Here is a 110,557-nt window from a genome sequence, read left to right as displayed (position 1 = left end):
AGGCCGACGCTCTACCGCTGAGCCAACCGGCCAGGGCCAGAAGTCCAATATTATGTTGTTCCAAGACCACACTCCCTCCAGAGGCTCTGGGGAGGGTCCTGTTTGCCTCCCCAGCCCTTGGGGCTCCTGATGTGCCTGGGCTCATGGCTGCATCACTCCTTCTCTGCCTCTGTCTTCTTGTGGCTTCAGTCTGTGTCTTCTCCTCTGTCTCTTATAAGGACACTTGTAATTGGGTTTGGAGTCACCCAGTTAATCCAGCATGGCTTTATCCCCACTTCATTAATTTAATAACATTTGCAAAGATCTTTTTTCCAGTAAGATCACCCTCACAGGTTCTCGAGGTTAGGACTTCCATGTATCTAGTTTGAAGGGCACTAATTGGCACATTTTGTGGAACAATAATAATACTAATAAGTGCACAGGTCAAATGCTGGGGAATCATGAAAAAATAACGATTTTGGTTTTGGAAGACATAGCTTCCTCTCTGGCTATACTTGACCATCCGCTCTCTTGCCCAAGGGGACCCCCCGGGAAATTGACATGCACAGCGGATGTGATGTGCCTGGGAAAAACCTGGGAGGGGTCAGGGGTTGAGAAAGACTGGGGACTTGTGCCTGTTCTGACTCCTGGCATGCCTGTGTGCCATATCCTCGAGCAGTGCCTGGCACATGGGTTCAAGAGCTCATTTAACGAATCGCTGAACTGTTCCTGCCACTCAGGTGCACATCTCTCCGTCTCACGCTTCATTGTTGGCGTGTATGTACTTTTCTCTATACCTGGAGCATGAGTGACTGGAGAACACAGGTCCACGATGTGAGGCTTCTAGGCTGCACAGCCCCGGCACAGAGACGGCTATGCAAGGGGCTAAAGAAAGACAGGTTAACTCTCCTGGCACCCATGACTGATTTATCCGTGAGACAGGCTCACAGTTGGTTTCTCCCTTTTGGTTGGGACCAGGTTACTTTTAGTGTAAAAATACAATGTTGGGTTTCATTACAGCAGCTGTCTCCTGTCGCCAGGGACTCAGCACATGAAGGAGGAAGAGTCTGTTTAGGAATAGGAAGGGTTCAGGACCTGATTAAGGAGGTTGGGAGGTTATACATCGCTGTCGGACTCAGCGGGGTGCTTCCTAGACTTCAGATGGGAGCTGGTGACCTAGGGATGGACAGCAGTAGTAAATATAGTTCACATTTAAAGAAAAAATTTAATTGTTAAATTCTTAATACAGTAATGTCACTGGTAGCAAATAACATATCTAGATAATTGATTTTTAAAGTTCTAATTTCCTTAATGGTCACACAGCATCTCAAGGGCAATTGCCTATGTGCTAATCAATTTCCTTTTCACATTATTTGATGGGAAACACTGTGCAGGTCTAAGATAACCAACAAAACAGCCCATAATATTATTAGCAAAAACTGTTTGTGAATTAGTGACAAAGTAAGCCTTCTGGAATGGCTCTCTTTAAAGAGCATATCTACTGGTGAGAAACTGGTAAAGCGGTGTCTGAAATGTCCACATCTGCTTTTATCACAGAGGCCTGAGAGTTGGGTTTCTTCATTTAAGTCACTTCTTCAAAGACTGTGGCAGAATGATAATATGTTCACTTATGGAGAAAAAGGGAAGTGATCTTAAAAAATTTCATGTTGATCAATGCTTAAGAAATGGCACACTCAGGCAGATGTTAATTTAGAAATAAACTGGATAATTTCCTAGAGCTTGGGCTCAGTGCTTTGTAGGGAAGGAGGAGGTTTCCTTGGCTCCCTGAGTGGGTCTGAACATCAAGGTGACACAGCCAGTTGAACAGGAGAAGAGCATCCCTGGTTCCCTGGAATTCTACATGTGCACAGGAGCCTCTTAAGAGAATGAGACCTGAAGAAGTGACCAGAGCAGAAGTAATTTACAAGATAGAGGGGGTGCGGGTGAGGAATAGTAAATGGTGACTTAACTGGGAAGATGAGGTGAGCTTAACAGGTTTGTTGGTACAGATTTCTTGGCCCCCAGGTCTCTACCCAGTGAAAAGTGTGTGCCTCTCCCGGTGCAGGGAGGGTATCTCCCACAGGCAGTCTTGTGACCTGTTTGGGGAAGTGAGTGAGGCAGTGGGGAGGTCAGTGACCTTCTTGCTTCTCCATTTACTGAAAGTCCTTCAAGTTAAGGTACTCAGCCACAGTGCCACGTTTTTGGGTAACATGTCCTGGACCAGGGGTCCTCAAACTTTTTACACAGGGGGCCACTTCACTGTCCCTCAGACCATTGGAGGGCCGGACTATAAAAAAAACTATGAACAAATCCCTATGCATACTGCACATATCTTATTTTAAAGTAAAAAAAACAAAAACAAAAAAAATAAAAACCAGGAACAAATACAATATTTAAAATAAAGAACAAGTAAATTTAAATCAACAAACTGACCAGTATTTCAATGGGAACTATGGACCTGCTTTTGGCTAATGAGATGGTCAATGTCCTACTCTCACTGACCACCAATGAAAGAGGTGCCCCTTCCGGAAGTGCGGCGGGGCCCGGATAAATGGCCTCAGGGAGCCGCATGTGGCCCGCGGGCCGTAGTTTGGGGACCCCTGTCCTGGACCGTCAGATTCTCTGCAGGTTCAGAATGCAAAGCTGGCTTTCCTCCCAGCACAGAACCTCTGAGGGGAGACTGCTTTCTGGGACTGAGCCGTGAGATCCCTGGGGACCTGCAGCCACCTGCTTCTTCCTCAGGGGCTCCATGTACTCCTGAAGCTGTCTGTCACTGACTTAAGATGAAACATTTTTTTCCCCAGAAAGGCTTTTCTCCAGTAAGCCTGTGCATCAGGAGTGATTTTGCTGATAATGCCCAGCAAAGAGATACATAGTATCTTTATGTTTTTAAATTAAATCTGGCTCAGGCTCTTACCTGAAAGGTCTGTGGGAAGTCTGAATCTAGTGTTTCTTCCAGGTACTGAGGGCTGTGCCCAGCCTGGCAGTTGGGATAGGAGAGCTCTCAAGGTCCAAGGCCCACATTGCTGGGCATGGTCCTTCCTGAGTGACACCTGTCCTGCCCTGTCCCGCCCCATCCTGGCTCCTCTGGAGTGCTGCACTTGCTAGGTCCGGTCTTTACCACCCAGAACGTCTCAAACCACCAACTACCCTCCGTACCAGCAGAACCACTTCTCAATCAGGGTTGCCCACAAAAGAACATAGAAAATATGATGTTTTACAACTACACTATTACAAAGAATAGGACAGGCCCTGGCCGGTGGTTCGCCTGACATATGGACATCCTGGGTTTGATTCCCGGTCAGGGCACTCAGAAGAAATGACCATCTGCTTCTTTCTCCCTTTGTCCCTCTCCTTCTCTCCCTCTTCCCTTCCCGTAGTCAGTGACAACCTCAGGCGCTAAAAAACGTCGGTATTCGGTATTCGAGCACTGGCCCCATAAGGGGTTGCCAGGTGGATCCTGGTTGGGGCACCTGCAAGAATCTGTCAATCTCTTCTTCTCTCACAAAAAAAAAAAAAAAAAAAAGGATAGTACAGTCCTAGCTGTATTTGTTGTTGTCATATTCATTTATTCTTTCTGATTTTAAAAGAAATTAGAGTTCAAACATCTTCCTGGGCCCTGGGTTCTGTGCCAGGCCCCAGCTGTCTCCACCTTCCTCCCCCAGGGCAGAATCAACTCCTTGTCCACAGGAACCTAAAATTCCAAATCTATGAACTCTCCTGACAGTAAAAAGAAGTTGAGAATTTTGAGTCCTTTTCACCTTTTTGGGAGGCCTGGGTGAAATATCTTTCATTTGTTTGTGATAAGGCTGTGCCTCCAAATCAGAGATAGTTAATTTTCACACTTTTATCCTTGTCCCTTTATACTGTGTACCATCTACTGCGGGTCAGAGGTGGGAGTGAGGGTGGTGGCCCTCCTGCCAGTCAGAGCCTTTCTTAGAGAGCTCATCCTCCTTCCGCAACTGGAAAAGCCTCACGGCAACTGTGGGGGAGCTCAGCCCTGTCACCCTATGAGGGGATAGACTTCAGACTGGGAAGGAAAGGTGCTGGCAGCTGTGTCCTTGCCAGGGTCTCTAAATGTCCTCATAAGGAAGCTGGAGCTTTGGACTGGTTATCTCCTGTAGCAAACGCCCTGGGTCAGGAGTCAAGTGGGAAGTGGGACAGTTTGCAAGAATGAACAGTTTCTGGGTTGTTCCTTTGAGGATTATAGTTCAACATTTTCCCATATTTATAATTGTTTCCATTGCATAGTAACTTCTTTTTTTTTTCAGTAAGTGCGTGCGCCCGTGAGAGAGGGAGAGAGAGACAGGCAAACATACAGGAACAGACAGAGAGATGAGAAGCATCAACTCATAGTTGGCAGCACTTTAGTTATTTATTGATTGCTTTATCATATGCGCCTTGACCAGGGAGCTCCAGTAGAGTCAGTGACCCCTTGCTCAATCCAGCTACCTTGGGCTCAAGTCAGTGACCATGGGGTCATGTCTATGATTTCATGCCCAAGCCGGCCACCCTGCGCTCAAGCTGGTGAGCCTGCACTCAAGCCAGCAACCTTGGGGTTTCAAACCTGTGTCCTCTACATCCCAGGTCAATGCTCTATCCACAGTACCACTGCCTGGTCAGGCCATAACTTCTAATTTTAAAGATAGATCCACTCAAATCTCTAATTTTAAAGTTGTCTTCTGTTTAATCTTTAATTTTCTTAGCCCCCCCCCCCCCCTGTTTTTGAACTTGGGAATTCATTACACCACTGATATCCTTACATCCTGTACTCTTGGTGGGCACTGGTTCTGTGCACCAGGCTTCCTGGGCAGAGCTGAGCAAGTCCGTGCATGCTATTTCCACGGAATGACAGGAGAGAGGTCATTTTGATTTTTTAGTATTCTTATAGCAAAAAAAGTGTGCTCACATTGAAATACACATTTCAGATGAAAAGAACCGCCAATGCTTTAAAAACTGACCTGGAAATAAAGATTATTTTGGTTAAATTTATACATTCCATAGTCTTTTATGATGAATAACACGTCCACACTTTAGAATTTTTCAGTGATACTTGTTAGTGACTAGGGGAAGGTTGGGCCTAAACAGTGATGATTATTGAGCTTTGGCAAGTTGGAGAGAAGAAGCCTGTGGCATTTTGCAGACTTTGTCCTTGGCCCAGCATCATTCAACATTTTAATTAGTAACCTGAATGAAATTGCAAAAGGCAACTTTCTCAAATTTGTAGATGACAAGCTGGGAGATTTCAGATTTAGGAATCATATTATATTGAATGACTGCAACTAGGGATGAAGTTAGGAAAATTCATTTAAGAGGGATAAAGGCAAAGTGTTGTATATTGTCCTAAAAACCCAACTGAATTCTGAGTATAAAAAAGGAGAAACAGGCAAAATAGCATAAGAGAATAGCAAAATAGCATAATAGTAAGAGGATTTTTAGCTGACAGTTAACTATCAATTTAACAATGACATGTGATGACTGATAAATGGGCCTCTAGTATATTAGTTATATGAGAGGAGATGGCCCACTGTGCTGGTGAGACTAACTAGACTGCAGCTTCATGTCAGTGACAGCTCCCATTCTTTAGAGGAATATGGGGCCAGCCTCTTAAACAGCCATTGAAGGAAGAAGGAATTATTTTGAAGCAGAAAAAACGTCATCAGGAACAGGAGAGTTCCCTGGAAATGCATGAAGGGCTATCACATGGGGAGGCGTGACATTGCCTGTTTACTCTGCCTGAGGTTTGGGTCCAGGACCAATGGACACAAACTCTAGGAAGTGGATTTTCAACCAGCCTAGAAAAGATGACCTGACAGGACTGTCTGGAGATGAGGATGCTGAGTGGGCAGTAGACCCTGTTATCAGTGGACATTTCTGATCACAAATACATGCCTGCAAATACATGGAGGCATATCCAGCACGTAATTGTTCCTTTCAGCCTGGAGAGTCATTAATTCCATAACACTTTTTTTTTTTTTTTTTTTTTTTTTTTTGAGAGAGAGAGAGAGAGACAGGAAGGGAGGTGAGGGTGAAAAGCATCATCATTTGAAGTTACTTTCACTTTAGTGTATATTAAACTTCCTTGTCTATAAAGCCTCTCATATGTGCCAAGCCAGTGACCCCTTGCTCAAGCCAGTGACCTAGGGCTTTTCATTACAGTTACCCTCGGGCTCAAGCTGGTGAGCATTGAGATCATGAGGATGGTTCCCTCCTCAAGCCACCAACCCCGTGCTGACAAGCCCGCACTCAGAGCCAACCATCTTGGGGGTTCAAACTTGTGACATCAACGTTCTGGTTTGAGGCTTTATCCACTGCACCACCTCTGGTCAGTTTATGACAGCAAATTTTCAGTAATTAAGGATGCAATTGGTAACAAGAGTAGAGGCAGTTAGAATAATTTTCCAGGAAAAGCATAGATAGATAGGTAAAGAAGCTTTGTTTTTAAAGGAAATCTGGATTGTTTGAGAGGAATGAAAAGGGTCGAGTGGAGGAGGAGAGAAAACGCAGGAGCAGTGTGGGAACCAGGCTCTGTGGGAGATGGGAGGTGGGATTTTAGAGAAGAAACCGATTTCTGAATCTAATGAGATGCTTGTGAGGATGGCTAAATGCAATCATTTACTGATTCTCCTGTTCTCCCAAATGGTCATACTTTTCCTGCATAAATTAAGAAACTGCATATTTGACTAAAGGGTGAGGGTGGGAAGAGGGTTAATGACAAAGGTGGGGAATGGAAAGCAGCCCCACTGCTTGGAGTTCCTGCAGGACACCTGTCTCACTAGTGGAACCTGCAGCAGTCAGTCTTGCTTCCTGCTTGTCCTCGTCAGCTCTGCTTCTTGTGGTCATCACTCAAGTTCTGTTCCTCTGAACTTACTCCTTAAAGAGCTGAGTTTTAGACTCTAGTCTGTTGATCTGATTTTCATGCTTAAGTGATCTCTCTAAAATACAGAACAGGACCAAATTTGTTTTGGGAATCCAAGTTGGATGCAAAACAATGTAAAATTTTCTAACCAAACCTCAGAATATACAGTCTGAGACTGTATATTCTGCAGACACGGGCAACCAGACATAAGGAAAATACATTTTGTGAAAGTATCATATGCACAATTCTATTTTTTTTTTTTAATTTTAAAACAAGGGGTGTTGAAGTTTCATGTGCCTAATGATGTGGAGGGTTTGTTACAACAGATTCCTGGACGTCACCACCCAAGAGCGAGTCAGGTCTGAGGTGGTGCCACAGATTTGCATTTCCGACACGCGTCAGTGGTGCCAAGGCAGCTGCTCTGTGCCCCACTCTGGTAGCACTGCTCCAAATACAGTGTGAAGAATGCCATCTCAGTGAAATCTAGCACTCCTCAGTTAGACAGGCCGTTATCGATTGTTAATTCCCTTCCCATCTGTCATTCTCCTGTTACTGTGAGTGGCATCACATTCAAGTACTACTTGTATAATTTAGTGCATCAGTTTGTCTTTATTTGAATATTATAAAATGAAACTTTCTATATTATAAATAGAAAACTCATACCACAAAATACAATTTAAAGAGTGATAAAATTCTTGTTAAGTGTTGTTTCTGAAGTTCTGAGCCTGAAGCCTGCTTTCTGTTAACAAGGGGGATGGAAAGGTGACGGTGCAGTTATGACATTCTCCTTTCCTTCAGGAGGCTAGAGAAAGAACTAAGAAGGACTTCCTTAACACAAGATCCAAATGTCATTTACTGCCGTCTCTGCAGCCCACCTGAGGCGGCCCCTCTGCTCTGCGTTGCACTTGCAGTGTCTTGGGGGAGGCGATGTCAGACACGACTTCCTCGTCCCGTCTTCAGTTCATTCTACTGCACGACCATTAGACAGACATTCGAGTGTCTCCCCTGCGCCAGGCCCTTCTCTCTGGACCAGCAACGCGCAGCACACTACCACACTTCCCTGAACACTGTCATTGATGCAGGTGACAGTGAGCACTGGCTGCTGGGATGGCAGCAGTCCTGCTGGGGTGAGGACTGCATGCAGATGCCCCAACCCTCGACACCTTCTTCTTAGTCACAACACATTATCAGTGGATGACTACCGTGCCCCCTTTGGTTAAATCACGGGGAAGGGGCTGGTGGGCACGCACCACATGCATGCAGACTGGCTGGCTGGAAGGCCAAGTTTTTAGATGTAGGTAGAGTGGGGAACACATGCCAAGTTCCTTTACCAGTCAGATTGTCACAGCATCAAACTCATTAAAGGCCAGTTTGAAACCATCAAAATTTAAAGTAATTAAACTTTTAGAATATGTATAGAGAAAGAGTAAAACCTCCAAAAGAAACTTTTTTTTTTCAACTTATTTCCCAAATATCTATCCTGACAGAAATATTGACCTCTTCCTATATGTGCCCTGACTGGGAGTCGCTCTGCACGCTGGGACGATGCTCTAACCAAAGTAGCTAACCGGCCAGGGCTCTTATTCATTTTTCATTTTTTCCCATACTGTGGGTGTGGTGGTTTTTGAAAGTTTGTACTTTCAAATTTGTACTGTATCACACTTTTTGCTGACATTGTTAATAGACATTTTCAGAAAAGGGCCATTATACCTTGTATGTTTTCACTTACTGACATAACCTATTCAACCAAAAATCACACTGTATTGTAAGTAAAATAAAAAGCCACCCTGATGGTATCACACAGCAGGTAAAAAGAAAGCGCGAGAGGTCCAATGCGCGTGATGTTCCCCAGTGCAGAAAGCAGGCTACGAATGGTGTTGTGTCGGTGACACTACAAGGAAGACCCTTTCCCAAGTGAGCCGGCAGAAGGGACAGAGGGGCACAAGTCACACTGCTCCCCTTGTGGTTGTTGGCTGAGGTCAGAAATGGAAGTAGAAACACATGTCGGAAGATTAATATTTTTCTTTATATACTTTATATTGTTTTATCTGTGAAATAATGTTTAAAAAAAGAATTCAATAAATAACATTTAAAAATGTGATCTGGACAAGAGTTTAATGTACACTCCTGGGAGAGGAGTGACCCTGGATGGCAGGCGGAGGTGTGAGTGCACAGGCACACTGAAAACCAGACTGTGTCTCTGACGAGTCATAAATAATCCAGAAAGTGAACATGAAGACGCAGGTGAGAAATGTAACACCTGCCGACATCACTATGTACAAGAAAAGTGTAATTATTACATTTTAAAAATAGCTTCAATTAACCGGAGACAAAAATCAAACTCTAGCAAAATGCAAACTTTCACTATATTAATTAAAAAAATACTGTAATGTCATGGAAGAGACTAATATTTACCTGAAGAAGAAACTTCATTAAAGCTTCTAATATTCATATGGATTTCATAAAAACAGTATGATCAGAACAACAGAAATATAAAACACCTTTTAATAAACTGACTTTTCTTCTTGAAAAAGAGTTGCCTATAAGCTTTTATTCTGAAATAAATTTAAAGACGGTGCTCGAGCAGTGGGCAGCACTTCAGGGTATGGCTGGAGGCCCATCTGCTTGTTGTCCTTCAGCTTCTGCACTATCACTTTGGCAAACTCCTCTCCTTGGATGTCAGTAGTGTCCAGTAGCTGCCTGACTTTTGCAGTCCTTGTGGGTTTGGTGCTGATGAGTTCATAGTCCTCCTTCATTAGCAGGTCCCTGGACAGAAGGGCATCCAGCGACTGGTTAAGGCAGGCTTCCGTCATCTGGCTCACGATGTCCTCCCTTTTGCTCTGGATCCACTGCTGAGCCACGCCCGGCTGTGAGCGCTCTGCACAGAGCAGGGGTGACAATTAAATGCGAGGACAGATACATAGCAAGGAGTAACGTCAGATGAAAAAAGAGATGATGAGGCATAAACCCTAATTCTACTATGATGGTGCTAATACAGAAAGCCAGTGTTTTGGGTGGTGCTCTTAATTTTTAGGAGACATGCAGATATTCAGGTATTTGAGTTCTCTCTTCCCTTCCCCTCCCAGAAAAAAAACACTGCCTTTTTACATGCTACAAATTGTGGGGCAAAACCATTTATCAGGTTTTTAAAAAATATATAAAAGATACCTGCATATCTGTTAAATAAAAATAACTTTGGCTTTAGTAATGTATTAGGTCACCCCTCCTCGGCATGCCTCCCAAGAGAGGTGTTCCTGGAATCCCCCAGGTCTGTGATTACACAGCAGCCTTCTCGTGTTCTGAGACTGGCAGGGCTTGCTGACTTAGAATGTATAGATTTTCACACTGAGGAAATAAAGAAAAACGGAAAGGACTGAATGCAGATCTGCTGAGCGTATAGTGTGAGGTGACCAGCATCACTAACAAGCGTCTCATGGGTAGATCTTTACCTGAACTTCCCTCGGCTGAGAGTGGATTTATTGCTAAAGAGCATGGGGCGGTCTTGTGGTCACAGAATGTGGCCCTCCGCGCCGCAGACACACTGTTGTCCCAGCTGTGATTTACTGGGCAGTGAAGCAGGGTAGAGAAGTCCTGGGCTTTTCCTGAAAAACAACATCTTCATTGGGGGAGGATATTCCTTCGCTATTCCTGTGAGCTTCAGTATCAACCCTGGGGCCCGTCAGAGAGGAGTACTTGACGTCTGTAACTCTTCATGCTGTAAAGCCGGCTCATAAATCTAATGCTCCAAAAACATATTGTTTTTAGAACAAAAAAGGATTTATACCGAATGTCCTACCATACTTCTATCTGGCTCATCTGTCCTGTGGAGAGTACAACATGGAATGTTACTCTTTACCCAGCCCTCTCTTCCTCCATGTCTTCCTCCTCCTCCTGCAGGTTACATGTGTCCCCTAATTGTGTGTGTGACACATGACTCTACACTCGCCTCTGTAAAACTGTTTAGCCTCAGGGTCTCCGCTGTCACCTCTCTTCCCAAGTCTATGTAATTAAATTTTCTGACTTCACGGAATCCCAGTCTCACATTTTAAGCAGCCCACTGGTCATCACCCTCATGTATGCTGCTAACACCTCAAATTTAAAAAAAATTCAAAACTTAATTATGCATCTTAACTTTAAAAGCTATTTTGGTTAATAGCCCCAGTGTTCTCCCAGTAAGAGCTCCAGTCCACACACTGGGCGCACCTTCCCCCTCCTGTATGTGTACACGGATCAGACCTCCTGGTCTCAACTGTGTGCTACAGCAACAAACCAAGAGTCTCCTAACTGCTCTCCGCACCTCATCCCCTTTTCCTTCCAAAATATCCTATGGAGTCCAGCCAAGATGAGTGAGTCTTCCTGAAGCAAAAGATATCATCATGTCACACCCTTGCTCTCCACCCATGAGAAAGCCCAGACGGTGCAGCCTGGGGCTGGACTCCACCCATGACCTTTCCTCTCCTTCCATTCCCCTCTTCAGCTAATCCCAGCTATTCACTGTTCTGTGTTTTCTGGCGGTTGAGCCTATGTGCCATCCCTTCATAGCTACAGGCCCATTACAGCTACAGGCACAACCTTCAGCCAGCAAGAGTTCTCCAGGATGACCACATGGTACAGTGGAGGGACATGGAGATGTTTATCAAAACACCTGGCTGTAAGTCTGGGATCTTCCAGCTACTAACTATAGGACCCAGAAGTCTTGATCTTAAAAATCTGTAAAATGAGGACTATTTTCCTCAAGGCTGTTATGAAAGCATACAAAAAAAAAATGTTACTCTCCCACTGAGATGCCAAAGCTCTGTGTCCACCCGTCTCGTGTCACCTTCCGTCTCTCACTGTAGCTGCTTAGACACGCTGCTCCTCTTCTTGCGAAAGCTCTCGAATGTTTTTCTGTAGTGTCTAGCAGCACACCTTTACTGTGTAAGTGTATTTGTTGAGCATCCCTAGGTCATCTTTATTCTTTGCCCTTTGTAAAAATGAGCTGTGAGTGCCCCTAGAAGACCTGTGCCATACAAACATGTCATCTTGAAGGAAAACGGAAAACATGCAGATGACATTGATTAAAACCTTTACGTACTGGACAATAAGTCATTGTCTTGAGGAGCTGCCAGGGACCTTAAGGTTCTGGGAGAACCACTACTCTTATGAAGCCGAGAGGATCCACACGATTCCTAAGGTAAACAGGGGATAAACAATTAGGTTAATGAAAAATCATTTTAAAAGTTATACAGCTATATTTTCTAAATAGTTCTTGCTTTTGGCTTATCATAAAGAATCAAAACTGCTACAGATTATACCTTACAAAAGTAAAGAAACATTTATTAAATAAACAAAAAAAATCCCTTTTTAAAAATCAACTCAAATTGGGGGAGTAGGTACAGTAATTAAATATATCAGAAATTATGTTTTCAGTATTTGCTAGGTGATTTCAGAGGTTCTGTACAGTTGATGGGAGATGTGAAATCTGCAACTCCGGCCACTCTGACTTAGAGCCCCTGCGACTCTCCGTGCCCCAGGTCCCTTCCACACGGAGGGGCTGTGGAGAAGTGGTGGGGAGCGTGGCCCACTCCTGGCTCCATCATGGAGTTACACATTCACCCCTGACAAGGCATTTCAGCCCTCTGGCTCTCGGGTTCTTTTTGTGTGATATTTGTAATATCTATCTGAAAATGTGCATGTGTAGGCTCAGAGATACAGTGAGATCATGTATGTAAAAGTGATTCAGAGACCACGTACTGTGTGCTCTAAAGTTCATTTTGAAGGGATTTTCTGAATATACATGTTCTTATGAGAAATGACCAATATGAAATAAGCCTGAATGAATGCTTCTAAGGTCTTTCTTCATGGACACACACAAATGGCATTTCCCTTTTATTAATCAGTGTAAAAGGAAAGGACAGGCAGGTATAACCACCATTTATCACACAGAACAATGACAGGGACAGAAGTCAGTGCCAAACAAGGAAGCCACTAGGCCTGTGCTTTGAGGAGATGAACAATGAACTAAGAATTCGGAAAGCTGTATTTCCAGTTGTGGATTGCCAGAGCCTACCTGACAGATCCTAAACCTCTCCAGGCTAGTTTTCTGCTCATACGGGAAGGAGTCAGACTAAATGACTTTTCCTATTCTCACATTTTGAGTTCGTCAACATAATATTTTTTACCTCTTGTGGACCATGGTCTAGGGATGCGTTCAGAGATGACTCCGTTTTCTTCTTGTCACATAAGTGAATAGTACTCGAAGCACTCTGTAACTGGAATGAAAGCATATATATACTTTAATTCAGTGGTTCTCAAACTTTTTGAAGTCAGGGCGCATTTTAAATCCTACAAATAATAGTAGGTGCACTATATACAAATTTCTGAGAAATATGTTATAATAATTAAGTCAAATATTAAAGAAAAAAAATAAAGTCCAAGCGTGTTTTTATGGTAATTAAATGAAATAAATACAAGATTAAATTTATTGACATTAAAAAACATATTTATGTTACATTTTCTGAGTTATGCTTTTTAGAATTTGTGAAATAGAGGAGTTGAAAAATAAAACGACAAAAAAGTTATCTTTTTATACATATAGATACATTCTTAGTAAAATTTAGTAAATTTGGCAGGTCCCAGCGTGAATGTGTTAAGTTTTTTCATTCTTGTGTTTATGAGAAACATGAGCCTGATATGTCCTAGCGATTTCTTCAATGTTTGAGCATATATTTGAAAGGCAAACTCTCATTTCCTCATCAATACATTGAAGAATTCCTCTCTTTTTGCTCTTGTGTTGAGTGTAGAAAACCCCCACCATACATATCATCTTAACTTTACACCAAACAAAGAATAGAAGAAACTTGCCTCCAGTCTTTCCAGGGAACATGGGGGGTAGTGTAAACAATCTAGCACCACAGCTTAACAGCCTTTTGCAACCTAATCAGGCAACTGAGGTGGGGGGTTAGGCAGGCTGTCAGCTTACAGCCAATTCCCCACACCTCTGTCCCCCCAAAATCTAAACTCCAAAAACCCGGTTGGTTTTTTGGTCCCCAACGGGCACATATTTCTCTGGAATACCATAGGGCGCACCTGGAAATCTTCTAGGGCACACCAGTGTGCCCTGGCGCACTCTTTGAGAATCACTGCTTTAATTGGACGTGGTTAAGAAATTATGTAAGTAAAATACTCAAATATAACAACTTACCCTAAATGGTGATTTTTGTTTTCAGAAATTTCTTTTATGAAATATCTTATTAAATTTGTATCTACTCTTGGCTCTGCCATTAACTAGTTGTTGTGTCACTTACTTCCATGTACCCTCGTGATCTCACCTCTCCAATGGAGAGTGTATTCTTGCCCAACCAGTTTCTCAGAACTGATAAAAGGATTTTTTTTAAAGTAAAAAATAACTACAATAAATTTAAGTGAACACAGTATGTATAGGAAATTAATAATGAGGAAAGTAATACTATTATTAAGTCATATTGAAGTATTTGAAAATGTATACTTTAAATTACTTTATTTAGAAAGCCAAAATTCCTTCTAAAAATTAACAGTTTTAAATATAGATCCTAATGTGAAAGTTCTTTGGGGACAAAAAGGAACTGGGATGGTTCTTTTCTACTTTAAAATCAAGAAAACAGACCCTTCTATCCATCTTTGCTTAAAAGAAGAGAAAGTTAGGAGGAAAGAAAAGGGAACTGAAAAGATAAAGCAAAAAGGAATGTTATCAGGAGTTCATGCCTACTAAGATGTAGGGAAGTCGGAATGTTCCGGAAATGACTACCTACTTAGAAGCGGGGAAGTCAGTGAAAAGTTATGAAAAGAATTAACGCAGTTTCTCTTTAGTTCCTTAAAAGTTTGTGCACTAACTAGTATTGTCACCATCAATCTCTGATTGGTTAAGGGTAGTTGTTTCCTTTATGCATGTCTCTCCTCAACCAATGGCAGGTAGTTGATCCAACAAACCGCAGGAGGCCAGCAGCGATGGCACTTAATGAAAAGTAAACGATCCAAGAGTTCGTCTAATAACTAATGCTTCTTATTATTGTATCTCAAATGCAATATAGTGAAACCCAACCAGTGCTACGCTATGCTTACTCTGTCCCTGAAGCATGAGAATTGCTTTTAAAACAACTCTTGATAATGTGAAGAATGCCCTACAATATCAGGCCCCTTCAGTTTCACGCAAGCCAGCATGAGTAAGACAACGGTTCTAGATAATCTGTATCAGCTGTTGCCTTGGTCTGTGCAATGCCAGGTGAGTAGAACAACCAAAAACAAAAAAGCAATGAAAAAATACACATTTCAGCCTCAATTTTTAATAAAATTCTACAGCTTAACTTAAACCTCAGAAAAGCCTAAGAACAGTGGAGAAAGAGAAGTGCAAAGCCCCGGACATCTATTACTTTGCATATATTAAAACTTCAGGGAAATAAATGTAAATTAAAAAAATAAGCCTCTAGTTCAGTGGTTGGCAAACTCATTAGTCAACAGAACCAAATATCCACAGTACAAAGATTGAAATTTCTTTTGAGAGCCAAATTTTTTAAACTTAAACTATATAGGTAAGTTAACAGGGGTCCCCAAACTTTTTTTTTTTAATAAATTTTTATTAATGTTAATGGAATGACATTAATAAATCAGGGTATATATATTTAAAGAAAACATGTCTAGGTTATCTTGTCATTAAATTATGTTGCATACCCCTCGCCCAGAGTCAGATTGTCCTCCGTCACCCTCTTATCTAGTTTTCTCTGTGCCCCTCCCCCTCCCCCTAACTCTCTCCCTCCCTCCCTCCTGTGTCCTCCCTCCCCCCACCCCTGGTAACCACCACACTCTTGTCCATGTCTCTTAGTCTTGTTTTTATGTTCCACCAATGTATGGAATCATGTAGTTCTTGTTTTTTTCTGATTTACTTATTTCACTCCGTATAATGTTATCAAGATCCCACCATTTTGCTGTAAATGATCCGATGTCATCATTTCTTATGGCTGAGTAGTATTCCATAGTGTATATGTGCCACATCTTTTTTATCCAGTCTTCTATTGAAGGGCTTTTTGGTTGTTTCCATGTCCTGGCCACTGTGAACAATGCTGCAATGAACATGGGGCTGCATGTGTCTTTACGTATCAATGTTTCTGAGGTTTTGGGGTATATACCCAGTAGAGGGATTGCTGGGTCATAAGGTAGTTCTATTTGCAGTTTTTTGAGGAACCACCATACTTTCCTCCATAATGGTTGTACTACTTTACAGTCCCACCAACAGTGAATGAGAGTTCCCTTTTCTTCGCAGCCTCTCCAACATTTGCTATTACCTGTCTTGTTGATAATAGCTAATCTAACAGGGGTGAGGTGGTATCTCATTGTAGTTTTGATTTGCATTTCTCTAATAACTAATGAAGCTGAGCATCTTTTCATGTATCTGTTGGCCATTTGTATTTCTTCCTGGGAGAAGTGTCTGTTCATGTCCTCTTCCCATTTTTTTATTGGATTGTTTGTTTGTTTGTTGTTGAGTTTTATGAGTTCTTTGTAAATTTTGGATATTAGGCCCTTATCTGAGCTGTTGTTTGAAAATAACATTTCCCATTTAGTTGGCTGTCTGTTTATTTTGATATCAGTTTCTCTTGCTGAGCAAAAACTTTTTATTCTGATGTAGTCCCATTCATTTATCTTTGCCTTCACTTCTCTTGCCATTGGAGTCAGGTTCATAAACTGTTCTTTAAAACCCAGGTCCATGAGTTTAGTACCTATGTCTTCTTCTATGTACTTAATTGTTTCAGGTCTTATATTTAGGTCTTTGATCCATTTTGAATTAATTTTAGTACACGGGGTCCCCAAACTTTTTACACAGGGGGCCAGTTCACCATCCCTCAGACCGTTGGAGGGCCGGACTACAAAAAAAACTATGAACAAATCCCTATGCACACTGCACATATCTTATTTTAAAGTAAAAAAACAAAACAGGAAGAAATACAATATTTAAAATAACAAACAAGTAAATTTAAATCAACAAACTGACCAGTATTTCAATGGGAACTATGCTCCTCCACTGACCACCTATGAAAGAGGTGCCCCTTCCAGAAGTGCGGCGGGGCCAGATAAATGGCCTCAGGGGGCCGCATGTGGCCTGCGGGCCGTAGTTTGGGGACCCCTGGGTAAGTACATTCCTTTTTGAGGTAACGCCCGCACGTGGTAATTTTGTGGAAGAGCCACACTCAAGGGGCTAAAGAGCCGCATGTGGTTCACGAGCTGCGGTTTGCCAACTACTGCTCTAGCTGATTTAGGCAATTCATTGTACACACTGGCATTCATTACACATTTACATTTAAATGTAATAATATATGGGAGTTCTGGAAATGTCTTTGAAATCTGAAGGTGGCTATTTGAATGAAATGGAAAATCCCTTTGGTACCAGAAGAATAATAGTATTTATAGTCTTTGTAAACTCTCCTGCCCCAATACTGTAGTCCATACTTGTGAAAATTGTATACAGGGGGACCTTGGGTTACGACAGTCTCGACATACGATGTTTTGAGTTTACAATGCGCACTCCCATAAGATTTCTCAACTGTGTTAGGATAGGTTAAGTGACGTAGGCTAGGGTGTGTTTCAGCTTACACCAAAATTTGGGTTATGTCACTGCTCTAGGAACAGAACTATGTTGTAACCCGAGGACCCCCTGTGGATAAGAACTATAAACTAAACTAAAAAATCTTTGTGACTAATTTATGATTTAGTCTGATTTCTAGCATTTCATTTAGCAATTAATTTACCTTTGTTTTCTTTAGTTGCATAACAGCTTCAAGAAAACTTATTTCTTCAAATGTTCTCACAACTGGTTCAAGTTCTATTAAACATTCTAAATAAGAAAAGAAAACAAGAGTTCATATTGTATCTAATCATTAAATTAAATAATATAAATGCTAATATTTAACTGATAAGGCCTGAAGTAAATTTTTCCCCAAACTGATAACTGTTTTCACAGTCTTTATTACAGGTATAAAGATACCATATATAGACCATATAAAAAATGAACTCAATCTTCCCTGGCTGGTTGGCTCAGTGGTAAAGCATTGGCCCGGCATGTGGAAGTCCCAGGTTCAATTCCCGGTCAGGGCACACAGGAGAAGCGCCCATCTGCTTCTCCCCCCACCCCCTCTCCTTCCTCTCTCTCTCTCTCTCTCTCTTCTCCTCCTGCAGCCAAGGCTCCACTGGAGCAAAGTTGGCCTGGGTGCTGAGGATGGCTCCATCGCCTCCACCTCAGGCGCTAGAATGGCTCTGGCCACAACAGAGCATCACCCCAGAGGGGCCAAGCATCACCCCATGGTGGGCATGACTGGTGGATCCTGGTTGGGCACATGTGAGAATCTGTCTGACTTCACCCTGCTTCTCACTTCAGAAAAATACAAAAAAAAAATTTACTCAAAATGGATTAAAGACTTAAATGTAAGACCTAAAACCATAGACTCCTAGAAGAAAACGTAGGCAGTAAACACTTTGACACCAGTCTTAGCAATATATTCTTAATATGCCTCCTCAGGCAAGGGCAACAAAGCAAAAATAAACAAATGGGACTACATCAAACTGAAAAGTTTTTGCACAGCAAAGGAAATCATCAACAAAATGAAAAGACAATCCACTGAATGGGTGAACACATTTGCTGATACATCTGATAAGGGCTGATATCCAAAAGATAGAAGGAACTCATACAACTTAACACCAATACAAACAAACTAACAAAAAACAAGTAAAAATAGCCAAAAAACAAACAACCCCCACCCCAAACAATCTAATTGAAAACTGGCAGAGGACCTGAATAGACATTTCTCCAGAGAGGACATACAGATGACAAACAGATACATGAAAAGACGTTCAGTATCTCTAATCACCATGGAAATGCAAATTAAAACCACAATGAGATACCACCTCACACCTGTCAGAATGGCTCTCATCAATAAATCAACAAACAACAAGTGCTGGTAAGAATGTGGAGAAAAGGGGACCCTTGTGCACTGTTGGTATAGGAATGCAGATTGGTACAGCCACTGTGGAAAGCAGTATGACACTATTTCAAAAAATTAAAAATGGAACTGCCTCTTGACTCGGAAATTCCACTTTTGGATATTTATCCAAAGAAAACAAAAACACTTTTTTGAAGAGATATCTGCACCCCCATGTTCACTGCAGCATTATTTACTATAGCCAAGAAAAAGAAGCCACTTACGTGTCCATTGATAGATGAATGGATTAAGATGTGGTATAGTTCACACAATGGAATACTACTAGGCCATAAATAAGAATGAAACCTTACCCTTTGGGACAACATGGATGGACCTAGGTCCTAGAAGGGTTTTTTTTTTTTGTTTTTTGTTTTTTTTTTTTTTTTTTGTATCTCTCTGAAGCTGGAAACAGGGAGAGACAGTCAGACAGACTCCCGCATGCACCCGACCGGGATCCACCCGGCACGCCCACCAGGGGGCGATGCTCTGCCCCTCCGGGGTGTCGCTCTGCCGCGACCAGAGCCACTCCAGCGCCTGGGGCAGAGGCCAAGGAGCCATCCCCAGCGCCCGGGCCATCCTTGCTCCAATGGAGCCTCGGCTGCGGGAGGGGAAGAGAGAGACAGAGAGGAAGGAGGGGGGGTGGTGGAGAAGCAAATGGGCACCTCTCCTATGTGCCCCGGCCAGGAAACGAACCCGGGTCCCCCGCACACCAGGCCGACGCTCTACCGCTGAGCCAACCGGCCAGGGCCATAGAAGGTATTATGATAAGTAAAATAAGTCAGAGAAAAACAAATTCCACATGATTACATTTATATGTGGAATAGGAAAACAAAACAGAAAGAGACCTATAGATACAGAACGCAGATTGATGGTTGCAAAAGGGGAGAGGAGGAGGGGATGGAAAAAAATTATAGACATACAGCTCAATGGAACAGAAACAGAATTGAGAGTCTAAAACTAAACCCTTACAATTATGGTCAGTTGCTTTTTGACAAAATCGTAAAGGCAATTCAATAGTGAAAGGAAGGTCATTTCAACAAACGGTGCAGGGACAGGTGGACAGCCATATGGAAACAGATAAATCTGGGCTTTTTTTTTTCCCCTGTATTTTTCTGAAGTTGGAAACGGAGAGGCAGTCAGACAGACTCTCGCATGCGCCCGACCGCGATCCACCCGGCATGCCCACCAGGGGGCGATGCTCTGCCCGTCTGGGGCATTGCTCTGTTGCAACCAGAGCCGTTCTAGCGCCTGAAGCAGAGGCCACAGAGCCATCCTCAGCGCCCGGGGAAACTCTGCTCCAATGGAGCCTTGGCTGCGAGAGGGGAAGAGAGAGACAGAGAGGAAGGAGAGGGGGAGGGGTGGAGAAGCAGATGGGCGCTTTTCCTGTGTGCTCTGGCTGGGAATCGAACCCGGGACTCCTGCACGCTAGGCCAATGCTCTATCACTGAACCAACCAGCCAAGGCCTAAATCTGGGCTCTTAACCTCTCGAATCATAGGCAGAATTAACTTGCGATGGATCATATACCTGAATGTAAATACAGGAGAAAATCTTTGTGACTTTAGGTTAGCCAAAGAATTCTTAGATATGATATAAAAAGCAGGATCCATAAAATATTGGTAATTGAACTTCAAAATACTGAAAACTTTTGTACTTCAAAAGAGACTATTAAGAAAAATGAAAAGACTAGCCACAGAGTGAGAGAACATTTTTGCAAATCATGTATTGCTAAAGGACTGATATCGACAATATATAAAGAACTTTGGACAACTTAATAATAAGACAAATAACCCAATTTAAAAATGGGCAAACCATTAAATTTCACCAAAGGAGATATACAAATATGATATATAAAAAGCACATGAAAATATATTCGTCATTAGGAAATACAAATTAAAACTACAATGAGATATCACTCCTTGTACACTAAAATAGCGCTAACTAAAAAGACAGACCACAGCAGGTATTGACAGTGATGCAGAGAAACAGAAGACCTCATTCACTACTGGTGGAAATGCAACATGATGCAGCCACTTTGGGAAACCGTTTGGCAGTTTTTAAAAATGGAAGCTAAATCTACCCTACAACCAAACAATTCCACTCATAGGTAGTTACCTAAGAGAAATGGAGACATGTTCACACAGAGGCTGACACATGAACACTATTCATAACAGTATTCACGGCAGTACTATTCATAATGGCCAACAAGTAGAAACCATCATCATTACTATACTAAAAATGCACTTGTTGTTAAGGAGAAGCCAGGGCTCCAGACAAAGCTGTGTGTCACTAACATATATGTGGTATATAAAACATGGTCTGGACTGCATCCCCTGGGAAGAGTAGAGACAGCATGGACTCGAGGATGTGTATTAGAGTTTTGAGGCATTCAGGCAGCTAGAAATTGAGCAGAGGAAGAGAGAAGATTGAGGGAGAGATGATAGCAGTCTCTTCTGTCTGGGAGTCACCAGAAGGAAAGTTTCAAGGAGAATTTCACTGTGAGACCTGAAGCTGTCAAAGATGATCATCTAAGGTAGCAGCTCTCAAGCTTTTAGGGCTCAGGACTCTTCAAAATTATTGACTACCCCAAAAAACTTTAGTATATGTGGGCCAATGTACTGATATTTAGTATATTAGAAATTAAAACAAAAATGTAAAACAAGAGTATATGAGAACACATTGCATACATTGCATTATCTATTAGAGCAATGATACCATCATGCCTCATTTAGCCTCTGGAAAAATTAATACATGCTCTTGAGAGGAGGAGAGTAAAAAGAGAATGTAGCATCCTTGATTTATTATTTTGAAAACAGTTTTGGTTTTGTGAACCCCTATGATAGTCTCAGGGAACTCCCCCCTTCCTCAGGAGTTCCTGGGCCACACCTTAAGAAGAGCTGGTATATCAGAATGGAGCAGTAAATATATTTGAGAAGTAGTGTTCAGTGTCCAGTTTGGGCTACTGATTTAAAGAGAAACCAGGGACTCCCACACTGGCCAAGATGGAGTAACAGGGACTGATTTATCCTCCTGCCTGAAACAACCAAAGAAACCAGACAAAATGTACACAACAGTGGTTTTCAAGACAGCAGCTATCAGGCAACAAAGGACAGTGATTTGATAGATGGAAAACAGATGAGGTGAGTTTAGGACTGCCGGGCTTGCTGCCATGACAAAGGGTCATGAGTGAGGAGGAGCCTAGGGTCACTGAGTTGAGACCATGACTAAGGCAGAGGGACCTCACAGGACAGAGCGCCAGAGAGGAGAGGCCACAGACAGAGCTCCAGAGACTTGTGGAGGGTTCCTCAGGTGCTCAGAGTCCTGGTCAGTAAGCCAGGCACCTCAGTTCTCAGAGAACACAGGGAAAACCCAGGAGGTGTGGAGAGAAGTAGGTATTGCCTAATGCATGATCTGCAGAAGAGCTAGAATTTTTTAGGAAACGAAGAGAAATTACTATTTGGGAGTAGCACTGAGGACAAAGGAAGTAGGTATCCTCCCATATGGTTCTCGGAAACAAGACCTAAAATGTGAACCCATTATTTTAGCAACTTTTGATTTTTAAAATAGAATGCTATTGACTGCTGGACATACGTTTTTGTTTTGTTTTGTTTTTTGTATTTTTCCGAAGTTAGAGGCTGGGAGGCAGTTACACAGACTCCCGCATGTGCCCGACTGGGATCCACCCGGCATGCCCACTAGGGGGCGATGCTCTGCCTATCTGGGGCATTGTTCCAGGGCAACTGGAGCCATTCTAGCGCCTAAGGCAGAGGCCATGGAGCCGTCCTCAGCACCCGGGCCAACTTTGCTCCAATGGAGCCTTGGCTGTGGGAGGGGAAGAGAGACAGAGAGAGAATGGAGAGAAGGAAGGGTGGAAAAGCAGATGGGCACTTCTCCTGTGTGCCCTGCCTGGGAATTGAACCCTAGGACTTCCAAACGCTGGGCCAACGCTCTACCGCTGAGCCAATTGGCCAGGGCCTGGACATAAGTTTTGAATGGAAAATATATTTCATTATTTAGTTGGAATGAATAGTCTCAATTTGTGGTTTGTCTTTTTATTTTTAATCTTTGGCATGCAAAAAAAATTCAATTTATGTGAAGTCCAATTATCAATTCTTTTATGGATCTTGTATTGGATGTCATGTCCTAGAACTCAGTCTAACTCAAGGTCATGAAGAATTCCTCCTATGTCTCCATTTAGGTGATGATCCATTTGACCTCTGAAGTAAATATTAATCCTATTTTTCTGTCTCCAGGATCACCATGTTGATCAGAAAAATCTCCTAGTGGTTCTCTGCCTCCATTTCACGCAGCGGCAGGAGTGAGTCAACTCACATTAGACTTGCTTGTTCCTCACCAGACACACTTCAATGGCTTCCTACTGTCATGGGAATGAATATCTAACCTTTTTATGATAACTGGCAGCCTGTCCTGTCCTCTGCACACTCCTCCCACATTGCTCCCTTCCTTGCTCACTGAAATCCAGCCACACAGGACTTCTTTCTGTTCCTCTGGCACACACTCTCCTCTGCCAGCCTGATGGCCCTGCCCTGGCTCTTTGCTCTGCCCAAAGTCCTTGCCTGTACCTTTAGAAGGCTGCCTCCTTTTTTTTTTTTTAAACTTTCATTTTTCTTTTTTTTATATATATATAAGGTCTACCGGAAATTTCTGTCCGTTTCTATCACAACAAGTTTTGACATGTAAGCACATGTTTATTTGGTGCATGTGTGCCTCTCTATTTTTATCACTTAATGTATACATACTGACGTAGCAAATTAACTAAAACAAAGTTGATTCATGTTAGTCTTATGTGTGAAGCCATAGTGTACCCATGGCTACTGATAAAGTTCATTTACACCACTGTAATTTTTACGAATTTCAACAAGGAAGAAATGCTACAGAAGCATGTCTGTTGCATCCACCATATTCCCCGGACTTAGCACCCTCCGACTATCACTTGTTTTTGTCCTTACAAAATTTTTTGAAGGGCAAAAAATTCAAAAATGAAGAAGATATCAAACAAGCACTGGTTCAATTTTTCGCATTAAAAGATAAAACATTTTTCAAAAATGGAATATACAAATTGCCCTCACGCTGGCAAGAAATCACTAATAATAATGGCAATTATATTATTTAATAAAGTTTATTGAAGGTAAGAAAAACTTGTATTTTGTTTTATTCCAAAAACGGACAGAACTTTCCAGTAGACCTTATATATGTATATTGATTGATTTTCAGAGAGAGAGAGAGAGAGAGGGAAGGGGGAGGAGCAGGAAGCATCAACTCCCATTGTTGCCTTGACCAGGCAAGCCCAAGGTTTCGAACCGGCGACCTCAGTGTTCCAGATCGATGCTTTATCCCTCTGCGCCACCACAGGTCAGGCCCTGCCTCCTTTCTAAACTTTGAATTTCACCCTTGTTCCTAAAGGGCTTTCCTTCCCCTCCCTTAAGTACAGTTACCTTGAATATTTCCTTACAGGACTTCCACAATGTAGAACTTGTTTATTTATTTGTTTTTTCTCTGCTTTCTCAACTATGATTTGAGATCCAGGAATTCAGCAACTTAGATCTCTTGGTCACTACTCTGTTCTATGCTCACCTTGGTCCACGGTACAAGGTACGTGTGTAGTAAATATTTATCGTATACAAGAATGGAATTATCACCCCTACTGGATTTCTCTCTTCTATTAAGAATCTCAATTCTAGAAGCAATTGCCCTTTTATACATGCTAAGAATAGTAAAAGTTAAGAGAATAAAAACTTTGAGCTTGTCATTTAACTTGTATATTTCAATATTTTATTCACATTATAGTCACCATTTAGTAATTCAGAAGGTCCAGATTAAAGTAAACTCACTGAGGAAGGACGGCCTCTCATCTGGGTTTTGTGCCCATCCACTTTCTATAAGTGACACCATCAGTGCTCGGTGAGGTATATCAAATGGCAGACTTTCTTCACTAGTGTCAGGTCGATGTCCTTGGGACACACTATACATAATCTGCAAAGGATTGGTGACTTCTGTTGAAACAAACGTATGCCATTCATTAGAAATGTTTTATGATGTCTGCTAAATGCATTCTACCCACCAAATGAAAATGAGGGACTACTGAAATCTAGGACTGATTCCCTGCCCCCTTCCTGTTAAAGGAACGTGTATGTCCTACATTCACAGGCAGTCTGCCTTACGGGAGGGGTTTACATCACTGTCTCACAGGTATTGGGTTCCTTGCTGTGACTGGATCTGGGCAACAGGGTGTGAGAAGAGCAGAGCTGAGCCAAATTTAATAGACCCATGAAGGGTCATAGCAACTACTATCCAGTGTACTTGAGAAATAAATGTTTACTTTGTAAGCTACTGAGATTCTGAGGATGTCTGCCACATAGCAAGCTGACTTATACAAACCTCAAAATAAAGAATATTTTTAGAAAATTTAATAGTTATTTTTTAGTGTTTGCTGGTCTTTATACCAGGAACACTAATTTGATGTTCATATACAGAGTTGGATGGCTGGAATGAATCTTAGAAATAGGAATTAAAAATTCTTATTTTACAGAGAAAAAACAAAGACTCAAGAGAGTTAGTAGCTTGATGACAGAACTAATTACTGTCAGAACAAGAATTGGAATATAATTCTTTTGATCCTGAATTGAGTATGCTTTTCAGTGTACAGTAGATTCACAGTAAGTTGTGATGTTTTCTAGTGTGTTTTCCACAAAATTAATGGTGGGCACATTTAAAATAAGATGAGCTTTAGAGAGTCCTGTGTGTGGTCCACCAGCATGTCATCCAGAATAAGGAGGTCAAAATACACTTACCCTCAAAAGGCTGTTTTCTGGATAAGACTTCCCATGTGATAACTGCATAGCTGTTTAAGATAAAAATATACATATGATATGTTATAAACTAGCTATTCATAATAAACTCTAATAATACTAAATTTAAAAGCTGACTGGAGATGTTGTTTTGAAAGTGACAAGATAGTGAACTGCTGTACAAAGAATCAGCATATACGACCAAGATGATGAATGTGCAGTTTGTTTTGAAAGGGAGTTAATCTTAAATTGAAAAATTAGGCCTGGCTTGTGTGGTGCAGTGGAAAAAGCGTCCTGGAACACTGAGGTCACTGGTTTGAAACCCCGTGTTTGCTCGGTCAAGGCACATACGACAAGCAAGCAATGAACAACTAAAGTGAAGCAGCTATGAGTCGATACTTCTCACTCCCTCCTCTGCTTCTGTAAAATCAATAAAAATCTTTAAAAAAGAAAATTTATAAAATTAGTTATAAGTTCCTAATTTATATGAAATTTCTTCCTATTGAAGTTATATGTCAAAATATTTGTGGCTAATTTAATAATTATTCTTTTTTCTTCTTCTTCTTCTTCTTTCTGAAGCTGGAAACGGGGAGAGACAGTCAGACAGACTCCCGCATGCGCCCGACCGGGATCCACCCGGCACGCCCACCAGGGGCGATGCTCTGCCCACCAGGGGGCGTCGCTCTGCCGCCACCAGAGCCACTCCAGCGCCTGGAGCAGAGGCCAAGAAGCCATCCCCAGTGCCTGGGCCATCCTTGCTCCAATGGAGCCTCAGCTGCGGGAGGGGAAGAGAGAGACAGAGAGGAAGGAGGAGAGGGGGGTGGAGAAGCAAATGGGCGCTTCTCCTATGTGCCCTGGCTGGGAATAGAACCCGGGTCCCCTGCACGCCAGGCCAACGTTCTACCACTGAGCCAACTGGCCAGGGCTAATAATTATTCTTGAACACTGAGATATGCTATACCCTCTAATTATATGATTTTATTATTTACACAAAATAGAGAACAATAAAAAGACTGTCCCATGTAGCCCTGTCTTTCGCCTTTGTTCTGGTCTAAGTATGGTTTTTTTCACTAGCATTAAGTATTTACCACACCGTTGTCTCTCCTCCCTACCCTGCATCAGGTCAAATATGATAAAACACTGGAGTACTATACATTGACAAGACAATAAGATGAGCTTTAAAATGTTTTCAAGGATGTAAAAGTGGCTTAAAGCAAGGCCTCTTTAACTTTAGAAATACTAGTTGCTCTGGGCTTTAACTTATTTTCCCCACAGTGAGGAGAGAAAAATAACAATCACACTTTAAAATGTAGCTCCAAAATTTTGATGGCTGTGTCTTAGTTTTCAGACGAGCTGACTCTGAGTGGCGCACTGACCTGTATATATCATGCTTGACGCTGGCCCTTGATTTCTGCCCAGGTTCATAGTTCTCAGGTGGCATATATATAATGGTCCCTCCTTCTGGGGCAGATTTACTATTTCGCGATTGTGACAGAGACATCATGCGCCATTTTGATAAACCAAAGTCTGCGATCTGTGAGGGAAAAGAGTGAGCGATTGAATTTAAAGATTTTCTTTTAAATTCAAGAATTGACTGTCTTCTGGCAGGTTGGTTCAGCGGTAGGGCCAGGGGTCCCCAAACTTTTTACACAGGGGGCCAGTTCACTGTCCCTCAGACTGTTGGAGGGCCGGACTATAAAAAAAACTATGAACAAATCCCTACGCACACTGCACATATCTTATTTTAAAGTAAAAAAACAAAACGGGAACAAATACAATATTTAAAATAAAGAACAAGTAAATTTAAATCAACAAACTGACCAGTATTTCAATGGGAACTATGCTCCTCTCACTGACCACCAATGAAAGAGGTGCGCCTTCCAGAAGTGCGGCGGGGGCCGGATAAATGACCTCAGGGGGCCGGATAAATGACCTCAGGGGGCCTCATGCGGCCTGTGGGCCGTAGTTTGGGGACCCCTGGGTAGGGTGTTGGCCCAGCATGTGCAGGTCTTGGGTTCAATTCCTGGCCAGGGTACGTAGGAAAAACGCCTATCTGCTTCTCCATCCCTCCCCCTCTCCTTCCTCTCTGTCTCTCTCTTGCCCTCCTGCAGCCAAGGCTCCCTTGGAGCAAAGCTGGCTCGGGCGCTGAGGACAGCTCCATGGCCTCTGCCTCAGGTGCTAGAATGGCTCTGATTGCAGTGGAGCAACACCACAGATGGGCAGAGCACTGCCCCCTGGTGGGCATTGCCGGGTGGATCCCAGTCAAGAGCATGTGGGAGTCTATCTGTCTGCGCCTCCTTTCTCACTTCGGAAAAATACCAAAAAAAAAAAAGGACTGTCTGTTTTTATTCACTGTATTCAGATATGAGACTAGAGGAAATGTTATATATATAAATAAAATATAAATATTTTATTTCTACACATTCCACCAGTTTCTTAAGTTGGATTCCATAATGCTGAGCCCAAGTAACTCTAGAAGCAATTCATACTGACTTTAAATGTTGCACAATATTACACATTTCAAAAGGAAGACTTGAAAATGAAAGAAGAGTATTTGTTTCTTATAATCTGAACGAGTGGATACACAGGCCACTGCTTTTTATGACAAAGAGCTTCAGAGCCCGTGCTTTACAAATTCACCTACACCTCACAGCACTGCTACACTGTGCGTATCTCAGGTGACTGTCACTGGCATCATTACAACTCAGGTTTGTATGTTCTTATTTATAATGCTCTAAAAATAGCATCCTTAAATTTTGAAATAAGCAGAATCCCAATGTTGCTCATTACAACATGACTTAAGCCTACTCTTAAAAGAGTCATATCTTATGGCAATGGTATGGTTAGCATATAAAGCATGTTTATGTCCAGGATGATAAGTGCCTAAAGAATTTAGCAGTGACAGACACTCATGCTTTTTTTTATTATTATTGATTTTTAGAGAGAAAGAGTAAGGAAGGGAGGGAGAGGGGAGGGGGAAGGGAAGCATTCATTCGTTCCACTTAGTTGTGCATTCATTGGTTGCTTCCCTTGTGTGCCCTGACAGGGGAGCAAACCCACAACCGTGTCATTTCAGAACAACACTCTGAGCTAACCAGCCAGGGCAAATACTCATGCTTTTGATGTGTCCTTTATAATTATATGTTGCTTGTAAATCTTGTGCCTATGTTATACAGTATCTTATAACTAAATATTTAGAAGATACCTTTTTTTTTTTAATTGAAGACAAAATATAAGAACAGAAACAATATTTAGTGGACAAAAGAGTATGGAAAAACTTTGAAGCTATTTAATTTAAATTACTTATACCTCCACACTGCAGAATTTCAGAGTCAACACAGTGGAAAACAAGCTCTATCCAGGACACCAGGACACTACTTCTGTTTCAGTTATTTAATGCTTATATTTTTACTGATTTTAACAGAAGAAATCATGTCTAATGTGTAGGTGAATTTGAAATAAAAAAATATGGCCCCACTCCAAAAAGGGAGGTGTGGACTATACAAATCTTTCATGAATTATTATAACAAAAGGGTAAGTCTGAGGGAAAACAATTAGAAAAGACTAAGAGAGAGCATGGGACATTATAGGAAGAGCTAAGCTGGACAGATTTAAAAGGCTCATATGAAGAACATGGTTCTAGAGCCTAGACTATTTAGATTTATATTCTACTCTGAGGTTGTTGTTTTTTTTTTTAATCTTTTTTTTTACAGAGTCAGAGAGAGGGATAGATAGGGACAGACAGACAGGAATGGAGAGAGATGAGAAGCATCAATCATCAGTTTTTTCTTGCGACACCTTACTTGTTCATTGATTGCTTTCTCATATGTGCCTTGACCGCGGGCCTTCAGTAGACTGAGTAACCCCTTGCTCGAGCCAGTGACCTTGGGTCCAAGCTGGTGAGTTTTTGCTCAAACCAGGTGAGCTGCGCTAAAGCTGGCGACCTCAGAGTCTCGAACCTGGGTCCTCTGCATACCAGTTTGACAGTCTATCCACTGCGCCACCACCTGATCAGGCTCTACTTTGAGTTTTAAAATTTCTCTGTGCCTCAGATTACCCATCTGTGAACTGGAACTAATAACAGTATCAACAGTGTGGGTTGTACTGAGAAAATTAAGCGGACTGAATTAGTATTGCTGATGTTTTGGTTACAGGAATACATCTCTAAAAGTTGCTCTTATTCATATTGTGCCACCACACACAGAGCCAAGTTTTAGGCCCTGAATCACTCTGGGTGGTGTTAAGGGAGCACACCTCCCACTCACTCCACTTGGGTTTGCAGCTTCTGTTCTGCCCACTACTCTCTAAAAGCAAATATAGTACTCCAGTCACACATCTACTAGGATAAGTTATTACCATGATGTTTGTGACAGACTGAAAGTTTATTTTTATGCCAGAGTGAAAAATGCTAAAAAAATTGGGGTGTGTTCCCATTTATACCTGAGCCCTAATTCGCAAGCTACTGGGCCTAGAAATCTTAGTCAGAATCCCCTCTGTAAGCTGATTTAGTTTGGCTTTCACATGGAACCACACTTCTCCCATCCTCTGTCACAGTCTCATATGTAAAAGACATGATCCCTTAAATCTGGGTTTTCAACAGAAGGAAAAAGTGAAGAATGTGATGGGACTAATACGAGCTCCATGATATTTTGAGGGTCTTGATAAATTCATCAGTCAGCAATGCAGACAGAATAGGAACTTTCCCTTTCAAAGCTAAAGGTTTTCTTTTTAATTAAAAAGATGACAGAAATTAGAGGAAATTATAATATGCTACTCATAAAAATAATCCTACCATTTTACTAGAATAGCTTTCATTTACAGGTACTGTCCATCTTGTAAAAGTATAAAGCACCACTAAGTGTTCTGGTTCCCACACAGGACTGAAAGAATAGCAGAGATATAAATACTATTTTCTTTTCAAAGAAGCCTATCACTGGTTCATTTGCATTTAAGATGCACTAATGGACAAGTGGGCCAACAGATAACCAGATTGAATGCTTTCTTTTTAAAGTAGAAAAGTCTCAATTGAGCTTAATTAGTAGTAAATATTTTTTATTTAGATACTATGTTTCTGGTTAACATTACAGTGAGAAATTGTACTTAGGCCCTGGCTGGTTGGCTCAGTGGTAAATCATCAGCTCTGCATTTGGATATGCTCTATTCGATTACCGGCCAGGGCACACAGGAAAAGCTGCCATCTGCTTCTCCACCCCTCCCCCTCTCGCTTCTTTCTCTCTCTCCCTCCCCTCCTCTTGTAACCATGGCTGGATTGGAGGAGTGAGGTGGCCTGGGTCCTAAGGATGCCTCAGTAGCCTCTGTCTCAGGCACTAAAATGGCTAGGTTGCTGAGCAAAGGAGCAGTGCCCCATAGGGGCATAGCATCATGCTGTAGGGGGCTTGCTGGGTGGATCCTGGTTGGGGTTCATGCAGAAGTCTGTCTCTGTCTCCCCTCCTCTCAATTAATAATAAAAAAGGCCCTTTCAAGAATATACATAGATCAAATAATACTTTTTCATGAGTCATGATGAACTGACTTCTAAGGGACATTTATAAAATAAGAAGTGAAGACACCCAGGGTACATAAAAAAGAATGTTTCTGATTTATAAGAAAGTATTAGAAAGGCCACAGTTCTCTGTAGTGCTACAATTAATTAAAAATTACAAAAAATACACAAAGCCAACTATTTTACATTCTATTTACATCAGAGAAACGCTAAGGGTACCCCACTGATCAACAAAGAAGAGAAAGGATGATCACCTGTTACTTTGCTTTTGTTTTCTCTGGACTAAGACTCAGAAATTCTGTCAACTTCAAAAAGGCTGAAACATTTATGAAATGCAAGTCTTAGGTTATTTTATATATACTTCAGGTTATTGAGAACTTACAGATACCTCCCAGATACTATCAGTGTTCTTTGTGGGATAGCATCTGAGATAAGTGAATGACGTTCTGATTTTTAAAAAGGAAAAATATTTTTGATTTTGCAAATCTTCATACTGGCAGGAGATTGCTCCTTAAGTCCTGGTTTAAAAATTTTAGAAATTTATAAAAGGGATACTTTGAGTAACTACTGAAAAGTGGGTTAGACAGCAAGAATTCATGAAAAAAAATTATATATTAGACTATTAGTCAATTTCAGACCTTGAGACAGGTCACAAGTGCTAGATACAATGCCTAGCACATCCCAGTTGCTCCACAAATATTCACTGAATAAAAGAATGACCAACTTCATTTCCTTTTTGACCGTATTAATAATGTCAAACAGTAAATGTAAAAACAGTTTGTATATTATAAAACATTTAAGGCACTTTAATAATGACGTACTTGACTTAAGCTAGCAGGCCTACCTAGTACAGACAGAAGATCTGGCAGTCATTCATTTGCCCATTCCACAGATATTTTTTTGAATGTTTCTATGTGGCATGTGCTGAGCATATTAATACATATGGAAGTTAATAAATGTCTTCATGGAGCTTACATTCCAACTAGGAGGGAGGAGAGGGTCAATAAACATGTTAATAAGAAATGTATGGCAGATAGTGAAAAATATCATATTATAGAGGAGCATAAATTGATAGTAGAGAGGAATTGGGTGGGTGGTCTAGGGACAGAGGCTGAAGACAGAGAGGGAGTTAGCTAGCCATGAGGATGGCTGCGAATGTTAAGCAAGGACTTTCATAGTATTCTTATGGATAAAATGAGAGAATGTGGGCTATACAATAGTTCTTTCAGGAGTAATCCAAACAAACAATGATTATTCTTCAACATGCTGATTGACACAGACCTGAGGGAGGTTCTTAGCACCAGGTAGTGCAGCTCTGATCTGAGTTCTGCATAGTTAACATTTAATCATGGCTCCAAGACACAAAACACTAGCTAACTAAATTTCAGGATGACACAAAGCTGGGAAAGAGAGTATAAGCTTTGGAATACAGAAATAACATTCAAAAAGGCCTTAAAGGGTAAAGTGATCACTCAAGTCTAACAAGATAGAACTGATTTCCAGAAAATAATCTGTAAAGTACATGATAAAATATGGCTTAGGCAACAACACATGAAAGAAAAAAGCATCTTTCAGGGCTTTTTGTTGACATAAGCCCAATTTGAGTGTTGTGCTATGGCCGCTCCCCAAAAGCTAATGATTATTAAGGAACCATTAAGTACATATTTAGGATGAGGGTAAAAGATGCATTCATTTACTTCTACAAGGTCAGAAAACACCACAAGTTTCTGAGGATCAAAATTTAAGAGATTGAAAGATTCATCTAGATAGCACGTCAGATTAAATCCCATGTCTTAAGGAAACTGGTTGAAGGAACTAGGACTGTCTGGCAAGGAGAAGGCCATAACACAAGTGTATGAGGGGCAGGGGCTGTAGCTGTCCTCAAATCTTGGAAGGGCTTGTTGTGTGAAAGCAGAGTTGGACGGTCTCAGTTTATCACACAGAATAGATCTGGGATCAGTGGGCAGAAGGAACAGGGAAGGTGTTTTGGTTGATCACAGAAGAAAATGTCACAGTTATGCAAGTATGGGTATTGAAACTCCCCTGTCATAAAACAGCCTTGGGTGCCCAGGGGGTAGTTGTAGTGAGGACCCAGGGGACAGGCTGACCGCTGAGGAACTTGTACCTTTAGGGTGCCATAACTTATGTCCCAGACTAATCTCTCTTGAGCAATGCTGCAGCAGCAGCTGGCTTCCCCCTTTTCTTTCCTCTTCATTCTGGTTTAGGAAGAGGAAGTGCCTTCAATACAGGTTTATTTTTTCACTTAATTTTTCTCACAGTTTTTATATTTTTCTATTGTTCCAACTTCTTCATTACTTATTTCTTTGAACATTTTTGATATTTACAAATAATCTTCAGTTATGCATATTATTGTAAGAAATGTAGCAAAATAATATATAAAAGTAAGGTGAGTTACATTTAGTAGTACTTACTTAGCAACTACTTTTTATTTGCAGTCATCATTTAGATGTAGGGTAACTGAAATCACTATTATATCTCTTGCCTTTAGATACCTAAGTCTTTTACATTGTACAAAAATTAATTTAAAATAAAAATAATTCAAAAGCATGAAATTATAAAACTTTTAGAAGATAACATAGAAGAAAAACTTCAATACCTATGGCTTAATGAAGTATGTTTAGACATGATAGCAAAAGCATCACAAAAGGGATAAATACTAAGTTGGACTTCATCAAAATTAAGTTTTGCTTTAAGAAAGACCCTGTTCAAAGTATGAAAATAACAAACCATGGACCAGGAGAAAATATTTGCAAACTACATATCTGATGAAGGATTCATATCAAGAAAACTCTCAAAACCCCCCTCCCAAAATCCAATCAGAAAATGGCTTTAGACATGAAGAGATATTTTACTGAAAATGACAGATGACACGTAAACACATGAGAAGATGTCCATCACTGGCCATTAGGATGATGCAGATTAAGACCATGATGAGATTCTACTAGACACTCATTAGAACAGCCAAAATAAAAACTGCGCAACACCAAATGCTGGTGAGGATGTGGAAAAGCTGTGTCTATCACACATTGCTGGTGCAATATAAAATGGTTCAGCCACTGTGGAAAATAGCTGGATAGTTTCTCTTTCTTTCTCTTCTTTCTTTCTTTCTTTTTCTTTCTCTCTCTCTTTTCTTTCTTTCTCCTTCCTTCCTTCCTCCCTCCCTCCCTCTCTCCCCCCTCCCCTCCCCTCTCTTCCCCTCCCCTCCTCTCCCCTTTTCCTTCTTTCTTTCTTTCTTTCTTTCTTTCTTTCTTTCTTTCTTTCTTTCTTTCTTTCTTTCTTTCTCTCTCTCTCTGTCTCTCTTTCTTTCTTTCTTTTTTTTGTAGTTTTTCTGAAGAAGCTGGGAGGCAGACAGACTTCCACATGCACCCAACTGAGATCCACCCGGCATGCCCACTAGGGGGCGATGCTCTGCCCATCCGGGGTGTTGATCTGTTTCAACTGGAGCCATTCTAGCACCTGAGGCAGAGGCCATGGAGCCATCCTCAGCGCCCAGGCCAACTTTGCTCCAATGGAGCCTTGGCTGCAGGAGGGGACAAGAGAGAGAGAAAGGAGAGGGGGAGAGATGGTGAAGCAAATGGGCGCTTCTCCTACGTGCTCTGGCTGGGAGTCAAACCCGGGACATCCACATGCCAGGCCAACCCTCTAATACTGAGCCAACTGGCCAGGGTCTGGATAGTTTTTAAAAAAAACTAAACATACCCTTACCATGTGACCTCTGGGAATTTATCCCAGAGGAATGAAAACTGATGTTCATTCAAAAAGTTGCACAGGATTGTTGTCTGACCAAGTGATGGTGCAGTGGATAGAGCATAGGCCTGGGACACTGAGGACCTAGGTTTGAAACCCCAAGATCACCAACTTGAGTGTGGGATCATAGAAATGACTCCATCGTCGCAAGCTTGAGCCCAACGGTCGCTGGCTTGAGCAAAGGATCATACTCTGCTGTAGTTCCCCAGTCAAGGCACATATGAAAAAGCAATGAAGGAACAACTAAGGTGCTACAACTACCTATATGAGTTGATACTTCTCATCTCTCTCCATTCCTGTCTGTCCCTCTCTTGCTCTTCTAAAAAAAATGTTGTTCACGGTTGTTCAAGGGAGCTTTATATAAATATAAGTATATACTTATTTATATGGAAATATAAAGCTTTATATAAATATAGCTTTATATTTCCAGCCAAAGGCTGGAAAGAACCAGTGTCTCTCAGTAGGTGAATGGTTAAACAAGTGGGGGATACCCATACAATGAGCACTATCAGCAATAAACAAGAACAATTATCGATGCAGCAACAAATGGGATGGACCTCAAAAGCATTATGCTAAGTAAAGGCCGATCTCAAAATATCACATACTATATGATTCTACTGCTAAAGCATTCTTAAAATGACAAAATTATACAGAAAACAGATTAGTAGTTTCCAGGGACCCGGATGGTGGGGGTAGGAAGAGGGTGAGAGTGAAGGAGCAGCAGGAGGGCTCTCTGTGGTGTGCGGATGTTTATACAGATTTACACAGGTGATAAAGTGACACAGAACTACATATGTGCCTCATACCATTGTCAAATTCTTGGTGTTGAAATTGTACTGTCATTATCTATGATGTAACCATTGGTGGAAACTAGGTGAAGGATACACGCGATCTCTTTGTATTACCTTTTGAAGCTTCTAGTGGATCTATAATTCCAAAATAAAAAGTGAAAAAAGGTGTACACCACAATTTCAATTATGAATATAATGATTTTGTATTTTGTACTATAATTCTGTCTGTCTCTGTGGTCTAGGAATAGCAAAGCTATTGTAGCAGTAAGAAGAGACACTGAAGTTAAGAATTAAGGACTATGGAAAAGGGAGAGACAGTCAATTGGCTAGGAGAAAAAATAACTAAAATCCTCTTGTTAAATTTATTTATTGATTATTTTTTTATAGAGAGAGTAAGGGACAGAGAGAAAGACAGAGACAGAAACATCAATGTGTTCCTGTATGTACCCTGATGGGGGATGGAACTCACAACCTTTGTATTTTGGGATGATGCCCTAACCAATTGGGCATCCAGCTGAGGCACTAACGTCTTTTTAAAGCTATTAATCACAAGGAAACACATAAACTTAAAAAAAGAATTACCTTAACATGAAATTCATTATCCAATAAGATATTTTGAGTCTTCAAGTCATGATGAAGTAGAGGAGGATTCATATTGTGCAGGTAATTTACACCCAGTGCAATTTCATGCAGGATACGGAATCTCAATGGCCAAGCTATGTCAGGATATTCTGTTTTCTTCATATATGCAAGAAAGAAACAAAACCAAAATCAGTGGCTAAATTTCATTACATTCCCACTTAGAAAATTAAATATTTCATGAGGAAATACAATATAAACTAAGATAAAAATATATGCTTATTTTTATTATTGTACATAGTATCAATTTGACATTAACATCCTTGTATCTTATTTCCCTCACAATTTAGAGATAATAACTTTATAGTATTGATACTCCCTTTTAGTTTATATTGGTAATGTAACTACATGATTTTGGGTCTTTTTTCAGCTGACACAGTTTCAATTGGGTTTTAATCTGTACAATAAATACCTACACACATATATCTATACCCACACCCATCTCCCCTTTCTATTCATTCAAATTAACATTTTAATTTTCCTAATATAAACCATAATTTATTACTATAATCATCACATCAAAGAGGTGACCATATTATATTTATTGACTAAGCAGTAATATCCCATACTTTTAATCATTTAATTACTTTATTTGCATTCCAACTTGAGAAATTAGCCTTAAGTTTTGTTTTTATGAAGGAGACAAACATCATCTTCATTTATAAGGCACATAACACAGACACAGTTAAAACAATGTTTTATATGTCTTGATATGTATGAGTGATATCCATCTGAACTTTCATAAAATAAATGTTTTCTGAACATAAAATCTAAATGCAGCATCTCAGGAGAATGAGTGTACTCAGAAAAATTAGATATTTTGGTAAGATCCTCCAGTGAATTACCAGGTATCATGACACTGGGCACATTTTTCTGAATACTAAGAGAAAGTATGCTTCTGCTGAAAGCCCCACCTGTTGTTGAGAATTTTTTCTGCAAATAGATCAGCTTACAGTTCAGTGATCAACCTGGCAGGGAGGTGGGTCAAAGTACTTTGTGTTTACATTGTATTTTGATTGATTTCACAGTCTTTTGTGAGGGTGGAGGAGGGTGCATCAAGATAAATCCCACCCTGGCCCTGGCCGGTTGGCTCAGCGGTAGAGCGTCGGCCTAGCGTGCGGAGGACCCGGGTTCGATCCCCGGCCAGGGCACACAGGAGAAGCGCCCATTTGCTTCTCCACCCCTCCGCCGCGCTTTCCTCTCTGTCTCTCTCTTCCCCTCCCGCAGCCAAGGCTCCATTGGAGCAGAGATGGCCCGGGCGCTGGGGATGGCTCTGTGGCCTCTGCCTCAGGCGCTAGAGTGGCTCTGGTCGCAATATGGCGATGCCCAGGATGGGCAGAGCATCGCCCCCTGGTGGGCAGAGCGTCGCCCCTGGTGGGCGTGCCGGGTGGATCCCGGTCGGGCGCATGCGGGAGTCTGTCTGACTGTCTCTCCCTGTTTCCAGCTTCAGAAAAATGAAAAAATGAAAAAAAAAAAAAAAAAAAAGATAAATCCCACCCTAATATTGCAATATAGGACACCAAAAACACAAATATATACTAACAACCACTACTTCCTCTGTTACACACAAAGCCCCATCCACTTGACTAACTGAATCTTTAAATCTGTAAATAGGTAAGTTTTCTGAAAATTACGTAGTTTAAAGGAGGAAGAAGTCCTCTCTGCAGTATATTGTTAAATCAGGGTTCTGGTCATGATTCCTTCCAGGAGGTAGTAGTCCACCTGCCGAAGTGCTAGAATTCCTAGTGGGCTCCAAATTTAGGTGTCAGAATATCTACTTGAGTGCCGGGGGGTGGGAAGAAAACATTAGAATTTCTACTTATTTTCGAAAAAAAAAATTGTGCTTAATACACTGCTCACAAAAATTAGGGGATATTTTATCGCTTCATATTCATTTTGAAATATCTCCTAATTTTTGTGAGCAGCATATTTCCATTTTGATTGCTGTGATGGCTACACAGATGTATACACTGACAGCAGCTACTTGACCCCATCCTTTTTCAGATGGTCACATCATAAACAGAACATGATGTGTCCTGAAATAAAGAGAAAGTCACTCCATCAGCAACTGACAGTGGCACCCACTCTCTCCTTTCACTTACAGAACTTAGATTTGTTGAGAGCAATTGCAGTTTGGAGATAATAATAGTGGCTCAAACAAACAACAGTAGGTGAATACACATACTTTGAGACTGAGAATCCCCAAATTTGTTTGCAATCAAGGCCAAAGTAACTGGTACCTTAAGAAAAAAAGTAAATGGCTCATGCCATTGTCCTTTATGGAAAAGCTAATGTTTTTGATACTCAAGAGATAGACTTACTTGGCCTAGTAATTCAGAACTTAATGAACTGGTATTATCAGCATTTAGTTTGGGCTCTAAATTGTCTTTAACATAAACTAAAATATGGCCTAACTAACAGTGAATGATACAGTGTGCAGAGTTAATCTTTTCTCTCTCCTATACCTACCTGTGTGTGTGTATGTACATGTGGATATTGGAATTCAGTGTAAAACTCAGGAATGGTAACCTAAGCAAAATAATCTAGGTCCCTTAGAATACAAGGCCTGACTCCATATTATTTTTAACAACACAAAAGAGAAGCCATATATGGTGAAACTTTACCACTGCAATTGTTTTTCATTGCTGTTATTTTAATTCATCTGTACATCCCCAAATAACTTGATCATATGTACTAAAAACAAAACACGATATAGCTTAACAGAATTATAGCCATTGAAAATGTACACTACTTACCCTCTGTAGGAGTTCATTTAATGATCCATTTGGCATGTATTCAGTAACTATTCCCAAAAATTCAGGTTCATTGCAAATTCCCAAAATTGAAAGAATGTAACTAAATCTAGCTTTGTGTAAAATTTCAGCTTCTCTTAAGACATCATTTCTTTCACTAAAGAAAAAAATGCATAATTATTTTAAAGTAATTAAAAATACACAATTATCATGCCCATGATATTGTTAGTCTGGACTTTTTTTCAGTAATTAGCTTTTGATTTCTTGTAAATTATGCAACTTCTCTGTCCTTTAGTTTTACTATATTTAAAGTAGGGAAAACACCTACTCCAAATATATTGCAGGCTTCTGCAGAGACCAAAATAACTTCTATAAGCCACTGACAGAAGTTACAACTAGGATATCATTATGGAACTTTTCTAGGAAAGGGAAAGAACACAATAAGTAAGTTTATAAAGTCTCTATTAGAATGATTGATATGTGCACTCATTAAACTATTCAGTTTATGTTGTATTAAAGTGATCAGATTTGATTAAAATGTATTAAATTTTATGATTATATACTATGTAAAATTTCCCAAATATCCTGAATATTAAACATCTAAATGTTGTAGATTTAAATGACTAGGTGATAGCTGCATGAGGATCAATAATGCTTAGAAATTATGCTCTGGAATCCAGGAAATGAACATTTGAGAACAGGTGAGTGCTTCTAACAGATGCCTTGGGCAACTCTGGGTCCCAGGTCCATTTATTCATTCATACATAAAACAAAATAAATATTGAACTTTTATTAAGAATAAATTGTGCTCAGCATTATGGGGAATATAAAGATGAAAAAACACAGTCTGTTCTCTCAAGCTGCCCAGAAAGCTTTTAAGAAAAATATTAACTGTGGTTTTGATTTGTACTTTCCTGATTATAAGAGATATTGAGTACTTTTTCAAATACCTTTCAGCCATTTGTATGTCTTCTTTAGGTGTGTTTATTATCTTGATTTGGTAATTATTCCATAATGTATGTGTATAAAATAATCATGTAGTACGTTTTAAATGCCAGTCATATATGAAGTCCATAAAATCATATAGGACAGTGATCTCATAAGATTACAATGGAGCTGAAAAATCGCTCTGGCTCAGTGACACTGTAGTCATCATGAGGTCTTAACCTTGTGGTTTTTTATACACAAAGTTATAATGTTTTATACACTTGTAGCCCAGGAGTAATAGGCTCTGCAGTATAGCCCAGGTGTGCAGTAGACTATACCACCTAGGTTTTTGTCAGTGCCTTTATGATGTTCACACAACAACAAAGTTACCTAATTATGCATTTCTTAGAATGTATCCCTATCATTAAATGGCATATGACTATATACAATTATATTTGTTTATTATTCATTAATAAAGTTAAAAAATAAGGAAAGCAAATAAAAAAGAAAAATAAATACTTAAAACATAAGATAGAATATGATTAGTGCCACCAAAGAAAAAGTAACTAAATGAATAAACAGAAAACTGTGGGAACCCAGAGAAAAGGGTAAACTTTGGGCTCAGGGAGTTACCAGTCTTCAGAGAGGTGGGATTTCAACTACACTTTAAGTATGGCTAGAATCTCAACCTTTGGAGAAAGGAGATCCAACATGGATGTGGGCTCTAAGATGGGAGGGAACTTGCTTATTTCTCATCTGTCTATCCCCAGGACCTGGAAGTACCTGGCACATAGATGTTTAACAGATACACACCAAATGTATTAAAGGAAGTTAAAGTGAGGGGTATGTTTAGAAAATGGCAAACTGTCTATATGACTCAGGATATGTTCCAGTATGTAAAAGGAGTGAAGGTGACCAGGGCAGGCTAGGGCTATGTCTCAGAGCCTTAACGCTAGATGAGGACGTTTGCACTTTATTTGGTAGTCTCTGAGTTGCGGCTGCAGATTTTTAAGCAGAGAAATGACATGATCAGAATAAACTTTAGGGCCCTGGCTAGTTTGCTCAGTGGTAGAGTGTCGGCCTGGCGTGCAGGAGTCCCGGGTTCGATTCCCAGCCAGGGCACACAGGAGAAGCACCCATCTGCTTCTCCACCCCTACCCCTCTCCTTCCGCTCTGTCTCTCTCTTCCCCTCCTGCAACCAAGGCTCCATTGGAGCAAAGTTGGCCCAGGCACTGAGGATGGCTCCATGGCCTCTGCCTCAGGCGCTAGAATGGCTCTGGTTGCAACAGAGCAACACCCCAGATGGGCAGAGTATCGCCCCCTGGTGGGCATGCCAGGTGGATTCCGGTCAGGCGCATACGGGAGTCTGTCTGACTGCCTCCTCATTTCCAACTTCAGAAAAATACAAAAAAAAAAAAAAAAAAAAAAAAAAAAAAAAAAAAAAAAGAATAAACTTTAGGATTCACTTGGCAGCAGGAAGTAGGGCCAGCAGAAAGAGGAAGAATTTGAATGTCAGGTGTTAGATATCATACCAGTTAAGACGTGATGCAGTGAAAGCCTGAAACTATGAAGGTAGCATTAGGAATGGAAAAAACAAAACAAAAATCAGCTGACTAGAATGCTCAGGCTATGATGATAGACTGACTATGGGAATTTAACCAAGAAAGAAAAGAAAGTGGATTGAAGATGTCATCAGTTTTCACCCCAGATGAATGAGTATTGGTAGCAACAATAACAGAAAGAGAATTATCTTTTAGAGAAGCCTGTTAGGTTAAGTGATGGTGATTAGTTGGCTCTTAAACCACCCAAGCTCTGGATGAATGGTTGTTGCAATAAGAAAATCCAAACATTCCAGACCAGACTATGAGGCCTGCTTTGAAAGTAAAGCAAAAAAAAATCTTAGTCATTTATGTTTTGAATAATGATTATATATATATATATATTCATGTTTAAAATGGAAGACTTACAAGAAAGAATACTGTTCTTCAGCCACTGAAAACTCCAACTGTGAAGCAACCAATTGTATCAGTTTGTGAGACCTATTTTAATTAAACTTATATTCTCTAAGTTGAAACAGTTCTGTATTTTGCATCAAGAGATATAAGTCAATAAGACAGTTACTGGGCAGCTGGCAGGGAGCCAGGAATGGATCCAAAGATTCCTGGATACTCTTGAGAAAGAAGTAGACAGATGGAGCATGCTGGGGAAGTCTCAGTGATACTTTTTCCTCTTCCCAGGAAGGGTATGAGGCATTCTTCTTTCTATTTTGATCCATTATGTGTTAGCCACTTTATATGAACTATCATCCTATGATCAACTCCTAAAGTTGGGTTCATTATCATCACATTACACATGGAAGGCACTGAGGTTCCAGTCAATTCATGGTTTTCTAATGGTCACACCAGTAAGTTGGAGTCAAACTTGAATTGCAGTACTGGGACTCTACCCTGTGTTCTCTCCATTCCAGGGCATGATCAGAGAAGAAAGTTCTTGAAGTCGGATTTTGGGAAGATTGAGTGGAAGAGAAAAAGCCAAAATAGTTTAGAAATACGTTTTTATATTTTTATTTTTGTTGAGAGAGAGAGAGAGAGAAACAGGAAGGAAGAGAGATGAGAAACATCCATTCGTAGTTGCAGGACTTTAGTTGTTCTTTGATTGCTTCTCACATGTGTCTGGGGTGGGGGAAGGCTCCAGCTAAGCCAGGTGATCCTTTGCTTAGGTCAGCGACCTTGGGTCATGTCGATGATTCCACACTCAAGCCAGTTATGAGCCCCTGCTCAAGCCACGGACCTCTGCATCCCAGGTTGACGTTCTATCCATTGAGCCACTACCCTTCAGGGCTTTTTTATATTTTTAAAAATGTAAAATACAGTTTCTGTACATATCACCAAAATTACCAGTCAAAAAAGGTCATGGTATATACAGGGTGTTTGAAGAATGAATCAATCCCATCTAAGTATAAAGAGTTGGGAGATTGCGGGCAAGGTCCACTCAGAGGCAGAAATCAGGTTATGGAGAAAGACTGACCAAACCCTAAAATAAGAACAGGAACCGCGAGGTAAACTTATTTTTCTATAAGCTGATCCCAAAGAAGAATGCAAACATTATCCACACCAGAGCCCAAGAAGTCCATGCATATATGATTCCCACTTCATACGTGAGGAGACAGCCTGCGAGCCGACCTCACAACCCCGCAGGCTCAGACTAGGCCAATACTACCGTTGCTATTCATACCCTCGGAACCAAGTGGGAGAAAAGCAGGCAATGTGGTGATGCCCGAGTGCTGCACTGGTTTCCCGGTTTCTCAGATAACAGAATTTCCTACCGAATTTAGTGGAGAATTTTAGATTATGAAAAATGGTTAACGAATAAGGAGAGGGAACTCCTCTTTGTTTTTTGTACCCACATGGCACAAAACTTGAATTAAAGCTACAGTGGGAGGTTCGATTTGCTTTCGAACTGGTGTACTTGCGCCACCCTTCACGGCCAGCACCCGCGCAGGGGCCCTCCTGATGGTCCACACCCCGCCGCACGTGCGGCATTGGAGCCCCGGCCCGGGGTAAACAGGCCACACCCTGTGGGTGACGCGCGGGTTAGGGTGTACGCGACGTGGGAACCGCCGTAGGGGCTTCAGAACCTGCGCTCGGCGGCGCAGGCCGATACCGGGCGGCCACGGACGCACGCGCGGAGGCTGAGGAACAGACGGCGTCCCCGAGAGCGACGCGGGCCGGCGGTGTGAGAGCCGCAGAGCCTCTGGAAACAGAAACCAGGCCCGCGCTTCCCAGACCTGTGTGCACCGCCCGCTCGTGCAGGATGTGCCCGGCGTGCCAAATTCCTAAGTTGGCGCCGCCGAAACGACAGGATGTCCTCTGGGGCAGGCTGCCCTGGGAGCAGCCCAGCCTGTCCAGCCCCACTGACCGCGCGACCAGCCACAGCGGAGCACAGCGGGCCCCGCCCGGTGTCCCAGTCCCCGTGTGGCCCGCGGCCCCGCTGCGCGCGCTCCCCGCCGCCGTCGTTGTCGCGGCCGGAGCGCGAGGCTGAGACCCGGGAAAGCGCCGGTCGCGAGACGGAGTGTGGGGACGGGACGGCGGGGCGCCTACCTGTCCAGCAGCGGGGTGTGGATATGCAGGTGCTTCACCGCCACCTGCACGCGCCAGTCGGCGTGGCGCGCGGAGGACACGGTGCCGGACGCGCCGCGGCTGAGGAAGCGCAGATCGGCGAGCTTTTGCGAGGGCACAGCGGGCAGCGCGCTGCAGATGGGCTCCGTGCTCATGGTTCGGGCGCGGGCTCCGGGCCGCGCTGCCGCTCCGTGGTGTGTGCTTCCAGCTCCCGCCCCTGCTGTCGGCGGCGCTAGGTGTCCTGGCCGCCCAGGCCCGCGCGGGGCGCGGGCCGTCGCCTTCCCGGAGCTGAGCGGACAGTAGTCTGGAGACCGGCTGCCGTGAGGCAGCGTCGGTGAGACACGTCCTCCCCTCTGGCGCCCCGCCTCCTCTGGTCCCGCCCACACCGCCATGCCCCTCCTCCAGCCCCGTCCGGTTCCTCCGCTTGCCACGCCCACCCTCTAGTCTCCCCTCTCGCTCCGCCCCCTACTATCCGGTTCCGCCTCTAACCCCGCCCACTACACCTGGCTCCTCCTCACACCCGCCAGCTCCTCTCGCCCCGCCCACACTCGCCAGCTCTCACCTGCTCGCTTTTCCCCAGCGGCTGCGGCGGCTGAGCCGGCGACCACTGTGCGCGGTGCGGAAGCAAGGGTCCGGTAGTCCGGGTTTGGGGACGCAGTGTCAGCTGCCCGCCGGTGCGTCAGCCCGCTCGATCCCGGGCGGAGTCCCCTCAGCTCCACTTCCTGAGGAGGACGGGAGGGCGGCTCCCGCACTGACGCGGCCGCACACCTGAGGAAGCGCCGCGAGCCCAGGTAAGGCCGCGGGCGCCGGGTCTGCGGGGTCGAGTGGGGCGACCGCGCTTCAGACGCATGCTCCAGAGTCCACGACCTGCGGACCTGACAGGCGGCCACCGCGCCTCAACGACAGACAGAAGGGCGGCCGCGGCGCCCCGGTGCGTCCGTGTGACGGCGGTGCGAGCGTTGCGGCGGCGCCCTCACAGCTGTCGCTCTCGGGGACACGCTCCCTTCGCGCGGGCCACACTCTGCTCCGTTGTTCGTGAGCGCCGGGCGCCCGCAGCTCCTGGCTGGGTTCCTCGGCCCCTCACGCCTTCGTGCGTGTGCTCAGTTCGCCATTCACGCTTCACTCCTTCCCTCACGCATTCATTCCCTCAGTCACAAATTCAGCCACTCGGGTCGCTCGTTCACTCATTCGCGCACTCATTCATTCTCTCACTCCATCAGGTAACAAAATAGGACCTCCAGAAAAGAAGAGCAGAAAGCAAGAGGGGAGGAAATGACCCTAAGATAATTCAACTGCTTTGCCTGGCCTGAGCCACAGGGATCTCCACACTGAGAGGACCCAAGTGAAGCCCATCGTTAGGAGCCTCCGGACGCTGAAAATAGCGGGTTCTATGAGTTTTCAGAGGGGAGTTAGAGTGCCGCTGGATTTCTCCGCGATTACACTTTTATGCTAAAGCACAATGGAGTGAAATGTCTTTAAAAAGTTCTGAGGGACATCAACTGTAACCGAGAATTCTGTAGTCAAACTCCCCATCAAGCACAAGAGCAGAACAAAAACATTTTCACATACACAAGGATACAAATATTTACTTTCCATTCACCCACCTTTTTAAAAATAGGATGTATTTATGTACTCCGACAAATATGGCAGTAAGTCAAGAAAGAGAGACGTGGGAACCAGAAAACAGGAGCAGGACAGTGTGTGGGGGAACCCCAGGATGGATCTGTCTTCAACTTAACCTGCCATAACTTTTTTTTTTTTTTTTTTTGTCTTTTTCTGAAGCTAGAAATGGGGAGAGACAGTCAGACAGACTCCCGCATGCGCCCGACCGGGATCCACCCGGCACGCCCACCAGGGGCTACGCTCTGCCTACCAGGGGGTGATGCTCTGCCCCTCCGGGGCGTCGCTCTGCCGTGACCAGAGCCACTCTAGCGCCTGGGGCAGAGGCCAAGGAGCCATCCCCAGCGCCCGGGCCATCTTTGCTCCAATGGAGCCTTGGCTGCGGGAGGGGAAGAGAGAGAGACAGAGAGGAAGGAGGGGGGGGGGAGGGGTGGAGAAGCAGATGGGCTCTTCTCCTGTGTGCCCTGGCCGGGAATCGAACCCGGGTCCCCCGCACGCCAGGCGGATGCTCTACCGCTGAGCCAACCGGCCAGGGCCAATATATTGCTTCCAGAGATGTCTAAGACTCTGCTGCCTATGTTTTCTTTCTTTTTTTTTTAATTTTATTTAATTTATTCATTTTAGAGAGGAGAGAGAGAAGGGGGGAGGAGTTGGAAGCATCAACTCCCATATGTGCCTTGACCAGGCAACCTCAGCATTTCCAGGTCAACGCTTTATCCACTGTGCCACCACAAGTCAGGCAGCCTGCCATAACTTCAAACCTTAACTTTTTATATTAGTTTTCACCATTATACAGTTTTAAAAAAATATGTTGTTAGTCATATATAGTTTTATTAATTCCCATTATTAATTGGCTGAAGACAGAATGCTTAAAGAATACTTATGCTGAACTGCATCAACTAAATGAGAAACAATAAAATGATAATAATTATGCAAATTAGGATAAAATTGATTCACCTGTTGAAAATACTGTAAATTATTAAGAATTTGTTTTCCCATGTGCTATTTTAGGAAATAGATGCTTGAAATCTTAGCTCTTCAATTAGAAACAAGACAGAAAAATTGAAAAATTAAACCATTTAAAGTGTATACAGGTTCAAGAATTTAAAACATCTCATATTCTAATTATTTTTAGTCTAAAAGCATCTAGTAAGTTTTAAAAACAAATGCCATAGAAGTCTCTATAATTACATATAATGAATGTTCCGCATGGGAAAACTAATATTTGAGGTATATTTGGTACCTTTTCCCCCTAAAAACAATCTCAGAAATACACATACCTGATAAATTTGATGATGTGGAGTCTATTGTTATGAAAAGTCAGAGAAATACACATTTTTGTAGTAATAAGCATAATAATGTTTTTTAGCCATTTCAATTATGTTCAGTCCTGAGATTAAACATTATGTCACTTTAAAATTGATTGATAAAATGATGCTTTTTCTGATTATCAAACTAAACAAATTCTTTGTCAATTAGAAAAGTAAATATTTTTTACACTAGAATTATTAGTAAAGATAATATTAAAATCAACCTTTTAATATTAAAAAATAATATTTTATATATATTAAAATTAAGATACAGAACACTTCTCAAACATTTTTTGATCTAAAGTTACCTCTTTATCCTTCAGCATTTAGAAACTGGAATTATTATTTTTTTTAATTCCCAAGAAGTTTAAATTAACATATCTTTCTGTGAAAAGTGTGAAAAGTAAGACAAAAGGTGGAGACACTCGGCACACTCTCCAACCTAATTCCAGACACTTAACAAAGGGTCTCGGCACCTCACTGAGCACATTCTGGCAATAGGGGATTTACTGCATTTTGAGTAGGCAGTTTTCATTGGTTAAAGATTTCTATTGTTAAAATTGTTTAAGTTTTAGGGAGTCCTTTTGTTCTTAATATTACCTGCTAATGTTACATTGAATCAGTCTAATTATTTTACATAGACAATTTAAGCTTTGTTGTTCATTCAACAAATAAGAGGGTACCACTATAAGGTTATATCAGGGATTTGAAAGATGAATATTTTGAAGACAGATGTGTCATCTTTAGTCTTTGGTATCTTCATTTATTTTCACTTGATTTTCAGACTCAGGACTCCTCCTGTAAATCCACTTCTTCAGTATTACCCTACATCCAAACAGATTAGAAAATTCCATGTGAGATTGGATAGGTGAGAAGGAGACTGGTTGTACCTGCCTCTGATCTGAATTTATTAGTGCCCTGGAGGACAGTATTCATTTTCAAAACAGTCTTGTTAAACTACTAATTTTGATTGAGCCTGTATGGTCAACTAAAAGTAGAGATTTTTGCTTAACTTGTTTCTTTTGTTTGTTTTTAATATAAGCTCCTTTTAAACCAGGTTATCTTTCCTATACTTGTGCAATTCTTTTAGACCCAGATTTATGTGTTGAATTATGTACTCCCAAAAGATGTTGAAGTCCTAACCCACAGTACCTATGAATGTGATCGTATTTGGAAACAGGGTCTTTGCAACTGATCAAGTTAAGATGAAGTCATTAGGATGGGCCCAATCCAATATGACTGGTATCCTTGTAAAAGGGTGGGAGAAATTTGGACACAGAGACAGAAACGCATGAAGGGAAGATATTGTGAAGACAGGGAGAAAGCCATCTACAAGCTAAGAAATGCCTGAGGTCACCAAACCTAGGATAGAGGAATGGAACAGGTCCTCTCTCAACATCCTTGTGGAGAACCAACTCAGTTAACATTTGATTTTGAACTTCTAGCCTTCAGAAATGGGGGACGATATATTTCTGTGGTTTGAGCTACCAAGTTTGTGTTTCTTTCTTTTTTTTTTTTTCATTTTTCTGAAGCTGGAAACAGGGAGAGACAGTCAGACAGACTCCCGCATGCGCCCGACCGGGATCCACCCGGCACGCCCACCAGGGGCGACGCTCTGCCCACCAGGGGGCGATGCTCTGCCCATCCTGGGCGTCGCCATGTTGCGACCAGAGCCACTCTAGTGCCTGGGGCAGAGGCCACAGAGCCATCCCCAGCGCCCGGGCCATACCCGCTCCAATGGAGCCTCGGCTGCGGGAGGGGACAAGAGAGACAGAGAGGAAAGCGCGGCGGAGGGGTGGAGAAGCAAATGGGCGCTTCTCCTGTGTGCCCTGGCCGGGAATCGAACCCGGGTCCTCCGCACGCTAGGCCGACGATCTACCGCTGAGCCAACTGGCCAGGGCCAAGTTTGTGTTTCTTTGTTATGGCAGCCCCAGGAATCTAAAACACCCAAGGTACAATTTTTAAAAAATTTTATTTGGAGATAATAAAACAGGAATTGTTTACAGAGAGATCTGACATATCTTTCAGCCAGTTTCCTGAATGGTGACATCTTACATAATTATAGGACAATATCAAAAGCAGAAGTTTCACATCTATCCAATGTGTTACATTGCTCTATGTTATTTTGTCACAATCAGATTCTTGAACCTCAGTCAAGATACAGAACTAGTCTGTCATCACAGATATCTCCCTCATTCCACTTCTTATCAGTCATACCCACCTCCCACCTCTCACTACCCCTGAACCCTGGTAACCACTAATTTGTTTTCCATTTCTATGATTTTGTCATTTCAAGAATGTTTCATTAGTGAAAGTGTGTGAATCTTTGAGGTTGGCTTTGTTCACTCAGCACAACACCCTTGATATCCACCCAAATTGTTTCTTATGTCAATAGCTGATTCTTTCTTTTTATTGATGAATAGTATTCCAGGGTATGGGTGTACAAAAGTTGTTTAACCATTCACCTTTTGAAGGACATTTTAGTTGTTTCAGGTTTTAGCTATTACTAATAAAGCTGCTGTGAACAATTGTGTACAGGTTTTTTGTGAGCACATAATGTTTTCTTTTCTCTCAGATAAATGCCCAGGAGTGTAATTTCTGGGTAACATGGTAAGGGCATGTTTAACTTTTCTGAGAGACTGCCACACTGTTTTCCAGAGTACTGTGTCATTTTACATTCCAACCAGCAGTATGCAAGAGTCTCTATCTCTCTCTGCATGCATCCTATCAGCATTTAGTATTGTCACTATTATCTAGTAAGTGTGTAGCAATATCTCATCTATAGATCTAGTTCAATTTTTGAATGTAATCATACTAAGTTTTTTCATATCTATGTAGGTCCATTCTTTTAGACTTTCATAAATGTCTTACATCTGCATTTTGTTATATTGGCTATCTTTTCCAGGAAGCATGATGTTTAGAAGAATACCGTTCTGACTTCATTTCTCTGCTTCATCATGTATGAACTGTTTAGTTTGGGGCAGCCTGCTTAACCTCTCTGAGCCTTATTTTCTCTCTCCATGAAAGTATTGCTGTAACCAATATTGTAAATATGAAGTAAAGTAATGTATTTATGGTGTTTAGTAGATGGTACACCCTTAGAAGATGCTCTTTTCTTCCTTTTCTGTGTTTTTAACTCAACAAAAATGTGGACCAGAACAAAACAAGTTCAGAATCTAGAGGTAACTTCTAGAGACCTCTCTTCATTAATTAACCAGACAAAAATATTATCTGGAACATATTTTTGACTTAGATTATAAAACCTCAAAATTTTTCATTTACCTTTTATATTATAGCCTGGGCAAATTCTCATTTTACTTCCTCATTGAAGCAGACTATATTGTTAAGCCTTTAAAATGGGAAATATAGAGCATAAATCTGGTAGAAAACATGAAATTGGTATATAAAGTCTGACTCAGATCTTTTCACATCAGCATGATCTGCACTATGTGGCTCAGAAACAGAAGTCCCTTCAAAAAGCTGAAGGATTTATTGTGGTCATTCAGAGTATGATGATCAGCAACTAAAGTCTTTGTATGTATTCAATACAGGGAGACTTAGTTGCTAAATGTGCAGATTGGAGTGAATGGGGTAGGAATTTTGGTGCTATTTGATTGCATTAAGCTGGGAGATTTGGGGTTAGCTACATACATGCCTCCATCCCCAGGCCTCCTGTTCCATGATGTGGGTGCCCAGGTAGAGCTATATACACATGGTAGTGGCAACAGAAGGAAAAGTGTAGTATTTTTTCAAAGCTCTGGTGAGCTGACTAGAATGCAAAGCAAAAGGCCCAAGGAATCCTCTCCCTTGCTGTTTTACTCCATATAACTGCAATGTTCTGGATCTAAGAAAGATCTGCTGGGACTATCATTTTTTTTATAAGAAAAGAAAAATTACATTCAAATGAAGTTACACTTTAGTCCTCAAATTATACATATGGTTTATTATGTAGAAAAAGGTGGAGAAAACAGTGCCTTAAAGCAGTAGTTCTCAAACTTTTTGAAGTCGGGGTGCATTTAAAATCCTACAAATAATTGTAGATGCACTATATACAAATTTCTGAGAAATATGTTATAATAGTTAAGTCAAATATTAAAGAAAAAATATAAAGTTTAAGCATGCTTTTATGGTAATTAAACAAATAAATATGACAAAATTAAGTTTATTCTGACATTAGAAAACATTTTTGTTACATTTTTTGAGTTATGCTTTTTAGAATTCATAAAAAGGGGTTAAAAAATAAAAAAATGACAAAAAGTTATCTTTTTCTATATATAAATACATTCTTAGTAAGATTTAGTAAATTTGGCAGGTCCTGGCACAAATGTGTTGTTTTTTCATTCTTGTGTTTGTGAGAAACATGAGCCTGATATGTCCTAGTGATTTCTTCAATGTTTGGGCATATATTTGAAAGGTAAACTCTCATTTCCTCATTAATACATGAAAGAATTCCTCTTTTTTTACTCTTAATTGTGTTGAGTACAGAAAACCTCCACCATACATATCATCTTAACTTTACACCAAACAAAGGATAGAAGAAACTTGCCTCCAGTCTTTCCAGGGAACATGGGGGGTAGTGTAAACAATCCAGCACCACAGTTTAACAGCCTTTTGCAACCTAATCAGGCAAGTGAGGTGGGGGGTTGGGCAGACTGTCAGCTTACAGCCAGTTCCCCATACCTCTGTCCCCCCAAAATCTAAACTCCAAAAACCCTGGTGGTGTTTTGGTCCCCAACAGGCACATATTCCTCTGGAATACCATATTGCACACCTGGAAATCTTCTAGGGCACACCAGTGCACCCTGGCACACACTTTGAGAACCATTGCCTTAAAGTCACCTACTTTGATCTCATGCTTAAAAAATGAAACTGGGAAGTATTGGGTGCCTACTATTTCATTACCAAATATTTATTTGCTTATCAACGTATAAGAAACATTTTCTTTTTTTCTTCTTTTTATATAAATGTGATTTTTTTCTTATTTAGTAAGAGGAGAGGAGGCAGAGACAGACTCCCGCATGTGCCCCGACCGGGATCCACCTGGCCAGCTGAATAGGGGGTGATGCTCTGCTCATCTGGGGCTCTTGCTCCATTGCAACAGGAGCCATTTTTTAGTGTCTGGAGGCGGAGGCCATGGAGCCATCCTTAGTGCCTGGGGCCAGCTCACTCTAATCGAGCCATGGCCACAGGAGGGGAGGAGAAGATAGAGAGAGGGAGAAGTGAGAGGGGGAGGGATAGAGAAGCAGATGGGTGCTTCTCCTGTGTGCTCTGACTGGGAATCGAACCAGAAAATCCACATGCTGGGCAGATGCTATACCACTGAGCAAACCAGCCAGGGCCATGATTTTTAATGAAAAAGAAATACATGTACCATATTGGCATGGTAAAACGTTAAAAAATTATAAAAACACATGATAATGAAAAGTAAGCCTTACTGATTCTCCATATCTCCAGTCCACTCCCCTAAGGCAACAAATAAATTTAACAAATATTTTATGTGCTCGAACACTAGGTGCTGGAAATACAAGGCTAACAAAATACATGTGGTCCCTGCTTTTAGTGTTGTAAGGGATAGAGAAATGTGAACATACAATTACAGTTGAGTGTGCCCTGATAGGGAAGTCCAGGGCACTTTCCGATATCAGAGGAGAGAAGCATGCATGCTAATTTAACGAAAGAGGGGCAAGGTAAATTGTAAATAACAGAATTTCAGAACTGATTGAATCAAATTCAGTCTTTCTGGGAACTGTTTGCCATTATCAGTGGGGTATTCCATTTTCAGTTTCACTTTGTGTTGGGAGAGAGATTTAGCAGAAAGAGGGAATTTCCCAGCTACAAAAGATAGTGATGGACAAAAATTTATTAATGAATATTTCATGGGAAATTCCATTTTCCTTTGACATTTCTCTTGGAAGGTTTTCAAAAGCTTTGTTACTAGTAGCTCATCTGCATTTAAAACTTTCAGTTCCTGAATTTAGCAGAATATTTTGAGCAAAATATATTAAAGTATTAACTTTTAAAGGCAATACACAGACACACACTTTTTAAATTTTGCTTTAGAAAGCGGCAATGTGAAAAAGGTTATAAGTTCAATACCCTTTGTAGCATCCTGTTTTGAACAGGCACAAAGATGTGAGAGAAGACAGAGGAGCTCATGCAGTCCAGGTCATAAGAGGGCAGACGGGTGAGGAAACTATGACTGAATCAGGTCTCCAACGTCAGCAGCTGAACAGGTTGTCAGAGAGCACCTGAAGATTGTTGGGAAACAAGGAATACTCAAGAAGCGTGTTCAATTTAATTTTCATAATTGTAAAAAGGAATGGCAAGGTCTGCCCTGCAATGACAGCTTTGTTGAACAATTTCAGGGGACACTGTTCACATGGAGTATATTATAAATGGGGCCTCTGGACATGTGCAGTGTGGCTTCCTTACCTCCTAGGATTGTTCAGAGTGGCTCAAGATATACAATGATGGCTGTAAAAGGACCTTATAAACTCATAAAACTGTCAATACAGTACATGTAAATAATAACACTAATAGCTGTTATTTTCCTGGCTAACCCTGCCCTTTGAGCAAAACATTCTCATCAAGTTTAAGAAAGAGGAACCCAGCCCCTTTTAGCTGGGAGCTGGACTGGCACGCACAGTAAATCTGTGAAGTCTTGTTGAATATAAACATGTTCAGAGAACACCAATCTCAGATAAGACCACTTTGTGACTGAAATGGAGAAAGAAAAACAATAAGACCACTTTATGATCATGTCTGAACAGACAAATAGGAAATAGCTCAGCCCTGGCCGAGTAGCGCAGTTGGTTAGTGTTGTCCTGATACGCCAAAGTTGTGGGTTCAATCCCCAGTCAGGACAAATATAGGAGTCAACCAATGAATGCATAAATAAGTGGAATAACAAACTGATGTTTTTCTCTCTCTCTCTAAAATAAATTTAAAAAATTAAAAAATAGTCCAGTCCATACTAAAATTTGAGCAAACATCCTCCTTTCTTGGCTTACAATGAATGGCTGGCTGCTTTTTTACCAATTGCAGCTTTAGCTCAATTTCACTCTCACTGCCTAGATAAGAATTAAGGTACCCGCCTTGGCCACGTAGCTCATTTGGTTAGAGCACCATCCTGACAAATCGAGGTTGCTGGTTTGATCCCCAGTCAGGGCACACACAGAACAGTCTGATGTTTCTCTATCCCCCCCCCTAAAATAAATAATAATAAAAAGAATTATCAATATATCTAATCAGAGAATTACTCCTGCTTCCAGACAGCCTCCAGTGCAAGGAAGATTCCTGTTTTCTGGAATGCTCCTCAAATTATTTAAGTCAAGACCTAATCCTGTAGTAAGTTTTCTAATAACTGACACATCTCATGCTTCCCCAGGGTGTACCTTTCTCCTCCTTGCTGTGAGTCAGGAAACCATCTTTATAGAAGGGCAGATTTGGCCCTGGTAACCTTTGGCTAGAAGACATTGACAGGTTCATAGAGCAGTTATGGCCCAGTCAGGAGCCCTCATCTCTGCATCTTGGTCATTTAATATCAGAACATTATGCACTAGATGCTACTATGATTATCATTTTTCAGATACAGAAACCGAGGCACAGAGATGTTAATTACTTTTGTAAGGTCCCACAGCTATTATGTGGCAGAGCCAAGGTTTGAACCAAAGAAATTCTATTGCTGCATCCTGAATATGTTTAACTGCTCTCATGAAGTGAGACTTTTGAGAGATGGAGTGTGAATTATGTGTCATAGCTCAACACTATTAGATGAGTTATTTTACAAGTGAGCAAGGATATCTTTTAAAGAAATTCAGTCTAGCAATCAAAAGTATTGATGTGTCTCTTTAGTAATAGTTTACTGAAGTCTTTATAGACATCGTTTTTATCCTTTAAAATCTTTTTCCTTATAATAACAATTTTGACTTGGGCTATATTGATAATTTTTTATAAAGTTTATTTTTTTATTTTTTACAGAGACAGAGAGTGGGATAGATAGGGACAGACAGACAGGAACGGAGAGAGATGAGAAGCATCAATCATCAGTTTTTTGTTGTGACACCTTAGTTGTTCATTGATTGCTTTCTCATATGTGCCTTGACCGCGGGCCTTCAGCAGACTGAGAAACCCCTTGCTGGAGCCAGCTACCTTGGGTCCAAGCTGGTGAGCTTTTTGCTCAAGCCAGATGAGCCCGTGCTCAAGCTGGCAACCTCGAGGTCTCGAACCTGGGTCCTCTGCATCCCAGTCCGATGCTCTATTCACTGCGCCACCGCCTGGTCAGGCGGGCTATATTGATAATTAATCTAACCATTCTAGCAGAAAAATATGAAGCTTTGGAATCAGATCACATGAGTTAGAAGTCTCCTTCAGTAACCAATGGACAAAACCTCATTGGTATTATGTAATTTCAATGAACCTTACTTTCTTCATCTATTAAATAGTAAAAGAATACCTTTCTTAGGGCTATTATAAGAATTACACAGGATAATGTGTATAAGGCTATACACAATAAATATTAATTTCCCTTCTCAAAATAAAGTATTTGGGGTCTTGCCAATTTTAGTTTAAGTGATAATTATCAACTTTGTAAGGTGATTGTCAAGGCTGGCTTATGAAATATTGAAAAGTAATTTGAAAACCAAAAACTATATAGCCATGCTTTAGTTTCAAATGTGGTCTTCATGAAGACAAAGGCCATATCTATTTTGTTTACCAGTACACAGGACAATGAACACAGTGATAATCTACCCATGATTCCTGTAGGCCACAGAAGGATGTTGTAATAGCCAAACAAAGACTGTAGTTCTTGGGTTAAAAGCATGTGGAATTATTTGGCATGTTCATTTCAAGTTTTAGTTTTTACAAAGTTAAAGTCATGTTTAAAAATTATTATAGTTCATAGAGGTAAAGTTATGAAAAAAATACCAGTTAAAAAAAATTTTTGTAGCTGTTACTTTAATAATTTTCTAAACTCTAGACTTTATTCAGTGCAGTGGTATTTTCTGTCACCTCTTTAGAAAAATTAAAATTTTATTAACTTTTTTTTTTTTTTTTACAGAGACAGAGAGAGGGATAGACAGGGACAGAGAGATGAGAAGCATCAATCATTAGTTTTTCGTTGCACATTGCGACAACTTAGTTGTTCATTGATTGCTTTCTCATATGTGCCTTGACCGTGGGCCTTCAGCAGACCGAATAACCCCTTGCTCGAGCCAGCGACCTTGCATCCAAGCTGGCGAGCTTTTCGCTCAAGCCAGATGAGCCCACACTCAAACTGGCAACCTCGGGGTCTCGAACCTGGGTCTTCCGCATCCCAGTCTGACGCTCTATCCACTGAGCCACCGCCTGGTCAGGCAAAATTTTATTAACTTTTAAAATAAACCATGTTCAACTGAAAACATTGGATAGAAAATATTTTATTTCAAGCATAATAGTTACTAACTTAGGTTTATTACTCTTCGTAGATTTAGTCAAAACTGTCATCTGACTAAATGATTAAACGAATCTCCTTAAAACATGACTATGAAAGTGAAATACTCTGTACAGATGAAACCATTTACATTTTACCAAATACAATATTATTAAGACAACCTCGTGTTGCAATTGTTATTCCTATTGAGATATGATGGGGTTAATAAATGATATTCTTTACCCAAAGTTCAGAACCAACTGAGAAGCAAGCAAAAAAGCAGTGGAGATGGAGACCAAAATGTGAACTTTATCCTAAAATTTGGAGAACAAGATTTAGATGTATTGGTAAGTGGGCCTACTAATCCTGTACCCATATAATCACAGGAAGAACAAACCCAGCCTGCCCCATGGAGGCTGCCCCATGGAGGTGCTATGTGGAGGAGCAGAATGTATTCTCTCTGAGAAAGGAAGAGTCCAAAGAGAAAGGGATCATCAGCCAGTGTGTCTCCAAACTCACAAGTCTGGTAAAATGCTCCTTTTCCCCTAGGATGGCGTGTGGGCAGATACAGAGGGGGGACTGATGTGCAGTGGGTGCTGGCTGTATTATTCCAATGAGAGGACTCTCCTCCTAAGATGAAATATCTGGAATGGCGGAATAGTGGAAAGGGTTGTCCACAACAATTCCTGTGTTAACAATGGGGAAGCTGAGCCTAAGGGCAGAGTACCAGCCTCAAGTACTCCCAAGTAGAGGTTCTAGGGCTGGGAGTAAACCAGTGGATTGAGCTCAGCTCCATTGCCCCAGAGGCCTTGTTCATGAAGTCTGTGATATGATCTCCTAGAGTTACAGTGAAAAATGGGTCCTGTGCATATAAAAGTTCAGCCAAATAGCACACATTTGTGGCTTTCTTCATATCTGCTTTGAGAAGAGGTGATGAACTCGAGTAGTACACAAACCAAGTTAAAGGCTTGAAACACACAGTCATTGAGAACTGTATGCTGGAGACATAGCAGCATCTACGTATGTATACTACAGAAGTATTAAATAGAAACACTGAAGAGATTCTGTGATGTTCATTCACGCTGCAGAATGGAGGTGACCAGAGAGGCAGTGACTGAGGAATGGAGTCAGTTATCTTTAGAGTGAAGATGGTTGGGAAACGCCACAGGAAGAGGTGAAGTGAAGGTGCACATCACAGGGAGGACCACTGTAGGTATGACAGATGGGAGGAAAGCTGCCCCTGGGGACTTCTGGCACATTTTAGAGAGGGGTGCAGAATCCCAGGACGGGAAGGTCTCTTTTGGGACTGCTGGTGAGCTGTGTGCCGAGGTGAAGCATGCATCCTACTACCCCTGGGGGTGCATGTTTTAAGGGTTGGTGCTGTACTATGAGTTTGCAGTATGTGTTATTTGTGGTTAGATGGGAAGAGATTCTAGAAATCTCCACATTTGCTTGGCCTGAATCACTCATATATAAAAACATGTTAACAGGGTTGTGCTTGGTTGCAGTCTCTATGTTAGTACCCACAGTGTCTATCCTTGCTGGAACTCGCTTTTCTCATTTGTGAGAGTTAAGGTGGGAATAAGATGACACAACTGTAAGTGCTTCATGATGTGACACATTAATTTCAGTTCTGAATCATGGTTCTAAGGTTTTCTTTATTTTGGTTTCGAGTCACTTGAGGGTGAACACTGCTAGGCACACACAGAGAAAGACAGCATATTTCCTGCCTTCCAGGAGTTCCAAGAGAGGAGAGACCGGGTTTTAGAGACAGTAATCATTCCATCCTTGGATGTTTACCTCTTTACATAGTTTCTAAAATTACTCTTCTGTGGGGAGCACAAGGAATATTTCTGCCCTGACTAACACAAGACAGGCAGATCAGGTAATTGGATGTAATAGTTTCATTCACATGCGATCTTACACAAGAAAATTGGCACAATGTGCAAAGAGTAACCCAATGGCTTTTATGTTCTGACTGCACAGTGAGTTTTGGTTTATTATTTCTCCTGTGCCTGCTGTAGCCTGTACTAGTTTATATAATTTCATGTATAACATCTGAACTCTTAACAAGAGCTTAACACTATGGCTTTGAAGGCAGTTAAGTCACAACCTGATTAAGGAGTCATTTTCTAATGAAACTTTCCCTAAACCTCACAATGGTAAAAGAATCCTAAAGCCTCCATTTGCCTAAGTCTCTGTCCATAGCACTAATGCCACAGGTTGGCAGCCTTGGTTTTGGGGTGCTTGCTTTGACTGTTGAGCTTCCCCATACCACAGGGAGTGCCTACATTAGTATTCAGAAATTGCAGAGTTCAACATCTGCCCACAAAAGCATTGGTGGGGTTATTTCATTAGCTTTTAAAAACAAAACAACTGGATAACAATAGAATACCTGTGTACCTATGAAATAAAAATTCCCTTGGAATTGTGTGCTAATTTGAAAAGATAAACACTGCTACCCTGCATCCCCAGTTCCACCCCTTGTGATGATGTGGAGACTGGGGTTGGGATGAGGCCAGCTGGCATGGTTATTTGAACCAGGACCTGGGCTGGGCTGGGTAGCATGGGCCTTGTGAGTCAACAGCTGATCACAGACCCCGAGGGTGAATGACAACGTCCTGGGAGACTTCTGAGTCAGTCCTGTAGTAGGTTATCATCCTCGTTGGGCAGATGTAAAATAGGAATGGGAAATGCTTGGGCACCAAGCCTTTGATACTTAGCATGAAGTAGGTAGATAGAGACCAAAGGAGCAATGTTTAGGACAAGGAGAAAATTGCTGAAGTAGCTCTACTTGGGGGTTGGGGGAAGAATGGAGGAGTTATCCTAGCTCCTACTTGAGCAGACTAGATGCCTGTTTACTGTGTGGGACTTGGGGTCAGCAAAGGTAGTCTTTTATACATGGCTGTATCTATGCACTACATGTGTATAATATGTATTATATGTATCTGTGTTACATTAATGCTTCTCTATATTACAGGTATATATATCACATGCATATATATATATTACAGGCATATAAAATATATTACATGCATTCACCTGTATGTTACATATATGTAGGTATATCTATATATTACAGGTAGATTAGATATATTACACTGGGGAACAAAATTTTTGTTGCATCCACAAAAACACTTTTTCTTACCTAATTCGAGTGTGCTGATCTCAAATCTGACATTAGTTTTTCTCTGTAAGCTACAGTTTTTTTTTGCAATTCAAGATTTTAGGTTTTAATTTTATTATAAAATTTTCAATATTCAGTTTAACATAATGGAGTAGAATATCTTCTTGGGCATCATCTTTGTGAAAATACAATAATTTATATAATGCAGTAAATACACTAATACATTAAAAGATAGGATTGCATAAGGATTTGTCTACAATTTCAAAATAGAACATATTAAAATACTTATTTTAATCGTAAAATTTGCGCAAAACTTATTTAAATTCTATTCAGGCAAAAATTTGCATTTTTAGGTCTTGCATTTGTATACTTGTTGAGGACAATCTCGTCTGATGCTCCAGCAGTAGTCTACATCGTTTAGAGCTGTCAAGAAGTAGCTGCCGTTCTGTTGGACTGTATGTGGTAACACCTAGCTGGCTGAGAAGACTATTGATATGGTGACAGTAAACAAAGTATTTGTCTTTGGAAAAAAAGTCCACAAAAATTTGTTCATGCTTCCTGAAATGGGATACTTAACTGACTGGTGAAGTACATTCTTTTCTTGAAGCTTGGAGGCTAATAACTCAGCTGCTTTCTTTGATAGGCCCAAATCTCTTACTAAGTCATTCAATTCGGGTTGGCTAAACTGCTGAGGGGTTAATGACTGCTTGGCATCAGAAGAAGACCCTTCAGATTCTACAACCATTTCCTCATGCATCTTATCAAAATACACTTGATCACCATGTTCACTTTCTTTGTCCTTAGAAGAAATAAAACCATTGAAAACTGGAACCGGGAGTGTCTCAGAGTGTGGGATAGGTCGTATTGCTGAAGGAATATTTGGATATATGATCATATGCTGTTTTTTCTTGCCAATGCCCTTTGTATGGACCAGACAGAAATAACAGTCACTGCTGTGGTCCTTAGGTTCACGCCAAACCATGGGAATACCAAATGGCGTTCCTTTGCATTTTCCTCTTGTCCAGTCACGAAGCATTTCCTCACAATTATGACACACACTATGAGGAGCCCAATTCTTGTCTTGATCACCAAAGGGAACTTGAAAATAGGTAATATATGCACGTGTCACAAATGATGAAATATTGCGCCTTTGATATTGAAGTGTGTAACAGCCACATATGTAACAGAAGGTGTCAGGACTATTCTTACATTTATGCCCACTCGAAGAAGCCATGATTCAATCTTAAAACAAAATAAGAGAGTGTTTTCATCAGATAATAATTTTTTACATTTAAAAACAACTACCATTATGTAAAAGTGATGTTTGTAAAACATTAATTGCCTTGTGGTTATGTTCAATCCAAGAGTCGTTGCCCTTTAACTCCAATTTTAAAAATAATGCATTCCATTAACTGTAACAAAAAGAAATTAAAATTGCATAAAAACTAGAGCATGCACCAAAAAACAGATTTCAGAGTTGGAATCAGCGATGCAGAAATATATAGAAAAAGTTCTAAAACCTCATACAACAGAAAATGAAAAAAAAAAAATTCCCCAGTGTTATGGAATGGTATTATGTAGTATATAAAACAGGCATATGACATGTATGTATTATATATTGCACACATGTATTATGTATCACATGCATGTATGATCTATTCTATACATATCTATATTTTACATACATACATCTATATATTATAGATATATGTTATATATTACATGTGTGGATGATATATTACATGTTTATCTATATATTATACACATGTATCTATATGTCACAGGCATAGATATTATATTACATGATTGTATCTATATAATACACATATAATTTATATTACATGCATGTATCTATCTTTTACATTAGCTCATATATGTGCATGTATAAAAATAAGAAAAATCAATAGGGCATACAGTAGTTAGTCTCCACAGCCTTCCTTGCCACCCAGCTGCCCAGTTTTCCTCCCTGAAAGTGATCTACAAGGCCAGTCTCTCACTCCTCATTTCCTGTTCTAGCTGGGAGCCTCCCCAAGTCCAAGAACATCTGCTTACAACCTTTCTAACTTTTGCATTTTCTTGCCTGGTTAAATTTAACCTGTTTACCTGGGTTTCAAAGCCTTGATGTGTTCTCTATTCCTTGTAATCTTCTTCCAGGTATCACTGGCAGGCTTCAAGAAATATCTCACTCCACACGAACCTGGTTCTACCTCCTAGGTGTCATTCACATTCTTCATTCTCTGATCTGTTCGAAATCTGTTTCTTTGAGACTGAGGTCAGACCCATTTCTTCTAACTGCCTCATTCATTGATTCCCTTCTCCTCTGACCACCCAGGGACCTATGAACAGGGTTATTGGAGCTCCTGTTTCCAGTATTACAAGATGATGTCAAAACACATAAAATAAAATGTTAAGTTGCATAATTTTGGTTATAACTATAAATCCCAAAAGAGGCAAAGAGATAAGCTCAAAGCTCTCAGGTATTACAATTAGAAATTTGTCTTTCATTAATGAAAAAAAATTCACATACAAAATCTTTTAAAATAAAGTTCCTGGGGGAAGAGGGTAAGATGAGTCTGATGGGGAGAAGTTGCAAACCACTGAATTCACTCACTGGGTGCAAAGGTATGTAACGAAGTGTTTGAGAGCATGACCTTGGAGTCAAGCAGACTGTGTGTGAACTATGTGTGTGATTCTGTGGGTAGTTTGCATTATCTTCCAGAGCCTCAGTTTCTCAACAAGGGGATGAGTTGATGGAAGCAGAACACTGAGCACAAAGCCTGCTGTTCAGCAAGTGTTCAATAATGTCATGTTGTTCTAGCTACATACAGTTGTGTGGTTTGTCCCCTGGGGCAGCTGAGTCAATGCCCCTTTCCCCTCCAAAGGTCCACATCCTAATCCTCGGGACCTCTGAATGTTACCTTTTATGGCAAAGGGGACTTTGCAGGTGTGATGAAATAAAAGATTTTAGAACAAGGAGATTATCCTGGGTTATCCAGGTGGACCCAGTGTTATCACAAGGCTTCTTAAAAGATGGAAGAGTAAGTCAGCAGATTTAGATAGGAAGGGAAGATACTGATTTGATGTGAGAAGGTTTCAGTCAGTTGTTGCAGGCTTTAAAGAAGGAAGGAGAGGCCACCTCCCAAGGAATACAGTGGCCTCAAGAAAGAAGCTGGCAAAGGTGAAGAATGCAGCCCAGTGAGAACTGGTTCAGACTCCTGACCTCTAGAAAACAAATACATTTGTGTCAGTAGCGTTGTGTTAGTCTTAAGCCAGTAAGTTAGTGGTTGTTTATAAAGCATTAATAGGAAATGAGGTATTTCCCAGTTTGACTTCTTCATGAAGACCAAATTTGAATAACTGATGGTGTCCAGAACAGTATTAGATGTAAACATAGGTAAAAAAGTTGTGCTTTCCAAGCAGAGCCATAGCAGCTGCTTTCCAATGGAGAGGAGAAAACCAGACTCACCCCCAGCCAGCTCTCTTCCTGAATGTGTATTTCCATGAAAGTACGAGTTAAAAATACTGGGGAAATTCCCTGTCTCACTGCTAATTTGCAAAGAATCTGACTATGACCCAGTTAGGATTTCCCCCTCAGTGTCCCTGCCTCCCATAATTACTGCTGGGTTACAAGACCAACAATACACCTTCCCCTGTATTGAGCACACAGCATGTGCCAGGCCCTGTGCTAAGCATTTGGCACCCTCTTTCATCCTCACAAGATTTCTCTGGGAGAAAGAGGAAATGTCGGGCCTGTTTTTCAAACTTCTGGTCATGACTCAGTGGATCCTGACGTCAGTTTGGTAGGGAATGACCTGCAGTTTTAAACAATAAACAACAATTAAAAAAAATATATATGGTATGTACTGGGTTATATCGTAGAATGTAGGTTTTAATATGGGTTACAGTAAGAGATAGCTCTTAAAAATTAAAAACCCACCAGCAAAGTAGTGGAAAGCACAGGCTCTAGGAGTAGCCCAACTTGGTTCCAATTCTGTATCTCACTGTGTGATGTTGGGCATGTTGCTTGTCCTCTCTGTTCCCTCATCTCCTCATAGGGTGTTTTAAGGACTAACTGGGTTAATCCAAGTGGAGTGCTCTGAACGGTGCTTTGATAATGAGTGCTCAGTTAATGTCACAAGTTAGCAAGCCGCAGGACTCAGCAGGTTCCTGCTCTGTCTCAATAAGTCTCATCTGGAGTTTGAAACCTAAGGCAATTTTATGCTATTTTAAGGGTCCCTTCACAATAAACAGCACCACAAGTCTCCCTTTACAGTAAGTGACCAGCAAGTTATAAATCTCCTAGGGTGGTTGGCCTAGGTTGGCAGAGTCCTGTCTGAGAGGATGCAGGCTGAGGGACTTGCTCTGCTCTGAGTTTCAAGAGAAGAACGTGGAAAGCACCAGTGACTTGACATAGAAAGCAAACTGATGATCCACTCAACCTTCACTGTGGGGACGCCATATACATTATTGCATCTGCAGGGAATACGACCAGGATGGACTCCTACCAGAATCTGGGGGGTGGAAGGAGACACTTCTTGTCTAAAAGTGAATGAGGTAACGGGTTTTGTTATTGTTTGTTTTTGTCTTCTGGGCTTTTTTTTGTTTGTTTTTTTGTTTTATTTGCTTTGTTTCCTCCTTCTGCTCCAGTAGGCAACTCAGGTATTTTGTCAGTGTCTTAAAAAGGTTTCAACCTTGCTTGGTGTTAAATTCTTTGAGTGTTGGTTGAAATACAGAACCATTTCATAGGCTCTGAAAATAGTCACCTCATGTCCAATTTAAAATGAATTCCATACCACCTCCAATTCGCTTGACTGTAGAGTAACTTTGTTGCTTATTAAGGTTTTTCAGGAAAATGTATTTCTAGGCTTTAAGATGTGGGAAGGGTGTGACTGCACCCTCCCTATAAGCACCTGGCAAGGTGTTCTGAGCCAGCAGGGGAAGGAAGGACAGGCGTCCAGCACCCTGCTTGGCACACGCCCATTTCTTCACCTCAGCAGTGGCAATCGTTCATTCCTGATTGTGGTCTGTTGATTGTGGCATGTGGCCCTGCTGCCTTTGTGTTCTCAGTGGGAGGGAAAATAAAGTGCCAATAATTCCCTGACAAGAGGCATCTTCCTTCTCCTTTTCTTGAAGAATATGATTTTTCTTTCATTACTTATTTATTTATACTTGATTATTTTTTCTTTTTCTTTTTTTCCCTAATTGTCCATGTTAGTCTGTCATGATTTTACCTGCATTAAGGCAAAATAAAAAATGAACACGGTTTTCTTTCAGCAGGATAAATGGCAGTACTTCCACACAATGAAGCACTGTAATTGCAACCTGCTTTTTATTATTTTTTTTTTAGAGCAGGTTAAGGTTCACAGCAAAATTGAGCTGTAGGTACAGTGATTTCCCATACACCCCTGCCACTGCCCACGGCCTCCGTCATTATCAACATCCCCTACCAGATGGTACATTTGTGACAATCAATAAACCTATACTGACACATCGTTATTACCCAGAGTCCACAGTTCATTAGAATTTGCATTATATTGGAGGTCAGTCCTGGTGTTGTCCATTCTGCAAGTTTGGTCAAATGAATAATGACATGGATCCATCGTTATAGTGTCACACAGAATGTTTTCACTACCCTAAGAGTCCTCCGTGCTCCCCCACCCCTGAGCCCCCAAGTCCTGAATGCCGTAGAGTAGGAATCACACAGTATGTAGACTTTTTAAATTGTCTTCTTTCACTTAGCGATGTGCATTTATGATTCTGTTTTGTCTTTTCATGGCTTGATAGCACATTTCTTTTTAATGCCGACTAATGTCCCATTGTCTGGATGGGCCACAGCTTTCTGTCCACTTACCTACTGAAGGACATCTTTTGTTGCTTCCAAGTTTGGCAATCATGAATAAAGCTGCTATACAAATCTATGTGCTGATTTTATGTAAACATGAGTTTTCAGCTCCTTTAGGTAAACACTAAGGAGTGTGATTGCTGGATGGTATGTATTATAAACACTTGTGAAACCCTGTTCTAAAGTGACTGTACTCTCTCTTTAAGTGTATGAACAACGCTTGAGATCAGCAGTGGCCTAAATGAATTAGTATGGTCACTTAGTGGGGTCATTCTCTAGAGTGCCCTGTGGCACTGGTCGTTAACCTCCAGGCATACTGCATATTATGGCAGATGTCCTCAAGCTTCTGCAACCCCACCTCTGAGGTACTGTGAAAGGCCCCAAGAAGCTGAACGTGGGTCTCCTTGGTCTCCAGTGTTAGGTGCTTGGGCAGTGCAGCAAGGACAGGGGAAGTGGCCTCACCGGGTGCATGTGGCGGACTCTGGCCCTCTGAAACATGCAGATGACTATTGGCTCTGTGAGGACAAAGGGAAGCAGGAAGTGTTGGCATTTTAGGGGAGCTCAGCGTCCTTTCTGCCAAACACAGGCCCTCGCATACCTGCCTTCTCAGGCCGGGACATTTAATTGGACCACAGATACTAGGAGAGGAAAGGAGTGAGAAGTCAGAGCTCATATTGGGTGGCCGCTGGGGACACTATTGCTGCTGAGAAGGTCTCCTGGACAGGTAAGTGGTGAGGTGGCCGGGCCCTCCTTCCTCACTGGCCCCTTCCGTGGTGCCTGTGCTTTTGCTTGTTGGACAGTAGAAAGAAACATACAACCTTACTGATGCTAATGAGTGCACTTAAAATTAAAAGGTTTAATGATAAAAATATTGGTATTTGAGCCTATCCAATAAATAATATATTTCTTCTCTTGAAGTTGGACAAATGATAGCTAAACCCAGTGGTCAGCAGAGCCAAGCAGCCCTGTGTTGAGCATATGCACATGGCCTGAGTGCAGCCATATGGTTGTGAATTAGGTCAACAGCTCAGTCTCTGGCACAGCTGGACAGCTGCCAGCCTCTCAAAGGGGCAGGCCCTCCCCACGTGGTAGAGAGCGGTGAATCTAGTAACCTATGAGCAGGGTATTTGTTCATTGGACACTCAGTGAGTTTTAGGTGCTGGAGACATGGCAGTGAAGGAGAGAGACAAAGTCCTGACTCTGCTGTCTGGCTTTATTAACTCGTGCTTGTGGATGTTGTAGGTGGGGTGAAGGGGTGTCACAGACAATAGAGACAATAAAGAAATGTATGTGTCCAGTTGACTGAGTGTACTGGCCCAGCATGTTGTCCTGACGTCCCATGAACCTGCTGTTCTCCTGAAGGTGATTTAAAGCTGCATGAGCAGGCCTCAGGTCCTGTCACCTGTGCTTCACATCCTGGGGCCTCTCTTCTTTCTCACTCTCTGAGATGGAAGAGAACGTGCCATTTCTATATTTCTCTCTGGATTATGAGGGAGTTGTGCTTTGGGATTATGGTGCTAGTTTACCCTTAAATGTTGAATTGTTTAAATTAGGTGAAAGGTTATTGTGTGTAGTACAAATAAAAATTACTCTTTAACTAGATTTCAAAACACACCAAATTTTGACATAAGCTGCTTTGTAAGAATGAATATTATGACTTTCTTCCTAGTGGATGATTAAAATAAGATGTACCCAAACCTTGTCCTTTACAGTACCAAATATCAACTTTGTTTTGAGAGGAAATGTTCCTTGTGGAGAATTGAGGAGTTACTGTAAGGAATTGGAATGATACCTCTGAAAGGATTTCCCTATGCTATGGACTTGTGATGATTGGATGGGTGTTCTTTATAAACACTGGACTGGAGGGTGACAGTTAGTCCCTGTCTTTCCTCAGGGACTGAATATACGCTTATCAGCTTCTCAGAACCCAGTGGAGAAAGAGGCTGGGGCCAGGACTTCCCAGTGTGAGCAGTTTGCTTCAGGGGGGCCCCTAGGATGTGGACTCAGGAGACTTTCTCTCCTGCCAGCTGTGCCTTTGTTTTGTTGCTGATTTTCTAGTCCTGATCCCATTCATTTTGCCATCTCACATCTTTGAACCTCAAATATTTGCCTTTAATTTCATATTCTGACTCATTTCTTATATGTCTTTCAGTCTTTTCCTTAATTCTGGTATCTCCTCTTCAGTAAGTTCTTTCCTACTTTGATAAAGATTACTTTATATCTAAAACAGTAAAATAAATATTGTAGCATTTACTGGAAATTATATAAATACTTGTACACATCTTTACAAGGACAAGATGTGCAATTACTTGTGTTCTGGTTAAATGCTGCCGGAGCTGTCTGCAGAAGGTGCTGTGGGGATCACCAGCGAGAACGATTTACCAGGACCACAGTCTCTGCTGTGACTCCTCAGAGCTTCTCTTTGTGACCCTACCACTAGCTGCACGTGCCAGCAGCACTGGAGACCTGGGGCCTCTCAGATGCCCAGAGTCTCAGGCTGTTCTCCCTGGAGCAGAAGGTTCCCAGGTGGTTTGTACATGCAAGGAAACTTGAGAGGCACTGTGTCAGAGGACACACAGAAACTGCGACTTCTCTGCTGGGGGGCAGCAGTGGCCAGAACCTCACAATTCAATGCCATAGTTTAGTAGGGTTGTAAATGTCAGGGGCTATTTCTTTGGGTCACAGACCCTTGGTACTCTTAGCCGGGAGCCTGTTGTCCCGGTGCAGTGCATAGACAACAGTGCTTGCTTTGTCTTCATCTGCATGTTTGACAAGTCGGAGAGGCTAGGCATGTATAACCAGTTCAGTCTTAGCGATCCAGTTTGGCTGCCTAGTTTCTTCTCTCCGTGGCTGGCAGGGCTCCCACATTCTTTGGGGACTTGTGTGAGTCACTCCCTGAGTCATCTGTGCACGTCACACACTGGCTGTTTACAATGAGCATATTTGGAGATGAAAAGACCAGCATACCTGAACCCAGATAGTCATAGTGCCGTCTTTCATGAGGATTTGCTTTCCTGAGACAGTGGGTTGTCAACACTGTTTTTTATTTCTTTTTGGCTGGGAATTTGAGCCTTCTGTTCATGCAAAGCCAAGTGCAGGTGTTCTTTATCTCTGTTCTCTCACTAGCAGCATCGTGAGTGCTGTCCCTGTTCTTCACGTTCCTTCTTCTGGGTGACCAATGCAGTTCAGGCCATGGGTCAGTTGTCTGGCATTATTTTCAGCTAACTTGACTGAGAGGTTATGCTTTCAAATCTTTAGGGAAATGCTCTTCTCTTTTTGAGAGAATTTTTTTTTAAAAAAACGCCACCTCAGGGAAGATGCAGAGGGTGATAAGAATGCAGAGAGTCTGTATCAATTTTAATAAATTTTGTGAGGAGCCAAAACTGTACTGCTCCTTACAGGGGACTTACATGTATCCTTGTTGACTATTCAGGAGCTGTCTTGAATCAACCGCAGCACAGGCTCAGGGGTCACAGCAGAGATTTATACTGGGATGAGTGACAGCTGCTCACTAGACGAGGCTGCTGTGCAGGGTAGACAGTAACTGGCCTCCCTCACAGGATGCCGGACACGGGAGCAGGTGGGCAGGTTGCTATGTCTTAGTCCTCCAGGCCACTGCCCCTGTGTTCACTCGTGCCTTGTCTCCTCCTGTCACTGGGGAGGAGGAGGGTCTCTGATGATGAAACACCCACCTCTTCACATCCTTGACCTTGGAGGCTTGTCTGGTAGGCATGGAGAAGCCTCACAAAGATTGTATTGTGTGAACTGTTGAAATAAAATGCCCTGAGAGCTTAGTCTCCTATCGCTACCATTTAACCCTTTGATTAGTGAGTTTTTTCCAAAAAATAAAATTAGTTCCAGTTACAGTTTTATTAACTTAAAATCATATTTGTTTGATAACCAATTTATGGAAACAAGAACATACACTTGATTTTTTTTAAATGTTGCCTTACACATTTTTAAAATAAAAATTTTTATATGATTGTACTCTGGATGGTCAGGAGGCATGAGGACATATGTGAACATTTGTTCATACTACTCAAAGGGTTAAAGAGAAAATTTAAGATGCTACAGATATTTAAAAAGCAAGCAAACAATCAAAAATCTAAAAATAAAAAGAAAGAAAGAAATAATGAAAGAAAAAGAACTCCAGCATAATATGTCAGCTGATGCTTTCAATCCTAGGATTTCATTCTGAGAAAGGTTTCTTAGAATTGTTCTCCCATCAGGTGTTTGTGGCCAGGTGGTAATGGTGATTGTGTCCGTGTAGCTTTTCTTCCTGCCTGTTTTCTCAAACCTTCATTTGACTTTGATGCTGCCCCCTCTGGTAAGTACAGACACACCTGTGGTACTGTAACTCCTTAACTCATGTGGGCACATAGTTTAGAATTCGTGTTATGCATGCCACCTTCTGGCCATTATTAAGAGAGCACCTAACAATGGAGTTAGAAAACGAGATAATCTCTTGGAGCAGTGCTTTCAGAAGCCCAACTCTCTGAACACACCACTGGAGCTGCCCGTGGGGCTGTTCAGTGTAGACCCTGGGCCCGGAACACCTACCTGCAAATGCACCTGGAGGTGGACAGGGACCTGGGTCCAGAGCAGGAACTGGTGATTCCTCTGTCGCTAACATTGTAGAACCATTGGCCTGCAGTGGACTTGGAGACCAGCATTTTCCTGTTCCTAATTAACTATGGAACTGAATGGTCTTCTCTTCCTCCACACTACTGTACCCAGCCAGCAGTCTGTCAGTTGTGTGTGTTGTTTGCCTGTCCTCTCAGGGGCACCATGGTAAACCCTGCCTCCTGACCTACTTTTACATTATATTAAAGATATAAAAATGTATTTTACATTCTTTCTAACTTTATTCCTTTTAAACTTCACAAAGTACTTTCACATACCTATTTTATTGGTCTTCTAAGTTTACTTTCTTTCTATAGACTTCTTTCAAAGACTGCAGGACAGAATTTTTTTTTCAATTTTAGTATGTATGTCTCCTGTCCCATATATAGGAGAGATGCATGATAAAATAGAAAAACAATCAATTATATCACATATTGAATTATCACATATATTGAATTACATGTAACTCAATGTATATGCATACATATATCTGACCTTTAAATGATTAATGTCCTAACACTCACTCAGAGGTTTCTAGATCACACAATTCCTATTTCTACAAATATTACATTTGCATTAAGTTCCTCAAAGATATCCTTCATTGCTAATTAAAACTCCTTAAGGTCTTTTTTTTAATGCTTTCCTGAACTTTTCATTGGTTGGGATTCACAGGCTAGACCCAGACAGAGAGTCAGACTTGTCCTTTTGGGCTGATGGTGCTCCCTGTTGAGATAGCTTATTTATAGTGACAGACTTCTTATTTCTGCTGTTGTTAATTCACCTACAAGTATTTATTTACTAAGTGCCTGCTGTGTACAAGGCATTATTTTGGGGTATGGAAGTGAGTAAAATATACAAATATCACCCACCGCTCTTGGGGCTCACACTTTAGTGCGAGAAGACAGACAATAAAATGAAGTGAAATAAGTGCTGTGGATAAAAATAATGCAGAGAAGATGGTACGGTGTTGGAGGGTTTGGAGTGACAAACAGGCAGTCTGGGCAGACTGACTGAGAAGGTAACGTTTGCACTAAGATCTGAGAGGGCCTTGTTCAGGTGGAAGGCATGGCAGGAGCAAAGGCCCCGAGAAGGGACTTCACAGGACCTGCGCCAGGTTAGCAAGGAGCCTGGTTTCTGGCCTCAGGGAGTGGGAGGTGACAGAGGGTGAAGACATCAGAGGGTGAGGGTTAAGGCATGGCAGGCCACCGCATGGACTTGGAGCACAATTTGTAGCTAGTGATGGTCCTCACATGTTCTGAAAGGACTGTTGTGAATCCCAAATGTCCCACCCTTCTCACGGACTCTCCTGGGATCATCTCTCAAATAAACTGCAGCCAAGCACTCCGTTCAGTGTCTTATTCCGGAAAATCAAATTCAGGAACTGAGAAGCCAGCATATCAAAGTATTGTTCACGTGGACATTTAAATGACAGTAGTAATGTTGGAGCAAACAATCTCCAAGGAATTACAGCCTACAAGGACAGGGGGCACCCTTAGCCTGTACCTGATACTGGGTAATGATTTGGAGCATATTTGTGGAACAAATGATACAGACCCCATTGCTGTGAACCTCTGTTTCCTCCCATAGGGACTCCTGGAGGAGGCATTCTGATGCCCACTGTGATAGCCATTCCACATAGGCCTGACCAGTTAGAACACTGACACAGATCTGATGATGGTGGGCTGAGGCCAGAAACTACTGCTAAGTGGGAAAATTGATTCTGCTGCTCTGAGTTTTCTCTGGGAGGAAAGGTCTGGATGTTCACTGGAAAAGATCAAACTGGAACCATTCTGTGTAGCTGAGGGGCTGCAGGAAATAGCCCAAACCCAGGGAAGGTGGTCTTCCTACTCTCCTCTTCAGGTGTGCCTGAAAAGCCTTTCCACAGGACACTGTTACAGAGTGCTGGGGTCTTTCCATCACTGCGCTTCTTTTGTGTGGAAGGGCTTTAAATGAACGAAATGTTACTGTAAATTCACTTAGAAATACATTTACGGCTTTAATATTTGTGTTCTTCTGATGCATTCCAAAATTGTTCCCGAAAATGGAAGAGGGTATAGGAGTTGATTAACTTTACACATGATTTCTAAATGAAATGTAGCATATTTATAGGGAAGGGGTTGATTAATGTTGAATGGGAAAACAGGAGGAATTGATGGAAACATTTGCCAGGGAGTTACATCTGAGATGCTGAGCGTCTGAACGCAATGGTTTTTCTTATCTTCCTAATGAAAATCGTCATTAAGAAGATGACAGAAGTAGGTTGTTACTTCTGGTAATGAAATCAGACTGGAAGCACTTGAGAATATATTCATAAAATTGTATTTATTGGTAGAAAGGAAAATGATCTCATTTATGCTTTAGAAGTTTAGAGAAACTCTAATGTGCATGTTAAAGATGACAGAATCTGCTATATTAGTCTAATACTTTAAAGCATGTACTATTTGTTTTTATTTTATTTAATTAATTAATTAAATTTGCAGGTTAACCAATTTTAATGGAACCAAATGATTATGCAGAAATATTTTATATACATTCATTAAAATAAAAAACCTTACAACTTTTCAAGGATTGTAGAAAGCAAGCAGTGGGGACCATAACCTTGTAAAGACTCCTTGGAGTTGGAAATGGAGATTAGTATTTTGGTCTTTTCACTTCAACCCCATCGGCTTCCATCTTCTTCCTCTTCTCAATGATTGCACTAATCTTTTTCCATTGGCGATCAAGCTCTGCCTTGTCATTGGTTTTCTTGAAGCGCCTGGTTTTCCGCCCTTCAGACATTTTGATGCCATACTGGAATGCAGCCTTGGGTAAAGCTTCCTCGTTGTTCGTATACGCGCTGTATTCTCCCTGGGTATCAAAGTCCCAACGGCCTAAGGGCCCCTTCTTGTTACCCTGGTCCATTTTGCTGCAATCAACCTCCTCATCACTGTCGACAGCCATGTCATCCATTGTGGCTGGGTAGCACTCAGCATAACTGTTGGAGATGCCAAAGAAATCTCCCAGCTGCTTCTTATCCTCTGGCTTCTTCAGCGATTCGGTGCCTTCCCAGCCAGCAGAACCAGCAAACTTTTCATTGATTGATTTGATCAACTCCTTGGCAGACCCAGGTCCTTTGTCAACATCTATGGGCTCATCATCCACTTTTGGCTTCTCAGAGTAGCTGTGCTCTTCTTCTCTTCCTCTCTCTCTCGGTCCCGCTCTCGATCTCGTTCTCACTGCCGCTCTCTGTCATGTTCTCTCTCTCTCTCCTGATCACGCTCCTGTTCCCGATATCGCTCCCGCTCCTTGTCCCGAGGTCTCTTGGTTGTGGAGGGCACATAATCCCCAATGTCTTCGAATATATTCATGTCAGCCTCAGGGGGTTTCTTCTCTTCCAGCTTCCCTTTATCCTTCTTCTTGAGCTTCTTGTTGCGGGTACCCTGCCTCAGGTAGGAAAGGATCTGGGTGAGCTTGCTGATGACAATGTCATTTGCAGTCAGCGTGGTCTGGGCCTCCACGGTGGGGCAATTAGCTTGGCTGCAGATAAGAGTGGTGGGAATGTCTGTGTCAGCATACTCATCATCCAGGTCTACCACATAGGCCATGCGGCCTGTCAGGAACAGCTCATTCCACTCGTATGCCTTGCTTTTGAAGAGCATGCGGTAAATGTTGCGGCCCAAACATGTCTTAAATTCAATTTTATTTTCAGGATCCTCATCTTTCTTGGTTTCCTTTTGGGGCTTTTCCATGAGTTCTTCCTCCTCCTTCTCTTTGCTGGCAATCTCAGCTGGTACCTTCTGAAGCAGAGCAAAATCCAAGCCTTTCACCAAATGGGTGTGTTCCATGTCACCACCCAAGAACTTGGACTCTTGGATCAACTGTCTTCTCTTCTCTGCAGCTGACTTGTCCGCCTCAGCAGTTGGACCCACAGCCCTGTAGTTAGCTGTAGTGCTGATCAGCTCCGTTTCCTCATAATCTTTATTCACACCATCTCGCCGTTCCTTGGCTCGGTCCCGGTACTTCTCTGCTAGTTCTCTCTCCCTCTCAATTTCTTGTTGGCGAAGCTTGGCATAATAACTTTTCTTTTTTCTCCTTCGTGCAGCTGGGTCTTCATCCTCATTGTACTCCCTTGGCATCTCATGGTGACATGACTTGGAGGGCGGTGCAGAGGTAGGTGCAGCCCTTGGGGTCATGAGAAGCCTCCTAAAGTCTTCATTGGTGAGTTTTGATTGGTGGAAGGAGTGAGGATCATCCACATCGTGGCCATCTGGGGCCAAAGGGTTGGAGAACGGCTCGCTATCACGCTCCGGCATTTCGTTTGCAGTGTTTCAACGTCAGCAAGAACTGAGCTCCAACAACAACAAAGCAGCGACAGCCTTTTCCCCACAATGCACCTCGGAACCCTACCATTTGTTTTTAAATGGATGGGTACCATGAAGAAGAAAACTTCACAGTTAAAGTTTGGTTTTATAACTAAAAGAATGGTGTAGACTCCAAAATACATAATTTGGTATACCTTTTTGTTTTAGTAGAAGAGTTGCTCAAATTGACCAATGGCTTAAGTTTTATCATTCATCCCTATTGTTTCATTTTGGTCTTACTCATTAATAGGAATGAGAAGATTAACCAGCATTCATATCCAAATTCAGAGAGTAGGTTGTTACAGCACACCACTGTGCCCCACCCCCCACACTGGAAGCTCCCCAGCTTTCACGCCGTCCACCCTGACCTATGTTAAGTTCTCTGATTACTGTGCAGAGATGCAAGGCCTGTTTTCCAAAGTGGGTGTTCACACCTGCTTCAGTGACTTCCTTTTTCTCACTCGGTAGAGTATGTTTCACTTTCTTCTGTGGAAGAGGTAAAACATCACTTCTGATAGATAGCCCACTGTGTCTAGGTGTGTTTCAATGCACCATATGCAAGTTGTGGGGAAAACCTTCTGGTGCCTTAATTACTCATAGGAAGAGTCATCTCCTGTTTCTATAAATCACAAGCCACTTGTTTGTGAACAGATGGAGCTCTGGGCGTGGGTTGGGAAGCAGGGGATGGATGAGAGCAGGGCTGAGCTGCTCTAATGAGAAATGTCATAGACACAGGGTGGGGGTGAGGTGGGGTCAGAGCGGGAGCAGGACTCCTGGATGGGGCTCCTGCTTCTTAGTTTATTTTAGCTGGAGTGAAAGTGAGGAAGCATCATTTGGAAACGTGGTGGGAGGAAGGGATGGAGGGATAAAGTGTTTCTTCACAATATGGCGTGGGGGCTTGGGACAGCTTTTCAATAAAACAGGGTGATCTCAGAAGGCTGGAGAATAATGGAGACAGATGATGCAGGTTAAGTACATCAGTCCACGACAGACATTCTTTTTCGGTCTGTCCCTTTATTAGTCCTGCCCACCACCAAAAGGCACAGCCTCAGTAAAATCTTGATTTAATTGAATTAGAAAGATGCCATTAGTGAGGATCATGTTACCTGTGCCTGTGGCAGAGATGACTCTCGCTTGGGCCACACTCATCTCATTTAGTGTCACTTCTCTGCTGTTGCTGCAGGAAGGGCTGGGGCCAATGGCACATCTCTAACATGGCACTCTCACCCACATTTTCAGCTGGGCCAACGCATATGCTTGATTCTCGCAGGCCTGAATTTTAGCTGTTTGCACTGAACTAAAACACTGTGTGAAGCCTCCTCCTGAGGTGACTGTGCAAGTGCATCAGTGGGGTAGTCTCTTCCAGAGCGCCTGCATGTTTTGAACTATACAGTCATCCCCCTGCAACCGGCAACAATTCCTCCTAAGGCACTGCACTCCATGTTTGTTTCTTCATCCGGGGGACAAGTGTCATGCTGCTGTGCAGAAGCACTTGCCTATGCTTCAGCAGACAAGCTTAAACAGTGGCATAAGGTGAGTTACTGGGAAGCCTAAGGTTTCAACTCATGACACAGCAAGTGACCACCCCATCTGGCTTTGTTTTCTGCTGGTGTCCTGCAAGCACTCACTGTAACAATAGAATGCAACTGGAACTATTCACAGACCAATTTTCTTCTTTACCCTCTCAGACTCTTATGGCTGTGCGTACTAGCGATGGCTTTTGAAATGATGGGTGTACAAATCTTCTGTGAAGGTTGTCACACTGTATTTTCTCTCTGAAAATGCACTTCAGAAAACTTGCCACTGGGCGTCACTGTTGCAACACGAATGGGAGTATGTACCTAGGTTTGATTCTTAGGAGATCAAGTGTATCAGGAGTAATTTTTGTCCAGATGCTTGATTTTTACATCTGTGTGAGATTTGATATTCAAAGGATAAACATATGCAATTAATGACTTGTGAGTTTTTATGGTGTACTGTGGATAAAGCATTTTGACAATATAAAGGAAATGTTTTGTTGAGACTTCTAGAAGCATATTTACATCAGGTATCATGTCACCTCCAGTACCTGGATTATAATGGGCACTAGGTAACTAGGAGATGCAATGACAGGTAGTCCTCACTTCATGGGCTACACAGGTGTTGGTTTGTCACAGTCTGGACGCACGACCCCCACAGGCTGCCGGAGGGGACTTTAAGACCCTAAAAGAGATGATACCCTCCCTGCCTCCTCTCCTGATTCCTCCTCCCTGTCCTGCTTCCCCTCCATCTGTGACTTCCCAGACTCCTAACTCCTTCCCAGGTCCCAAGGGTCTTGAGTGCTCTGTCCCTGCCTGTATCTCCCTGCATAGGAAGTCCAGCCTGTCACTGGGGGTGGCCTCCGTCACCAGCTTCTCCGCCCAGGCCTCCCGTGCTGACCCTCCCCGAGCTGCTCTCCCCCAGACTTCGATCTACAGGCTCATGCTCTCTCCCTTTCATGGGAACCTGTCTCAGCTCTGCTGCTTCTCTTTTTACCCTTTCTTGGCCGTCTGTTGTTGCCCTTTCTGGGGATTTTGCAATTTCTAACTCTATATTGTGTTTATTTGTTTATTGTCTGTTTTTCCTCCAGATTATAACTACTTTTGAACAGAAACCCTGCCAGCACTGCATGCTCAGGGTCCCAGGACAGTGATTTCCACATGGTAGGTGCTCAGTCAATTCTGACTGAATGAAGGGAGGGTTCCCTGGATTGGTCTTCTTGAAGTCCCAGGCATATCTTGAGCCTCAGTTTTGTAATTCTTAAAATGAAGAGTGTAATGTAATAGTTCCTACCCACTCAAATTGTGGTGAGGATTCAATGAAGAAATTCATGGGGACTGTGTGACACAGAACTTGCCACAGAGCAAGCACACAGACTACAGCCCTCATCATCACTAAGTGGACCTTCTTGGACCTGATCAAACCCTTTGTGGTTTTATGATAAAGAGTGAATTTCCTTGAGGAATTATTTTTTAAGTCTACAGAGATCATCAAACTGCTTCAAATAGGAGTGACCAGTTGAGCTCCTAGTGTGTAAATAATTTGTTGTTTTGTAGCATGGGATGATGATACTAGAGCTTTCTCTGGGAGGATGGGTGCTGAACCAAAGAGAAAAGCCTAGTTGGAGAGTAAGATGGGGCTATGTCAGCCCTGGATTGGGGACAATGAGTAATGGAATAAGGTGTTAGGGGGTGACTGGAGTGTCAGACTCATGGTTTGGGCAGGGCTTACCCAGTATTACTTGTTAAAGAAAAAAGTTATTTAATATTTGTATTGAGTATCTATAACAGGCCCTGTGCTAGATGACAGGGGTTCTATAGAAACCTGAGACAGGCATAATCCTTACATTTGCACAGTGTATGGTCTACTGAGGAGATGGACAGAGGCACAGATAAACCAAATAATTGTGAGTTGTGATGGAGTGCTTCAGGGTATCAGATAAGGAATTGGGAGCTCAGAGGGGCCCTGCAATGGTAACTAGAAGAACCAGGTGCTGAGATGATTTGTTTTGACACTTTTATTTCACAAGCTTAGGTTGTTATTACATATATAAGGTATACCAAGCAGTTATTTTTTTATGCCTAAGTTGTCCTAAGACACAGTGGAGTCTGTTCAGTGAGACCCATTGTTCTCACAGCTCATGATTCAGATGGTTTGTGTTAGCAGTATTGTTGCAGTGGTTCCTCATGGTAATGGGCTGCTGGTGCACTTTGCTGGTGCTAAGCCTGGGCAGATGTGCTTAGTATCAGAGTAAGTTTGTATTTTTCTCCTTGGAATCATGCACTCAATAGCATCTGCCCGTGAAGAAGATCCACAGCTGAATCCTGCATGATGCTCAGAGCACATGTCTATGCATTGTGCTTTCCCAGTGACACATAACAGCCTTACAGCTTTTGTCATGATGTTTTATTCCCATTTAAAATTCTGTTTAAAATAATGACATGCTATGTCACAGCCCCAGGTAGGAGCTGATCTTATGGCTGAGAGGTCAGTGTTTGGTGAGCGGTCCAGGACGTGCTCTCATGTTGTGAACAGTCCTCAGGTGAGTACCAGGTGAGGTCAGTGTGCTTGGGAGAAGCACTGTTGGTCAGACTGTCTGCATCTGTCTGGAGGAGGCTGAGGGGTGTAAATGCTACTGATGGATTTCCGCTCACCTGCACATGGCTTGAATCTTGCACATGTGTCCAGGTCACACTGCACAACCTGCGGTGCTTATTACTTCATCTTTTTCACACTTCTGTTTGCAAAAAGTCAACACTTTGCTGAGGGTACCTCTTTGTGCACAGGGTCCCTAACAGGCATAGGAAGGTTCCTTATAGGGAAAATGACCTTGGAGGGGATCATACAGACACCCACTTATGTGCTATGACATCAGGCCCAGGGAGAGTCCCAGCCCCACAAATGCTCTTCCTCACGGTCACTGAAACCTGAGGTCGTTTAACAAGCCATGAGATTATTTCATGTGGAGAAGAGCAGTCAGCAGAAGTAAATGCCTCAGGCTTTAAGGAACCTGTTGGCTAATCATGTCAAGAAATAGGACTGGGAGACCTGAAGATGGCAGCAGAGTAGGCAGACGCACAGACTCCCAGCTCTCACCACCGAACTGGATTATAAACTAATTTATGAACAATCAGTATGAAAAACCAAATCTGGACTACAAGAACTGCTTTCAAAAACCAAGGAGCAAAGAAGAAGCCACAACAAACCTGGTAGGGAGCGCCTGAATCTCCCCTGCTTACAGGAACGGGGGTGGGGGATGAGGCTGGGCTCTCACTCCAAAGAAAAGAGCAGTAAATACTGCTCACAGCCACTTGCCTGGAAAACAGGGAAGGAAATGTGTTGAAAGGGCCCTCTTGTCTTTCAAAAAGAAAGGAGAGAGAGAGAGAGAGAGAGATGGATGGTGAGGGGGAGAGGAATATAGGTGATGACATGAAAAGCTGACTCATTCAGTGCTGGAGGTGGCCATAACTGGGGGAGGGGCTGATCCTTCCACAAAGCAAAATACAAAAGTACTTCCAAGTCACAGAGATACAGACATCTCTCCAGCTCCAATCAGCACAACAAGACACAGCTGAAAACAAGAAAGTGGGGAGGAGGGGCAGTAACTCAGGTCTCCATGGAGATCTGAGATACACCTCCCCCTACTGAAGCTGAGAAAGCAACCCGCCCCCAGAGAGATTAACTGGCAGAAGAGGACTTCAGAGCCTCAGGTCACATCCATGGCATTCCTGGATACAGTTTCAAATAAGCCCCCTGCTGAGATCAGCAAACAAAACAATTACCTGTTAATAAAACAAACAAATCAAGACTTCAAAGCGGCCCAAATCCTAAAGTGGATTACAAATAATAGCTGATGCCAACCCAAGAAAACCTAGAAACAACACAAGTAAAAACTGGAGGCAGACAACACCAAGCCTAGACTCAACCAGCTCTATAAAGAAAACACCCAAACACCCAGACATAATGAAAAGACAAAGAAGTGCAATCCAAATGAAACCACAAGAGAAACCTTCAGGAGATGAACTGAGTGATATGGAAATAATCAAACTTCCAGATGCGGAGTTTAAAATAATGATTGTTGGCCCCTTTATCAAAGATTATTTGACCATATATATGTGGTTTTATTTCTGGGCTTTCTATTCTGTTCCATTGGTCTGAGTATCTATTTTTCTGCCAATACCATGCTGTTTTGATTATCATGGCCCAATAATATAGTTTAAAGTCAGGTATTGTAATGCCCCCAGCTTCATTCTTTTTCATTAGGATTGCTTTGGCTATTCGGGGTTTTTTATAGTTCCATATAAATCTGATGATTTTTTGTTCCATTTCTTTAAAGACACATGTAGCCCCATGTTCATTGCAGCACTGTTCACAGTGGCCAAGACATGGAAACAACCAAAAAGCCCTTCAATAGAAGACTGGATAAAGAAGATGTGGCACATATACACTATGGAATACTACTCAGCCATAAGAAATGATGACATCAGATCATTTACAGCAAAATGGTGGGATCTTAATAACATTATATGGAGTGAAATAAGTAAATCAGAAAAAAACAAGAACTACATGATTCCATACATTGGTGGAACATAAAAACGAGACTAAGAGACATGGACAAGAGTGTGGTGGTTACCAGGGGTGGGGGGAGGGAGGATGTAGGAGGGAGGGAGGGAGAGAGTTAGGGGGAGGGGGAGGGGCACAGAGAACTAGATAGAGGGAGACGGAGGACAATCTGACTCTGGGCGAGGGGTATGCATCATAATTTAATGACAAGATAACCTAGACATGTTTTCTTTGAATATATGTACCCTGATTTATTAATGTCACCCCATTAACATTAATAAAAATTTATTAAAAAAAGAAAAAAAAGAAAAGAAGTTCTACAAAATTAGAAAAAAATAAAGTAATGATTATAAGGATGCTTAGGGATCTTAGAACAACAATGGATGGTCATCATGAACATCTAAATAAAAAAATAGCAAGTATAAAAAAGGATATTGAAATATTAAAAACGAATCAGTCGGAGATGAGAAATACAATATCAGAAATGAAGACCACAATGGAAGGAATTAAAAACAGGATGGATAGAGCTGAGGATTGAATCAGCGAGTTGGAGGACAACTGGAATGAAGGAATGAAAGCAGAGAAGAAAAAAGAAAAGAGACTCAAAAAGTCTGAGGAAACTCCTAGAGAGCTCTGTGACAACATGAAGAGAAATAACATCTGCATCATAGGGGTTCCTGAAGAAGAAGAGAAAGAACAAGGGATAGAGGCTTTGTTCAATCATATCATAGCTGAAAACTTCCCTAAATTAATACAGGAGAAACTCTCACAAATTCAAGAAGCACAGAGAACTCCACTAAAAAGAAACCCAAAGAAACTTACACCAAGACACATCATAATTAATAGACCAAAGCTAAGTGATAAAGAGAAAATATTAAAAGCATCTAGAGAAAAAAAGGCTATCACCTACAAAGGAGCCCCCATAAGGATGACATCAGACTTCTCAACAGAGACACTTGAGGCCAGAAGGGAATGGCAAGAAATATTCAAAGTAATTTAGAACAAGAACCTACAACCAAGACTACTTTATCCAGCAAGGCTATCATTTAAAATTGAAGGAGAAATAAAAAGTTTCCCAGACAAAAAAACTCAAGGAATTCATTACAACCAAACCAATGCTGCAGAAAATGTTAAGGGGCATAGTGTAAACAGATCAAAGTGGGAAAAGAATATAGCAAAAGAGGAATACAGCTTTAAAGAATAAAATGGCAATAAACAACTACATATCAATAATAACCTTAAATGTAAATGGATTAAATGATCCAATCAAAAGACATAGGGTAGCTGCATAAATAAGAAAACAGGACCCGTACATATGCTGTCTACCTTAAAACAAAAGATGCCCATAGGTTGAAGGTAAAGGATGGAAAAAAACATTTCATGCAAATGGAAATGAAAAAAAAGCTGGGGTAGCAATACTTATATCAGACAAAATGGACTTTAAAACAAAGAATATAGTAAGAGATAAAGAAGGCCACTACATAATGATAAAGGGAGCAATCCAACAGGAAGATATAACTATTATAAATATCTACACACCTAATATAGGAGCACCTAAATATATAAAGCAGACTTTGATGGATATAAAGAGCGAGATCAACAGCAACACTATAATAGTAGGGGATTTTAATACCCCACTAACATCACTAGATAGATCCTCAAGAAAGAAAATTAACAAAGAAACAGCAGACTTAAAGGACACACTACACCAATTCGATTTAATAGATATCTACAGAACCTTTTACCCTAAAGCAGCAGAATATACATTCTTTTCAAGTGCTCATGGTACATTCTCTAGGATAGACCACATGGTAGGGCACAAGAGTGGTCTCAACAAATTTAAGAAGATTGAAATAATATCACAATGGCATGAAACTAGAAATCAACCACAACAGAAAAGCTCAAAAATTCTCAAACACATGGAAACTAAATAGCAGGTTGTTAAATAATGAATGGATTAAGAATCAGATCAAAGAAGAAATAAAAATATTCCTAGAAATGAATGATAGTGAGCATACAACAACTCAAAATTTATGGGACACAGCAAAAGCAGTACTGAGAGGGAAGTTCATAGCACTACCGGCACACTTTAAGAAGCTAGAAAAAGCTCAAATAAACAACTTAACCCTGCATCTAAAAGAACTAGAAAAAGAACAGCAAGTAAAGCCCAGAGCTAGTAGAAGGAAGGAAATAATAAAGATCAGAGCAGAAATAAATGACAGAGACCAAAGAAACAATACAGAGGATCAATGAAACTAGGAGCTGGTTTTTTGAAAAGGTAAACAAGATTGATGAACCTTTAACTAGATTCACCAAGAAAAAGAGAGAGAGGACTCAAATAAATAAAATTAGAAATTAGAGTGGAGAAATAACAACTGACACAACAGAAATACAAAGGATTGTAAGAAAATACTATGAAGAACTGTATGCCAAAAAACTAGACAACCTAGATGAAATGGACAAATTCCTTGAAACATACAATCTTCCAAAATTTAATCTGGAAGAATCAGAAAACCTAAACAGACCAATTACACCAAATGAGATCAAAACAGTTATCAAAAAACTCCCAACAAAGAAAGTCCTGGGCCAGATGGCTTCACAAGTGAATTCTACCAAATATTAAAGAAGAACTAACTCCTATCCTTCTCAAGCTATTTCAAAAAATTCAAGAGAAAGGCAGACTTCCAAGCTCTTTTTATGAGGTGAGCATAATTCTGATTCCAAAACCAGGCAAAGACAACACAAAGAAAGAAAATTATAGGCCAATATTCCTGATGAATATAGATGCTAAAATCCTCAACAAAATATTAGCAAACTGGATCCAACAATATATGGAAAAAATCATACACCATGATCAAATGGGATTTATTCTTGGGAGGCAAGGCTGGTACAATATTCGCAAATCTATCAATGTTATTCATCACATAAACAAAAGGAAGGAGAAAAACCACATGATAATTTTAATAGATGCAGAAAAAGCACTTGATAAAATCCAGCACCCAATCATGATCAAAACTCTCAGCAAAGTGGGAATACAGGGAACATACCTCAACATGATAAAGGCCATCTATGACAAACCCACAGCCAACATCATACTCAATGGGCAAAAATTAAAAGCAAGATCAGGAACAAGGCAGGGATGCCCCTTTTCACCACTCTTATTCAACATAGCCCTGGAAGTCCTAGCCACAGCAATCAGACAAGAAGAAGAAATAAAAGATATTCAAGTTAGAAAAGAAGAAGTAAAGCTATCATTATTTGCAGATGATATGATATTGTATATAGAAAATCCTAAAGTCTCAGTCAAAAAACTACTGGATCTGATAAATGAATTCAGCAAAGTGGCAGGATATAAAATTAATACTCAGAAATCAGAGGCATTTTTATACACCAACAATAAACAGTCAGATAGAGAAATTAAGGAAACAATTCCCTTCACTATTACAACCAAAAAAATAAAGTACCTAGGAGTATATTTAACAAAGGAGACTAAAGACTTGTACTCGGAAAATTATAAAACATTGATAAAAGAAATCAAGGAAGATAAAAACAAGTGGAAGCATATACCATTCTCATGGTTAGGAAGAATAAACATCATTAAAATGTCTATATTACCCAAAGCAGTCTATAAATTCAATGCAATATCAATTAAAATACCATTGACATACTTTAAAGATATAGATCTCATATTCCAAAAATTTATATGAAACCAAAAGAGAACACAAATAGCCTCAGCAATCTTAAAAAAGAAGAATAAAGGGGGAGGTATCACACTTTTCGATATCAAGCTATACTACAAGGCCATCATACTCAAAACAGCCTGGTACTGGCATAAGAACAGGCATACAGATCAATGGAACAGAGCAGAGAACCCAGAAATAAACCCACAGCTCTATGGACAACTGATATTTGACAAAGGAGGTAAGGGCATACAATGGAGTAAAGACAGCCTCTTCAACAAATGGTGTTGGGAAAATTGGACAGCAACCTGCAAAAAAATGAAGCTATGCCACCAACTTACACCATTCATAAAAATAAACTCAAAATGAATAAAAGACTTAAATGTAAGGCGTGAAATCATAAGCATCTTAGAAGAAAACATAGGCAGTAAGCTCTCTGACATCTCTCGCAGGGATATATTTGCTGATTTATCTCCACAGGCAAGGGAAATAAAAGACAGGATAAACAAATGGGCCTATATCAAACTAAAAACCTTTTGCACAGCCAAAGGCAATAAGGACAGAATAAAAAGACAAACTACACAATGGGAGAACATATTTGACAATACATCTGATAAGGAGTTAATAACCAAAATTTATAAATAACTTGTAAATCTCAACACCAGAAAGACAAACAATCCAATCAAAAATGGGCAAAAGAAATGAATAGACACTTATCCAAAGAGAATATACAGATGGCCAATAGGCATATGAAAAAATGCTCAACATCACTAATCATTAGAGAAATGCAAATTAAAACCACAATGAGATACCACCTCACACCAGTCAGAATGGAGCTCATCAACAAAACAACACAGAATAAGTGCTGGTGAGGATGTGGAGAAAAGGGAACCCTCCTACACTGCTGGTGGGAATGCAGACTGGTGCAGCCTCTGTGGAAAACAGTATGGAGATTACTCAAAAAATTGAAAATCGAATAGCCTTTTGACCCAGCCATCCCACTTTTAGGAATATACCCCAAGGACACCATAGAACGGTTCCAGAAGGAGAAATGCACCCCCATGTTTATAGCAGCATTGTTCACAATAGCGAAGATCTGGACACAGCCCAAGTGTCCGTCAGAGGACGAGTGGATTAAAAAGCTTTGGTACATATATACTATGGAATACTACTCAGCCATAAGAAATGATGACATTGGATTATTTACAATAACATGGATGGACCTTGATAACATTATACGGAGTGAAATAAGTAAATCAGAAAAAACTAAGAACTATATGAACCAATGCATAGATGGGACATAAAAATGAGACTCAGAGACATGGACAAGAATGTGATGGTAACAGAGAGTGGGGTGGAGGGGTGGGGAGGGCGTGAGGAAGGAGAGGGAAGGGGTGGGGTGAGGGTAGGTGCACAAAGAAAACCAAATAGCAGGTGATGGAGGACGATTTGACTTTGAGTGAGGGGTATGCAGCATAATCAAAGGTCAAAATAATCTGGAGATGTTTTCTCTGAACATATGTACTTTTGTACCCTGATTTATCAATGTCACTGCATTAAAATGAATAAAAATAAGATAAAAAAAAGAAACAGGACTTCACTCTTACATGTCAGGAAGCAGTGGGGCCATTTCTGGTGCTGGTTTGGTGGCTTCACCATGTCTACTCTGAATCCATGCATCGTCATTTACTTGGTTTCTCCTCATGATGGAAGAGGGCTTCAGAGCCTCAGGCATTGTATAGAAGGCCTGGAACCCCTCTATGCCTGCCTCATAGGAGGAGGAATATTCCCCCAAACCTTCTTCCTCCACCAGACTTCTTCTTATGTCATCATACATGTGTATACACACATGTTTACAAAAATGCACACACATGTATATCAGTAAACTGTGCCATAGGACCATGTGTGCACATGCATATTTATGAAAATGCACACACATATATATGTAAGAAATACTCAATACATACAATTTAGTTGAATGAATGGACAGACAAAAGTGCTTTTGTATTAGAGAACCTATTAAAATTCATTCAAAAGTGTAAAAAATGTGATGCTATAGTCGAAATGCAAGGGCAGGTGTGATAAGGAGGCATGCTCCCTGACTTAGTTTAAAATAAAGTGTGTGTGTATCTGTGTGTGTGCGCTCATGTGCATGTGGAGACAGACAACAGACAACACAAGGGGGTGAGGGGAACTTGAAATAAAGATTTTCAAAAACTGTGATTTTGTTTAAGGTAACAGGAGGTGAGTGAGCAGTAGACGCAGGAACATGAATTCAGATGTGATCACCTTGTGATCCCGTGTCAGGGGTGGCATCGTGTTCTGAGTAAACGCTGCCCTGCGGGGCTGTGCCCTGCGCCCCTGGTGGCTGCGTGAGGAGTCTCGGCTGACAGGCAGCCTTGGGCTAAATTTGCCTCTTGAGATGGTTTCACAACAGAGCCTATTAATTCTTTAGTATATTCAGTGGTGAGATTCAAATAATTTAACAACTGGTTCTCTGCCCTAATTAATGAGCATTTTAAGTATAAAAAACCTATATACCAAAGAGTAGTTTATTATTTCATATATTTAATATTTAAATAAGAACAATAAAAGAGGTACACAAAACTAGATTATGAGTTTTAAAATATTAATAAAAATATTAAATAATTTCTGACAAAAAAATAGTAAAACTGTTATTTACGATATTTCCATATTGCTTCTTGGTTGGCGTCCTCACTTGCAATTTTCTTTACTTTCACGCGAGCATCAGCGGCTGTGTGATTTATCCTCAAGAATCTTTTCACTGTAGAAGTAGGATTACGCTCCTTTACTTATGGATGGAATGAACATTATTAGGGGTACTTAGAATACACTGTTGCACAGATGAACATTAAAAAAGAGTAAGGAATGTAAATTTGTGATTTCCACATTGGGTGGTTGCCCAGGTGCCCACCTTAGAAAGAACCCTGATTACAAATGTCATTTTAACAACCAGTTCACAGAACTAAACAAAAAGTTAAGTATCTGCTGAACTGGTGCGAACCAGCTGTCTCCCACCATTGAGTATATTCTTTGAGAAATGAATGTAGAAATGAAAATTTCTGCCTAAATTTGCTTTGTCATAAAATGTGATGGTATTCTGTGACAAAACCACATGGATTATGGTCCCAGAACTTTTCCCTCACATTATCTCTTAATTGCATTTTAAATTTCCTAAGTGTCCCCCTTTCAGGTTCACAGTAGCATATGGGGGCAGGTGACATATTTTCTGCTCATTTGCATCTTCCACATTACAGTCCACTACTACTCGCCTGGTCATTCTCTTTTGAATTTATTAGCTCTTTATCCTAAGAGACTCTAAGAAAGGGTGATTAACTTCTTCATTCTAGATTATTAAAATGATTACTATAATTGATTTTGTCTGAATGAATTTTCTGAAACCAAAACATCCAATCCTCCCTCCTGCCCCCACCGGGACCAGCTGAGCCGTGGGTGTGCACGGAAGGAAGGCACTGCAGGATTTAAGAAAAAACACACAAGACACAACATACAGAAAAAGATGGCTACAGAGGATTCCCAGCCTCTAGGAACTAAGAGCCCAGATCACTGCAGCCTCATCATATTTATTGGTCTCTTTGCTCATTAAGCAAATTAGCAGAGCCTGGATTCAGGTGCAGAGAAGGGTAATTAACTAATGTCTTTCAGGTATGTAAGGAAAGGCCATAGGGATCAACTGTTTTCCTTTAAACAATCTTACCAGTGCTTGCAAGGGTAGCATTCTGCCCCCGCAGGACTTGGCGTTCCAAAGTCCGCACAAAAGACTTATCTCAGGACCATAGTCTAATTCCCAGTCATTTTCCCACACCCCCCCTTGAAAAACCTTTCTTTATTAAACCATTATAGACACACAGAGAAATAACAGATTCTCTAGTGGTTAACATTCTTCTTATGAGAAATTCATGCTGGAAAGATGAACTAAACATTGGAGACTAATGGGTGCTATTGTTTTTGAGTTATTAAATGTTACTTCTTAAATCTTCCACTTCCTTTCAGAGAGTGGTTTGCACATTGGGCAAGTAGCCTCAATATAACCCTGAACAAAAAAAAGAAAAATGAGGAAGTGGTGGGGCTACAGTGTGTTAAGTGAAAAGGCCCATAGATCTGCAAATATAGTGGGAAAAGTCTGCTTAGATTCAAAAAAGGAATTACAAATTATTTCCTGCATTCTGATTTCACTGAAGAAGTTTAACATTAACATCAAAACACCTCTCTTCCATGAAAATAATTAGAAGAGGGGACTTAGGACAAGGAAGTAGGACTGAAACAGGCAGTGTATACAAATTAAAAATGAGTGCATGGTCCTGGCTGGTTGGCTCAGTGGTAGAACACTGGCCAACCTGGGTTTAATTCCTGGGCAGGGCACACAGAAGAAGTGACCATTTAGTGCCAAAAATAATTAGAAGAGGGGACTTAGGACAGGAAGTAGGACTGAAACAGGCAGTGTATACAAATAAAAATGAGTGCATGGTCCTGGCTGGTTGGCTCAGTGGTAGAACACTGGCTATCCTGGGTTTGATTCCTGGGCAGGGCACACAGGAGAAGTGACCATTTAGTGCCGTGGACCAGCGTGGCTCCTAAGAACAGTGTGGAATTAAGGAAAGACTTATTAAAAAAAAAAAAAGGGACCTGGAGGACTCTTCAAATGCTGATGGCAATATCCGAGTGCCCCATAGCCCCAGTTTGCTTTATTATATAGCCATATGCAAATCAAGGAAGTCTTTGTTACAAAGTTACACATCTGAGGCTAAAAGAGGAACTCTCCCAAAGCATAAACAGGAATCCCCCCACCATGCATAAGGGAAATCAACCAACATCTGAACAAACAAAGAGTAAGAGGAAGGGCATGTAAATTGCTTCCAGCAACTTAAGCAAGCAAGTGAAGTGGGTGCAAATACTCAGCATCATAGCCAATATGAAGGTGAGGGGGGAGAACTTATCCTTTTGCTAAGCCTCAAATCTATAAAGGCTTTTTGCCATTTATGGTCCACAACAATATAGTTCTCCACCCCTCACCCTCCCTCCCTCTCTACTGCTCTCTCTTCCTCTCCCAAAGCCATGGCTTGAATAGTTTAAGGAAAGTTGGCCTCGGGTGCTGAGGATGGCTCCATGGCCTTGCCTCAGGTGCTAAAATAGCTTGGTTGCCAAGCAATGGAGCAGGGGCCCCAGATGGGCAGAGCATCACCTGGTTGGGGGCTTGTTGAGTGGATCCTGGCCGGGGCGCATGTGGGAATCTGTTTCTGCCTCTCTGCCTCTCATTTAATTAAAAAATTAAAATAAATAAATAGAGTTCACAGTGTGCTGGACACCCTGGTTAGACATGCGAGGTCGCTGGCATTTCCTGCCAAGTGACAGGAGGGTGGACAGAGCCTACGGGAAGTAATTTTCATCATCTATTTCAGTGTACAAGGAACAGATTTAGAAGTGCTGTTTCCCTAATGGGGAATGTGGACCAACATCTAAAGCTTAATCTTCATCGATATTTGCGGAAAAATACTTAGTAGACATACAGTTGTTCTCAGTGCTTCCATAAAACACCTTACTGTCTGGGACAGAGGTGAATACATTCTGATACACAGGAGCCTGCTGCATCATGATAGATGCACAGGAGACACACCTTGATTACAAACTGCTGCTTACTGTTTGGAGAACTGGCTCTCATTGTTTTCAATTTGGTTCAGATATTCTGGATCTATCATGCTAACTGCGAAGCAGGTGGAACAGCGCTGCTAAACACAGCAGGTACTCAATGCGTGTTTGTGATTCATAGTCCTATTTCTCCTGCTTTAGTCGTGCATGCACAGCTACTTGGCCTTGCTTTCTCCATTCGCCCTTGGACTCCACATTCCCAATAACCTTGATTTCGAACTCATTAAAATTTATATTGATAGCTTTCATTGGGATGAGCACAGCTCTTTAATGGTCTTGAATTTTGTTTGTGCTTTTAAAGTTCTTTTAGAACCTCAAATCTTCCTTATGCTTTGCTGAGGATGGTGGTCAGGGGTTTGCAGAGATCCTTGATGTCAGGGACTGTGCTCAAAGTCCCGCCTTGCAAGGACTCTGCTGTCTGTGAGTGTTGGGCAATCTATGCTCTGTGAGGTCAGAGTCTTTCCCCAGCCCCTTTGTCGAGCATTGCATTTTCTGTAATACTTGTATGCCAGTCTCCAGGCATCGGTAGCAGCCGAAAACAAACAGGTTAAAAAGAAAAAGGCTAGGGCCGGAAGCCTGTGCATCTGAACATTGCCCAAAGTAAGCCAAACCCCAAGCCTGTACACTGCACATCTTCCTGCAGCAAGACCAGCCCTCCCTGGCTCAGAGCTGAGTTTCTGCCCAGACCACTTTCTACATGTTCCTTGTGAGACGTCCTGACAAGATCTGGAGTGTCCTTCTAGTGTCACAGTCCTGAAGTGCTGGCATTCACAATGGGTCCTCTTCCTGTGAACTCCAGGTGACTCCAGGCAGGGACCACGGTCCTGTCCAGCCCAGACAGTGCCCTGCATGTGTGTTCTGTCCATGAGAAGGGCACTCTCTGTTTGAGCGCCCGTGGTCTGTTGGTCGACAGCAGATGTTAGTCATTGCCAAGGAGGAGAACACAGCTGGAATCCTTGACTGAGGCATATGTCCTGTCCCGCCACATTCTACAGTGTGGAAGAGGTCAGCTGTGTGCCGCTCCTTGGGACACAGGTAGCCAGGACACGACTCTCCGCCTTGATGACTTACTGGGGCAGATACCTTCCCTATCGAGTGCTCGAGTGCTATTTGAAAAAAAATTAGACAAAATTGCACTTTCTTAATTGCATGATCTTTGGCCTGAAATCCTTATCTGTTATCCAGAATGCAAGCTCCAGGGGCCCTTTGGCCAGGTCAGAGATTGGTGGCCCCTCCTGCTCCATAGGCAGCGAGAGCTTCCTGACTCCATCGGTATTTCCATTGACAGCCCTTCCCTAACATCAGGGCCCAGGGTTCTCGGTCCTGACTCACATCAGCGCTTGAGTTCACCCGGGAGACCAGCTCGCAAAATGTGTTCTGAGGATCATTCACCCTGGAGACCTTCAAGAAAGGTTTTGTGACATGTTTAGGAGGTGCAGACACTATGGTCCTCTGTGCACGTTGACACCAAGTCACGTGGAAGGACTGCTTCACATCTGAGACATTGGGAAATGTCAAAATAAGCAAATTACTATGTCATATGCAAAAACTGATATATTAGACAGCCCTTTAAAAGAATGAGTTACCCGTATATTTCTTGGTATGAAAGGTGCTTAGTGTGGAGAAAAAAGGTTATAAAAGAACATGTATAATCTGATCCCATTTTACAAAAAAAAAAAAAAAAATACTCCCTCTCCCACATTAGATGTGTAAGGAAGCCCGGAATATGCCAACACATTCCAGGTACTTGTCTCTGATGATGAGTCTATTAGTCACTTTGCATTTTTGCTTTTGCTGGGCTATTTTTTCTAATGTTTCTATAATGAATGTGCATTACCTGAAGGTAATGAAATAATAAATACTACACTTTTCAGAAGAGTGCTTTCTTTAGTGGCAATACCTTTGTCTCCATTTCATTTTCAGCTGTTAGTTAAATCGTTCTCTCCCCTCCAACCTCTGCCCCACGCTGAGAAATGGGAGTCCCCAGCACTAGGGAGCAGCCTCCCAGTCCAGGCTTCTTTTGTGGGTCTGGGCCTCGCTCTGCAGAGCTCCTGCTTCTGCTGCCCTCTCAGGGGGACCCGGGTAGGAACCAGAGCCCCAAGCATGGGCCTTTTGTGCTGACTGTATTCCACTTGGAACACAGCCCCCAAAGGTGACAGGGACTCCTGAGAGTCACATGAAGCCCCTCTTCACATGAACCCACAGTGGGGACAGGTATCCTTTCTTACCCACGGCAAAACTTGGTATCATGTTCTTTTCTGAAGGTCTGTCCAGACACAGTCATCACACATTGAGGTCCTGTGCCCAGTAATTCTCTCATCTGCATCAGGGGCTTTGAGTGGCAGGCAGAGACATGCTCTCACAACTCTCATGTGTGATGAGAAAGCTCGCGGAGTGGAAGGAGGGCCACTTCTCCCATCACCCCCAATTTCCTGCTCTGGCATCACGCTGCTGGAAAGGGCACACGAGGGAGGGCCACAGAGAGCACCCTGCTCTCCTTACTCCTGGAGGCCTGTGAGAGGGGAGTTCCCTACTTTCCCAGGAGGAGCAGCCAGGCAGACAGGATTTGATTCTGTACAAGCTCCTGTACCTTCAGGATTTTCTGTACCAAAGCTTTATGTGTTTAATTAGTTTTCATTTTAGCAAATATTTTATACTCTGCAGCCCAGTGATTAACCCTATTGACTGTCTCTTTGCCTTCTCGAGTGCAGCAGCTTATTAGAGATTTTTATTGTTACCCCATAAATTGCTCAGACTTCCATTCTGTGGCATTAGCAATGCAGGCTACATTCATGAGCTCTTTTAATTGCTCCTTTGAAGTGTGGGCTTATTTTGAAAGAAGGTTGCAGCGATTTTCATTAATCCAGTGTTACTTGAGAATCTCTTGGCTTGCATTCACATCCAAAATTCCATTAGTTTTTTTCTTAATTATTTCATCGAATGAGTTGTGTTTTCCATTTTGTGAAGGAGTCTCTCCTTGATAAAAGGTGAGCCCTCACCTCCCGCCCACACACATGTTCTCAGTTCCCTTACTCTTCCATGGCGGTGCAGCCAGTGACAGTATCACGGCCCTGGGGGCAGGAGGAGAGGGGCAGTGACATGCTGTCTGGGTAGCATCCTGTCAGTTGACTTCCTTTCTTTTTGTTCCTTAACTATTGGGCATTTTATTTATCTCTCATTTTTTAACTGAATAAAAGATAGGAGTGTGGTGATTAAGTAAAATGACACATGCTTTGCTATTGATACAGTTGACATTTTAGGTTAAAAGGTACTTTTTAAATTGTTTCAAAGCAACAAAGTGAATACAGATTTAAGCTGGTAAGAATGTATTAAGAGTCCGTATGTGCACCAGAGGTAAAATGAAAGGCAACGCTGGGCTCGTTCTGGCAGAGGTTTCAATATAGTAGGAGTTGCTTCTTATGAAGCTCTGTTTGTGTTTTGAAAGTTTTACAATAATAAGAAAGGGACACGTAGCACTGTGATGGTAAGTAATGTTAATTATTTATTTAGGGCCCTGTCTGTAGCTTTTCTAATATTCTACTAGCTTAAACAAAACCCAGAACAACATGCCTTTGGAAGGTCTTGTGTAGAAGGTCTACCACTTTAAAAAGACATGCTTGTTCAAGAAATGGTTGGAAAAAGCCTGGTCTACTTGGGTGGGAGTTATCTCCCACTGTGGATGGGTAGGAAAGTGAGGGCTGGGGAGACAGGACTGCTGTCTGTCACTCACCGGGTACACTTCAGATTGGATACAAATTGGCACAGCACATACACGTGGTTTTCATACAAATGAGCACACCAGAGTTAGAGGACGGATGTCTGTGAATCTCAAAGCTTGAAGGAGGTCACTTTAGGACAAATAGAGCAAGTGCTGCCTTTCACAGTAGATAGTTAAGGGAACCATTCAGGCTGAGATGATAGATGGGCCTTTTGAAGCTGATATCATGTAGGCAGGCACAACGCTCACCCATAAAAAATCCCTGTTCCTGCCGCTAGTGTCAGGATGTGCTCCCGAATGGATGTTGTTAGTTAGGTTAATGTAATGTCATTTATCCTCAGAGTTATTATCTTTAAATGAGTTGAAAGTCACCTTTGCGAAGCTGTTCTTAAATGGTACCTCACATGTGTAATTTGGTTTGTCCTCTGTATACCTCACACTTGGAGCCAGGCACGGAAAATGCTATTTTGCCAAATACCTGCTAACCGATCACCATCCTGTTTTGCGATTTATGACACAGCCCAGTTGTCTAATAGAGAAATTGCTTTCCCCTGAAGCACAGTCAACGTAATTCAAAGTGTCACGCTTGAGGAGTGGGTAATTATGTTTCCCCACTCAGCTTAAAATAACAGCAAAGTCAGAATATGCTCCTTCTGTTCTCAACAGTACAGTTCTGGTAATATGCAATGAGTGAGTGAATGAACAAAGAATGTGGTTAGGGTTAGCCTTTCTGCTCTTCCTGCTCTGAGCTCATTGAGATGAATGGACTGGTCACCGAGTATATAATTGAGTATCAATAGACCGTGTGTGGGTCCTTCATTCCTAATGACATATATGGGATTTTTAAAAATTGAACTCCTACTGGACAGATAAACAATAAAATGGTTTTTTTTTTTGTGTGTGGATGGTATAATTCAGCATTGTAGTGAATTCCAGGGACTGTTGAGATGTTCCAAGGAGTTGCACGCAATGTCTGTGTGATGCATTCTCACTGATATACATCTGTCCCTTGCTATGCCTTTGTGATAATTAAATGGGATATTGCCTGTAAGGGGTTTAGGACAATGCATAAGACTAATGAGTGTTCAGTAAATGTTGATGATGATGATGATGATGATGATGCTATCAGTATTGCAGAATCAGTAGCCTTAACTTTGCTACCTAACATCCATGGAGAATCAATCTCCGTGTAAGCCCTGAGAGGGCTAACCAGATTTTAGTTCTCTGTCTGAAAGGGTCTTTAGCCTTAATTTCGCAAAATGATTAGAATGCAGTTAGTTGCATAGTTTGCCATCAGTTTTGAAGAGTATGATTTTCAAAAAATTAAATCTGCAGCTAGGTAAATTCCAGGGCTAGTTAAATTAACTCAGAGCCCCGTTACGTAAGTTGGAGATGGGATTCCATAAAGACATTGAGGATTTACCCAGATCTGTGTAGGCAAGAGTTTCCACCATGGTCTGTATGTGAGGCTGCCTGACTCTTCTGTGCGTGAGCCACAGACCAACCCAGGGGCGTCTTTACCCTGTGCCCTGGCCTATTGCTTGGAGCCGGCAGAAGCTGGTGGTAGGGTTGCCTGCTTCCAAGAGTGTGGCTGCTTTGCAGACATCCCAGAGCTTCCTCCCGTGAACAGTGGTGGGGGCACGTCTGGCCAAACTGCAAACTCCGTGGCTTTGCACAGCTGTTTCTGGTACAATCTAGAGTGGGAGCAGATCAACCTCTTACCACATCTACTGCATGATGACGCATTGTTAATGTAATAGCTTTGATTTCAAAGCTGTCCTTGTTTCTATTCTCTTCAAATCCACCAAATTAGGTAATTTGCACTTGGTTTCCCAATCGCTGATGCATGCGATCAGGGTCCTGTGGTTTTATTCTTCAGTTAAATAAAGTGTAACAAGATTGATAAATTTATTCTAAACACTTACTGGTAATTCAGAATTGGGCAGCATGACACCTTTCTTTCAGCTGTCTTTCACTCTGCTTCTCCTCAGGTAGCAAAGATATATTTTTGAAGGATCAAAATGTTTTTTATACTAAAGACGTATGTTGTGCGTGTGTTCTGTTCATGTTTTGACATCACCGTGGAGTCTGTTCTCGTCAGTCCTTTTGTGGACGTCTGTTAGCGGGCCGGTGAGTGACGGAGCCTCGATGGAGGACGAGGCTGCGGGTGGGTCCTGGTTATGGATGTCACACAGGTTTTTCTCTTGGTGTTTGTTCCTGTCGTCTGCAGTGCGTGGCAGCTATTGTTTACACACACGTGGCCCCCGTGTGAGTGTGACCTGATGCCTCGCCCACTGCAGATGGTACAGGAGCGGTACTGCACATAGGGAATGGCTGGTCTGATGTACAGCAATGCCCGTGTGTGGGGTCCTTTCCAACGGTGGTCAGCCCAGACTTCAGAAACGTACGTAGGCAGTTGGGGTCAATGACTGGCAAAGTTGTGATTCAGAGAGCACCGCCACCCAGACTTTGTCACACTAACAGGCTCTGCATCATTCTTAGAAGATGACCCTTAGTGTGGGCCTTTCGGACCTGCTGCTGGCTGCAGAACGTCTCATCTCCTTCATCACCCTCACTGGGCTTCTGCACACGGGCTTTTTTTGTTCTTGCCAAACTGCGCCTGGATGAGAACACTTACCACTTGCCTCCCTCTGCCTGGAATGCAGTCCCCATAGGGCGCTCAGGGACCCTCCAGTCCCCAGTTCAGGTTTCAGCTCCTCCGAGAAGCCTGTCCTCCCACCCCAGCTGACGAATTCTGCTTTATTGCCCCTTGTCCCCTTCTCTTCCCTCGTCCCCATCTCTCCCCTCGTCCCCTTCTCTTCGCTCATCCCTTCTCTCCCCTCGTCCCTTCTCTCCTCTCGTCCCTTCTCTCCCCTCGTCCCCTTCTCTCCCCTCATCCCTTCTCTCCCCTCGTCCCTTCTCTCCTCGTCCCTCCGGGGTGTCGCTCTGTTGCGACCAGAGCCACTCTAGCACCTGGGGCAGAGGCCAAGGAACCATCCCCAGCGCCTGGGCCATCTTTGCTCCACTGGAGCCTTGGCTGAGGGAGGGGAAGAGAGAGACAGAGAGGAAGGAGGGGCGGGGGTGGAGAAGCAAATGGGCACTTCTCCTATGTTCCCTGGCCGGGAATCGAACTCGGGTTCCCCGCACGCCAGGCCGATGCTCTACCGCTGATCCAACTGGGCAGGGCCAAAATCTCTTTTTTTTTTAATCTAGTGAAACCAAATAATTGAAAAATAGACTCCCTTAGAAGTTTATTTCTCCTAGACCTATTTTTCTGTAATAACAAACATCCTACTTTACACTTTGTTCATTTCTCTCTTTTGATTATGAAGGAGGTAACCTTTCTACTAGGTGACTCTGGCTTTTTGAAGACGTGTCATTCTTTGTGGTAGTGAGTGTCCACAAGACCTCAGCAATGTTCTTTTTTTTTTTAATTTTTAAAAATATTTTTCTGAAGCTGGAAATGGGGAGGCAGTCAGACAGACTCCTGCATGCGCCCGACTGGGATCCACCTAGCATGCCCACCAGGGGGCGATGCTCTGCCCATCTGGGGCATCGCTCTGTTGCAACCAGAGCCACTCTAGCGCCTGAGGCAGAGGACATGGAACCATTCTCAGCACCCAGGCCAACTTTGCTCCAATGGAGCCTTGGCTGCAGGAGGGGAAGAGAGAGACAGAGAGGAAGGAGAGGGGGTGGGGTGGAGAAGCAGATGGGTGCTTCTCCTGTGTGCCCTGGCCAGGAATCGAACCCGGGACTCCTGCATGCCAGGCTGACACTACACCACTGAGCCAACCGGCCAGGGCCGCAATGTTCTTTAGTTTGGCAATTTCCCAAACCTAGTTTGCTTTTCATGATCCCGAAGTCAGCAGCCATTGATCTCTGTAATGTGGCAGGACCCCGCTGACTTCTTTTGTGGTGAGAAAAGGGGTCCTTTATGCCAAGATAATGCCAGGTGAAGACGTTGGTCAGGTCTGCTATTAGCTGACACTTGATAAAAGCTGGAACATTAATATTTTGACATAAAAAGGCAGCTGTTAAAAAAAAGCAACTATTTTTAGATTTTACAAACCACATGTTATTACCAGATTTTGTAAAATATTTTACAGTAGCAACATGTTCATGTAAATATTTTGTAGCCAGAATTCTGTAGCAAGTTTTCCTGGCTTTTTCTTTAGCTATGTTCTCTGATAATATAGGAGGTGGCAAACGAATTGATGATATTTTCGTTCTTGTAATTGTGTGCGTTCCTAGTTACTGAGAATTATTTTGGATTTTGACATGGCAAAGTTTTGTAACGCTTGTTAGGATTCTTTCACTTTTTTGCTGCTGTTGTTAGGGTAGAGGAAACCCTTTAGACAAGCATGGCATGTAGCAGGCACTCAATACATGGTATCTGCTTCCTCAACAACCTCTCCTTCTCCCCTATACCCCTCCTCCCGCATAAAGCTCTTTCTGGGAGTTGGGATAAGCTGAACAGCTTCTATCATTGCAATTGTTCTCAAACAAGGGAGAAGTTATATTTTTGTATCCACTTTTATTCTCCGTGATACTATTCTTTAGTATCCTTGGTTACTATTGTCTTTTCTATTAATTAAACTATAACAGTCATTTCTAATTATACCAAGATTCTTTCCTAATTCTCTATTCCTTAGAAGCTAACACTTTACTCTCTTCTGTTTATAGATCTGCTTTACTTTCATCAGTTGGAGAGTCAGTATTTACAAACAGCATAGGATGTCCTGAAAATAATGCGTGGCTGGTATTTTCTTAAAATCAGTCTAGAAATCCAGAGTTTGAAGCACACTGTCTTGGATGAAGTGACCACGAGATGTGTTTATTTTGATTACTAGTGTAAAAATACTGAGTGTCTTTAGAGCAAACCCATACTCCCCAGTGCTGCCACTGACCCTTCTGTTTCCTCTCATCTTTTATAGCAGAAACCTGTTTCTCTATCTGTCCAACTTTGAAGGAGTTTCAGGTCTGACCCCTACTCCGCGTACTGTGCAGATGACTGAGTGACGTCACTGGGAGTTGTGCTTGAGAATTAAAACTTGACATTGAATTTGGCTTCAGTGGGGACTGTGAAGACTAGTTCCTTATCTTCTGTAAGTCAGTCTTAGGCTCCTTATTGATAAGAGGTAAGGGAATAAGAAGAGTAAGTAAAGTAGATAAATTAAATAAAACTAAGGTTTTTTTTATTTGTAAGAAATAGAAGTAATAATAATTCTTACCTGCTGGGGTTGTTGCAAGGATTAAATTAGAGGAGTTCTGTTAATATTATTTGCTCAGTAATGGAAGCTGCTACTATGTTGCCCCAAGTTTCACAGCCTCATAAAGTGAGCTCTCTAATACTCATGCCTGGCACAACCAGCCAAAGGAAACAGCTTTGTAAAAAGTCAATGTTTGCAGCGTTAACACGTTAACACACATATGTGGTCGTATTGATGCATCATGAGCATCAGTGAAAAAGTAATAAAGGTAGTGTCTTCAACATTCCTTCCATTTCCAGAAACCCACTCTCCAAGGAGCGTTTCTGGGAACGACTTCTCAGCTGGGAATGTGATATATGGTTTCTGGCCGTCTGGTTTCTATTACTGAAGGTGTCACCTAGTACTGGTGACTAGGGTCCAGAATGCAGGCACACAGGATTCCTGGACACCTTTGAAAGGACTAGAGGCAGATAAGTGTGGCAGGGAGAGGTGTAAGCAATGCCTGTGTCATTATCACCTGTGCGGTGCGGTGCATTGGCCCCCGACTTGGTGGAAGCATGGCTTACCCCGCAGCTCTTCCCTCTCCTGGCAACGGCACAGAGGGGTTGCCAACAGCAGTGAGACATAAACCCGGAATGCACCAGCACTCAGCGATGTCAGAGGATCACAACCGACACATACGTGACAACCAGCCCACTCCTTTCTGAGTAAAGTATCTTTACCTTTTAATAATGAATAACATTCATTTGTAGGTAGATTTCAACTACATTTAATAATAAATAAAAACAAAAGACCCACATGCATTTCATAAGCACACGTAGTCCCACTGGGCAATGATATAGTATACAGTAAATTTCCCTACTGAGCTGCACTGAGCACTTCAACAATCCTACAGGAAGTGTTCGTCTGAGTACAAAATAGCCATACAGAGGATGAGTGGACGGACAGAGGGAACTCTCTGTTCCCTCCTCTTCAGGAAGGAAGGTGAAAGGCAGGAAGGTATGAAACCCAACGTATGTTGTCATCAGAAAACCCAGTTTAAGGGCATAGTTCCAGCACAGTCGCTCCAACCTTCACCTCACTGCTCTCCTTCTAGGTGTGGGACCAGTGCCTCCCTTTTCCAGACGCAGAAACGTAAGATTGGGAAGGTCACCTGACTTTGCAGAGCTCATGGAGCTGATTAGGGCCTGCGTCAGGATTTCATAGGCCTGCCTGTCTTTGAAGCCTGCAGTCTGCCCATCATGACACACTGCCTCCCTGCGAAGTGGTTTTTCATTACAAGGCGCTATTGTCAGGGACATGAGAACAAGTGTCCCCCTGCAACCTTCTGGGGCCCGAATCGGGAAGGTGAGACCTGGGAAGGACAGAGTGAGCAGGGCGCCATTGGTAGACGTGCACTAGCCAGCCAGGGGCCCTGTCAGAGGAGCAGCGTCCAGGTAATTAACCAGTCTGAGAAATGGCTGCGCATGAGAAGGGTGGCTGGCTGTGACCTGGGAGCCAGAGAAGCAGGGCTCCCCTGGTGCTCAGATCCATCTGGCTGAAGCAGAAAGACAGTGGAAAGGAGAAGGAGGCAGGGGCAATGTGGGGTCTACCTTTTTCGTTTCCTTGGGGACATTCCTGCTGGGGGGGTGGTGGTGCAGAGCCAGGGGAGTGCCCTCTCTGCACTGCAGGCACCAGCATGGGGAGAGACCTTGGGCTGATCAGCGGGGCAGGGAGAAAGCAGGGACCGCACGGCAGAGACACACCCTCAGAGCATGAGCGAGGCTCCCATTTCCATCCACATAGCAGCCCAGCTCAGGCCCTCACTATGTGCGATGTCACTGGAAGCTTGGCGGAGGGGATGACCAATGAGCGTGGTCACCTATCTCGGTCTAGCTAGAGCCTCACCCCATGTTTTAACCTGATTGAGGAAAATCTCTCCTGTGAATGGGACAGTCTGGATTTTAGGCGTAGCTGTAGGGTGAAGAGTAGAGCCGGGGCAGAGAAATGCCCTGGGGAGGTCCCAGAGGGCTGGTAGCTCCTGCCTCACTGCCCCTCCCCCACCTCTGCCCTGGAATGGGCTTCGGAACCGCAACCGAGGCAGGAAGAACTGAACCCTGCGGTTGCTGACCGACAATGTCAGGACGATGTGAGAACAGCGACTTCCCATGGGAAATCAGGTGTATGGCGCCAGGCTTTGCCCATGCCGTTTGCACCCTTCTTTTTCTTCAGTTACATTCTCTCATCTGTGTAGTTTGTTGGTGTTACGGAAGCAGCCAATGGTGTGACATGAAGCTGTCAAGCATAATACAGAATGCTATAAAACTCAGAAAATCGGAACTCTTCGTTGCTACATGGGGCCCAGTTCCTGGTGCATGACACTGTCCGTCTGTCATATCGAGGGAGACTGCTTCAAGCTCTGTCACAGTTAGAGAGCCGTGTCCCCCAGGTCACTCTGTTACCACAGTGTTCTTACATTTTTCCTGCTTTATCCTCTGGCATGGGTGCTGGATGGGGGTGACAGTGACAGCACCCAGCCCAGCCTGGCCAGAAGCGCTCAGGGAATTTCATCTCAGCTCCACACATGCAAGTGCGACTGTGCTCAGACCCTCAGCGACAACAGTCTTGACGCAGCCCAGTCACGGGAGAGCCGAGGCACTCAGGACTCAGGTGTCGCCATGGGGTTTGTGGTAACAGCGTCATACAGAGATGTGAGTGCAGGCTGTGAACTTGAGGGATTGCCTCTTTCACAGCTGCCAACTTTTCAGTTCCCATTAAACACGAGGCTGTACTGCCATTGACCTTGAGAAAAGAATCTCACAATTGGGTGACACATTTGTTTGGAATTATTGAGTAGAAATGTATTTTCTGAGTCCTGTGTACCAAGAACTGCAATCGTATGGTTCTGTGGTGTCTTGTGGGCTCACAAAGCGGGCAGTGGTGTTTGAGGGGGTCTCGGGCTCTTTTAGCTGAGGAGGCAATGGTTCGTTGCCCTCACCTTTCTTGACCTCTTCCTGGGAAGTCTTGTTTAACGGGGTAGTTTGCATAGCTCATGCTCTCCTCTACCACTGATTCTGGGCAGGGCTAATCACATGGATTTGATAGCCTGTACCTCCACCTTCTAGGGTAGCAGCCGGGAGGTGTGCATGGGGCATGCCTGCACTGAAAAATGATCTAAGATTCAGATTCAACTGGTATGCTATGTTTCTATTGGCTAATCTGACAATCCCACCTAGAGTGGAGATGGAATTATTAATTGTGTGCACATGTGCCCCCGCCCCCATACTTACTCATTAGTTAGTTTTTCAAGGGAGTGAGTCCCAGGGCAGCATCCAGAGTCCGTGCTCACTTCTTCTGTGCTCTGCATTCTGAACTGAAGAACTTTCTGCCAAATGGTTCTCTCGCTTCTGGAAGAGAGTCTTGTTCTTCCTCCTCCATGGAGATGCCAGTGTCTTATCTGTTACTATTATCCAATTCTATGTTATTTATTCTTTCCTGGATTAGAAACCATACATTCAGTTCATTAGCCTGGAGCATACTGATCACGGGACGGAGGGTTAACCCCTGTCATTTCAACATATACATCAGGAGACTGGGCAAAGACCTGACTAAGGCCCAGGCCTAAACTATTTCCATAAACGTAGGGCAATAATAGCAACAGCATCAGCTAAAAATGTAGGACTCTGACTGAATCTGGAGGTGGTCATGTTATTGTTGATCTCATTTTACAGATAATGGAGCTGTTCAGAGAGATAAGAAACTTGTTCGGGGTCTATACTTACTGGTGGTGGGTTCACGTTCAGGCATAACTCTCCCGAAAGGGTGTGCTCTTAACCACTCAGTGTTCCACAGAGTGACCTCTGTCACACTCTCCTCCTCCCTTCTCCATAACATTGAACTCTGAACAGGATTCTAGGCATCAGCAATATCACGAAACGCATCTCGAGTGTTGTAAGGAGCTTGGGCTCTAATTTTATTTCTTCAGATGGATCAGCTGTCCCCAGGACTCTGCCTAATAGTGTTTCATATTTTGAGAAACACTCTGATCCCTTAGTTGAATCAGTAAGGTGACAGTGGGGAGCAGGGAAATGCTAAAAGTTTTAACCGACGGCAGCTCTGCTTGGGCAGGGGGTCTTTCACACGTGAGCCATGAAGTAGCTTTGCGGCCCTCACCTGAGCACACAGTACTGAGATTAACTTTCACTAAACTTGAAGAGACAGTAAAAGCAGGCAGCGTGTTTGCTGTGCACCCACGGTGAGTTCACCGTGTAGGCAATAAGGAGACAATGTCTTTGGAAGCTCCTGGATGAAGGTAGTTTCAGAGTTACGAGGAATTTCAGGATTAGCAAATGCCAGAACAATCATGTCACTTTCATTTTTTCAAAATCTGGGTGAACTTGATTCACCGGCAGCTGTCAGGACAATGCTAAGTGGAGCTTTGCCGAAATAGAATCATTTGACTGCAGTGGAAACATTTCCAATGGGCTATGTCATGCAGCCACTGTCCCCTCATGGCTCCCCTGCTGGGGCCAGCTCTGTGTTAGGGGTGGCTTCAGGGGATGTCCTTTTAGGAAGATCTTCATTTTGGGGTTGTGGTAAGGCAGGTGGATGGAAAACAAAACCTAAAAAAGAATCACTCTACAGTAGCAAGCACTATGAGCTGGGAGAGGTGGTGGAGAAGGAGGACAGATCTTTGGGGACAGTGCCAGGAAGGCTTCCTGGAAGAAGTATCATTTTGGCTGGATTTTCAGGGACAAGTGATGTTTTCACATGAATCGCGAGTCACTGGGGAACTACTTTGGCTTCAAAGTTTTCTGACTCCCTTTCAAGATGCTGTACATCTCCTCTGATATGTCTTATTTCAAAATACCCAATTACTCTTCAGAAAATACTTGTCAATAAATTCCTTGCATTAACTCATATATACATTTATATTTATTTTCAATTAACTTTGAACAGAAGACAGGGACATACATTCATCTCACTGAGAACTGCTCACATAATTTCTTGGTATAACCATGCCCAACAATATTTAGTTGATTACAAAATGACAAATACCGCAACGAGCTGCCCTCCTGATCTGACAGGATGCAGAAGGGCGCACACTGTGTGGAACAGGAGCCTGGCTTCTCATGTCGTGTGCAGGGAGTCACTTTCTGAGCGAGGGTAATGTCACACTTTGCCATTAGCTGGAGAGAGAAAGAAATTCACATTTCAAGGGGGTATCTGTAGCTAGTTTGATTTATTAATTGGGTAAGTTACTCGAGATACAGTACATCAGAGAAAGTGTCTGATATTTCAGAGATATGTTGTTGGTCTGGTGAGAGTCAGGCCTGGTCTCCCTGAGCCGCTCAGAACCCATGGATGCGAAGTCATCTCAGCTGTCCCTTCCCACTCACATCTCAATATATATTTTGTCTCCAGTCATTCACACCTGACTTCCTCTAACTTCCTAACAACTCAGTGTCTCTAATTTGCTTACCTGGTGGACAGTTTGGACCTTCTTGTTTTTCCGTAGGCCCACATGTGTCTGACCATCTCCTCCCTGCAGCATGGCACTGGTGTTATTTCTCACGTGCTGCGTCCCACTGGGGCTCACATCAGTGTCTCTCTCGTGGGCAGAACCGACATGGGAGCCTCCCCATTGCTCCTTCTGAAGGCTGGCAGTTAGGTCTCTGGCCCTGAGCTGCTGCTCTCGCTGGTGTGTCTTCTATAAACACGCATTAGCTGCTTTCCCTGTTTATCAAGTGTCCGCTGTGGACCACTTCATTGTTTATTTGTATAATTGAATCTAGTACTAATTTTCTCCACACAGCTTTATCATGTTCTACAAAGAACTGACGTAGACTTGCTGGAATTCTCACCATTCTCACTAGTCAGTACTCTTTCCATCGCCAGAGAGAGAACTCTGACTCCAGATAGCTTACGTGAGATTATACTTTGATGATCTCTGTTCCTAGATGGCAGGAAGGTGACATTTCAGGCGTCTCTGGATCCAGGGGTTCAAAGCATGTCACCTGAAATGCATCTCTTACACGAATCTCTGCTTTCCCTCCATGTGGTTCATTTTCTGGCAACTGTTTCTTGTTCGGTAACAAAGGTGGTTACCGGCTTTATTATGGAATAGATAACTTCGGGAGGAGCCCCGGGCTGGGTCTGAGCTGACCTACCTTGGAGTCCATGCTAATCCCTGACCCTACCATTGGCCAGGGTGCCTGGGCACTGAGCTACCCTCTTTGTGTTGGGTGCCACCGTTGGACATGGAAGGCAGGCTGGGCTCCTGGGGATGGGAGGTGCTCCAGAGGATGCTGGGAAGGAAGAAACCTGTGCCCACAATGCTCCTGTGGAGGGAACATTTTTACTGTAGGGGATTAACCGGCATTGTATTAGCCAACTCATCCCTAGATATTGTTCTTCATGATACTTACTATGTAGTAGCCCACTTCCACTACGTTCTCTCTATGGGGGCAGTATTTGCCATCATGGGTCAGAATGCCATCATGCTCATCCACTCGTTCAGAGAACACGGAGGCAGATTTCAAAGCTGTAGAATGCAGCGATAAACAAGAAAGGTGATGCGCCTGCACCTGAGGACCTTATCTCCTGAGTCCAGGAGGAAAATAAAGGGATACGTTTAGGGAGTGGCAAGTTCTATGGAGAAAGAAAGAGACTCAATTTCTACTCCTTGCCTATGGTGAGCTCTTCCATAGCAATCAAGTTGGAGGGGCCATTCTTTCCCAAGCCCCATTTTTTAATATACGAAGATCTGGTGCTCTCTCTGATCCTGTTAATTACTTCTCAGCCCACCCATGTTCTTCCCAAAACATGCACATTGACAGATGTTTTTCTTGTTATTATAGTCATGTGATGATGTGGCAGACCAGGCAGGAAAGCCAAGGTCAGATACAGAGAGGCGTGTCTCTGTGGGGGCTCATCACATGCGTTCCTCTGCATGCCCACAGGTGTCTGTGTGTCAAGGAATTTCCCCCTGTGGCCTGGCAGTGCTGAAGCTCTGACAGTCAGTGGGCTCCTTGACTCTTTGCTTGTATGATTTGATTCCCAAGAGGTCAGGCAAGAGCCCTAGCTTCTGAGGTCTTTCTCTACTCGACTTCCGATAGTGCTTGACTTTGCTGGTTTTTGCAGCCTCCTCTTACCAAGGTGAGGTGTTTACAGTGGGTGGAGTGCTCAGGGGATCACCCGGGTTAATTGTTTTTTGCTTCATTGGTTTCTCTATGATGCTTTATTTCCATTATCTGGTTTGATTACTTCCTGTACATGTTTTCTAAATAGCATGTCTTTGTTCAGGTAAAAATAATACTACGGGGTTGAGCAGCCATGCAGCGTAGACCAGATGTGCTGAGTTTTCCTGCCCTCTTGTGTCCTGCTGGGAGTGTAGGTGAGGACCTCCTTACACACAGGACTCTGCCTTTCCTCAAACCACCCTTTCCTCTTAAATTGCACACTCTCTTCGCATGTCAAAGTGTACGTCGGCGATCTCGTGTTGGCCTCTGCCCCTGGACTTGGTGTGTCCTGTGTCTGATAGCTCCCCCTGCCACTGGCTGCTCCACCTCAGTAAGTTTCTGGATGTCTCTGTGCCTCAGTTTCCTTGTTTTCTGTGTGGAGATTCATGGTGCTCAAGCTACGGTGAGCTGAGCAAGATGGCATGGCTGGTCACATGTGAGTGCTCAGTGAGCCTGCTGATCCATCAGCTCTCCTGACTGAGACAGCTGAGGGGTTACTGCATGATTTCACATAGACATCAGTGTTTTAAGATGTCACTGTGGCCCTGGCCAGTTGGCTCAGTGGTAGAGCATCAGACCGGCATGTGGAAGTCCCAGATTCCATTCCCAGTTAGGCATATAGGAGAAGTGACCATCTGCTTCTCCACCCCTCCTGTTCCTCTTCTCTCTCTCTCTCTCTCTCCTCCCTTCCCTCAGCCATGGCTCGAGTGGTTTGAGCAAGTTGGCCCCAGGTGCTGAGGATGGCACCATGGCCTCACCTCAGGCACTGAAATAACTCTGTTGCCGAGCAATGGAGCTGCAGCCCCAGACAGGCAGCCATTGTCTTGTAGGGGGCTTGCTGGGTGGGTCTCAGTCAGGGCGCATGCAGGAGTCTGTCTCTGCCTCCCTGCCTCCTGCCTGTCACTTAATAAAAAAGAAAAGAAAAAGACATCGTTGTGAAGATTGACATTCCCCATATGAGAGATGTCACCTCTGTATCTCCATTGAGCTGTGGACATAAGAACTTCCTCACACCCTGAGGTGGATTAAAAACGGGTTTCTGAGATTCCCCAGAATGGGCCCAGTGTCCTTTTAGGTACTTTCTGGTCCTTAAAAAAGAAAAAAATTAGATATTTATTAATGTGAACATAAATGAGTGCATAGGATATATTTAAACTACTCAAAGTGGGTGATTTAGAGTTATTTTGAATAGCTTAGAGTAAACATTCCCTTTTAATACTGCATATGAAGTGTACAAGGGTTACAAATTTGACAAAGTGTCTAAAGTTTTTTAGGCTTACTATTAAAATTATTGGACTTATTCTTTAAAATGCTTATATATACACATGTAAAATGAATATATGCATTATACATTTGTATATGTGTAAACAGATCTGGTAATGACCATTTTATTAAACCAATAACTTAGTATTTGATAATCTACACATATTTCAATGGTGTATAATTACATATATTTTCTTTAACCTTCCTTTATTATGATTAATAATATTAATCATAATATTATTACTATTATGATTCATAAGTCAACCACTAAAATAAAGAATTTACATTCAGCTTTTTTTTTTGTAGAGCTCAAATATATTTTCCAAATATTTTTCTTAAAAACAAAGTATTGGCAATAACCGTAGGTGGTGCTATAGCAAAAGAAATCAGCCATCCAGACATCTTTTCCGCTAGGAAACTACAGCTCTACCAGGGAAAACACAGACTGATTTGTGGAGGCTCAGTGCATCCAGCCCCTGCTCTGAGCAAAGTCGTCTTTATTCACACCAACACTGCACTTGGCCTGAAACATCCCAAGGCTAGGAGATATGTGGCCTTTCTGGGGAAGTAGTTCTTTTATATACACATTCAAAATCCTGTCTTCCAGATTTTGAATCATTTATTTTTATTAATTGTCCCCAAAATAAACCATCTGATTATATATTTCTTCACCAAAAATTTTGTGAGTTACCTAAATAACTCATCCATTTACAAAATAGAAATAAAAATGTCCACCTTATAAATTTGGTGGCAGGACATCTCTCCATTTCTTCTCATTTCCTGTAGCTTGACCAATTCAGGTTCCTCTCCAGCCTGCAGAGGGGGCATCACACTCGGGTGTAGTCAGTGAGGGTTATGTTCAGGGGCTATAGCCCCACCACAGGCAGACCCTCGGTGGTCATCTCCCACTCTCACATGAACCTGGTCTCTTGCTGCTACCTGCTCCATACCATACCTGTGCACACCCCCTGCTTCTCTTTCCCGAGTTGTTGCTGATCCTTCTATCTCGTCCTGGAATAGCCTTCTCCTGCTCCTTCTCTGTAGAGTCTGGCCATCCTGGAAGACTCAGCTAAGCAGCTGTTTTCTGAAAGGCTGTCCCGCCTGCCTTGGGCCACGGGTTCCTTCTGAGAATTTCTTTGTGCAGTTACGTGTTGTGTTTGTAAAATGCCAACCATGCCTGTTCTGCACTTAGTGCAACAGCCTCCTGCATCTGCTCCCAGCACCTCGCCCATGATGCGACACTGGTCGCTCCATGTGGTTTGTTGACTGAAGGTACCTAAGCCCACAGTGGCAGACGGGGCCTGTCTCTGTGTCTCTGTGGGAGGCCCCAAGGGAGCATGCTGAGAGCACCTGTGCTGAGTCATTCCAAACCCTGCACTCCTCAGACCCTCCAGGTCACCCGGCAAAGCTTTTCCAAGTGTGTCCATTCCCCTCAGTGCATAGGTGGGCTGTGGAGGCTCCTGGTCCCCATAAGCTTGTGTGTCCCTTTTCCTCCAATCCCCTCCCGCGTTCACAGTGGAGGCTGCCCAGTCGGCAATTAGTCACATCCCATCTTGGGGAATTCCCTGTTTGTGTTGTGTTTTCGTGTAGCACTTCATCTGTTATTTAATATTTTGCATGCTTAACATAGGAAAAGGGATAGTCACTCATTAGCATATTTGTTTTTTATTGATTATAATTTTTTTTGAGACTTCATTATATGTGTATCATTTTTCTTTTTGCAGAGATTATCAGTGGGGGTTCTGTTATACAAGCAACAGAAACTGGTACATTTAAGGACAACTGTGATTTCCTGGAAGACTGTCAGGGAACTCACTGTCCTGAGGGAGGACAGGCGGACCAGGCTTGGAGCAGAGGAGGCATGGCTGGCGCATGGTCAGTGACTGGGGCCGAGGACAGTGGTGCGAGAAACGCTGGTGTCAGTGAAATCCTTCCTGCCTCTCTTCACTCTCACCCTCTCCAGACGTGAGGTTAGCTGCCTTGGGCAGTGCTGTGGGCGGAACGTGCTGAGTTTGGACTCTGAGCACACCGCGGGTGCTGGGAGGTGCAGGAGAGGGGCAGGCTGTGTGTGGGAGCACAGAGACTGCCAGAGGGAATGGGCCCCTGGCCTGGTGGGGAAGCAGCGGGAAGGTGGTGGGCCCGACAGGAAGTGGTGCCTGGCTGTGTCTTCACTATATTCTGTGCTTTTGAAGAAAAACTACAAACGACAGGGTGAAGGGTACTAGCAGAGGGGACAGGGCCACTGAGAGGTTCCTGCGGGAAGTTTCAGGAGAGGTGATAGGGACTGAGCAGTGGGAAAGGCAGGGAGACAGGCCGGAGCTGGTGAGCCCAGGGCTGACTGTGTTGGGCAGGGAGTGGTCACAGGGCGGGGACACGGTGGACATCTGTGTGCAGGCCGGTGCCCCTTCTGCCAGAGGGAGTGGGGGGGACTTCAGGTGGGGCTCTCTGTGTTGAGCAAGCCGGGCCATGCAGGCGGTGCTGAGGGACCTCTGGGGGGGCAGGCTGGTCTCAGGAAACTTGGTCTTTGAGAGCACACCTGTTCCAACTACTTTCTTGTAATCTGTGAAAAACTTTCCAAAATTTTACGTATTTGCTATTTTCAAGAAGGCAGAAGAAGCTTCACAAGTATTTTTCAGAAGCAGCTGGCATTTTCTACTAAAGAAAAAGGTTTTCCTCTTTAACAAAACAGAACGTCCAGTAAGGAGAGAGCTGGTGGATGCTTTCTACTTCCTTTTCTTACTGTGGAAGCCGAGTGACCAGACCTGGCCAGCCCAGGAGTCACACTGGAGGGTGTCACCACATGATCTTGTTAGGACCATTGACAGCTGGTCATGGAGACACAGACTGTGCCTGTGGTCCAAAGGGAGGCGACAGGGGAGAGGAGGAGAGACCAGGATTTTTCTTAGGATTTATGTTTGGTTAATTTGAAAGTTCTAACAAATGTCAGACACAGATGACTAGGCTTGGGGGCAGCATAAATGGATAAATAAGGGAAAAATATCTATCGGAGAGAAAGGAGTTTCTTCAGGAGCATGTAGAAGGTGCGAAGTGAAGCTGCACAGCTCTCTGCTGTGCTCAGTGGAGCAAATGGCAAAGCAAGAGGGAGGGTTAGCTCAGTGCCGAACACAGGGTGGTGAGAGCCGTGCGCTCTGTCCTCCTCATGGCACCATCATGTCTCCGTCCACTGTCACATTTCCCCCTGAACTTGCACCCCGGCATCTTGGGGCCAGGCATGGAGCCCCGGGACCAGCACTCAGGCCCTTGGAAGTTGCTCTCTCCTCTGTCAGGACAGCGCCA

The 110,557-nt window shown here is 42.5% G+C and overlaps 1 protein-coding gene, 1 long non-coding RNA gene, 1 other non-coding gene and 1 pseudogene across 4 annotated transcripts; 1 reads left to right on the top strand and 3 right to left on the bottom strand.

Annotated features, from left to right (window-relative positions):
• Nucleotides 1-8,934: 8,934 nt before the first annotated feature.
• On the bottom strand, nt 8,935-44,445 carry RIPK2 (receptor interacting serine/threonine kinase 2). Of its 2 annotated transcripts, XM_066266484.1 has the most exons (11): nt 44,109-44,445; nt 39,085-39,238; nt 36,272-36,427; nt 27,004-27,161; nt 25,631-25,680; nt 24,671-24,832; nt 17,593-17,678; nt 13,000-13,089; nt 11,913-12,006; nt 10,288-10,440; nt 8,935-9,716 (listed from the first exon to the last, which is right to left on the bottom strand). In XM_066266484.1, exons 1-11 carry the CDS (start codon nt 44,279-44,281, stop codon nt 9,379-9,381), a joined length of 1,614 nt encoding a protein of 537 aa, XP_066122581.1. In that variant the 5' UTR covers nt 44,282-44,445; the 3' UTR covers nt 8,935-9,378. The 2 variants fall into 2 exon arrangements, with proteins under 2 accessions (XP_066122581.1, XP_066122582.1); XM_066266485.1 differs by lacking the exon at nt 39,085-39,238 and having other exon boundaries at nt 44,109-44,236.
• LOC136329908 (uncharacterized) lies at nt 44,380-46,035 on the top strand. The gene is made up of 3 exons (XR_010730254.1): nt 44,380-44,460; nt 44,707-44,917; nt 45,347-46,035. It is a non-coding gene; the product is annotated as an uncharacterized lncRNA (long non-coding RNA).
• An 18,760-nt stretch (nt 46,036-64,795) lies between these two features.
• Nucleotides 64,796-64,924, bottom strand: LOC136332825 (small nucleolar RNA SNORA69). The gene has a single exon (XR_010730957.1). It is a non-coding gene; the product is annotated as a small nucleolar RNA SNORA69 (small nucleolar RNA).
• Nucleotides 64,925-72,541: 7,617 nt separating this feature from the next.
• Nucleotides 72,542-74,432, bottom strand: LOC136329894 (protein Red pseudogene; annotated as a pseudogene).
• Between the last annotated feature and the right edge of the window lie 36,125 nt (nt 74,433-110,557).

The sequence above is a fragment of the Saccopteryx bilineata genome, chromosome 3 (genome assembly GCF_036850765.1).
Source record: "Saccopteryx bilineata isolate mSacBil1 chromosome 3, mSacBil1_pri_phased_curated, whole genome shotgun sequence".
NCBI classification, from domain to species: Eukaryota; Metazoa; Chordata; class Mammalia; order Chiroptera; family Emballonuridae; genus Saccopteryx; species Saccopteryx bilineata.
Note: the sequence above shows the minus strand (reverse complement) of the source record. Positions and strands in the feature narration are given on the sequence as shown.

Bases quoted from the DNA above. Each gene is read 5' to 3' on its own strand.
- RIPK2 (XM_066266484.1), bottom strand. From the start codon at position 44,281: ATGAGCACGGAGCCCATCTGCAGCGCGCTGCCCGCTGTGCCCTCGCAA. The intron at 13,090-17,592 runs GTAAATTAATTG...CTTTCATTCCAG, and splicing joins TGCAACTAAAGAAAACAAAG to TTACAGAGTGCTTCGAGTAC. The intron at 12,007-12,999 runs GTAAAAAATATT...TGTTTACCTTAG, and splicing joins TAGACCATGGTCCACAAGAG to GAATCGTGTGGATCCTCTCG.